The 118,803-nt window shown below is 33.6% G+C and overlaps 18 protein-coding genes across 31 annotated transcripts; 9 read left to right on the top strand and 9 right to left on the bottom strand.

The window, feature by feature from the left end:
• Positions 1 to 1,674: 1,674 nt before the first annotated feature.
• LOC7471163 (wound-induced basic protein) lies at positions 1,675 to 4,553 on the bottom strand. Its single transcript, XM_002301765.4, has 2 exons — positions 4,386 to 4,553; positions 1,675 to 1,909 (listed from the first exon to the last, which is right to left on the bottom strand). The coding sequence occupies exons 1-2, from the start codon at positions 4,541 to 4,543 to the stop codon at positions 1,837 to 1,839; spliced, it is 231 nt and encodes a 76-aa protein (XP_002301801.1). The 5' UTR covers positions 4,544 to 4,553; the 3' UTR covers positions 1,675 to 1,836.
• A 3,665-nt stretch (positions 4,554 to 8,218) lies between these two features.
• LOC7471162 (ethylene-responsive transcription factor-like protein At4g13040) lies at positions 8,219 to 16,066 on the top strand. 6 transcript variants are annotated; one of them, XM_002303024.4, is made up of 7 exons: positions 8,219 to 8,571; positions 9,878 to 9,987; positions 10,285 to 10,415; positions 12,121 to 12,205; positions 13,912 to 14,092; positions 15,342 to 15,463; positions 15,544 to 16,066. In XM_002303024.4, the coding sequence occupies exons 2-7, from the start codon at positions 9,945 to 9,947 to the stop codon at positions 15,678 to 15,680; spliced, it is 699 nt and encodes a 232-aa protein (XP_002303060.2). In that variant the 5' UTR covers positions 8,219 to 8,571; positions 9,878 to 9,944; the 3' UTR covers positions 15,681 to 16,066. The 6 variants fall into 6 exon arrangements, with proteins under 6 accessions (XP_002303060.2, XP_006386878.1, XP_006386877.1 ...); XM_006386816.3 differs by having other exon boundaries at positions 8,220 to 8,571; positions 9,854 to 9,987; XM_006386815.3 differs by lacking the exon at positions 8,219 to 8,571 and adding an exon at positions 8,588 to 8,891 and having other exon boundaries at positions 9,854 to 9,987.
• Positions 16,067 to 16,925: 859 nt separating this feature from the next.
• Positions 16,926 to 18,850, top strand: LOC7459494 (uncharacterized). The gene is made up of 4 exons (XM_002303022.4): positions 16,926 to 17,146; positions 17,216 to 17,329; positions 17,648 to 17,752; positions 18,330 to 18,850. Exons 1-4 carry the CDS (start codon positions 17,029 to 17,031, stop codon positions 18,596 to 18,598), a joined length of 606 nt encoding a protein of 201 aa, XP_002303058.1. The 5' UTR covers positions 16,926 to 17,028; the 3' UTR covers positions 18,599 to 18,850.
• A 2,323-nt stretch (positions 18,851 to 21,173) lies between these two features.
• On the bottom strand, positions 21,174 to 24,630 carry LOC7471160 (FHA domain-containing protein FHA2). The gene is made up of 3 exons (XM_024595969.2): positions 23,884 to 24,630; positions 22,492 to 22,652; positions 21,174 to 21,662 (listed from the first exon to the last, which is right to left on the bottom strand). The coding sequence occupies exons 1-3, from the start codon at positions 24,500 to 24,502 to the stop codon at positions 21,453 to 21,455; spliced, it is 990 nt and encodes a 329-aa protein (XP_024451737.1). The 5' UTR covers positions 24,503 to 24,630; the 3' UTR covers positions 21,174 to 21,452.
• A 1,476-nt stretch (positions 24,631 to 26,106) lies between these two features.
• On the top strand, positions 26,107 to 29,800 carry LOC7471159 (dolichol-phosphate mannose synthase subunit 3). Of its 4 annotated transcripts, none has more exons than XM_052450176.1 (5): positions 26,174 to 26,251; positions 26,458 to 26,521; positions 28,419 to 28,544; positions 28,704 to 28,811; positions 29,389 to 29,800. In XM_052450176.1, exons 3-5 carry the CDS (start codon positions 28,443 to 28,445, stop codon positions 29,446 to 29,448), a joined length of 270 nt encoding a protein of 89 aa, XP_052306136.1. In that variant the 5' UTR covers positions 26,174 to 26,251; positions 26,458 to 26,521; positions 28,419 to 28,442; the 3' UTR covers positions 29,449 to 29,800. The 4 variants fall into 4 exon arrangements, with proteins under 4 accessions (XP_024450344.1, XP_052306136.1, XP_052306137.1 ...); XM_052450177.1 differs by lacking the exon at positions 26,458 to 26,521 and adding an exon at positions 26,724 to 26,920 and having other exon boundaries at positions 26,179 to 26,251; XM_052450175.1 differs by having other exon boundaries at positions 26,196 to 26,251; positions 26,458 to 26,545.
• Positions 29,801 to 38,571: 8,771 nt separating this feature from the next.
• LOC7471158 (uncharacterized) lies at positions 38,572 to 42,731 on the top strand. Of its 2 annotated transcripts, none has more exons than XM_024594395.2 (2): positions 38,572 to 39,089; positions 40,842 to 42,731. In XM_024594395.2, the coding sequence occupies exons 1-2, from the start codon at positions 38,833 to 38,835 to the stop codon at positions 42,232 to 42,234; spliced, it is 1,650 nt and encodes a 549-aa protein (XP_024450163.1). In that variant the 5' UTR covers positions 38,572 to 38,832; the 3' UTR covers positions 42,235 to 42,731. The 2 variants fall into 2 exon arrangements, with proteins under 2 accessions (XP_024450163.1, XP_024450164.1); XM_024594396.2 differs by lacking the exon at positions 38,572 to 39,089 and adding an exon at positions 39,103 to 40,151.
• A 7,970-nt stretch (positions 42,732 to 50,701) lies between these two features.
• On the top strand, positions 50,702 to 54,266 carry LOC7459493 (oleoyl-acyl carrier protein thioesterase 1, chloroplastic). The gene is made up of 7 exons (XM_002303019.4): positions 50,702 to 51,131; positions 51,883 to 52,016; positions 52,106 to 52,219; positions 52,709 to 52,804; positions 53,370 to 53,457; positions 53,530 to 53,598; positions 53,695 to 54,266. Exons 1-7 carry the CDS (start codon positions 50,784 to 50,786, stop codon positions 53,971 to 53,973), a joined length of 1,128 nt encoding a protein of 375 aa, XP_002303055.2. The 5' UTR covers positions 50,702 to 50,783; the 3' UTR covers positions 53,974 to 54,266.
• A 5,832-nt stretch (positions 54,267 to 60,098) lies between these two features.
• LOC18096550 (uncharacterized) lies at positions 60,099 to 62,495 on the bottom strand. Of its 2 annotated transcripts, none has more exons than XM_024594316.2 (5): positions 61,891 to 62,495; positions 61,762 to 61,810; positions 61,568 to 61,674; positions 60,813 to 61,058; positions 60,099 to 60,407 (listed from the first exon to the last, which is right to left on the bottom strand). In XM_024594316.2, exons 1-4 carry the CDS (start codon positions 62,155 to 62,157, stop codon positions 60,843 to 60,845), a joined length of 639 nt encoding a protein of 212 aa, XP_024450084.2. In that variant the 5' UTR covers positions 62,158 to 62,495; the 3' UTR covers positions 60,099 to 60,407; positions 60,813 to 60,842. The 2 variants fall into 2 exon arrangements, with proteins under 2 accessions (XP_024450084.2, XP_024450085.2); XM_024594317.2 differs by having other exon boundaries at positions 61,765 to 61,810.
• A 2,883-nt stretch (positions 62,496 to 65,378) lies between these two features.
• On the bottom strand, positions 65,379 to 69,131 carry LOC7471157 (RPM1-interacting protein 4). The gene is made up of 4 exons (XM_002301762.4): positions 68,807 to 69,131; positions 66,362 to 66,928; positions 65,757 to 65,948; positions 65,379 to 65,653 (listed from the first exon to the last, which is right to left on the bottom strand). Exons 1-4 carry the CDS (start codon positions 68,810 to 68,812, stop codon positions 65,624 to 65,626), a joined length of 795 nt encoding a protein of 264 aa, XP_002301798.1. The 5' UTR covers positions 68,813 to 69,131; the 3' UTR covers positions 65,379 to 65,623.
• A 9,002-nt stretch (positions 69,132 to 78,133) lies between these two features.
• On the top strand, positions 78,134 to 82,687 carry LOC7459491 (uncharacterized). The gene is made up of 2 exons (XM_002303018.4): positions 78,134 to 79,260; positions 81,999 to 82,687. The coding sequence occupies exons 1-2, from the start codon at positions 78,975 to 78,977 to the stop codon at positions 82,367 to 82,369; spliced, it is 657 nt and encodes a 218-aa protein (XP_002303054.2). The 5' UTR covers positions 78,134 to 78,974; the 3' UTR covers positions 82,370 to 82,687.
• An 815-nt stretch (positions 82,688 to 83,502) lies between these two features.
• Positions 83,503 to 85,528, bottom strand: LOC7459490 (putative pentatricopeptide repeat-containing protein At3g25060, mitochondrial). The gene has a single exon (XM_002301761.4). It carries the CDS (start codon positions 85,335 to 85,337, stop codon positions 83,529 to 83,531), a length of 1,809 nt encoding a protein of 602 aa, XP_002301797.3. The 5' UTR covers positions 85,338 to 85,528; the 3' UTR covers positions 83,503 to 83,528.
• Positions 85,529 to 85,897: 369 nt separating this feature from the next.
• LOC7471156 (protein ROOT PRIMORDIUM DEFECTIVE 1) lies at positions 85,898 to 89,179 on the bottom strand. 3 transcript variants are annotated; one of them, XM_024595319.2, is made up of 2 exons: positions 87,534 to 89,179; positions 85,898 to 86,674 (listed from the first exon to the last, which is right to left on the bottom strand). In XM_024595319.2, the coding sequence occupies exon 1, from the start codon at positions 88,868 to 88,870 to the stop codon at positions 87,668 to 87,670; it is 1,203 nt and encodes a 400-aa protein (XP_024451087.1). In that variant the 5' UTR covers positions 88,871 to 89,179; the 3' UTR covers positions 85,898 to 86,674; positions 87,534 to 87,667. The 3 variants fall into 3 exon arrangements, with proteins under 3 accessions (XP_024451087.1, XP_024451086.1, XP_002301796.3); XM_024595318.2 differs by having other exon boundaries at positions 85,898 to 86,584; XM_002301760.4 differs by having other exon boundaries at positions 85,898 to 86,567.
• A 252-nt stretch (positions 89,180 to 89,431) lies between these two features.
• Positions 89,432 to 94,962, top strand: LOC112326620 (uncharacterized). The gene is made up of 12 exons (XM_024595317.2): positions 89,432 to 90,473; positions 90,707 to 90,791; positions 90,908 to 90,997; positions 91,208 to 91,281; positions 91,441 to 91,525; positions 91,636 to 91,725; positions 92,503 to 92,633; positions 92,972 to 93,053; positions 93,134 to 93,181; positions 94,003 to 94,075; positions 94,193 to 94,296; positions 94,437 to 94,962. The coding sequence occupies exons 1-12, from the start codon at positions 89,629 to 89,631 to the stop codon at positions 94,554 to 94,556; spliced, it is 1,827 nt and encodes a 608-aa protein (XP_024451085.2). The 5' UTR covers positions 89,432 to 89,628; the 3' UTR covers positions 94,557 to 94,962.
• A 770-nt stretch (positions 94,963 to 95,732) lies between these two features.
• LOC112326621 (protein ROOT PRIMORDIUM DEFECTIVE 1-like) lies at positions 95,733 to 97,943 on the bottom strand. The gene has a single exon (XM_052450644.1). It carries the CDS (start codon positions 97,650 to 97,652, stop codon positions 96,828 to 96,830), a length of 825 nt encoding a protein of 274 aa, XP_052306604.1. The 5' UTR covers positions 97,653 to 97,943; the 3' UTR covers positions 95,733 to 96,827.
• A 322-nt stretch (positions 97,944 to 98,265) lies between these two features.
• LOC7459489 (uncharacterized) lies at positions 98,266 to 103,804 on the top strand. The gene is given in 14 exon segments (XM_024595315.2): positions 98,266 to 98,855; positions 98,857 to 99,258; positions 99,492 to 99,576; positions 99,693 to 99,782; positions 99,991 to 100,064; positions 100,224 to 100,308; positions 100,417 to 100,506; positions 101,287 to 101,417; positions 101,756 to 101,837; positions 101,918 to 101,965; positions 102,840 to 102,912; positions 103,030 to 103,133; positions 103,275 to 103,355; positions 103,357 to 103,804. Coding segments are annotated over 14 exon segments (1,827 nt in total). The 5' UTR covers positions 98,266 to 98,412; the 3' UTR covers positions 103,396 to 103,804.
• An 825-nt stretch (positions 103,805 to 104,629) lies between these two features.
• LOC7471155 (uncharacterized) lies at positions 104,630 to 109,263 on the bottom strand. The gene is made up of 6 exons (XM_002301700.4): positions 108,947 to 109,263; positions 107,612 to 107,673; positions 107,247 to 107,503; positions 106,197 to 106,271; positions 106,040 to 106,102; positions 104,630 to 104,918 (listed from the first exon to the last, which is right to left on the bottom strand). The coding sequence occupies exons 1-6, from the start codon at positions 109,051 to 109,053 to the stop codon at positions 104,874 to 104,876; spliced, it is 609 nt and encodes a 202-aa protein (XP_002301736.2). The 5' UTR covers positions 109,054 to 109,263; the 3' UTR covers positions 104,630 to 104,873.
• Positions 109,264 to 112,652: 3,389 nt separating this feature from the next.
• LOC7459488 (acyltransferase GLAUCE) lies at positions 112,653 to 114,316 on the top strand. The gene is made up of 2 exons (XM_002303016.4): positions 112,653 to 113,202; positions 113,331 to 114,316. The coding sequence occupies exons 1-2, from the start codon at positions 112,768 to 112,770 to the stop codon at positions 114,219 to 114,221; spliced, it is 1,326 nt and encodes a 441-aa protein (XP_002303052.2). The 5' UTR covers positions 112,653 to 112,767; the 3' UTR covers positions 114,222 to 114,316.
• LOC7471154 (uncharacterized) lies at positions 114,307 to 118,542 on the bottom strand. Of its 2 annotated transcripts, XM_002301758.4 has the most exons (11): positions 118,211 to 118,530; positions 117,847 to 117,942; positions 117,681 to 117,757; positions 117,511 to 117,590; positions 116,922 to 116,982; positions 116,619 to 116,686; positions 116,433 to 116,514; positions 115,735 to 115,818; positions 115,494 to 115,571; positions 115,248 to 115,367; positions 114,307 to 114,650 (listed from the first exon to the last, which is right to left on the bottom strand). In XM_002301758.4, exons 1-11 carry the CDS (start codon positions 118,224 to 118,226, stop codon positions 114,465 to 114,467), a joined length of 948 nt encoding a protein of 315 aa, XP_002301794.2. In that variant the 5' UTR covers positions 118,227 to 118,530; the 3' UTR covers positions 114,307 to 114,464. The 2 variants fall into 2 exon arrangements, with proteins under 2 accessions (XP_002301794.2, XP_052306271.1); XM_052450311.1 differs by lacking the exons at positions 116,433 to 116,514; positions 116,619 to 116,686 and having other exon boundaries at positions 118,211 to 118,542.
• Positions 118,543 to 118,803: the final 261 nt, after the last annotated feature.

Below are 118,803 nucleotides of genomic sequence, written 5' to 3'. Positions count from 1 at the left end.
ATTAGGTGACCAATCCCTTTAGTTGTCAAAAATTCAATTTTAATACCAAACTTTATTTCCCTTGTTTTTAGTCATTTTTTAGAAGGAGAGAGTGACTTGCTGAATTCCGATGTAAAGAGAGAGAGAGTCATCATTGATGATTCTTCTAGCCACAAAAATGATCGATATCGTGTCAGTGGGTTCCATTTCATCAAAGGAAGTTTCACCTAGGTGCCCTTTCCCCTTCTTCTTGCATAAGGAGACAAATATGATCGTGAAAATATTTTTAGGTTCGGGTTGATTTTGTTTTTTAAGTTGTTTCTTGATTTTTTTAAAAAAATATAGATATGTTTATCATGGTGTTTTGAGTAAAAAAATAGGTTAAAATAGTTTTTTTTTAGCAACCAGATTCTATAAAAAACAGATCATTTGCAGCCTTTTTTTTTTAAAAAAAGAACAATAGGTCATTCGTCCTTTTAAGAAATAAAAAAATAAAGTCAGGCCTGGGCATATGGGCTAGATCTATGTGCCTAGGATTTGTTTTGTAATACCTAAGCCCATGTGCCTATACTTTTTTTTTTGTTTTTTTTTTTGCTATTTTATATTTGGATTAAATTTTTTTGAAAAACAATCATTAAACCTAATTAAATCCATGTGTTGGGTGACAGGTTTAATGGATTAATCCATAGCATCTGAGTTATTATTTATTTATTTATTTTGTTTAATATTTTTTTTGTCTCTCAATTTAAAAAAAATACAATTTTACTGTTTGTTATCAATCATCTATTTTTTTTATTTAACTCAAAACTAAAATAATATAATTTCATCATTTGTTATTAACAATCTATTTTTGCTCTCTCAACTCCGTGAGTCTCATGGTTTTTTAATTTTAAAAAATATTTCATACAAAAAAATCATCATGCATTTTATTATTATATAATTAAATGAAAAATAATTTATGAGATAAAAACATTTATTGAGTTTAATATCAAGCATAAGATGTGCCATGAGTTTACTTTGTTAATTCGAGTTGATTTAATTTTTATTTTTAATTAAATTTGTTTTCACCTGAATGTGTTTTCCAAAGCATTTTCCGCATCAGCTATTGTTAACCTAGGTAAATTTAATATATTTTTATTTCAATATTATATAAAAATATAATTTAATTCATAGTTAAAATATTTTATTTTTAAATAAATAAATAAATTATCAATACTTAAATATTTTTATTGCGCTTGAAAAACAATTTTGCACAAGGAGTAGCACGGGTAAATGAGCTAGTCTCCAGCTATAGAGTGCTTTGTACTAAGATAATAAATTACTCCAGGTCAGTATAATCATTCACCAAGGCCCCAGCTGTTGACAATCTTAACATGTGCCCCCACGCGTAGAAACTGCCTGCAATTATTTTGTCTTTTGACCTCTACACTATCGAAAGCTTTTCCGATCTTTACAGTCAACTATTAGACTGTAAGAAACATCTCCTCTTCTCCATTCTCCCACCCCTGACCTACCCGTTAAGACTAGTACGTACCTAAGCAAAATACAGCAGGAAAGGAGAAGCTGAAATAAGGAACAACCACCGCCCCGATGAAAATAATGTCTACCATGCTTGGGAAGTGACGGTTTTACCTTGCGTGTACGAAAGAGTGAAAATTCTATGACATCAATGCCACTTGATTCTACAAACCGATATCACAAACTCAAATTAACATCCATTTCCAAACGAAAGTTCATAGCAAACTCCAAAGGCAATAGGTTAATTCATGTTTAGACTAGATGAGAGGAAATCCCCAACATATATAATGGCATTTTAAAACATCTCACTCATTCTAAAGCTGGTAACTACAGCACCTCTCACTCTGTCATAACAGGCTTGTTCTCGTTAGCTTTGGGTCTCTGTTCCTTTGGCTTCTGCTCCTCCATTTTCCTGAAACCAACAAAAATTACATCCATACTTCAGGATACCCAGAAACAAAACTAAGAAAAAGCACCTCAATAATTCATAGGGCTCAGAGTCGATCTAAAAGGGCAGATTTTATCAAACATGCATCGACCAGTAAAATCTCGCAGCACTCTATCTGATTATAGGTTATTTCAACTGCATCGTGAGCACTTGGAAACAAGGAAAAGATTCAAACAGAGCAACTGCAAAAGCATGCAGTACATGGTAAAGAAAAGCTCTTCCTTTCACTTAGAAGAATCAAATTCACATGCAATATATCTCTAGCACAGTGTTATATTATATACCCAAGGCAATAGGCACACCCCTAGACGCATGCCCAAATGAACCAAGGCAATAATGCTATAAATTAAAGAAAATATATGTATAATATTATATTATATAAATCTAAAATATATATCTTCCCAATTACGATTAGATCATTAGAAAATCAAAAGAAAATATAAAATACCATAAGTAATATTTTTCACCCTTAAACAAAATAAGATAATTTAAAATAGTAAGTAGCAAAAAGATTAAAAAGTAAACTTGAATATCATCATCATTATTCATTAATCTTCAAAAACATCTTCATCCATGCTTTCCTCTCCTTCACTTGAATCCTCCATATCCTCCATTTCATGATTACAGTCCAAATCCTCGTCTCTCAAAATCCCTCTTCATGTGTAGTTCTAGCACTTGATGTTGAAAAAAGAAAGTGTGGTTGGTGTTTCTCTTCTAAGGTGTCCATCCTTGTCTGTTTTGTCTCACTTTAATGATTTTTTTAATGATTTCTTTACCCTGATCTTTGTTTTTTTACAAAAATACCCCTAAGCTCTTTCTTGTGGTAAAATAAAAGATAGACAAATAGGTCAAAAAATCAGTTAAAAAGAAAAAAGAAAAATCCAACAATGAAAGAAAAGAAGTACTTCAAGCATGCACTAGCTTTAACGCCTTGCACCCACTCACAAGGCGCTTGCCTAGGCAACGCTTCATTTAAAGGCGACGTGGCCTCGCCTGGCCTGGAGGTACCTAGCCAAGCGCCTCAGCGCCTCTTGACAAATCATTAAAATGCTAAATAATAGCATGTATGATATCCCAATAGACATGTTAAACCAGCGAGCTGAATCGAGGGACATTAATTAAAAACTAGGATGAAAGAAGAAAAGAGAGGCTGGGAAGGAATGGAGGGAACAATCAGTCGGGGAGAAAAAATCAAGAATAGGTTAAAACTTGAGGAAAGGAATTTCAAACTACGGAAAGCATACAAAACCATTTTTCCAATCACAAACAAAACACAGATGAACTTGTTAATGTAGGATGAGTAAAATCCACCATTCCAAAGCATGAAAGCCAGAGAACACGTTCTATATCAGAAAAGACAATTCACGACTGGCACCACAAGAAGGTACTTTCAAACAGCATTCAATTGAATTTCATGGGATATTCAGCTCAAATTCCAATGGAGAATCAACGCAGATAGAATAACATCCTTTCCTGATCCAGTTTATAGCACCAATCTAGCCAAATTACATTTAGAGTTCCATGTATCATTCTGCATATCTGTCCTTCAAATTCTTCCATCTTTTGGTTCAACAATCTTGACATGCAATGCCACTAACATTACACAAATCTACTCCATGTTCAAGCTTTTAACTAAAGGATCCAAAAACTTGTAAATCCATCAACTCCCAAATGCATGTAACATAGCATTCAATTTCATTCGACAAACATCTTGGAAAAAACTAGATGATTCACAATTTTTTTTCCCAGCTAAAAGTCTTCCACGTTTTCCAATTTCACCATGTTCTGCTTTTCCTGTTTTGTTTTTCTTGTTCAAATAGCAGATGACAAGCTTCTACTTAATCTTATCAAGTCAAACCATTTACATATTTAGTCTCATCATCCACAATTTCACCATATTTTTATGTTCCTTAGATTGCTTTTGGTCAGTGCCCCGTGACTAAGGGACAGATGGACAAATACAAATGGGACAAAAATATGTTTGGTTGAAGGGATAAAAGACAGAGACATAAAATAAATCTTTCTCTGGAAAGAGTTTGGAGTGAATTTCTGTTTTTTCAAAACAAGAAGAATAGGGGGATCACTGTCTAACCAAACGCTACCATAGTGTCATAAAAGAGTAATTCTAAATACCAATGGAACAAACTTCAAGAATACAAATAAACTGTTGGATGATGATTCATGTGTATTCTTGAAGTTTTTTCTTGACGTTTAGCATAACTCGTAGCGAAACTACCCATAAGCCAACCTGTCAAAGCAATAAAGAAAACAAAAAAAAAAAAAAAACCGATACCCTTCTATGCATAACACACTCAGTTCAGATGCTAAGAGAATCAGTATCATTAAACTTGGATTATTTACACATCGAAACAGCTACATGGTCATCTACACAGAAACATGTATAGAACAGAAACTGAAAGAAAACAGAGGAATAAATGACCTCTTATCGGAAGAGCCACCCTTCTGGCTGAGGAATGAGCGAAAGAGAGGAGAGTTGACGTCGTAGATCATATTGTCGACTGTAAGGCTGTTGCTTGCTTTCACGGAAACCCTAGTTTTTCTTCTGCGTCCTTTGCGATAGCTCCGCACAAGGGCCATGGTGGCCTTTATAGTCCTTTAGAAGAATGCCTTCCAGTTGTCGGTGTACCAGTTATTGGGCTCGTTATCTTACAATTTTTTACTGTAAATGGGCTTTTTCTTAGAAAGACAGGCCCATATCAGTGCATTCTAAAATCTCCTACGATGTTTTCTTATTCAAAAACTAAAATAAAATTTTTATAATAAAAAATATAAAGCTTGAAGCTTAATTAAAACCATTAATACATTTTATTTTATATATATATAAAAAATTTATTTTAAAAAATAACCTTTATGATATTCTCATGTACTTTCTACTTTTTAGATACAGGCATCTCTTTAATTAGCTAAAAAAATATAGTTGTATTGTTATGTCGTTATTGTTGTTGTTATTATTATTATGAAATTGAATAATATAAACTATATAGCTAAATTTAATTAATAAGTATATAAATTCATATGAGAAAAAATTTATTGTTGAATAAAAAATAATATATTTTTAAATTAACTATTTAATTTCTTGTATTAAATTGTCTATTTAACAGACTTTTTATGTTTTTTTTAAATTAATTTTTCTTTTGTAATTTTAACATTTTATTATTAAATCAAAAAATACTTAAAGAACTATGAATTTAATATTCATATTCTAGTTAAAAATATTTTTCATCTCAAAAACATCAATTTAATATTTTTCACATAATTTGTTTTTGGTAATTTTAATATTCTATTATTGAATAAAAAATACTAAAAAATAAACAATTTAATATTTTTTTAAATATATTATGAAATTTGACGGGGTTGTTGAGGTAATGTAAAAATAAAAAGGGGTTTTGGGGCATGAGGTGGGCGGGGCGGGACATTATCTACAAGCTTGTATGGCAGGCCGTCTATCCAATCACAGCCCGTCGGTGCCCCTAGCTCGCTACCAACCAACCCGCTTTATTAATCATCTGTCTTTTCCCTTTGCCTACCCTCAACGACCTCTTTTATGCCCAAACCATCCCGTACGTGTCCCTTTCTCCACGGCACCTGCCACCCTACCCAAAAGACATTATTACCCTCCATTGTACGGATCATGGAACTAGTCAACTTTGATGACTCCATTCCATTACAGAATAAATTATATTCACTCGGTTGCACTGTGAACGGCAGCAGCGTAGCTGAGTTTCCTTCTTCTTTTTTTTTTTTAATATATATATTGAATAATAATTTGTATTTTATTTTATTCTCCAATGTTATATTCACGTTTTATAGTGTATCAGTGGTGACAAAAAATAATACCCGGCATCAAATTAAAGTTCAGTATTATAAAATATAATTTAATTTTATCAAATAAAGTTTTTGAAACAACGGGACTAGATTAATCACGCTTGGGTGTACCAAAAAAAAAGTACCGCTGCTTGTCTTGCATGGTTCAACCTAAAATAACACATTGTTTTCAATGATTTGTTGGGTGTACCGAAAAAGAGTACTGATATTTGTCATGCTTGATTCGACCTAATATAACACATTATTTTCAATGATTTGGTGGTGGCTCGATTGATAAAATAGACGAGCATCAAAATATATACTTTGTGTGATATTTCTTTCGACTTTGGACTCAATTCTCTATTCAATTATCACAATTACAATCTAAATACAATGCAAAATTCTTTAATAGTCTATTTCTCTTTGAATGATAAATTCTAAAATACTAGAAATTTAAGAAATTTATTTATCCATGTCTTTTTCCATTTGATTTTTAAAGTCCCGAACTTGACTTGACCTCGACAACTATGTCATGATACTGTTAAAACCTATATGTGATGTATAGATTCTTACAACTATCATGATATATTTGCTTACTTTGAGTATAAATAAAAATTTTTAAAAAAATAAAAATAAAAAAAGGAAATGATTAATTCCACAAAATAAAAAAAATTATCCCATGTATAAAAAAAACAATATTGTCCTTCATAGCTAAAGGACATGGAATTGGTCACCTCCATAACCAGTGGCAGAGGCAGGAGGAGGCTGGGCCCCTGCAAGGAAAATTTTTTCCAGCCTCTCCATTAAAATTTTAACCCCTTTTAGAATAAATTTTTTAATTTGGCCCCCTTGATTTTTTTTTCTTGCTCCGTTCCTGTCCGTAACCACGCTACAATTACAAAATATTTTGTTTAAAAAAACACATTATCACCAATCCATGCTACACATGATTGGTCCATATGATTTGAATTTATATATAATAATAATAATAATAATAATAAAAATAATAATAATTATTATTATTATACTTGTCACTGTAGTTGAAGGCTTCTTTTAAAGTAAGTGATGTGTGGAGGCCATACATCCTAACATTCAAGACTCTGACAATTTAATTTATTTTCAGTACTATATAATTTTAAATCACCTAGTACGAAACCAAAAAAGATTAATTTAATTATTTTTTTTTTATCAAAATTATATTTATATTTTTTATCATTCTGAATTGACATTTTATAGCTTTGTGTAGAATTGAAAGAGACCTTTGAAATAAAATATGAAAGCCGCTTGACTGGGAAGGCTATTTGAAACCTGACACCACGTTAGGTTGGAGGGGCTTGAAGGGAAAAAACGAGGAAGGATGCGGTGAGGTGAGGTGAGGTGAGGTTGGAATTTTCAAACTTTTATTTGGTAAATATTTTCTTAAGAAGAAAAAGGCAGGGAAATGAGAGGATTTGGAAGTAAAAAAGAGGGTTCTAGTGGTGGAGGTGTGTGAGAAGGGAATGATTTAAATTTTACAATTTTTACCTGATTTTTATTTTTTTAACCTTTATTTTTATCTAATAAATATATCTTTTTTTAAGACAAGGATAAATAAGAAGTAAACTATTTATCTTCTCTATAATCTAGTGTCTTTTTAACTGCTACGCAAACTCCTATTTCGAAAATTTGCTTGATTTTTATTTTTTAATTTCCCGACTCATCTATTTGTTTTCTAGTCTTATTTAATATAAATATATCTAAATATTTGATACGATAATAATTTGTTTAAATTATTTTTTAGATTGTTTTAACATGCCAAAAATATTTTTTTTTAAAAAATAATATTATCTTAATATATTTATGAACAAAAAACACTTTAAAAAATAATCGTTATAATATCTCTATTCAAGAAGAGTCAAAAATATTTATTTTAATTACAAAAAATAGCATAATATTACTGTTTTAGAATATAACGAATGCGTTTGGGAACGCGGTGCAAACCGCGTTCCTAAAAAAATCAATTTTTTTTTTACTAAAATTTAATATGGTTTGTATCTTTTGGATCGTTTTGATGTGTTGATGTCAAAAATAATTTTAAAAAATAAAAAAATTATTGACATGCATTTCGGCACGAAATATTTTTTAAAAAGCAACTATTATTATACTGTCAAGCACTTTTAAGAGATGAAAATGATAAAAAATAAATTATTTTGTTAAAGAGAAAAAGAACAAGAGAATATTAAAATAAATTTATTTTTAAAACCAGAAGTAGAAAAAAACATGCTGTGTCTTTTCCGTAACCAAACAAGATTCCTCCTGAAAAGGGCATAATAGTAAGAGAGGCGGTGCAGACAAGATACCTAATCGACATGGTGTTAAGGAAGCTACAAAAGGGCAATGTCGAGAATCCAAGTAAAAGCTCAACACCCAATAGGCGAACGTTGTTTTGTAACTCTTGTTGCCTTCCTTTCTCTTCTCTAATTATCATTCATTCATGAAACCTTTTCTTATTTTTATTTTTCTCCATCATAAAATAAATACCTTAGGCAGTGGCTTGGCATTGGCTGCAGCAGCAGCAGCAGCAGCACCACCCTCCTCATAAAAAATACCAACTACACTAGTAAGTGAAAAAACAAAAGGTGGTAGATGCATGAGCCACAATACAATATCCCTTACCCTCTTTAACACGCTCACATCCTTCCTTTACCTACCATAGAAATCCCCTCTTGTCTCTTCTTTACCGATTTTACCGTACATAACCTCACTTGATCTCTGATCATTCCCACCACCAGCAGCACCACCTTGTCTCTCTCTTTTTTAAGGTACAGGGACTGTATGTATGACCTTATCTCTTGACTACACGGCTGAGTGGGTGGTCTTTGGTGTTTTGCTTTAGCTCTTCAAGTTACATGGATGGTGGATTTTCTTTCTTGGTCATAGGATGGGCATTTAACATTAATGGGCCTAAAAAGAGTTGGGCTTTTGTGGGTTTCTCTTTGATTTTTGTGGTGGTGGTGGTGTTGTTGTCATGGGGTTTTATTTTATCCCCTGTTGGTATTCCTCCATGAAAGGTGGTAGGTTTTTGGAGTTGACTTACAGAGATAATTGCAAGTTCTTCCCTACAAAGTCTTTGGGCGTCTTTGTTGGTTTCTCCTCCACACTAAACTCCTAATCCCGTTTTATTATGATTAGTGGTCTGGGTTTCTCTTTGTCAATTTTTTTTTTTTAACATGACTAGGCTTTTTTGTGTCACCCTGTCTCCTTTTTCAAGATTTGATTCTCTTATTGTTAAAGAATTCTTGAACTAGAAGTCTGTACTGGTTTTTTTCACTTTTTATCATGGATTATGGGGATGGATTTTGTTTTATAAGCACATGAGTGACAAAATTGTTTCTTTGGGTCACCATGATTGAACTGCTTCTGTTTTAGCTACACATGGCACATGGGATTTAGCTAATCTGTAACGGGAATTTCGTTATCTTTTCATTAATGCTGTTCTGTTGTGGTGTGACCGTACATGTGTTTTGTTGCTTTAGCTGGGAACTGGAACTTGCTAGCTAACGGCTTAGTTATGGATGGATAAAGGTGGCAGGAGTTTAATCTAAACGCAAACCATGCATATGTTCATCTTTTTGCCCAACCAATAATGTGTAGTTTCGTCACATAAAAAGTACTTTCAGCTTTCGTTCATTTTCTTTGAGTGTTTTGATGATGACACGCCAATTGACCATCTGGGAATCTCACACACCAAACAATTTGCTTAGGCTATGCCAAAGTTCTTTTAAAGATTTTAGATGGTCAGCACCGAACTCCGTTGTCGTTTTTTAGGCTTTCCTCCTAACGCTAGGAACTAATTGTGTCGGTTGCCCTTCCTATAGCGATTGGCGTGCATTGTCAGTTTTAATGTAGGCTTATGAAACCTCGAGAAAGCTGCATGGTTTTCTGAATTATTTATATCTGGATATCATGTGCTTCTAATATTGTCTTTCAGAACAGTTGTTAAGCGTTGATGTACTTACAAGTTTATTCCCTTGATGGCAATTTTAAAATTTTCAAGTCTTTCCCATATAAAACTTGCTTTCATTTATATCTTTGATGTAACAGATTGGCCTTTTTTTCTGATCCAAGGAGAAGGTGATAAATGCTAAAGGCCATCTTCCTTACCTGTGCATTGATACAAAGATTTTAATCTACCATGGTTAGCTTACGGAGGCGTAAACTCTTGGGACTTTGTGCTGGTAAACACTATTTTAGATGCCCTCTATGCAAAATGATTGATTCTGTATGTTGAGTTAACCAAAAAGAGGGTCTTAGGTCGTTTGAAGCTTTAAAAGAGGTTATGTATGAGTGTTGTGCTTCTAACCTTTGTGAAATTTTTTTCTTTTGACTCATCTTTATGAAGAATTGTGTTTTGAATTTTGTTAAAAGCTTCTTGCATCTTTAATTATTTTTTTAAATTTTGTAATTTAGGTAAAAAGTTCTATATCATATCATGCATGGATAAAATTATCAACTGAGTTTGGTGGTCCTTGCAGGAAGAAGTTCTTTCCTGACTCCACTTCCTCGATTTTTTGACAACGGAACTGCTCCTGTAGGTTCCACTCAGAATGGCAGGTCTGTCAGTGTGCATCCTCTGCCATCAGATGATGCCAACCAGCCAGAGGAGGTAAAGTTAGCTTCCTTTTTCTAGTTGTTCCAATAGCATGCATGATAGAGCAGTATTGTCATCGGAGGTAAAATTATCAACTGAATTTGTCAAAGCTGTTGTTGCAATTATCACTAGCCTGCCTCCACCATGAGTTCTCTTTCATTAACCATATCGAGCCAGGAGCAGACATCATCATCTGCAGTGCAGACAAATCCAAATGCCATACCTATTTTTACGAGACTTGAGGTTTAGGGTAGTTTTTTCCTTGCCTTTTTGTCGGTGCATCAAGAATGGTTTTTAGAAATGGTATCAATACAATGCCAACTGTAATACATTACCAATGCCGATAGAGCTCAAACCTGTAAGATTTCTACAGGGTGGTATTTGAAAGCTGTTTGCTTTGTCATGCAAATATGAGAGAGATATACCATACTTAATTTGATTACATCAGTTCTCATTCACTTTCAGCTTTAAAGTCATGCAAATGTAGATAAATGTTGAAAGCAGCGTCACCATTTAGGAAAGAAATCTTGGGGCCTGCTTCTCCTTCATGGATAGGAAAACTCGCCGCATACATAGCATTGGATTTTGAGATTATTTAAGTTGTCATTTCTAAATACATATTTAATGCTGTTTTCTTCCTAAAGCAACCAGTTATAGGAATAAGTGATCCCCGTGCCCACGCAGATTTTGCTTTCTCCAAGTCAGTTGAATGCACTCTGAGGGACTTAATTTTGATTCTGTTTCGACCTGATGTGCTTTTAAGCTATGCAACTGTTGGTTCAATTTTTAGAAGCAGAAGTTCTTGGTAAAGAGCTTGCTTTTAGAAAAAGCAGTCATCCTATCTCGGGAAAGCAGGTTAAAGCTGGTTATAGGAGAAGCATCTTTAGTTGCTTCTCTTATAATCAACTGAAAGAGGAGCTTTACTTATAAGCACAACAGGGCCCAAAGGACCCTTCATCTCATACATGTATATGTGTATGCACACGCATCTGTTCACAATGTTAGAATTTGAAACCAAGGTCCTTCCCTTATTTTCACCATCAAAGCCATTTGCAGTTCACAAACTTGATCGTCACGGAGAGTTGCTCATATTAGAAGTCAATAAGAAGGTTGAGATAATAGAAACTTTCTGTGTTTTCCTGAATTTTAGGGATGCACCAATTCAAAGAAAAAGTAATAAATAAGGGCAACTCCACTGTGCAGAAAGAAAATGCTTAGTCCATTACAGCTTAGTCACTGGAGTAATATCTGGTTATATTTGGTTCCAACACAATTGAAACATAGAGAGTGTTCATCTGTCAGGTGAGAGGGCTGCCACGCTGGTGCCTCCAACTTGGCAAGTTTTGACATAAAATAGCTTCCTGCCGCTTGTCAAAGCAATCACAGATGTGTCTATATATCAATGTTCGTTCATAATTTCGATGAATCCTTTCTTTGAAAAGAAGATTATGTAAACACTTACAAGAAACATCACTTATAAAATACCTGTTTTTATGCTTGATGTAACCATCTTGCAATCATGTTATGTTTTCAATGGGTTGTTTTTAGTGGCATGTAATGATTAGATGTGATATTATCCTTGATGAATGTGTTGCAAATTTTAGTCACATGAGATTACACTCTTTGCTGGCAGAAAAAAGATAGAAAGTGTTACGTTTACCAAATTCTTTTTCATTCCATGATTTTATTTGCCTTTACATTATCCAATTTAATCTGCCAGAAAACCATTGCAAAAGTGGGAGCTGGCTCTTCAAATGTTTCGGCTTCTAGCTCGTCAAAAGAGCAGCGATCTCAAGCATATCCAGGTTTGTCAATGCTGATAGATGTGTCTTATTTGTATGATTTCATGTCAACCAAGTACATGCAAAATTATACATCGGTTGTGTTGGCTATTCATAAATATTTTGTGAACTAGTTCTTCTTAACTATAAGATAGTATGGGTTCAACGCCTCCAACAGGGTCATATGCATTGGAAACCATCTCCCTCTATAGGTTTTGGATTGGTTAATTTGATGTTGTGGATCAATATTATAAATAAGAATATGGAGGTAAGACAATAATGGAAGTGGCAAACTGCAAAGGTGGGAAAATTTGAACCTGCAACATGGTTGACATGCTTTTGAAATTCAAGTATCAATCTCATGACCCGGGGTTACATTGAAGATTAAGGACTCTTAAGTATTGGAGAATGCTTAATGATAGTCTAGATAAAGCTTTTCTTTCTGACTCTTGCCTCTCTTTCTCTGTACATTACATAACCTCCAAGCTATCCTTCCATAAAGAAGCAAAACAATGATGCCTCAATTCTTTTTGTTTTTTTCTATAGCTTAATTCCATTCCTCTGGATGTATTTGATTGTTGCAATTCAAGGTTTAGGTATTCAAGAGGCTGAACATATCAAATACAAGTGGTTACATTTGTGATCTTGTTGATCATGAACTGAGATCAATTCATTTTGGAAAACATGTTTAGATAAGATAATGTGAGGAAAATTTACTTATTTTAGAAAAAATAAAGGAGAAGAAAAATTATTAACATTTGGTCCTGCAATTGACAAGTTTTGTATTTTTTGAGTATCCTTCTGCCACTGATGTATCTCTGACTCTGAAGTTTAATTTAACCCTCTATTGATATTGTTTCTGAAAAAGCTATCAGAAAATTACAAGAGAATTCTCCAATTGACTAATTTAGTTACAATTGAAAAAAGTTATTGTGGTTATGTTATCCAAAAGTCTTTTATGCATTCACCACATGAATTATCCCAGACATGCATAGATCATAAATGTGATTATGAACTTGAGTCCTGTCTAAATTTTACTGCTATGTGATTTCATAGCTGATTGGGGTCCCTTGTAGTTCATCAGCAGGAATTGTTTAATATTAAGTTAAGCCATCAAGGTTCATTGATTAAAAGTTCAACATTGTGGAGAATCAATATCCTGAAGAACGAGACTACAGAAAATTGTTGTATTGGAAACAGATACAGAGGAAGCATTATATGCTAGGTCCACTCTTGCAGACATTGCACAAGCATCGCCACTTTTTGGATGGCCTTGCAAGTGCTGTTTGTTTTGATGTTTTCTGTTAAGAAGAACTTTCAAGTATGAATAGCAGGAAGTAGTCATTTGAAGATAGGTTATTTATTTATATGCTATACCTGGACTAAATATGCTAGAGAAATTTTGAGGGAGTCCAAGTGACATTGTGGGTTTCAACTTCAATCGAAAATTGTGGCTGTTCCATTGTTTATCTATAAAGGAGATGAGCATTTCTTGACTTGTTTTGATTTTTATTAGTATACCTAGCATGTAGTTGCTTCTGATTTTCCTTGTCATTTCACTTTTGGTTTGTACAATAATAATGTCAGATCTGATATTTCCCAAATTTGCTAAGTCCTCAGTGTGACTCTATTAGGCACCATGATTATATGTCATTGTGGAATATCACTAATGTGAAAGTTGACTGCGCTGCATTTTTAACCTTGTTGCTTCATTCATTTTCTATTTCTAGAGCAACCAGTTAAACGCAGAAAGAGACACAGGAGGAAACATGTTCAGAACCAGGAACCATGCCTGATGAGAGGCGTCTATTTTAAAAATATGAAATGGCAGGCAGCAATTAAAGTTGACAAGAAGCAGATTCACCTAGGGACTGTTGGTTCTCAAGAAGAGGCTGCTCGTTTGTATGACAGGTAGTAGGCTAAAGTTTGCATTGCTTTTCATGAGTTCTTAATTTCATCAGTACCGAGACCCATGCCATCTCTCTTTTTCCACAATATCCTTTCTGCAGAAAGTCTTGTCCAATTCTTTGAGTAACTAATTGATCACTGTATTCCAGAATTGTCATTGATTATATAATTTGCTTTTCAGTTATATTAGGGTGCAGAAGTCTTTTCTCCTTCATTGTAATAACAGAATATTGGATAATCTTTAGGGTAGAAGTAATGCATATCTCTTGCTTTCTTTTTGGGCTTTCTTATTCCACATTTAAATTAATTTCGTTCTTGCTAGAGGCAATCAGAACTTCCGATGTAAGAAAGTAAAGACTTGAAAAGGAAAACTATAGCCTAGCTTCGTGGTTGCAACTAACTTGTTTATTCTTGAATCTTGATAGAGAAAACTACCTCCTACTTTATTAAGATGAAGTTAGGAACAAGTCCCATTCATCCACCAAATCAACCACTTTTCCTTGGAACGTTTCTTAGGAATCTAGGACCCCGCAGCTTGAGGATGTTTACAGTTTCATTTTTCTATTTTCCTTTACAAACTATTTCCGTTAGATGGCCAGACATCATGTTCTAACAAGAAGAGCTGTCTAATATCTTTCAGGCCAATGCCCGTGACCCTTATTGCAACGGCTTGTAAAGCTCTACCAGTCATTATTGTTGTATTGTATTACATATGTTCTATTCATGCCCGCTGTTTAAATGACAGAAAAATGATTGGAAACCATGAAACTTTTCAATTATAAAAGTATGAGATGAGAGTAAGGCAGTACATATGGGAATAGACAAGACAATAAAAATGGCATACGTGAATGCAAACAGTATTGAGCACAAATTGTTAACATTTGCTATTCTACATCTAAGTGATAACAAAAATATAAACCTTCCATTTTCTGGAAGGGAAAAATATATCCGCACTGCACACTTCTGGTAGCCAGCCTTCCTCTTAGGGTTAGGCTTCCATTGCTCGTTCTTCTCATAGCTGCTAGCAGTCTATGCAGGTTTATCGAAGTTAAGAAATAAATAGGAAGCTCAAAACTCTCTCTCTCTCTCTCTCTCTCTCTCTCTCTCTTTTTGTTTTTGTTTTTTCAGGGTTAGCATTGTGTGTTTAAAAATTGTTATCACAGGATGTCTTCAAAGACAGACCTTGGTCAGGTTTGGTCACTAAACATATCTGGGATTCTGGGGATCGTCTGAAGGTTTTCCATTTATGCAGGGCTGCTTTCATGTGCGGGAGGGAGCCCAATTTTGAGCTCTCAGAGGAGGAAAAGCAAGAACTTAGGAAATTCAAGTGGGATGAATTTTTGGCAATCACTCGCAGTGCAATTAACAATAAAAGTAATCTTTCTCGCCTGGTCCTTTTCTTTCTAATATATGTTTGTAGAATCTAATGGATATGCTGTTAATGATTATTCCAGAACACAAGAGAAGGATCGGGGCAGGTTTGCAGAAGAGATCAGAGACCACATTGCAGGATGGTGACTGGGATGCCAAGGACGGACTCAATGGCTTTTCAGCTTCAGAAGATGTGGAACCAGACTCATCAGCCTCTTGAATATTCTAGTTTCAGAACGAGACTGTCAATCCCATTCTAACAGTTTAGCTCTCCCTCATCGGCCGCCTCTGTTTTTTTCTTATGCGCACAAGCCCCTATTAGGGCTTATGATGGTAAACTTCATCTTCCAGTAAGCATATATTTACAAATTTAACTCAATAAGGAGACAGAGAGTGCAGTATTTACATGCACTGTTGCTAATGACACTACCATCACTTGGAGAGCTATTAAATACACGGAAAGTTCCCTTTTTGGTCCGGTGATTGTTCCTCCCAACTCAGAAGCTGGAAGCTGCAGAATGCTTGAAACTTGGCTTCTAGAAGAAAAATTCCCTTGTATGATAATGAAAATGATCTCTGCAGTTAATGTTAATACTGTTTTTGCTAGTTTACTGTTTTGTTCAGCCCTAGTGCAGTAACCATGCATGCTATCATGAAAGAACAAGGATAGATGGATTGATTATCTCATATTTGAATAACTTAAGAGACCTTGAAATTCATTTTATATAATAGTGTTATAAAACATGGATTGACCTAGCAGGTTGTTGTCCTGGGATAAAAATAAAATAAAATAACTTAATTGACTCGATAAAAAACATGGTATTTAGTTGTCCCGTGATCTAGACTAGAGACTAGTTTAGGTTTAAGAAAAAATCTAACGATAAAAAATATAGGTTATCTTTATAATTATGCTTTTTATTTCAACATTTCATGGAAAAAAATATGAAATATACATCTGAAGTTTATAATGGTTTTTTTTTTAATTAAAACATTATAAAAATAATGCGAAAATCACATTATACAACAAAAAAAAAGCTAAAATAATTCATAAATAGAAGAAAAAACATGAAAAATAATAAATCCTAATAAAGGAAGAAATAAATAGAATAAAAACCCTAAAGAAGAGTAATAGACTTTTAAAAAAATGATTTTAGCTCGAAGGTTGATAAATCTAACATTTTTAAATAATTATTTTTCTATTTTTTACAAAAAAAAAAATTCCATATAAATAGTCTTATCATCAATTTGATTCCTTCTTTTATTATCAGAATATGGATTACATGAGGAATATGATTTTTATTTCAATCATTTATTCCTTTATTTGATTCACAAAATTAGGCAGGCTGCCTCTGTGCTCGAATATTATTTGGGCTGAAGTGAAATAGGTTCAGAACATGGGCCCAATATTTCGAAATCAGTAAGCCAGCAGGTTGGGCCGTTAAATCTGTAATAAAACAATCCATTGTCACCATCGCAAATCGCAATAGTCTTCATCCAGTCATCCGCCTCCCTCCACCACCCCAACCTCCACCTCCGCCTTCCGAAGTTAACAATCGGGGTAAAAGAAAATGGGATCAAGCGGTATGAAACCTCTAGAAGAAAATGCCAAAGCGCCTCCGCCACCGCCTCCTTCTTCGTTTTCGGAGAATTGGAAGGAGCGGATACTCATCCCCACACTTCTCGCAGGTTTCTATCTGTCTCTGTATTTTTTTTTCTTAAAACATAAAAGGAAACTAATTTGAAATATATGTGAAGGGATAACTGGTGGAGGAGTTGGGTTGGTGTCTAAGCATCGAAAAGTTCATGGGCTCGCTAACATTTCAACAACTTATGCCACTAATTTTTCCATCGTCACCGGCTGCTATTGCGGTAAACATCTTTGTTTCTCTAATCTCATAACGTTGTTATCTTTTAACGTGGTAGTTTGGGAATGATTTATGGCCTTAAATCTGCAAGACCTGGAGCCTGCCTTGTAATAGAAGGGAGAGGATAACTTAGAGGGAATCTTTCGTTAGAGAACCTGATTTGTGTCTGAACGTTGATGATCATTTTTAATTTAAGGCATGAAAGACAACAGTGAAAATGTTAACATTCTCAGAAACATAACTGGATTTTGGTTCAAGGGCCATCATATGTTTCTTGGAACTGTCTTAAAGTTGGAGGTTTTGTTATTGTTTGATTTTTCAGGGGCGCGTGAATTCGTAAGAGTAGTTCGAAAATCAGAACCAGATGATCTAGTAAACTCCGCGGTTGCAGGGTTTGGCAGTGGTGCTCTTCTTGGACGTCTTCAAGGTCGAGTTCTAATCTCAATCACTTCTATATGCTTGCGTGTCTTCATGGATGCACCCTATGTTATTCTCATTATCTATCCTTTGTGCGAAATTCTTTGTGGGGCATTATTCTTTCATTTCAATTTTAATATAGTCCAAGTATTCTTTAGTTTTGTGGGATCATTAAGCCACCGAAAAGACAGGAACATTTCAATGCTATCTGTTGGCTTCTTTGGTCCTGCTCGTGAAGCAGATGTTTTCTTCTCATTTCTTCCTTGGCAGAACCTATTGACCAAGCAGTTTGTTCATGGTGTGGTTGGCTGTTTTTGAGTTCCAACATTGAGAGCATTGTTCCACCTTTTAAAACAAATGCAAAGTAAAAACATATTTTTGTCCTATGATATGGTATAAATATGATGCCATGAATACAGTCCTCCATTCTATAATGCCAACCTTTATTGAAAGAGCCTAACGTAAGGAGATCTCTCCCTTTGAAAAACGAGGGGGGATAATTAGGTGATGTCTCCTGCATCTTCCTTTGTTGAGCTCCCTTCCCCATCATAATTTTAAGTGCTTTGTTTTTTTTTTTTACATTTTAGGGGGTCAGTTTGGTGCCTTTCGCTACTCGGTCATCTTTGCTGTTGTGGGCACAACGGTGGATTTTGCTACTATCAAACTAAGACCTGCATTGAGTAATTTTAAAGAATCTATATTCAAGGAAAAAGAGAAGAAACCTGGTTGGTTAAAGTTGCCAGAGTGGTCTCCCATACAAGTACTTGATGAGGAAGCGCTTGCTGCAAAAGAAGCTCGGGAAAAAGAACTCTATGCACGAAGTGCTCTTGGCAAACTTAGCAAGGAAGAATCTTGAGAGGCTTTTAATTTTCAGCTCACATATACCAATAATATGCCTTTTGTGCCTGCATATTCAAGCTGTTCGGCATTTCTAGCACAAACAATTTTTGTTCCTCTGGTCTTGTACATTTATATATCGATATATTTGAGCTTCTAGTTATGAATTATATAGTTCATAGCATCTTTTAGGAACTTGGTAAAAGGTTGTAATGTGATTGTCAACTTCTTTTTTCTACATGGTAAATTCTTGCTGAGAATGCTTGCTCGAGTTCATCAGAGTTTTTGATTTATGTTGCTAAATTATTTGCAAGTTTTTCTCAAGTGGTCAACTTTTAAACCTGTTTCAGAATAGAAAGAGACTAGCCTTGGTGCCTGTGGCTAATTGCCGGCCTGAACTATTTTTTTACACAAAAAATAATGTTTAGCTACCGTAAACTTTATTTAAATAAAAAAAAAGTGTGATCACGGTTATTCACCCTATTAGGTTGAATAAAACGAAATTTATTTTAATTAGAAAAAAAGCAAGAAAAAAAAACAATAATAGATAGATCAATTTTTTTAAAAAAAAGTGACTATAATAATCCAAGAATTTTTTTTTTTCAAAAGGGGATAAATGATGTATCTCAATTAACAACCCATTAAATATAAAAGAACAAAATAAAATAAATATAAAACATAAAAAATAGGTCTTGGTTAACCTGAGTTAGCTTAACAAATATGTAATCTCGGTAATCAAGGCCGAGCCAACCTGGTATATCCTTCCAAACCAATGACTTAGATCATGAGACTAAAATAACCCGATAAAAAAATAAAGAAAATTATAATTTTTTTTTTTTAAAATAATCGTAATAACTTTTCAAACTCATTACCCGGGTCATTAGACCCAAAGCACCTTTTTTGAAAAACTCATGAGATCAAATTCTCAACTAATCAAATATTGAATGGTAAAATTGAAAAAAAAAAATTCAATTATACAAAAGGTTTTAAAAATATCAATTAAAAAAATAGAGATTAAAAATAAAATACAACATAATTCTTATATTTAATTGAAGGGTGGAATTGAGAATCAAAATTAACTTAGCAAAAGGACTCAAAAAAATTAAAAGAACAAAGATCAAAATTGATATTAACAATAAAAATTAATTTTTGATTGAAGGGTGAAATTGAAAAGAATAATAACTTGTACAAAACAACCAAGAAAAAAAATTAGAAATCAAAACAATAATGACCAAATCGAAAAACATAATATTATCAATTTGGATTTAAGGATAAATTTAAAACCAATAAAACTTTTACAAAAGAGTTAAGGAAAAAAATTAGAAATAAAAAGAATAAGGACTAAATTGAAAAATATAATATTTGGTAAATTGGGAATGAATGATGAAATTGAAAACAAATAAAATTTCTACAAAAAGGGTCAAGAACAAAACATAAAAAATAAAGACTGAGGTTAAAATACCAACAATAAAGAAGGTCAAACTATAATTTTCAGGGAAGGAAAGAGAAATTAAAGGAAAAAAAAAAAAAAAAAGCTAACTAGCGACAAATCGGACTACCAGTACCAACACACGTCGCTTCAAAGAGAAGACAACACGACGACTTCCAATTACACGGCAGAAAGTCATTTTTGAACACTAAGAGGCACCGTCTAAAGTGTGCGGTCATCTTCCACGTGCTTATTCTATTTTTTTTATTTAACCAAATATCAAATTGCCCTTGAGTTGACTAGATAATTAGAAAAAAAAACATTGTGAAAAGATAAAAAAAGCCTATAACTCTAAGTTTATTTTTTTTTGCTATTAATGGTATTTTCATCATTTCACTATGCATTTTAATTGTTTATTATTTTTGTATATCTGATCAAATACCAAATTGCCCCTCAACTGATATTACAAAAACATAAAAAACCATTGTAAAAATACAAAAACATCTCCTGATGTCATTTTATTTTTTTTTCGCTTTCAAAAATATTTTAATCATTTCACTGTGCAATTAATATGAAAAAAAAACTTATGTCTCTGATCAATTTTATAATAACAAATAAGCAATATCAAAATACTTCAATACCCTTGTAAATAAGTGTTGAGTTTTTACCATTATATTGTTCTATTGAATAATGGTTTTGAGCATGGAGTTACAATGTTTTTCAAAGGTGCTTTAGCTTCTTTAAATATACAAATTCATCATGAACCAAACAGCCAGCGAATGAAGGTGGAGACATCATTTGGAAATTGGGACTGCAATTTGCCCATATATTCTTAACCTTGGCTAAGCACATCCAATTTTTCACTCGAGATCTTCTGAAATGTTTTTCATCCAACCATGGAAGACAAGGTTAGAGGTACTGTTTGGCTTGCCATCCACCACATTTTCACCCCAAAATCTATCCTTTCCCTCTTCATGTTATAGCATGCATGCCCACCATTAGTTTGAATATCGAAACGATGTATAATCTGCAAGTAAACAAATTTACTAGTCTCTTATCGTCGCCTAAACCAACTACAATTACTCGTCATCCAGCCCTTTTGTTATCTGCTCTCGATTAATGATAAAAAACCAAGAGATTGGCAGCGAAGGAAAAGGAATCAAGATGTTAGGGAGGGACTGCTGCAATTTCCATATTTCAATACATCCACGAGATGGACATAAAAACTACTAAAGCTGTTCTAGATGATGCAATCTCGCATTGCAGAAAACATGATGTCCAAACATTCATGTCAAAAGATAGAAAACAGTAGCAACAAAAGGTAGATTACCGGTCTTCATTTACATGTGTCAACGGGAGAACAACCTGCAATTTCTCGCGTTGGAGTTGAACAGCTTAAAACTGGACCAAACTACATGAATTTCCCTGTAATGCTCTTGTGATGTTATGTAAGCAGAGAGACAAGAGAGACAAACTCCAGTGTCACCCGGCCTTTGGACCTTGTGTTGATGACAAAGTGCTCTGGATATTTTCTTAGCAACATAAGCAAGCCATACCATGGTTTGCCCTTGGCTTCAGGACCCGTCCAGTCCTCAGATGTGAGATATCTCCTTACTCGAGAATGATGCCATATGCTGCTATATTGCTCGACCAACTGTAGGAGAGGACAAAACAAGCAAAGTGAACGAGTGAAGGCATCCTAAAGCTCAAATCTGATCATACAGAGGAGCGCACCCAAAACAAGGACCAGAAAAAACTGGGCTAGCATCTATGAGGATATATTGAACAACAACCAATGGAGTCTGGAAATACAAAATGCCACAATGGCCCCTTTATGTTCTGTTGCAAGTGGGATGTGCAAAAATAAGAATGAAACAGCAGTGACATGCAGATCAAAAAATTGCCAAGGATGGTTCTAGGTAAAAATTGTAGACTGTTCTCTTCAAACAGTATAACCACTAGTGCAGTGACTCTAAAATAAACATGACGTAAAATATGTTCATGTAATTTTTTGAAAAGCATAGACGGGTTGAAGTTCTTATCCAGCTTATAATTTGTTAACAGGGGACTCCTTAAACACAAGAGAAATGCCATCTTGCATGCCGAAGCCTCTGAGTTCAGTATGAGTGCAAGGCATATGTGCATTTATATAACACGGGTGGAAACAAGAGTGCACCCTGTCCCTATAAGCTAGAAAAGAAAGAAGCATGTTTTTTTTTTCAAAGTAGAATTGACTTGTCAACAGAAAAACCTAACATCATCAGTCTGCATGCCTCGACAAAAGGTTTTCCATGATATAACTTCATAAATTGCAATGGATTCTTTAATACTGATCAGGGATTTCCAAGTAGTTTAAAACAGAAACAAATCTTAAAGTCTTTTAACTATTTAAAAGAAAAAAAAAATTAGCAACTCAAGCAGTTTTTGTGAGATGGTAACCAAAAGAATGAATTCGCAGAAGCATTTTGATGGCAGTAACTAACCTCAGCATGAAGTTTCTCCATGGGCATCCATTCTCCAGGACCACAAAGATCAGATAGCACAGTAGCAACAGATGATACTACATCTTTTTCCTCTAACTGCAGAAGTTGTTGATTGTCAGACTCGCGATCAATCCTTGATCTTCCCTCCATCTTCTTTTCTCCTGGAACCGGAAATGGTACCATGACAATGAAAAAGCATTTTAACAAGCACATGCTTTGTATCAGAGTGCACAGCATTCAGAGATATACAAGTGCAAACCAACAGAATATGAAAATCTAACATGATCAACAAGTCAAAATATAATGTCTAAAGACACAAGAAAAAAATGTAAGTTTGAAAGACAAACATAAATTGAAAAGGAAAAGAAAATTGGAAATCCAGAAAGACAAGTAGAACAGCAAAGATCCATGCATTATGCCTCGTAATTCCATAAAAGAAATGAACATAACTCAGAAAGTGTGCCAATAAGCAAATAAATCAATTAGCTTGTCCTCATCCTAAAAAATTTGCTCAGTATTTTAATAAACCAAAAAAAAGTAGAAAATTCTTGTGCTTTCATTCCAAGGTCTCCCTGGCTAGCTAAACTAAGATAATGGGTTAATAATAGGAGCGGGAGGTTTGGCCATGGAAATCTATACAGGAATCTGTATATAGAACAGCCTCAGCTGACAGCCATTTTCAACAGCTGGTAACCTCTAACTTTTAAGCCATAGAATAACTAGATTCATTAGCTAACAATAATCAGATTCCCCCATCCCTTGGAGTTATTAAAATGGAAAATAAAGGAGAATCATGCAGTATCACAACAAAAATCAAAACCTGAAAGGATATGATTAAGCCAATGATTTTTTAACTACAGCTATCATTAAGAAAACAAAAGCAAAAAAACAGCCTCATGTTAGAAAACTAAAATGCAAAATTAACTAGTATAAGTTGCCATTAAAATCTTTAACCTGAAGTTGGAACACATCCATACTCTAAACAAAGTAGCAATCAACCTCACAATTTTACTGCTACGAAAGAAGAGACTACTAGCGATAATCTAGTCTCAAAACCATCATACAAACCCAATCGCAAGCTAACATTTCACATCCTCCCTCACCCCACGAAAACTCTGCGAAAGAAGGTGAAACTATAAAGACAAACCACCAATTACAGCAGTGTCTATCAAAATTTCAAACTGCAATCCATAACTCATGCAAATATGCAACACAAAATCATAAATTTACTCAATTCAAATACCGAACCTCGTCCTACAATTCAAACATATAACACAAAAACATAACTTTGTTCCCGGTTTCTCATCCTCAAGAATTTTAATCAAAAACTTTAGAAATCCATGAAACTATCATAAGAGAACACAGATTACAATTACTTCTACAATAACTAACCTACAGCTCCAGCCATTCCTGCTTTACCACCAGACCCACTTCCATATCCATACCCTTCATAACCCTCTCTCCTCATCTTCTTCCCACCACCACCACTGCCACCAACATCCTCCTCATCATCAAACTCCTCCTCGTAAAACTCCCTCGCTCTCCCCTTCTTAACCGTCGCAACCGAAACCGGTCCCACCATCCTATCCGCCCCACCGGAATGATACCCATACTGCGGCACAACCGCCACGTGGTGCCTAGGCGCTAACGCCCCGCCCAAAATACTCCTAACAGGGAGCAAAAAGTAAAACTCTTTATCTCCGATTTGCAACAGATCTTGTGAATCCAACTTGACTGGAGGGTTTCCTGGGAGGTGGAGTACGCCTTCGACTAGGCAACCGTTCTTGCCGAGTACTTCAAGTGCGAAACGGCGTCGCGTGAAATCGTAGAAGATGCGCGCGTGGTGGCGTGATATGTTCATCCCACCGCCAAGGCTTGAGAGGTCGACATCGACGGTGGATTTTTTCGAGTTCCGGCCTAAGATTATTGAGTATGTTTGCATATAGTACTCGAAGTCTTCTCCTTGTAGCTTCGCGAATCCGGCCTCTACGTCGCTTCCCGTCGCTCCCATTTCTTTCCGACTGGAAGAAATCGACCCTGATTTAGGGATTTTGGAATAAACGACTCGTCGCTTCGCTTTTCACATACAAGATAACAAGAGAGGAAGCGGACTCTGCTCAGGACGAAAAGCAATGGGGTTTTAAAAACAATTATATTTTCATTTTGAGAATATATTACTAGTTTTGTTACCAGCACTTTAGGTTAAATATTTTTATTTTTTTATAAAAAATTATATATTCAGATTTTTTAATATATTTTTATAATTTAATAAATTTATACACACATTTAATTAAATAAACTAAAAGTTATACGCACTAGTAAATAAATAAATAATCATTAATAATATCTAAAAATAAAATTTGAAAAACTAATAGACAGATAAAAATTAAAATATTTAATCTCGTAAGATAAGATATTTATCCGATCATGTTTACTAATTTTTTTTATTAAAATATTTTTTTATTTACTCAAACGATAATAGAAATAAACAAATATATTAAATTGAATGAATAAAAAAAAAGAATAATACGTAAAACTGCACATGTTAAAAATATCATATGAAAATAAATGTTTTTTTATTTTCAAAAATATAATTCATTTATATAAAAGATAAAAAAAAATTATAAATGAATCAGAAAAACTTTTTTCAAAAATTAAACACATAATAAAAAAATTATAATTATTTAAAAGAAATTCTCCAAAAAAACATAAAAGAAAAATATAGATATTAATGTAATTATAATTAAGTTTTAAAAAATAAAAATAAAAAAACATTAACTAAAATATAAAAAATAAAAAATAAAGTCAGTGCCCGGCAAGTCAGGCCATCCCACCTGCCCATTTCATCAAGGCCCACGCGTGGGCCTACCTGGGGGTTATGTTCTGGGCTCTTTTTTTAACGTGCATCTAGGACGGACAACATGTCGTCTGTTTTGCCTAGATTCATGCCACTGTGATTGCCGAAAAATCGAGTTTATATTTTTTTGATCTAAAAACTTGTTTTTGACCTAAAACATATCAGAAAACCATGATAAACCTATTCATGATCTCAAAAAACCTCCTCAAAAACAAACTAAACCCGAAATAAAAAATCAACCCGAGTTCATATCTGTTTTTTCATGAACTTTTGAGGTACACATCTAATATGAACTTTCTTCATCAAATGAAACAATTTAAAACAAATATCTTCTATTTTGATGGTTTAAATCGGTGTCAGCGACATGTATCTCTCTCTATCGTCGAAATTCAATGATTTCTCTTCTGTTTTTTTCAATAAAAAACCAAAAAATAACAAAAATAAATTTTTATATCAAAATAAATTTGGAACAATTTCGATGAATCAAAATTGTATAACTTACGTGATTGTTTAAGTTGGATCAAAGTGTATCTTTTTTCAAAACTTAAAACACGCCATCTATATTTATCATTTTTTTCATTTTGATCCCCTCCTTTCTAATCTCAGCCTTTTGATAAGAATTTGAAATCACCAAAATTAAACTAAATCACCAAAAAAAGAATTTAAGAATCAAATTTAAAAAATTTAAAATTTTGAACAATCTGTATAAGTATAAGGTAATATATTCGTCCCAGTTTCTTTTTTAATGAACTTGTAAACGGCGCCGTTTTGAACTAGGGATAAAAGTCCATGGTTCACAAAATAGGCAGCCATGCACAGATCTTCATCTCTTTCTTCTCGTTAGCCCTCTTCCCCTCTTCCCCTCTTCCCGTCACCGAATTGGCTTCTCTCCAATCTCCACAAGTAAGTGAACTTCTATTCACCTTCCTTTTATTTATATTGCATCACATGTAGGTAAAATTCACCTTCCTTTTATTTATATATTGTTTTCTTTATGAATTTATTGACGAAATATTATTTAATTTCATAAAATTGATTACTCTGAATAATTATATATTGTTCATGGTAAAATTTAATTGAAATCTGGGCTTTTGTTTGATCTGTTTCAGCAACAGTAAAGAACAAATTGGTGTTGGGACTTTGATCTGTTTTTCAATTTTGTCTTTCGGCACAGTATGATCCTTTTATAAATTTATAGTGAGCGATGATGAACTGCATGATGAACCACTTCTGTCATTCTCTTATACAATTTGTTCTTTTTTAAAGTCCGGTATAGTTCTTTTATTTGTTATTTGATCTTCTACATCTCTTTGGCATGACTCATGGATTGGCTCTGCTTATCTCAATAATGCCTTTGTGAATTCGTTTGCTTTAGCTTAGGACAAGCGTAGCAGAATTGCTTGTATGGTTAATTGGAGTAGCAATTCAAAGTGGTGGAAACTTAAGTGAAGAAGACTATTACTGTCTAGGGAATTAATTCAAGAGATCTGACTTTTGATTTCACCAGTCCATCTGAATGAAGAAAAAAGAGATCTTCTGGTTTGGACATGTGATAGCAAAGGACTTTTCCCAGTTAAGGCCTGCAATCATCTCGTGAATTCTGTAATGCTCTTTTTTTGGGTTAAATCTAGCACCTCTAAAGTTGAAGCATTCACATGGTTGACAGCGTTAGATAGACTAAGCACTAGAGACTTTTTTGCTCACAGAGGAAATCTTTGCTGTCGTGGAGAATTGTTTCCATTTTGATGTCTTCATAATGAGACATTATCTCATGTGATGCTTCGTTGCCATGGAATATGGTTGCTTTGGGATAGAATTATGAGTAGGTGGGGGTGTGGTTTGAATTATGCGATATTTAGTTGATGAGTTGTTTTTTGGAATGGGAGTTTTTGTTGGATAAATGCAAAGAAGCCAACCCATGAATCATGCCAAAAAGATGTTAGGTTTAGCCTCCTAGAGGAGCTAAGTTCATGTCAGGGTATAAAGCTAGAAAATGTAGCTTTTTGTGTTGGTATTATATTTGAGCAGATGCAGTTGCTTTTGGTAGAAGTCAATGATGAAGAATTGAGCTTAACATAAAGAGTTATTTGTCCAAAATGTTAAGTGTTTTGGCTCAACTGATAACATCCCGTGGGTCAAGTTTAGAAAAAAAGTTAAATTTTAGTATTGGCTTTTGACATATCGGGTTTACTACTCTTTCAAGTTGGGACCTGGGAACACGAAATATGGGAACTTCTAGAACATAGAGGAAAAACAATGTAGTTCAGTTTCTAACCAATTAAATATGGAATGACGAAATTAGGTTAAAAATGGACAAAGAAAACCGGTTTGAGTTAACCGAGTTAGCATGACAAATATGTAACTTAGGTAACAAGGGGCAAGTCAACCCAAGTTAACCCGTCAATCTTGTGGCTTAGGTCATGAGATCAGGATAACCTAATAAAAAAGAAATCAAAGAAAACACAACCCATTTTTTTTTTAAAAAAACAATGTCGAATGATGAAACCGGAAAAGAAAATAAGTAAAAAAATATATATCAAGCCGCGTTAACTTTTCAAACTCATGACTCAAGTCATTAGACTAAAAGCATCATACATAGAAAAACTGTGAAGCGTAATCCTTAATCAATCAAATATTGAAGGATGAAATCGGAAAAACATTTTCAATTATACAAAAGTATCCAAAACAAAAAATAGCAATTAAAAAGGTGATAATTAAAATTGAAATAAAAAAATAAATTGGAGAACTATGAATTTTTTATTGAGGGTGAAATTGAAAAGAAAAATTAATTTAATTGAAGGACAAAAAAAATTAAAAGAATGAGGATCAAATCAGAAAAAATAATATATCATAAATCTGGACTAAAGGACAAAATTGAAAAGAAATAAAAATCAAAAGAATAAAGACCAAATTAGAAAAAATAATATATCACAAATTGGGATGGAAGGATAAATTTAAAAGCAAATAATTTTTTTACAAGAGAGCCCATAACAAAAATAAAAAATAAAAAAAATAGGGATTGAAGTAGTCATACTTAATTGTGATTATTATTTTTTTTTTATCTCAACAGGAGTTTTTAATCAATATACATACAATGAAGCATATTGTAAAGATTATGGTACTGCTTGTGGCCATCTCTGCCTGTTGGATTGGGCTCTTGCAAACTTCCATTATTCCACGTAGCCATACCTGGTTGGTGAGTTTCTGATTCAAGTTCATAACTTATACTTCATGGGTCTTCTTGTTTATTATTGAATTGTAAAAAAAAAAAAAGACTTGTTGATTCATGTGCATGCTTGTTTTGCCTTTTGTATTTGTTGGGGATTATCGTGCCCTATTTTCTCATTCATCCCAGCTTCCCATTTATTTCGTTATATCACTGGGATGCTATGGTCTATTGATGGTTGGAGTTGGCTTGATGAATTTTCCAACTTGCCCTCAAGAAGCACTGCTATTACAACAGGTATTTCACTTCTGTTTTATTAATCTTGTAGTTTATTGCTAAAATCTCCTTCTCTCCCCGTTGAGTTGGGGAAGCTGTTTCTATCCTGAGAAACAGAAATAATAGCTTGTCTAATTGAAAAGATTTTGACCTTATAGCTAACATATTACCTTGTTTTAGACAACATCTTTACAAGCTTGCATGGTCATGGCGGTTTGGGTGTATGTAATGCTGCCCTTGTTATCAATTCGATTGCATGTAACAAATGATGGTTTTAATCAGCACAGCACCCATTATTTTTGACACATTTTCTGTAGTAATTGGTACCTATATTGATGCCATACAAGTAATAGAATTCAGGATGGAAATACTGAAGAAGACTTGTTTGATGGGAGTACCAATCTGATAGATGTTGAATGGGATATTTGGAGGCTCCTAATATGCTCTGGGTCATTTCCTTTTCATCTTTTCACAACATTGAAGCTTTCATAGGACTCTGTCAACGTGTCAAATTGATTTCCAATTGTTATTTTATTTTCATAATGTCCCATCAGAACATTTTTGTGCCGATAATTTAACATTCAGTTTCTCTTCATAGGATATTGTTGAGGCCAAGGATTTTCTAAAGCGAAGAGGAGTAGATGTTGTTTCTGAATGATAAATTATTGCAGTTTTGTGCTATCAAAACCTCTGGATTTTCGCTTGATCTCCGAGGTTTTTCTGCCCGATCAAATTTTGTGAAGAGTTGCACACCGCTAACTAGGTTTTTGGGGTTCCAGACCAGCCCCAGGACTAGATTTTTCTCTTTAAGCTCTTGTTATTTTGTTTAGGTGTAATCCTCTTGATCCATTTGTGCCTTACTGATGGCATTATGTCTTTATACCATTATGCAGAAACTAAAGCATGAATACTGTTCGCACACTGTTATTGCTATACTTGAAATCTTACCTTCGGATACAGTTGCTTGTCACAGCAACGAAAATGCTACAAGATTTCCAATATTCGTCCCATGCCAAATTTCTTCATAGTTGTTGTATCCTTCGATGTGTCTTGGCGTAAGCTTGCCGGCTTGTCGCTCAACTGAAGCTTGTAGTGCAATGCTTTTGTTGAAATGAATCTTGCGTCTTCCCATGAAAATATGTGTATTAGATTAACAAGTCGTGGTATCAAATTTCAAAGCATTTAGTGAGATTAGAGTGAGTTTGGTAATTTGGTTGAAAATAATGATTTTTTCTTGTTTTAGCGATCTTATCTCTCTCTTTATATATATATATATATATATATAAAGCTAGAACTTAAAATAAAAAATTTGACTCTATTTATAATATATTTTTAATTAAAATTAAAATTTATTTATAACTTTTATATTTATTAAATATTTTTAAAAATACTTAAATCAATTTACAAAGTTATTACCAAACCTTGGAGTAGTCCCTGGTATTAGGGGTGAGAAAAAAACCAAAAAATTAAAAAAAAAAAATCGAATAAATCGAATCGTGAAAAAAACCGATTAAAATTTTAAAAAAATTGACCGGTTCAGTTCGGTTTCAATTTTATAAGCCTAAAACTGAAAAAATCAAATCGAACCGAACCTAAATCGAAAAAAAACTGAGCCAAATTGAAAAAACCGAGTCAAACAGGAAAAAACAGAGCCAAAATCGTGTCAAACTGGTTTTTGTTCTAAAAAACCAAACCAAAACCGATTAATTTCAAACCAGTATTAATTTAAAAAAATTAATAAAATTTAATTTAATTTATTTATTTATTTATAAAAATCAAACCGAATTAAAAATAATCACTTGCTTATTACCGGCCTTTTATTTCCAAACTGAAAAATGATTGTTTTCCCGGAAATGTAATTATGATAGTCTCGAATCTAGGCACAACAATCTCCGCGTACAGAGCTCTTCTTTTTAACTTTTCTTTGAAATTAGTGTTATTAATTCCGGCTTCATCTAGGCGGTTATTTATTGACTTACCAATTTAAAATTTAACTCAGCTTAAATTTTAAATTAAATTGGAAAATAGTTTTTAGATTAAATCTAATTGACCTTACAGGTCAACATATAATCTGAATTTAAATTTATTTTTTAAATTTTATTTTTTATTGACAAGGTCAATTTATATTAACCTTATCGCAAGAGATTTAATTCATATTAAAGTTTGTTTCAAAAAAAAAAATTACAATATTAATGAGATCACTAAAAAAAAAAATTCATATATAAAACAAGATATTATTTCAAATAAAAAGAAAAAAAAATATGATACATCCATTTGTGATATTGTAAATGTTCAATTACGTCATAAAATAAAATAAAAAACTTTTAATGTAGATATCAATTACATCCCAAATGGTTGAGATTTGACAGTATTATTAATTCATCATACCTACAAAACGAGCAATTAAATGTACATGACATATCACCAATATATTAATTAATACTCTAAATGAAAGTAATGTAACTTTTTTCACATATTTTTTATTGTTTTTTCATTTTTTTTATTCCCCGCATGTTTTTTTTTTCCCATTCCCCACATGTTTTTTCTTTTTTTTATTTTTTTTCAAAATTATCTTCTTCTTTTTTCTTTTTTTCTTTTTTTTAAAAAAATTATACTTATCGATTTTATTTTTTATTATTATTGAACTGGTTGAAAATTTAGCTTTATAGTTTTTTTCTTTGAAACATTGTCGATTGCTACAGTGTTTTTCCATATAGTTTTTGTTTTGCTATAGTGTTTTTTCACATATTTTTTTATAAAAATTATCTTTGTCGAATTTATTTTTTTAATATTGAGATGGTTAAGAATTTAGCTTTGCAGTTTTTTCCTTTAAAACATTGTGATGTTTTTTTTTCTCGTTTTTTCATATTTTTTTTCCATTCCCTGTATTTTTTTTTCTTTTTTTGTTTTTGTCCTAAAATTATCTTCTTTCTTTGTTTTTTTTGTTTTTGTGTTTTTTTTTAAATTATCTTTGTCGATTTTATTTTTTTACTATTGAACTAGTTAAGAATTTAGCTTTATAGTTTTTTTCTTTGAAACATTGTCAATTGTTACAGTGTTTCCCCATATAGTTTTTGTTTTGCTATAGTGTTTATTTATAAAAATTATCTTTGTTGAATTTATTTTTTTAATATTGAGATGGTTAAGAATTTAGCTTTGTAGTTTTTTCCTTTAAAACATTGTGGATTGCTATAATGTTTCCCCACATAAGTCTTTTTTCTTTTGTTTTTTTTTTTATTTTTTTATATATAATATTTTTCAAAATTGTCTTTGTTACTTCTATTTTTTTTTAATATTAAGCTAGTTGAAAATTTAGCTTTGTACTTTTTTTTCTTTAAAAGACTGTGGATTGCTACAGTCATTCCCCACATTGTTTGTTTTTTATGATTTTTTTAACAGTTCGACCAAATCTACCAGATATTATTCGTTTTGGGCCTTACCACCCTCACGGATTTGTTCTTGGCGACCACGCATGGCCCCAAAACACGTCTGACAAGTTAGCAATCAGCACTACTAATAAGGCCAGCAACCAACTCCTCACCAACCGATGTGGGATATTACAATTTTTTTTTAAATTATCTTTGTCAATTTTATTTTTTTAATATTGAGCTGGTTGAGAATTACAACTGTATATTTCCTCACAAAATAATATAGATTGCTACAGTGTTTTCCAGTATGGTTTTTTTTCCTTTCTTTTTTTATGTTTTTTTCTAAAATTATCTTTATGATTTTTTTCTTGAAAATATTGTAGATTGCAACAGTCTTTCGTCGTATAATTTTTTTTTTTTGTTTTCTTTCATAAGTCCACAACAATAAACGGACATATCACAAGCCTATGGCAACGCACGGTTATGACATTTAGTATATATATAAACTTCATTGTGTTGGATATAATTTTGTTTCATTATACAAAAATATATTGTATAAATTTAACAATGAAAGATAAAAATAATGTAAAAAAGACTATTATCGTACTTCAATCCTTTTCACATAAATGAAAATCATTGTGGCTTTCAAGTGAAAATTCTAACATTAAAAAAATATAAGTAAATTCATCACAATTATATTAATCAATTAATTCTTAGGAGTGTAGCTCGACTAGTCAGGTTCTAGATTTGTTCTTTAAAAATCACAGTTCAAGTCCTACAAATCTCAGGGCCACTAAAGACTTACATGATCGTTAATTTTAAGACTCGTAGAATTAGTTGAAGTACACGTAAGCTGACCTAGACATCCATATTAAAAAAAAAATTTCATGATTACATAAAATTGATATACTTATACACTTACTTTTCCATAAAAAATCGTAGTAATATCTTGTTTCAAAAACTCTTTCGTTTATGTTATTTTTTATAATTTAACATTAAGGATAAAAAATTGAAGCAAATTATCTATAATTAAACGTTACGTTCTGTGAGTTTTTTTCAAGTTAATTAGTTCTGTGATACCTATAATTTCACACCAAGGATAAAAAAATAGATTACATGTTAGCAAAATATCTAATATATCATTTATTAGTTCAAAGTTATATTGTTTTGATGACTTTTTTACATTATGGAATAAATCGCGCAATCATAAATTATCAAGTTAATTATATTGTTTTTTAGTCAAAATTAAAGGATAAAGATAATTAAATTATCAGTCATCACTATCATCCTTTTCTTATGGAGAATGATCAATGTGACAAAAATGTTGTCCAAATCTTTATTTATCCCACCTAATAAATATCTCAAGAGATTTCATAGATATACTGAAGTTTTGCATGAAAACAGCTCAAAAATATAATGGTGAAATTACACCTTAGCCCTTCTCTCCACAAAATGATAAGATTTATAAACTATAAATATATCATGAATCATTTAAGTCAAAGGTTCACAATCTCTTCATTCTCAATATTTTTAGCATGTGTATTTTTAGAGTCTATCTATTTAAAATATCATTGCATTTTCTCTTTATAAAGTTACTGACTTTATCATCTAAAAGTCCCCGCATCCATCACATGTCACCTAACTTACCAGACATCACCTACTACTACCATAAATAATAGTCACCTGCCTTGCTAGACATCACATGCTTCCATTTTAGTACTCTTTAGGCTTTTTATATCAAATCACCAGATATCTTGACTATAAAAAATGAATTAGATTACTTTAACTAAGAGATTAATCAATTATTTAATACATCAATCTTATTTTTAAATATCTTAGATTTTGAGATTCATTATTGTATAAATTTAACTCTAAAGGAAAAGAAAAAAAACTAATAAAAAATCCAACTATTGTCATTCTTATTAATGTATGCAATGCAATACGCTCACCGTCACATTTATAAAAACCATGGCACCTTTCAAGTGAAAAGCCTATCATTAAGAGGAAATGTATGTAAATTTATTAAAATCCTTAATAATCAATCCATAATTACATATAACTATTATATTTATGTTTTTTTTGTCCATCAAAATTCAGAGTAATATTTTGTTCCAGTGCAGGGGAAGATTCATAGAGGGTTTTTCAAAACATTTGTTTGCAATCCGCAACCAAACTTTCAACCCTGTTTACAATATACTGTGCACGCTGATGCTCTTGCTATTTACAGCTTAACAAGTGATTTGCAGTCATACAGTACTGGTAAAAAGATGTCATCCTGCTTCACTATGCATTTTCTCCATTCCAGGAGGGGACGAATGAGAAGATTTTGGCTTTTAGCTAGAAATATAGAGCATGATTACACGAATTAGAACATGTTTGGGAACGGGTTACATTTATGTTCAATTAAAATTTAATTTAAATTTTTTTTTTATATATTTTTAAATTATTTTAATACGTTGATGTTACAAATAATTCTCTATGGAGGATTTTCAATTAATCTCCCCTTGGGGATTTCTCATGTGATCCCAGCTATGCATGAACTCTTGCTCGAGATGGATTTCACGAGATTTGGGTTTGGGTTAAAAGGGTGGTGGCTAGTTTTATTTTTTTTATTTAATGGAAAACTTGTAATATTTAATATAAAAAATAAGTCATTAAATAAAAAATAATGTCAATATTGGAAATAATTAATTATTCTTTGTTGATTTTTTTCCCAGAGGGAAATTGTTAAATATTAACGCATGTATAAAATTTAAGATATAAATTGTAATTTTTTTCAAAATATACAGGTAAATAACCTAACTTCAGATAATTTTCATGTACATTTATGATATTATAATGTCCGATCACATCACAAAAAAGAACCTTCAATGTAGACAGTAATTAATAGTACAACTACAAGCTAACAATTCTGTGCTTGAATATTTTTTTTTTGGTAACCCGGGATGTCCGGGTCAACTTACGCGCACCACAACTAATTCTCGGACTCACTGAATACCCTGCAAGCCCAGTAGGCAGGTAAAACACCACAGGGATAACAAGTGTTCACGCTAAGACTCGAACCCAGATGATAGAGACAAGAAAACCTTGACTCTACCGCTTGGCTACAAGCCTCAGTGGTCTGTGCTTGAATATTAATTCTACAAGCTAACAGTAATTAATAGTACAACATAAGTGACGCTGTAGATGAAACAATCCTCACTAAAATACCAAATAATTAAATAGCAAAGTAAGAGTTTAAAAAAGTGTATTATATAGATTTGACTTTGAGAAATAAAAATTCAAAGGTTATAAACCATTGGAACAGAACAATATTTGATTACTGTTTTGAAATTAAAAAAAAAATTAAAGGAAAAAAAGAATTGTGTTGTATTTTTCTTCATGACCCGTGGCCCATTAACTTTGAGCAAGAGAGGGTTGGAAAATGGAAAGTCGGATTTGGAAAGTCAATTTCAACGATCGTAGATGTCTCCTTTCATGTGACATGTTTTATGAGAATATCGTTTCGTCACGGATATTTTATTCTTCAGCAAAAATAATATATATATATATATATATTTTCTCAGCATGTTTTTATAGTTAAAAAAATTTTAAATAAAAAAAATTATTCATACATATAATTTATTCATTCAGAACTACATGTTTTTATATGTTGTGTCACTTAACAAGTCAGGCTAGCCCCTAACCTATTTTGTTAAAGTCCAAACCCCTAACCTATTTTGTTAAAGTCCAAACGGTTAAATCCCTTTTTTTTCTTTATATTCGGGGGATGACATGTTTTCTGCCTTAATTCTTTTTAGAAAGATTAATTAGATGACACGTTGTCTAATTACTTAGTTTCTAGTCGCTGTGATGACTAGAAAAACAGATTGATGATTTTTTAGATCTAATAACTGATTTTTCAACTTATTTTTTTTTACTCAAAACATCATAGTCAATTTGATAAACTCATTCATGACCTCAAAAAAACAAAAATAGAAAACCAACATAAAACTTGAAATTAACCCAAGATAAAAAATCTTATCAAGACCATATATGTTTTATTGACAATTTCATGGTAAACAAGAGCTCCCCTCGTCAAAATAAGCAATTTGACACCAATTTCAATATTTTTAGTGTTCATAATTGGTGTAAACAGATATTTTATCTCTTCAGCTCAAGATTCCAGTGACTTTCTCTCATTTCTTTCATTTTACGGCCCAAAAAATAAGGAAAATGAAGTTTTTGACCAAAATAAATTTTTTTCTTCAATTTTAAAAACTGAAGGAACCTAGTATCAATACTTTGTAAAGTATATGTATTGCAATAATTATTTTGCCCAAAATTTTTAAAGCCGCTTATTCTCTAAGTGTTTTTTAATTTGGTCCCCCGTTTTTTAATCTTACTCCCTACAAATTGGCTTATAATTTGGTCAAATAAAAGTCAAATAAAAAAAATTGCATTGTGAATAGTCTATCGACAATGCCATATGAGAGGATTTATAATGCATTTTACAAATCTCCCACGCCATTTTGTTTTCTAGCTAATTTTATTTTCATTCGTACTCATTGAATCAATTATTTATTAATCACTCATCACTCAATTTTATATGAAATTCTTATATTTGTTTCATGTGTTTATTAAATTGTTTACACAATTAATAAAGAAGTGTTGCTTTTCAAAGTGTTTTTCGCTTAAAAATATATCAAAATGATTTGAAAACATCAAACAAATATTAATTTCAAATAAAAAAAAATATTTTATTTTTTTTCAAAAATATTTTCAAAACACAAAAACAAACAAAACAAATATTATCATATTTGTTATATCTATGATTTTTCACGATACAATAAAGTAATAAGCAATTGACACAACATTACAACTTGACTTATGACTACACTAGATCATAGTAGTTTCTTGATTTTATAAATAATCTTACAAAAAAATATTTTGATTAATTAATATATTAAAATCATTCAAAATATTCATGAAAAAAAACATCACATAATGCATTTTAAAAAAATAATTTTAAACTCAATCCAAACATATTATTAAACACAACTTAAATATAACATATGAGATTTGGCATTTCAAAATTAACATGCAACTAATTCAGAGTAGTGATATAATAAATTTTGTGCTCACTTTTTTTTCAGAATGAATTTATAATAATTAATAATTACACATTATAAGCTAATAGCAAAGATATTTTTTTTTTCCAACTAAGTTTTTAGGAGAAAAAAAGTGGTATATTTGGTTGAATTTTTGTAGAAGAGTTAATAATTTAGGGGATACTAAATATCTCTAAATTGTTGTTCTTGGAAAATTAATTTTTTTTTAAGTATGTTTTTCTCTCTCTCTCCTAATTTTTATCCTACAATAAATATCAAATAATTTTTTATTTTTATATTTCAATCATTACTAATAATTTAATTATTTTTTAATACACCAAACCTTATCAAAAACCAAATCTTACCTCCTTAAAAAATTAGTATTAGATTACATTTAGTACAAGGGCAACAAGGGTTAATTCTTTTTTTATATATTTTTCTTACATCCTTAAAATCATCATCAACATTTAGTACTAAGTACCTTCAAATTGGTGCTTCTAGAGGGTAAATTTTACCCTCCAAGTAATATTATTATTTTAAATTCTTTTTCTTTATTTTTTTAAATAACACCAAGTTATTTTAATTGTTTCTTATCCATTATTACTAATAATATAACTAATATCTCTCCATTAACATTCAACATTTCAATTTACAAATACTCTAAACATCATTAAAATTTTAAAAGACAATTTCAACACCTTTCAAAATTATTCTTGTAATAACCAATGACACAATAATTCAGCTATATTTTTTAACCAAAAAAATTTATAATGTTCAAAAAGTAATAAATGATATCATATTAGTTATTTTATTTGAAAAAATAAACAAATATAAGTAGAAAAAAATCAAATTTACATGTTAGGATGATGAGATGATGATATGATTTCTTTCTCCTGCTTATATTTGTTTTTTTTTATAATAGGTTATAAAATAATTAATAAGATGTCAGCAGTTATTTATGAATATCATTAAATTTATTTTTTTAATTTAATATTAAATTTACTTAACCTAGTTAAACTTGTTTTTTTTTATGATGAGTCAATTTAGAACTCAATCAACAGAATATGGTTTAATTTTTTTTAAAAAAATATATATATTCTTTTAAAAATATATTTTTAAAAATAATATTGTTTTATTTAATCTGGTTAACTCTTAAACCATGACCCGATTATAATAAAAAATAATTTTAATAACTTTGAAAAGAAAAGAAAAGAAAAAATACCCAAATGCCAAAACGTGGTGTCGCCGTCTCCTTCCCTGTCAGTCAAATCTCGCACTATCTCAAAATCTCTGTTGTTTTTACTAGTTTAAATACTCCTACTCCGCTAGTAGCCATTCTTTAAAAAATCCAGCTCAAAAACAGCACACAGCCACGCCCCCACCCCTGTTTACTCTTTTCACGGCCATCTCCTCTCTCTCCACACATTACTACACAAAACCCATTACTGCCCATTACCTTAAATATTTTTTATTTTACTTGAGAAAAAATGCTGCTCTCTCTAGATCCTCTTGCTCCTCTCTGATTCCAGGAAGATAACTCACAGGATAGAAGTATTTTTTTTTTAAAAAAAAGATTTGGACAAAATGGGTGTTTTGAGTGAGTCATGGTGTTTTTGCAAAGGAGTAGGCAAGTCTGAGAAATTGAAGGCTGCCCTTTTTACTGGTAAGGGTCCTGCAATTGCCAGGATATCCGCCACCGCCAATGGGATCTCCGGCACTGGATTCCTGATCCACCGGAATCTTCTTTTGACTGCTCATGTTAACATTCCCTCTATCGCTGCTGCTGAAGGTTGCGAGATCCGCCTCCAAAATGGTGTAGCTGCCACTCTCGTCCCTCACAGGCCTGTCCCTTTTCTTTTCAAATAATTATTTGACTGTTCCTTGCTTCTTTCTGGGTTTTCTTTGGTTGAATCGGAAATGTGGAACCATTGATAGAAAGTTGAGTGCTGGATCTCATTGAGAATCTTTGCTTCTTCTACATGAGCCAATGCAAAGTGAAGATTTATATGTTTTAGTTTACATTTTCCCATGTTCTAGTTTACATTTTCCCTCAAATAAGGAAAATGATTCTTTAGTTCTGGAGGTTATGTTCCAGATAGTATCGATTTCTGCACTGTCAAACTAACAGTGTATTGCGCATAACTGTGTTTTGATGTTTCCTGTGAACCCAGGGTTGGCCCGGTGGTTAAGGAGATTTGCTCCGTTTCCAGGTTTCCTAGGTTTAATTCTTTTCTTGGGCCAGCATATAGGGAAATTTATTAAATTCCTCTGAATGCACGAAGCTGATGTGGAGAATGCATCCTTAAGATCGCTTGAGAAGGGAGTTAGTCTCGGTTGACAAGCAAGTTGGTCTGAGAATACCTTTTATTGTCGAACCAAAAACTGTGTTTTCTTTTGTTTTTCGAGGCAAAGTAAACTGTCTCGTAGCATTTCATTATGAGATGTCCATTTGAAGTTGCAGCTTTGTTTGCCCCCCATCCCAAAACAAAATTATGCTTTTGTAGGAGATGCGGATGGAAAATTCTTCTATGACGGTTTTTGTGGTGGGTTACAGATAAAATTTAGGGATTTAGATTTTCTATTTTAAGACAGTAGGTTTAGGTTTTGTAGATTGAATGGATTTGTGTTTGTTGTGGTTTAAGGAGAAATGATGGCTGTTTGGCTCCAGGCATCATAGTTTCTGGTTGCTGGAATTTCTGAGCAGCAAGAAAAATAATCCAACTGTATGATATAGTGATTATAGGGTGCTAGCATCGAGAGGGTTTTGTGGGAGGTTTTAAGGCTTGTAGGATTAGGATCTATGTTGGAAAAAATAGGAAATGAGCTGCTGAATGTCCAACTATGCCATATAGTGAATTAGCAGTTGCAACAGGTGGAAATGTCCGAGAAACCCCAGAGGAAGAGTAAGTACATCTCTAAGAAGCTCTCCATAGAATCCGATAAAAACACTGTCTGCATCAGTCTCACTACTACAAATGCATTATTGCCACTGCTACCACTGCCAGGTTACCTTAATTGTCATCTTTATGACGATTGTGAATGCTCGTAACCTGCAGTGCTTCAGCTGCTAGTTTTTAGATCAGGTTGAGAATATTGAAGGCATGCATATTTAGATTTTTATAGTTTGTTGTCAGGATCTTTACAATTGGATGGATTAATCAGAGAGGAATTAAAGGATGTTCTTGGGTTGAATTGATTTTCCATTGAATATAAATACAAACACAAACCATCCACATTGATTTTCTATTTGGTAGAAGCTAGCTCTTTGATAGAACATTTGGCCTCCATTTATGAATGATTTACGTAATTGTATTATCTTCACCAAGAACCATGGTTACTGGTAATCAGTTTGGAAGGATTTCTGGTTATCCTTATCCTTTCTACAACAACCAGAAGTTACATTTTGACATTTATTGATCTGCTAACTAGGAACAGGAAATTGCTTCTCTTTGTAGCTAAAGCAATAATGCTGCCATGGCTCCCATAGTGCTAGGCTAATTGAAAGGAAGGTTGTGGACTTTAATTTTGAATAGCTGAATGGTTTAAGGCAGGCAGACATTATGAATTTTCTCACAGGAATTGCTTGGTTGCAGGTTTTTCATTACCACCTCTGTTCTAGATCTAACTATAGTGGGTTTGGATTCTGTGGATGGAGAATCAAATGCCCAAGGGCAGCAGCCACACTACTTGAAGACCTGTTCAAAACCAAATCTGGATTTGGGAAGTGCTGTTTACTTTTTAGGCCATACAGATAATGAAGAACTGACAGTTGGTGAAGGAAAGGTGGTCATTGCCACGGACAATCTCATAAAACTGTCAACTGATGGAGTATCATGGAGCCCTGGATCTGCTGGATTTGATGCACAAGGTAATCTTGCATTCATGATCTGTGATCCCATGAAACTTGCGACATCTCCAAATACTAAATCTTCTTCAACTTCATCATCATCCTCATCATCATGGAAGAAGGATTCTCCCATGCAATTCGGTATTCCTGTACCCATTATTTGTGATTGGTTGAACCAGCACTGGGAAGGGAACCTTGATGAACTTACCAAACCCAAATTGCCGATAATTAGATTGATGTCCACGGGACAGAAAAGTGAGCATTCTTGTGCTTCCTTCACACTCCGGCAGGTTTTTAAGTCGACAGAAGCTGATAACGATGGCACCCCATCATCGAATACAGTCTCAAAAGGTAAAGATCAACCAAATCCAGGTTGTTCTGGCACAGAAAATACTGTCAAGGAAGGAATCCAAACTACTGATTCACATGGTGCCCATGTTCAAGGAATTCCAACCCCAGAAATATATGAATCACCTAAGCTGACTGCTGGCCCTCTTAGGAAAAAGGAAAGCGCCCAAATACAGCTTTTGGATATTAATTTCCCTCCTAGGGTGACCAAAACTACAGTTCAACCACATCCAGACATACAGCTGCTGCCAAACTCCGATGAGAATTCTGTCAAGGAAATGCCTTCACAGACTCCACTGAGTGAAGATCAAATCAAGTACAAGGGACATGCTATTCCTGAAGGGGATGCTGACATTGCCTCAACAGGTTCTGTGAATGGAGCCCAAAGTGAGGTCCATTCTAGTTCTTCTCCAGTGGAGGTTTCAGAGATGTATAATGGATACAGCAGTGAGGGAGAAACAACTATGTACTCTGCAGAAACTGCCGAGAGTCGAAACTATACAAGCCCAAGAGAGGGGAAGTTTCAGCAAGTTGGCCGGAGCCACAGTTGTGTAAGTTATAATAGATGGGGAACTGCCCAAAGGAACCAGGTGGCCCGAAGGGCAATGCTAGAACAGCAGAGAAGCTTCATCCATGGAAGGAAAATGCATTCACAAGGGGCAACTTCTCAAAGGAGTAATGACTACTTTAGCCCAACTGTGTCTTCTATAATGAAGAAGCGAAACAACTCAGAGCAGCCAACCAGACCGAAGCAAAGCGCGGTTCACTCCTCTCCGAGATGGATGTTCTGATTAGTTCTTGATTACTTGATACCAAATGAGATTGGCAACAGAAACATGGTCTTTATGCTATTTCGATTTATGTCCATTCCATTTTGTATACTGCAACTAATTTGTTGTGACCTTGTGTAGACCAATCAATGGAAGATAAATAAGAAAATTCGACGAAAGAACGAGGCGCAGCAATCATCATTCATCCAAAACCGTTTAACCCTCCAAATGTAACATTATTCTAAGGACACCCATGCCAGTCTCCCTGAAGTCATCTCAGCAAGAGGTTCGGTGACTGTTGCTATCAACAGTGACTGGCCTGCTCAAAGGAGGTTCTGCTTCAGGCCCTGATGCAACAAGCGCTACATTAGGTTTTTCTTTTCTTCTGGGATCTTTTAGGTTAAGGAGACTGTCCATAAATCCATAGAAATTGTAGAACCTGAGCGAGATTTACTATAACTATGTAGTAACAACGAAATAAGAAATAGAGGAGCAATAAAGATAGACATTTTCAAGAATTTAAATGGTTAATTCATAGTGATTTGTAACTTAGAAAGAGAAGGGTGGGAAAATCATGTTGATGGAAACTCAGTCCAACCAATTCTATTGCCATTTTTATCTGAAGTCTAGCAGGATGGACCCTGGTTGCACCTTTAGGCTTTAGCTCTTTTCCCAGGCTGTAGCAGTCACAAGCTGGTTATTAGACTGTAGCAGCCTGGAGCCCAGGTGTAACTGGTCTTAATAAAGAAGGAACTCTTGGCTTTGGGAGGAGGTTCTCTGGCTTACAGGCCCCCAAAAAAAGTCTGGTGAAATATGAAATTTGATGTGGGAAATTCTTTGAATTGGCATATGAGGTGGAGATGACGATACGTAGGTGTCAGTGTTATTAATGCTTTTCTAGTTTAATGAAATTTTTTAACTGAAACTTAAAAAATATGATGTTATTGTTTAATAAAATAAATTGAAAAATATATAACCAATAAATCATAGAAATAGAAGTTAACATTGATTAAAAACTAAAACCTAGAGTTGATTTTTATTATAAAAAGCAAACTATTTGATCTTGTTATGCAAGACACTATTTAAAAAATATTTTTATTTAATTATATGAAAATTAAAATAGATATTTATATGAAAGGAAATGATTAAAATTCTAGATAAAAAAAATTAGTCAAAATTGTCCTCTCATTCATGTATTTTTTTTTGTTTTGACAATAAAATGTTTGTTTTATTAATAGCAAGATTTATTGAATAAAAACTAATGACAATTAAAAAAATATTCTTTAGCATTCTAATGAATTGAATGAAATAGCAACAAGCTGATCTTTTAAATGATAATTAAAAAACACTCTTTCCTTGTTCATGTATTTCTTTTTTTGTTATGAAAAAAACATGTTTATTAATGAAAATGTATTATGATCATGTTTTAATAAAAAAATAATATTAAAAAGGATGAATAGATCATTTTTAAATGAAAATTTATTATGATCATGAGAGTAAGTTTCAATAATAATAAAAAAAAGATGAATCAATCATTTTTACACACATTTACAAAAATAAATCTAATAATAATTATAAAAAATATATAACAAGAATATATATATATATATATATATATATTGTTGTTGTTGTTGATGAATATATAATACAAATATTACCATAGAAAGCTTCAATGTTTTTTAAAGCTTTGACCTTAGTAGATCATTGTTAACATATCATTTTAATAGATTATTTTAAAAATAATTTTATTCTAAAAAAGCAAAGGCAACTTAATAAATAGGTAGACATGATAGGCACAAACTAATAAGCTCAGGTGTGTATATTTATATAAGGCTAGGCTTGTGCATTTTTTTTTTCCAATAAAAGGCTGGTGATGTTTTTTTTAGAATAGATGACGTGTTATTCACCGGTTTAAATTTAGTTCATTGGATGAGCTTGAAAAAACAAATGAGAGTTTTAGATTTTGAAATTTTTTTTTAAAAAAAAGTTATTTTCAACTACAAGCACCAAACAAATATCTCACGGACCTTATGAAATCCCTTTTAAACTCGAAAGGATCCTCCAATTGGTATAAAAATAAAGCATTAAATTAAATAAAACATACTTTGAAGTCTCAATATATTTTTTATAGTAAGAGAGAGACTCCAAATCATCTCAATAAAAGCTCATTTTCGTGACACAAATTTATTGACACTAGAATCTGTCTTTTTCATTACCAATATGTGTATAACTGACCTCTTTCTCTCTCTTTTTATTTTTGATTGTCTTTCTTTATTGTTTATCGGCACTTAATAATCGAAACATAAAAGAAATTAAGTTTACGATCAAAATTCAAAACATAAAATAATATAACTTTAGAGACCAAATAACACATCAACTGAAATTTTAGGGACGAAACTAAAATTTTTTGCATGTTAAACAACGGGTTTGCTACTTTTTTTATTTTTATATATTTTCATTTAATATTATTTTTAACTATAACCTAAAATTTTATTTTGTAAAAATTGATCATTAATTTAAAGACGGGGTGTTCCTTGACACTTTGTATGTGAGAATATGGAAAAGGAAACAAATCTCAACATATAAAGCCATTCTAATATAACTTGAAATGAAGAAATTATAAAGAAATTGAGTTTGATGATAAAAAAAGGAAAAAAAACAAATTGCACTATTCACATGAACACTAAAAAAATCCCAATTTTTTTTTTAGTTTTTTTTAAAGAAGAAATTACAAAGAAATTAAGCTTGATGACAAAAAAAAAAGAGAGAAAAAACAAACCGTGCTATTCACATGAACAATGCAATGAACATTAAAAAATGCCCTAATTATTTTAGTTTTTTTACTATATGTGCTATGCCGTGGGTCATATATTTTGTTTCAAGCAAAAAAATCGGATGCGTGGACTTTTTTGATGTATTTTTTTAACATAATTAAATAAAATTGAGAATTATTTGTGTAAATAAATAGAAAAAAGTTATCACAATAACTTGAAAAAAAACCATTTGGAAGCATGAAATTGAACAAAAAAAAACTTGAGTCAACCCGAGTTGATTTGAATAATGAGAGGCGAATCCTACAAAACTCAATCTCCAGCGAATCAAACGTTGAATGATGAAATTGATAAAAAAAATCAATTAACAAAAATGATAAAAAAATTATAATTTAAAGAATGAGGTTGAAAATAAAAATAAAAAATAAATCAGAGAGTAACACAAATTTTTTAATTGGAGGGTAAATTGAAATGAGAAATAACTTAAACAAAAAGGGAAAAAAATTAAAAGAATGAGGACCAAATTGAAAATAATAATACACAATAAACTTAAATTGAATGATGAAATTGAAAATCAAAAATACTTTTACAAAAGGGTTAAGGAAAAAAAATAAAAATAAAATAAAAACTGGACTGGAAGAAATAAAACATGACAAATTGAAATTGAAGGACTAAATCAAAAACAAATAAAATTTGTATAAGAAGATCAAGAAATAAAATTTAAAAATAAAAAAAATAAGAACTCAAACTGAAATATCATAAATAAAGATGACCATGTTATATTTTTATGAGGAAAAAGAGAAAAGAAAAGGAAAAAAAAAACTCACCATGACAAACTGTTGCATCTCAGAAGGCATGTGTCACACCAGGAAAAAAAAAGAGTGATGATGCTTACAACAACACGGTGGAAACACATGTCAACAACATTTCTAAATTTAATATTAACTAATTAAACCAAAAGAACCAAACTAAACTACACCTTATGGATGTGAAATCAATAATAATAAAAAAACTATATTAAAAAGACTTAAAAGACCCCTAGACTTATGATTTAACCTTTTGGTTTATAAAGCTAAATCTGTCTTTTCAGTGTATTTTAAAAATTAGAAAAATCTGAATACGGAAAAATTTGACCTAAAGATTATTGAAGTCATTTTACTATTTTAGAAAACAAAAAAAAAATCACATTTATCTCAACAAATTTTTAATGACAAATGAATCATCCGAACGAGATCAAAATACCCCCTACCAATAGTCGTCTTCTTCTTCTTCTTTTATTTGGAGGGCACAATAGCATTATACTACAGCAATGATCAGTAGAATTAAAGTGTGTCCACAGTGTTTTCTACAGGTTTCTTCGACATCTTTTAGAGTTTTTGTCAATATTTTTCAGTAATTAGTAATAGTAATTTCTCTTCGACTACAATTTCTACTCCTCTGGGCCAATTTTTAAGCTTTAACTATGGCAGTCTCTTGTTATTGCACCGCTGTTTTTTTTATTTTTATTAATGTGAATGTTCGGGCTAACTTGCGTGTACCTTAACTAATCCAACGGGCCCTGAAATTAACGATCTTGTAAGCCTGCAATAGCCCTGAAGTTTGTGAAACTCGAACCGGTAAGTTTTAAAAAACAAACCTAAAACCTAACCAGTTAAGTTACATCTCTCAAGATTACACCATTGTCTTTAATATTTATAACACAATCCTTTTCTTACCAATATTATTATTGGTAAGAAATCCATAACAATTCATAATTAACCACACCATCCCTGTTCTTGTAAGATACCAGGCCTGTAAGATCTCCAGCCACCTATTGTCTTCAGCACCGCTGTCTGCTGCTCGGAAAAACAAGAACAACAGTAAGCTTTTTTTTTTTTTTTTTTTTCAATGGGATCAAATTAATAATGAAATAGAAACGATATCTTATGTAGTAGAGAGAAATTAAAGGAGATCACAGGTTATACATACAGTTATTATACCTAGTGTTTTAATGCACAGCTTGAAAAACTTGATTTTTTTTTTTTATGTTTTAAAATTATTTTGATTAGAAGTTAATTTAAAAAAATAAAAAAAAAATATTATTTTAATATATTTCCCAATAAAAAATATTTTGAAAAGTACCAAACACTTTCTTAACCGTACACCTCAAGTTTAAAAAGTATTTTTTTTTAATGTTTTATGATAGTTTTTATTTGTTGATATAAAAAGTTTTAAAAAATATTTTAATATATTTTTTAAATAAAAAAATATTTTTAAAAAAAATCTATACAAAAATGCTACCCCCACAGCTATAAAGAAACACACAATTCCTGAAATAAACTTGCTTTTTTATACATGTTTATCAAGTCACCCGCACATCCACACCACAACCATCGAACTTACAGCGACATAGGCGCAGGAGTCAATCTTTTAACAGGAAGAAGAGATAAAACACACTGACAAAAGCATGGAAATCACCATAAGCATCAACATTATTGAAAATCGAAAATAAAACAAAATAAAAGTCATTGATTTTTATTTTTTTATGTTTGGAAGTATTTTAGCCGTTATTTTTTAAAATAATTTTCATTCAAAAATGTATTAAGATATATATTTTTTATTTTTTATATTAACATATCAAAATAATTAAAAAAACATAAAAAAATTAATTTTAAAATATAAAATTAAATTTTAACCTATCTCTATTTAGGATCTGCTTGTTTGTGCATTTTAAAAATGTTTAAAAAATTATTAAATTTTTTTATTTGTTTTAAATTAATATTTTATTATTATTTTAATGTATTAATATTAAAAATAAAATTTAACAAATACAACACTTTACAAAATAAAACTCCAAACGTCACCTTTCAAACCGCAATTTCAACGGAGGCAGGAAGCCCCCCAATCTCTTCGGATGCAGCCTCCAAAGTCTTCCTAGCTTCCGGAAGCTTCTCTTTAATTTCAGCATCAGTATACCACCCCTGTGCAGTCGACTTTGTCTTCAAGCACATCAAGCTTGAGCTGAATTTGCCGCTTGCGATCATTCTCTTTAATTTCCTTATTAGGTTTCTTGGTAATCCCACCCACTGTTGTTAAAAATATATTTTTCACACGGTATAAAAAATACAAAATAAATTTAGATTATAAAAACAAATCATAAAATTATATATAAAAAAATTATATACAGTTCAAGCACCTTAAAATACACGGTTCAAATAAAAATTCATGCATAGTTTAAATACCTTAAAATACATGGTTCAGATATAAATTCATACATAATTTAAGTAATTTTTCATTAACTAATAATTAACAAATTTAAAACAAACAATCTATTAGTATTGAAGCAATTCAAGAACCAATAAAATTATGAAACCATGTAATTTTTTAATTATTACGAGATCACTTCTGTTAGAGCTTAGAAGATTCATTTATATATTTAATTATTTATCGAAACCATTAGATATTTACAAAGAATCTTGAGCAATTAAAATCATGAAAACTAGAACCTATATTCTATATTATGTCTATTCTCCACGTAAATTTTTTTACTAATTAATGAAAGCTGTATCCTATATCTACAAGTGTTGGTTTTGATTTTTGAGGCTTTTTTTTCCTCTGTGATAACTGAGATTGTCGGAAAAAACTTGAACCGGATATAGAATAGAAATACACAGTTCACAAAGAAGAAAGCTAAAGAAATGCAACCATCTAGGTGGTGGCCCAATGGTAAGAGTTTGGGATCAAGAGGTTTGCTCCCTCTGTGGTCTCAGGTTCGAGTCATGTGGTTGCTCATATAATGACCACTGGAGGCTTACATGGTCGTTAACTTCAGGGCCCATGGGATTAGTCGAGGTGCGCGCAAGCTGGCCCGGACACCCACGTTAAACTATATAAAAATAAAAAAAACTAAAGAAATGCTTATTTCATGGCTAACAAGAAAATTCTGAACACCGTCTTCAATAACTGCTGATTCGAGAACAAGAACCATGACATTCAATGCAGCCTAATCCCTCATTTGTCCTAACAACTGAGCTTATAGCAGCGCATTTAATAGCAGCAGCAGCCTAGGTAATGGTTGGTGGGGAATGGTGGTCTTGACTTTTCTAGATCTTTTATTTTTTTCTCTTTGAATAGATGTGGATGTTGCCTTGTTTGAACAAGAACACATAGGGCATGTTTGGTTGGTATGGAAATAATTAGGCATGTATGGTATCTCATTTTTTAAGAGTAGACATACAGCTCAAAATAAAATTTTCCCATAGGAATCATAAAAATTTTCATTAATTAGTAGAAAAAATTACGTGGAGAATAAACATAATATAAGATACAGCTTCTGGTTTTCATAATTTTAATTGTTCAAGATACATTGTAAATATCTAATGGTTTCAGCAAATAATTAAATATATAAATGAATCCTCTAAGCTCTGACAGAAGTGATCCCATAATAATTAGAAAATTACATGGTTTCATGATTTTATTGGTTTTTGAATTACTTTAACACTAGTAGATTGTTTGTTTTAAATTTGTTAATTATTAGTTAATGAAAAATTGCTTAAATTATATATGAATTTATATTTGAACCATGTATTTTAAGGTATTTAAACTATGTATGAATTTTTATTTGAACCGTGTATTTTAAGATGCTTGAACTTTATATGAAAAAAAATTTTCTTGTGATTTTACAATTTTATGATCCAAATTTATTTTATATTTTTCGTGCCGTGTTAAAAATATATTTTGATCCCACATTATAAGATGCAACATCAAACACCATGTCTACAATACCAAAAAAAAAAAAAAAATCCACCGAAAGCTCCTCCTAGCAACCTAGCCCCTCAACCCATCCCAAATTTATTCTTCTCTGGTGACTGCTATACTTCACTGTGGTGGGTGGGTGCCAATGTTTGATTTTTAAAATCATTAAAATTGTTGTTTTTTTTAATATTTTTAAATTGTTTTAATATATTGATATTAAAAATAAAAATATATTTATTTTTAAAAAATATTAAAATTATTGTTTTTTTAGTAGTTTTTAATTGTTTTAATATATTAATGTCAAAATTAAAAAAATATAAAAAAATTATTTATTATATTTTTAAATAAAAAATAATTTTAAAAAACACGTGAATATGCTACACGAAATACTTATTTGTTTGGAAATAATCGTTTGTACCTGGCCCCCTCCATACACTTTTTTAATAAATCAATTGTAATAACTAAAGAATAATTTAGTCAACGAGAAAACGTACAAGGAAAAAAAATTGCTATAAGATACGTATGAGATTTAAGTTTATGTTTATCTGTTAAATTATTAATTTTATTTCTTAATGACATGATGAAATTTATTTCTAAAAATTTGTATATTTAAAATAAAAACAAAGCCATTAAAACGTGCTGTTTTCCCAAATTTCTTTATATTATGCTGGTTCTAAAAAAAATAAAATTTAAGACGTACCACAGTTAAATATTTATAAATTAAAATCTTTGAATCTTAAAATTTTATTATTTAATTAATATATTATTTAAATTTAAATCCAAGTTAATGCTAAATAAAATTATTAATTTACCGAGGTTATATGTGTTTTCAAATAACACTCGGATAAGTATAAAAAATAAAAATGAGCTTCGTGCGGGCCAAATGGATGCCAGTGGCAATCTCGTTGTTCGTTAGAAATCCAGTGGCAATTCCATTCTCCCCTTCACGTCCTCGTTTCCATCGATGAAAACCAGCCTTTTAAAGGCACAAGGAAAGAAGACAGGGACACTAAAAGCCCTCTTCTTTTCATTTACTGTCGTAGACAGAGACGGTGGCTCAGAGAGATGTTGCTCAAGGTCTCGTGTAATGCAGCAGTAGCAGCATATGCAGGGGACCAAATCCAAGCCCAATGCAGAGTCCTGGGCCAATCGCCGACCAGGCTCAACTTCCCTCGCCGTCGACGTGCTGTCGTTTTCTCCTCTCCGGTTGCTAAAGCCCCTCTGGTTCAGGCTGTGGTCTCTGAAGGACGGGCGAGTCGGGTCGAGTCCGGGTCAGGTGGCTTGGCGGATAGGCTCCGGTTAGGGAGCTTGGCGGAGGATGGGTTGTCTTATAAGGAGAAGTTTATAGTGAGGTGTTATGAGGTTGGGATTAACAAAACTGCTACTGTTGAGACCATTGCCAATCTCTTGCAGGTAAAAAGAAAATAAAATCTTTAATTTTCATTTTAATTTTCTTTCGGGTGTTTTTGTCTTGTATTTTTATTATTTTCATGCATACATCGTTTTGCTGTGAATTTTGACGGAATTAATTCTTTTCTCTCTCTTTTTTTCCTTTCTGTTATTGAATTTTGGGTTCTGCATTGCCGTGTTTGATTTGAATTCTTGAAACTCATGCAAAATTTGAGATTTTGGCATTTGGGATTTTTAATTTTTGATAGTTTCTCTTACCTGCTCTCGTAAAGTTATAATTTTTGTTTATTATTATTATTATTATTATTATTATTATTGTTTGTTTATATTTTAGCGTTTGGAATGTTTTTGTCTATCCGGAGTCTGGATTTTGTATGGTTTTGGTTTTGGCCTGGATTTAGCAGCCTATTTTATGTGGAAATTTGTAAATTTATTCTGTGTCTTTCCCTTACTCTGTGAGATTCTATGCTAGTCTATTACTGGTCTCTATGGCTTGTCTGCACATATTTTTTATTTGCTTTATATAATACTCCATGCTTATGGCATTTGTTTTGCTACCACTAATTTGAAAATTGGTTTCCAGCTCCCGTATGTTGATGGATGTTTGTTGAGTGCTAGTTGTGAATAATACTAACACTAACACTAATAATAATAAGATGTTGTTATTAGAGTTGTTGAGGAATGAAGGTTTGATTCAATTTCAAAAAATCCATATGTTTTGGGTGTAATATTGTGTGTGGAATTTGGACTGTAGGAGGTTGGATGCAATCATGCTCAGAGTGTTGGATATTCAACAGATGGATTTGCGACAACCACCACCATGAGGAAGTTGCATCTCATATGGGTGACAGCTCGCATGCACATTGAAATCTACAAATACCCAGCTTGGTGGGATTTGTTGTTTTTTCGTTGGCAATGTTCATTTGGTTTGGGCCTTGTTGTTACCTCCTGACTGTTAATATGAGGTATTGTTGCAGGAGTGATGTCGTTGAAATAGAGACTTGGTGCCAAGCTGAAGGAAGAATTGGAACCAGACGTGATTGGATTCTGAAGGACTGTGCCACTGGTCAAGTGATTGGGAGAGCTACAAGGTACCTTTTAGCTGTCTTCGCTGTGCAACTTGCATCAGTAAAAGAACAGGAGAATTTAAATATCACAATAAAAGTTCAACACGCATGGCATATTTAATTAGATCTCAACTACGTGGCCTAGTAGCTTGTGTTATGAATTTAAATACAGCGTTTATTATTAGACTGTGATTCTTTACAGATTTCAATTCTATAACTTTTGTTCCTTGCCATCTAAGCTGCATCACAAACAGAAATTCGTTATTGGACGCCACAGATCAGTGACATTTTACCCATTTTAAGTGTTGTGCTTCGTGTCTGAATATTTGCTTGCTTGATTGCCTGCTTACTAATGCCGGTACCACTTCTTTTAGTCGGTCTTTATTTGTTTTTTCTATAAATCTTCAGCCTTCATCGTATGTTCCAAGATTTTCTTCTAAAGGCCGAATTCACCTTTATTTTTCTGAACGGAGGTGTGTTATGAAAGCTGATCGTGTAAATTTCTGATTGTAGCAAGTGGGTGATGATGAACCAAGATACCAGGCGGTTTCAGAAAGTCTCTGATGATGTGCGGGCTGAGCACTTAGTTTTTGGTCCACGAGAGCTCAGGTATGGCATTCTTTGGTTTCTAGAGGCCTAATTCATCACCTCTCATCTTCCTCAATTCTTACCTTCTTTTATAATTTGACAATCAGAACATTTGGTACCTTTCTCATCCCTTATTCCTGCTGTTGTACTATCAATGCAACTAAATCTGGACAGTTTGAACATTTTGTAAACGAAAAAAGAAACAAGTTTTTGTTGATATAAAAAATAACTATTTTGAACATGTGTTCAAAACCAACTCTGACCTCCGCCCATGCAAATGACAATATGCTGGTGTTACTGGTCTAATTTACAATTCCAAGATTACAATTTTCTCTGATTTGGAATTATGATGCTCTCATGCCATAGTTCTCTGAAATAAGTTGTAAGTCTGGGGTGATTGTTATTTATGTCAGCTAAGAATGCTTTGTTTGTATTTTATTGTTTTTATCATCTATGATTTGAAAATCCAAGGTGATGTATCACCAAACTTGGACAATAAAATCTACAGCTTTCCAGAAAATATAGTTTATTTTGAGATGAAATGTGGATCATTTCAAAATTTCTTTCTAATTTTTTATATTTATAGATTGGCATTTCCAGAGGATAATAATCGCAGCTTGAAGAAAATTTCCAAACTTGAAGATCCTGCTCAACATTCCAGGCTGGGACTTGTGGTAAGATGTTTGGTTAATCTGAAGGTCTATCAATTTCATTCCAAGTTCTAAATGCATTTTTGGAATTTGCAGCCCAGAAGAGCAGATCTGGACATGAATCAGCATGTTAATAATGTGGCCTATATCGGATGGGTTCTGGAGGTCTGTAACTGAGCATTCTGGAATGGTTTCTCTTGGTTTTTCTGGCCATTATTAGCTGCTGCCTCTGATTAATTTTGTATATTTTCTTCATGATAGAGCTTGCCTCAAGAAATTATTGACACCCACGAACTACAAGCAATCACCTTGGATTACAGAAGGGAGTGCCAGCATGATGATGTCGTTGACTCCCTCACCAGTTTGGAGCCTATTAAGGAATCTGGAGCAGTCTCAGAGCTTCGAGGAATCAATGGATCTGCTACTGCAACTGCTAACAATCAAGAGTGTCTTAACTTTCTGCATCTGCTAAGATTATCAAGGGATGGGCTTGAAATAAACCGTGGCCGAACTGAGTGGAGAAAGAAACCTGCTCTATGAAGAGAAAGTAGATATCTGGCTGCACTCTGTGCAGATAGAAACCTGCCAGGTGACGAGAGAACACATATCTCTGGTCGTGCTGAGCAGAGAAAGAAATAACCTGCTGGATGAAGAGAAGATTTAGATTTTTGTGCTATTTCATGCTCCAATCACTTTTTCACGGTGTCTTTCTTTTTTTCTTTCCTTTCTTTTTGTCTCTGAAAAAAGAACTACAGGGACTTTGTTCTAATTTTGTTCTGTTAGGTTACAGATTGCTGTGGAACTTAATAAATGGATTGTTTGGACTTGGTGAATATCATGATCTTTGTTACACCCACCTCGAATGCTCCATCAATCAATTGTACTGAGTTCTCCTTATGCTTCATCTCTCGCGTTCTCTCCACACAATCTTGTCTCGTTACTGTTACAGGTCAGAAAAGAAATTAGAAGCGATTTTGGTTTCGTAGCCGGGGAACAGACAGGTACATACACCATCTTGACTTCAGCATTTAGTTCATTAGTTGGCTAATTGATGCATGTTACACACTCCTGTAACATTTTCAGTTTTATCTTACTTGGGCTGGGATTAAAACACCTTGTTCATGGATGCGTCTCCAGTCTTTCTGCAATGTTATCTTTGTTCCAAGTTCTTGCAAGTTAAACCATGGTAGCTGTCAGAGGGAAATTGACCCCGTGACAGTAGCTATAAGGCCCAGGTTATTGTGGGTCAGCGGCTGGGTGGGTTTTTAATAAAACAATATCGTTTTAGATAATCGTTGACGGGTTCTCATCGAAGTTTACATCGGGTAATGGGTATTGAAGTTGGTTGGATTAAGTTCCTCTCATAATAACGCCAAGATTTCAACAAGATGAAGAAGATTCAGGAACAATCTGCTCAATTACTTCAATACAAGTAAGCATTGATTGACAACTTGAACGGATGCTAAAACTTATAAGACAACAAGCTACGACAACAACAGACAAGAGAGGTTTGGTTAGACCTGGAAAAGATCATCATCTATGAATCAACTTACTCCATACAGTCTGCTGTCATTGCCTTGAATGCAGCCAGATGGGCACGATTATTACCACCAAATTTTTTTACAGTTAGATTGCTGCCTCCTGAATTCTTAGCTAACATTCAACCTCCATTCACTCATCTAATGGTCAGAGTCTTTTTTAGGTAAAAGGTCATGCAGAAGTTCACAAGCAATCTTCAGTTGATACATTTAATCCAGAGCGCCACGAGGCCATCAATGAAGTTGCTATATATTTCTGTCGAGGGTCGTCAGAGCAACCTATATTAAAACCTCAAACAGAAATTGATAAACCATGGAGACATGGGCTCTTGTTTCAGTATGGAGTTATAATTTCTGCACCCAATGCATTCAGCTATTAACATCACTCTAGGTCCTGTCTGCTTTTGCAGTGCGTTCTCCATTTTGCCTCCATTTTGCCCCAGCTAGTTTTGAAATCTTGGTTAAAAAAAAAGAAAGTCTTAAACTTATTTTTTCAAACTGCAATTGTAAAAAACTACGGTAATGCCAAACACCCACTTAATCAAATAACTAGTGATGCCTTCTTTCTACCAAATCGGCAAAATAAAATGCAGTGGATTTGGAAACAGATTCTCAGCAAGAAAAGGAGAGTGGGACTTTTAGATCAACTACGCTGCCATGGGAAGAGATATTTAGGCCTGGCTTGTTTTGATTTTCTTTCGTGTAGCATTTCTTGCAGGCTGTGGTATTACTGAAGGAGCAAGAAACTTGGGAATGACAAAAGAGGTCTGCAATCCTCAGACTTTCCTAGGAGGTATTTTGGGCCCAGGCTGGGGATGAGGCTGGCCATTTAAGGGCTGGCCGGGGGGTGGGGGGACTGTGCTGTGGTGGTATACCAGGCTGGGGTTGGAGCTTCCATAAGGCGGAGCTGGCTGGACCAGAAGATGAAGCTGAGGGAGGTGCTGAGCATGGCAAGTTTCCTGCATATTATGGGGGGTGCCATTGGCCAAACCCATGAAAGCATGCCTTTTATTCAGTGTCATGAGGTCATCAATCAAATATAGTATAGACCAAACCGTCTAGGTGGTGGTTCAGTGGTAAGAGTTTGAGATCAAAAGGTTTGTTTTATCTGTGATCTCAAGTTCGAGCCCTGTGGTTGCTTATATGATGGCCACTGGAGGCTTACATGGTTGTTAACTTCAGGGCTCGTGGGATTAGTCGAGGTGCACGCAAGCTGACCCGGACACCCACGTTAAACTAAATATATATATATATATATATATATATATATATATATATATATATAGACCAAATAATGAGCCACCTTAAAGTGTGCTTTTTTATTGTTGTGTATATTGTATTTTAAAAGTTTTTTTTAATTAAAAATATATTAAAATAATATTTTTTAGAATTTTTATTTTATTTTTAACATTAAAAAATTTAATTTATTAAAAAAATGCCTAAAAATATTAAATTTAATGTTTTTTAAATAAAAAATTTTAAAAAAATAAAAATTATCACAGTTTATCGGATTAATTTTGAGTGATGATACACGCGAGTTGAGACTATCAAATGAAGATCCTGTTTGTTTTCGCATTTTAAAAGTATCTTTTAAAAAAAATTTAAATTTTTTTTATTTTTTTTACTTCAAATTAATATTTTTAGATTATTTTGATATTCTAATATAAAAATATTTTTAGTATATTTTTAAATAAAAAATACTTAAAAAAATCATAAATACACTTTGAAATTGATATCGCACGAGCAATAATACGAGCAATAATTCATGGTGGCCGCATTTGCTACTGCAGCAGATCTTTGGCTGCCACTGTTATAGTAAGGATTTACTGTTGCAAAGCCTGAATGATGCCGATGGCTGTACAGAAAAATCTACGCCGCCACAATGCTGCTAAACAAACAACGTAACCGTGTTTATTTTTATGTTTTAAATTTTTTAAAAAAAAAATTTAAATTTTTTATTTTTTTTATTTTAAATTAATATTTTTTTGGTGTTTTTAGATCATTTTGATACGCTAATATCAAAAATAAGTTTTAAAAAATAAAAAATATATTATTTTGAAACTTTTTTGAATGAAAAGCATTTTGAAAAATAACCACAACCATACTCAAATAAACCCGGTCGGATCATGAAACCGGGATAACCTCATAAAATCCAAACCAAAATAAATTATGAAGCCTAATTCCTAATCAACCCAATAATAAATGATGGAATTGAAAAACAAAATAATTAAAAAGGACAAAACCCCCCCGAGTAAACGAGCCTAACTCGTGACCCAGGTCATAATATCAAGATAACCACGTAGAAAGAAAGAAAAAATTATGAAGGATGAAATTGAAAAAAAATCAATTCAAATAAAGAATAAGAAAAACTTGAGTCAATTTGACTAACTCACAAAACTCACGACCCGAAGCATGAGACCATGGTAGCCTCGTAGAAAGAAAATTAAAAAAAAATTATGAATCTCAATTTTCAATCAACTCAATGTTGAAGGATGATGTTGAGAAAAAATAATTAAAAATGATAAAAAAATAACTCGAGTTGACACGGCTAAACAATAAACATAAAAACTCGTGACCTGAGTTATGAGGCTGAGATACCTTCATAGAAAACAAATTGAAATAAGTTATGAAGTTCAATATCCAGTAAATTCAATGTTGGAGAATGAAATGAAAAAAATAAAAAAATAAAAATAAAAATAAAAAATCCCTAAGAATTTTGAGGATCAAAATAAAAAAAGCCTTGACATTTTACTGTTTATTACTACAATGAAATATTAAGGCCTTTTAATACATGTTAATTTTATGGTGTTTAGTTAATATCTTACTGAAATAAGACACAAAGATAATTATAATAGAGATGATATATATATCTATGTCTTTTTCTAATAAAAAATTATTTCAAAACTAACCAAGATAATTTTATTTTTATGTTTTTATCTCTCAAATTAAATATTTTTTTTATCTTCTAGATGTGTGTCTTCAATGCAACCTTAATCTTAGATGAATATTTGGTATCATTGATAGGAAATTGCATCATAAATTACTTGAATATGTCCCTGACTAACTTTTCCATTTATAAAACCATTCTCTATAGAAAATCCATCAATATAAGATAATTTTAAAATATAGGTTGCAAAATAATTTATGCAAATAAAGAATTACATTTATTTTAATTTATTCATGATTTGATATTCATATATGATCAAATTACGAGATTTTCATAAATACAATATCATATGACAAAGATATCATTATATATGTATATAAAAGTACGATAATAGAAGTAAGAACTGTGTTTTTTAATACATTTAAAAAAATTTGAAAGGTATGGCAAAGATACTATTCCCCTAGATACATTGCACTGTAAACAAGAGCAATGCTTTCACCTTCTTATCCTTTAAAAATACTCAAAAGCTAATGGTTGAGGATAAAATTGTCATTGTTATTGGACTGTTTTGGCATTTTAAAATTGATTAGGGACAAAACATGTATTTTACCTTCTAAATGCATTGTAAAATGACATTAATGCCCTTAAAAGTAAGAAATAGTTAGGCTACCATAAAAGGTTATTTTTTTATTTTCATATAAAAATGCACAGTAAAATAAATATTTAACCTTTACAGTAAAAAAAAAAAATCGATAGAGGGGGTGTTTTCATCCTTTCCTTTTGATAAACACGGTTAAAAGACCTAACTGTCCTTAAAGTTTAAATTCTTAAACCTTGGGCTAGAGGGTATTTTTATCATTGCGCTACTTTTTTTTTTAATAATGGGTTAGGCTAGGGCAGTTTAGTCTTTTAATAAATGAAAAGTATTTTAAAAAAAATTATGCTAACACGTGTTGAACACAAGTTAGCGTGTTAATCTTTTGTTGTTTTTAGACAATGCGTGCAGTTAATTCTAGTGGCAAAAGTACCGTTTCAGGGTGGCATCTGATTCGTCTCGATGTTTTTCCCATGACCCCGCAGCGCGTGCATTGAAAAGATTTATGGTTTAGCACTAACAATCATTTATTTTTTCTTGTTTCTTTCCTCTCTCTTCTTCAGTGATTGCGCTCTGCCCTTCAATTTTTCAATTCAACCCCTAAACTTCTTTTTTTTTTTTATGGAATCCGTGTTCTTTTAGTTATTATTTAATTTATTTGAAATAATTTATGAAATTGAGTTATCTCGGGTATTTTTATTTGTTGTCCTTTGTTAAATTTATTTATTTTTAAATTATTCTTGAATTTAATAGAATTGATTACCTAAACATAGAATGATGCCCACTTCCTTTTATTTTGTTCGGTTTACTTTTTTGTAGTATTGTTTGAGCAACCCAAGCAACTTTTTTTTTTTTTTGGTGCATCTTTTTACAGTAAAGTTTAAATCTTCTCAATTTTTTTTGTGGTGGACAATGTACATTGGAGTGATGGTAAATCTCAAGTTATTTTTTCTTTTCTTTGTTTTTTTTTTTTTTGGATATGATATCAATGACTCATTTACTTTTGTTAATTGTTGACAAATATACTTTTTACAGTTCATCGGCTATTATTACCTAATTATTAGATTACCCATTAGATTCTTAAAAGTCAAGTTAGCAACTCAAGTTCATGTTTTTCTTATTTCTTTAGAAACACTACACAATTATTTGAGCATCTTGGACACCGACAGCTAGCACCGGTAACCAATCCTATTCTACCTGTAAAGAGTGAGTCTAGCATTCCCTTTTCACTTCGCAATTCTTGTCTACTTTGTTTCTCGGCTTTTGCTTCAATTTCGTTACACAATCACTATAACTGATGACTTTAATTCACGTGGGAGTGAGTTCATAAAATAGAACTGCCGTCGTATAAAGCCAAAAAGGTAGCAGTGCTTCGTAGCTCAGCTTGTAACCGTGACTTCGTGTGGATACACTCCCACTGATTTGTGTGCGTGTGTTTGGGATTATAATCAGGAGAGTTTTTTAAAATAATTTTTTATTCTAAAATGTATTAAAATAATTTTATTTTTATTTTTTTAATACATCAAGAATTTCAGAAAATACTTGAAAAAAAATCAATCTCATGTTTTTTCAGGTTAAAAACTCTAAAATACAGAAAATTGCTGGGACTCACGAACTGTCCCTCCTACATAGATGCTTGTGGATATCAATAGAATATCTGTAACTTATATATAGCATTGGACTTCAATATTCAATTTACTTCCTAAATGTCACAAAATCTCCATTGCCATCCTGCGCTGCGTATCTCAGCCAACACAGCAAAGGAAAACAGACTGATGATCCAGCATATAAGCATCATCCATTAAACATAAATTTTATTCCAATAACACCAACTATTGACACAAAGCATTGTTCATTTTGAGCCGCACAATAAGTTTGATAAATTCCTTCATGCGAAAAATTAGGATCCACCAAAATGCTATAACCATTGTTCCATCTCTCCTTTGATTTAACCCTGTTGCAGTAGAGGGAGAAAAGGGTTATGGATGTTTAGACACAAGGTAAACTGAACTACTTCAAAATCTCAAAGCAAACATCATCTTTATCTCATAGAAAACACATGCTCAGTAAATTTGCATCGTAGTTTGAATTGACGGGATTGAGGAAGTTGCATTTCAATATATATGTGATGTTAATGAGCCTCAAATCTCTCATTTTCCATTTTAACAGTAGTATTTTGCCAGGAATGCACTCGGCAATTAAAATCAGGAGCACCATTATGCTTTTGAAACCTATAATCTTGAGGTGAAGGTGCGTATGCATGTTCGTGGATCTGTACCAATAGATATTGCATCTCTTCCCTGTTACTTCAACTTCTTTACTGACCACTAGAGGAAATAGTGCAATGCAGCAAACTTACATAAACAGTAATTGAATGTGAGCATCGAAATCAACTGGTTGCTGGGAGGAACACTCTAATAAGCTCTTTAGTAGTGACTCTTTTCCTACAAGTAGGGCATTTGGCCTGTCTTTTGATTGCGTCTGATATGCAAGCCTTACAGAAAATGTGTCCGCATTTTGTTGACATCTCCTCGACCAATGGACACAAGCAAATCGGGCAGTTGAAGGTTGGCTCCTTTGGCGGCAGGGTCTGCACATTCTCCCTCTGGCAAAAAAGTAAAACAGTAAGCATCAGAGTTTCAAAATTCATTAATCGAAACATGTATGCATTACATGCCTATGCAGGCACATCAGCACACGCAAAAAAAAAAAACAGAGAGACCCTCGATCATTATTCCAATATTATTCTTTTATATCTCCACTGTAACTCTAAAATCAAAACAAAATCACAACTTGATCAATTATTCCAATATTATTCTTTTATATCTCCACTGTAACTCTAAAATCAAAACAAAATTACAAATATTAAAAGGCATCCAAGGTCCAGAATACCTAGAATAACAATCAGAATAATCTCCTAGCATGAATGCAAAGGGGGTCAACTGTTAAGCACCTAAAAGCAGTGCGTATGTATCAAGCTCCGATCGCGCAGACATAAAAAGCCATTAAGACATCCTTAAGATTATTGAAAACGGTTGCATTACTTGCAACATCTCAAGTCATTTATCAATAGGAACAGGAACTACTATAGGAGCAGCTATGAGGGCACATTACCTTAGAGCTACTGCTGCTACTTCCGCCTTCCAAGTTGATATAAAGATCACAATTGATGATCGTTTGATTCGGCGGAACCCTTCTACGCTTATTGTGAGTGAATCGCCCTACAGTACACACAAACAGACAATAAGAAAAACATGTGCACTTTAAAAAAACACAAAGCAACAATTCCATTAACAGAATACACCCACCACCTGACTCTACATCAACGACCAAAGCCCTCCGGGAATTGTTCTTAGCCTGAAATTAAATAATAATAATAAGAAGAAATAGTAAGAAAGTAACAAACTTTCTCTCAAGTTCAATTGAAGAGAAAGTACCTGAGCAAACGCTCTGGGCGACGATTCGATGACGTCGTCGTCGTCGTCGTCGATAGCATCAACATCAATAGTAGGAGGCGGCAAAGACGGTCCTTGTCCGTTTCGTTGGTGGCTTGCTTGCACTCCTTGAGGAGGTTCAATGCGGGTGGTCGAAGTCCCTTCGTCATCTCTTCCATCAATCGGAGGAACGTTTAAGTCCAGCACGGTCTTCCTTCGCCGATATCCTCTTAAAGGAGGACTCTTCACGCCCTGAGTCTGGCCGCTCATGCTCGATCAACAAGCTTCGATCGTACAAAAAACCACAGCTCGCAAACGATTGAGAGAAATTAGGGGAAAATCGAAGGGAAAGCAATCCGATCAAATCGAATTAGAGAGATTAAAAGTCGAAATTTAAATTGGGAGGTGTTTATTAGGGTTTTGAAAAATAGGGACGAAGAGGAGAGAGATTGATATGTGAGAGACTGTTGGTTGAAGAAGGTAAACAAGAGGCGCTGCTAATAAGGTAGAGGGAGAGGGAGAGGGAGAGCGAGAGCAGGTGCGTCAGGGTAGTCGTCTGGGTCTTTGACACGGAGGTCGGTGATGGAGTTGAGGATGTGTGCACGTGGCCCATTCGTCAGCTGTTACGTGTATGCTATTCGACGTGAAATGAAGAAAAAAACAAATTGCTTGGGGCCTTGCAATGGAAGCCCGGGTCCAATCTGGGCGACTATCGGCTCAAGTTTGGATTAAAAAATTAATTAAATTATTTTTAAAATTTTTAAATTAAATTTAACTAAGTGGAATTAAATTGATTGATTTGGTTTGGTTTTATATTTGTTAAAATAAATTAAATATAATTTGAATTAATAAGTCTTTTTTGTAGCTATTTTTGACAGATTTTGATTATGAACTTTTAATTTTGTTATTTTTGAAAACATTTACAGAAACAATCAATTGAGATACAAATTACGTTGGTTTTATTGGTTTTCAAGATTTAAAATAAAAATCAAACCAAATCGTTTATTCTTCATTTTTAATAGAAATAACCAAATAAATTTTGATTTTTAACCAAAAAAAAACTAAAAATATTTTATTATATAGCTCAAGGGAATTTTTCAAATGAATAATATCATTATGCCAATTTGAATTAAATGTTTTTCCTAAAAATACATTTTTAGACATGTGATATTATATGAGAATATAATACACACAATTAGAATTAGAAGGAAATAATAAATAGTTGTTCTATTAGATAATAATATAAATTATATTTTAGGATTGAATTCTCACCTGATAACTTAAGTTTTTAACTTGAGATAATTCATTAGTATAGTATCAGAGTTTGATAACCGAATGATTATAAGTTTGATTTGAAATTGAATAGATAAATTCTGATGAATCATTGATTCATCTAATATCTAAATATATGATTCATTTAAAAATTTACTAGATAAAAAATTTATGATGTTAAAAAAAATTGTAGATTCGCTTTTTCAACATATTTCTTTAAGTGTTCGAGTTCATTTAAGGCATGAAATAACTCGAAGCATGGACCTAGCTTATATATACTTTTCAAAAAAACCACATTAGAATACATCTGATTTTTTGTTTACCAACAAAAACCCGTACTAAAAAAAGATCAAGTTTTCAAGTATGAAATTTTCTTATCCAAGTATATATTGTCTTCACCACGAATTCTTTTCTTGGCTAACAATATTTGTAGTTTTACCAGTATTTACGGGTTTCTTGATTTTTGTTTTCCCTCGTAGAGAAAATAAGGTGATTAGGTGGTATACTACTATACAATAAAGTGTAAATCTGTGCAAATACAAGTTTAAATAAAAAATAATATAAATCATATCTTATAATTTTATCCGACAAGATCATTTACAGAAAAAATAAATTGAGTCATACATATCCATTTTAATCCATATATTCTTATATCCATTTACAACTTAATCTTTTTCTCAATTCTTTTTCCTTGTTTGAGAAATTAAAATAGAAAAGAAATGTAGATAAGAGAAAAAACTGATAAGAAGAGACGTCATTCCTTGATTGAGGATGATGGTCTGTTTACTTATTTTTTTATGATTAATTTCTTCTGTAAAATATAATGCCTAAGTAACTCACTGTATTGGTAGATATATGCATAAAAATTCAAATAACACTTAAGATTTGCTCCCTTTTCATTTGCCATAAACACTATTAAATCATATTACTGGGTTGTGTAGTAAAGAAAACCTAGTTGATTATATGATTTAATGTTTTTCTTATTGTCTAGGCCTATTTTTTTGTTTTTAGTTTAACGTGGGTGTCCGGGCCAGCTTGCGCGCACCTCGACTAATCCCACGGGCCCTGAAGTTAACGACCATGTAAACCTCCAGTAGCCATCATATGAGCAACTACAGGGCTCGAACCTGAGACCACAGAGAGAGCAAACCTCTTGATTCCAAGTTCTTACCACTGAGCCACCACCTAGAAGGTTTTCTAGGTCTATTTTAAGTGTTCAAATGTTAACCTTCAAAGGCAATTTTTTTTTTCCTGCTTAATGCACAAAGATGGGTGATAATAATCTTTGCAATTCATTTCCCTACACTTTTTTGAGTGACAATTGTTTCGTATATTGTTTTAAAATTTGAACAAGTTTGATAGATTAATTTAGACTTTAAATCAGTTTAGATTAAAAAATAAAAAGTTAACTAACCTGGTTTAAAACCCAGCAGCTATCAACTCATTGACTCTTTTTTTTTTGAATTTTCTGGGGTTAAAATGATGTTTTAATTATTTTTTATATATAAAAAATTCTTTATTGACTCTTCCAACACTTTACCTTACCTATTCAAGTTTTAAAACTATGCCTTCATCAACAACTGTTTTCAATAAGATGACACTTGGTGACTTGTTTGAAACATGCTACAGATGAAGGCAAAACCATCAGAGTCGGGCATTTTGCAAGGTGTAAGCGATCATGAAAATTTGTTGCATAGAGCTGGGAGGTTTACAAAGCCACACTCACATTAGGCAACAACAATTTGCAGTCTCAAAGTTTTCAAAGTGCCACAAGATCATGATTCAAATGCTGCAACTGTTGCATAAACTCGATCAATGTAGACCAAGGCCAATGGAAGTGTGCCAACTACAGTAACTAATCACAAAAGGGGGTGTTCACCATATCAATCAAAGCTGAAACTACTTTGATCAATGCCTAATGATTCTTACTCTTTTTGAAGCATAGAGCCCTCCGCTGCGCAGACATAAACATCAGAAGAACCACCAAACACTAGCAAGACTGAGGGAAAACACTTCAACTTGGTAAAGATCTGATGGGAAGACTATGGCAGTCGGTCCATGGTGTTTGAAAAAGGTAATTATATAGGCAATTTAGAAGGACTTCTGCCAGCAAATGTCAGTTCTCATCAATCAAAGAAGGAGTAATTCTGGCAGAAGTTGGTACAGTTACAAAGAAGACCGGTGCAAGCACAAAGAAAAACATAATATCTAGATTCAAATAAAAGAATCTCTATGAGGTTCTTTATAGCCAAATATAATAGTGAAACTGGAAGCTAAATAACAGACTTCGGTGAAAATCATGTAAAAGTAAAAACAATAAGGAATTAAGGAGGACTACATTTCCATTACACATTTTGTTTACCATCACAAAGTCCACACAAATAAAGAGGTTACTCCATGAAGTGATCCTCCAAAGTATCTACAAGCCCCAGAAACCTCATAATTTACCACAATTTGAAATGCCTCAGTTTCTGCCCCATGGAAAACAGCAACACTGAAAAATAGGGCAAGAAGTTAGTGTTATATATATAAATGAAATGATCCTCAAAAGAACAAGAGATTATGCACTTAGTAATAGACAGAGAGTCATGACATACCTTAGCGCTGTCACTTGGGGTTTGCTTACGAACATAGGCATTGGAAGACTCGGTAGGCATGCCAGGCATCTTCCCTTCCCCAATTTGCTTTTCCTCCCTCACTTTGTTGAAAATGTGAGTATAACCATCAGCTGATGAAGGGTTGTTCTCATCCCAATCACCAAATTTCGGAACAGCAGCTCCCTTATCAGGCTGCCACACCAGGAATAACATAATCAAGAACAACTTTTGACAAAGATTTTATCAAGATCTCAATACTGAAAGAAAAAAAAAAGACCAAGAGGTGCTTCAAGAAATTCTTCATTTTGGTTTTGTTCGCTAAAAATGGAGCTAAAATCAAGAGAAAAGAGAAAAGCATCACATAAGAGTAGCTCAGAAAAGCAAGCTTGTCGTATTCATATTTCACAAGGAAAAGACTAAACCATCAATGATGTAAGCTTGAGTGGAAAGACTTTGTTTACAGGTAACTTCTGATGGAGATAGGTGTTTGATTAGAAAGAAGAAAAAAGGTTGCAAATGTTTCAGCAGACCAAAAAAAAAGAAAAAAAGAAGCTGAACAAATCCACAAAAAGGAAGATGCATAGGGAAAAGGAGATAAAATTTACACTTTCATCGCCTTTTGGTCTCAGTCGGGATCTTCCAGGAGTTCCATGACTACCGTCGTTTGAATTTTTTCCTTCCCAGGAAGGTGATGGAGCTCCACTGTTTCTCCCAGAAATCCTGGCATGGTTATGGATTGGGGATTGCTCCATACTGTTTTCAGACCCAATACTGTATCTTGCCGGTCGTTTATGGGCTTCACCAAAGCTTGGTCCCCGTCCCCCATAACGTTGAGGGGCTGGCTCATAACTAGCTCTGCGGTTCAAATTTTCATTGCGTGCTGGAGAATTAGCGAACTGTTTCAGATCACTTTCTTCCCTGCTCGTTCTATGCTCATGTGCTTGTCTAACAGCTCCCTGCCCTGCTGCTTCCTCTGGTGGAGCTTTGGCTCTAAAAGGAGGGGCTTGATCTGGAGCTGCATAATCAGAAACTAAATCAGGGTTCTCCTGGGGATCATTTGGATTTATCATCTTCCCTCCGGTTCGACCCTTCCTAGCCTTGTCAAAATAGGCCGTATATGGAACATTCTCTTCACTTTCCCAATTACCAAACTTTGGTACATGTGAACGTTGCTGAGAAAAAAAGAGAGATTGTTATACCAACTAGAAAGAAGAACCCTTGTGCAGGCAGCTAACTTTTCATCCATGAAAACATGCCACTCCATCATTAATGACACTTCCATGAAGTAGCACATATCACACAGGTCACAGTTGGTGAATCCTAGTAGGCTAATCCATGAGGAATAATGGAGAGTTCTAAATATTCAAAGTCACTCCAAATATGAGTCAAGAAAGACTGTATAGCCGTACAACATATACTTTATTTTCTCTATAATGCACAATCATAGCACAGATCAGACAGTAGTATCGAACTGCAGAAAGTCCATGTAGTTAAAAAGTTTTATACATCTCATGTCTGTAAACTTATAAATGCATACCCAGTGACCTAGACAACTTCAAATTGCAGTCTGATGAAAGTTCCACACATCTGTGTAATCTGAAAGTGAGCTTATATTTTGACTTTCTTGTCAATGAAAAAGGTGCGCAGGAAAAAGAGGATAAGATGAAAAGGAAAGAATCCACATGAAAAGAATAACATGCAGCTTTTTGCAATTTGGATACCTGGCTAGCGGGATATGTTCTCTAATCAAGAGGAAAAATATACCACAAATCAAGCTTCCAACGAGGAAAGGAAAGGAGGTACAAATCAAGGTTGCAAAGTAGAAAGGTCTACAGGTTTCTCCTATTCTAACCACAAAACCTTCAGCTTGAACACTGCCAATTACAAAATTTTGAGCTAGAAAGTTCAGATCAGAATCAGGGATTGATAACACAATTATGGCTGCTCAGTTGGAGAGCAAGTATTATGGTTGTTTTAGAGATGAGTGGGACTAGTCTTTCATCCATATTCCAGGAATCAAGTATGCTTACAGCATAAAGAAGGGGCTATTCTACTAATGCTCACCATGCTTCACCTCTTCACCAGAGATACTGTTGATCAGAATAATATCCTATGATTTGAATGGAAAAGGGCACAAGTATGGCATACTTACAGCTATTAAAGAGATAATGAGTAACTTGTAATGCTAACCATGTTGCCCTCAATCACCTACCATAGACATATTGGAAACAAATCTGAAAACATGAATCCACTTCTATACTTCGATGATGCTTGTTCTAGGGTAACCAAGGAAGTAGTCTTGATCCCATAAGAGGAGTTTTCTTCTTTATTGATCTTATCAGTTACATATCTTAGATGGAAATGGTTTAAAAATCTCAGAACAAAGTCATATTTCTCTAAAAACTTCCATCTTAGAAGAGGCAAGAGAACGCTTTCACACACACACACATTCAAGCCTTCCATCGTAGAAGAGGCAAGATAGTGCTTTCACACACACTAAAAACTTCCATCGTAGAAGAGGCAGGAGAATGCTTTCACACACACACGCACAAGCGCACAAGCGCACAGACACACACATATGTATATTTAGAGGGCGTGCTAATCAAGCAGCGTTGTCCGAAGTCTTAGGCCAATCAAAGCACACCATAAGCAGAGAAACTCGGCAAATAAGTTTCATCATAAGCAAATTTAGTTAGCCAGCAATGGATTCCACCTAAAGTCAACTCATACCCCATGTCATTTGAGAATTGTTTTCAAATTTCAACATCAAAATTAGGCAAGCCATGTATTTCATCAATCAAAAGAACTAGCAATTCTTGGTCCTTCAGGAATAAAACACCCTTTTTTCTTCAATTGCCAAAACTGGAGCATTGCCAATCAATCAACACAAAGACAATCAACCATAAACCACAAAGATTAGACAAACCCTTTTTAGTCCTTAAAAATTAAAACACAACTAGAACATAATACAAACATACACACACACAGAGTGAAATCCAAGCTACAATAAGCACAGAAAGATAAAATTAAGGGAAAACAGAAGAACTTACTGCCATTTCTCTCTGAACCAAGAAGCCTGGATTGATGAAACCCAGAAACCAAACGCAAAGACTAACCCTTTAACAAAACTCAACCTTTTATGTAATAAATCAAGTTCTGTTAGAATTACAGCTCCTTCAGAGAACCCTTCAACGACCCCAGCAAGAAAGAGAGAGAGAGGGAGCTTAAGTTGAATAGATAGACTTTTCAGAGAGAAAGAGCGTGTTTAGAGAGAGGGCGAGAGAGGGGGGGTTATCAACCATTGACCAGAGCAACGGGTAATGTTTGACAATTCTTCTCTCTTTCTCCTCCCTTCTCTCTGTAAAAAACGAAAGAACAAGGACAAATTAAATTGAGGTCTCTGTTTCTTCTCAGTTTCAAGTGTCCCTGTCTCCAAGTCAGTCATCGTATGTACTGTTCCCAGCATGTACATACGATCCATGAATACGGTATTCTTTCTTTGCCAGAGATATTTCTCTTCCTTCCAGGTCATGTTGAATGTCGTGGTTATTGAGATCAAGCATCCTTGTACTTCTGCATTTCTCTCAATTTGGTCCTCTATCAATTAATTTTTTTTTAATATGACCCTTTTACCTATCTTCTGCTACTTCAATAGGCCCTCCCATCAAAATTTAAACGTTGAATGTCAAGTTCGCCTTACCAACGAGATCCATCGTGTATTTTTCTGTCTTTTAATTTAGGATTTAAATTAGCTTGATTTATCTATTTATACTACAATTTTATTGTAAAATCCTATCATGAAAACTATAATTTCCTAATTTTAAAATTAAATTGTGGTGTGATTATATAACTCAAACCAGCTAAAAGAGTCATATTAAAAAAATTAATTGATCGCGGATCACATCGAGAAAGTATAGAAGTATAGGGACTTATGGAGCTTATTAAGCCATTGACGTGGAGGAAATGGGTTGGGGTTCTGGCACTAGCAGTTTTAATTATTTTTTTTCTTTTGAAAATAAGATAATAAATTAATTATAGTAGCAGTCCATGAATTAATTACCTTAACGGCGTGAACAACTGTTGTTGGCGGCTGACCACCTCAACTTCAACCGTAAGAGTTAGCGGAAGTCTTGTCTGATTCTGTTGAAACATCTCTGCTGACTTTTCTTTACCATTATTATTCTTTTCTTTTTAGCTTTTATTTTTTATTTTTTCTATATTGAGCTGTTCAAACTTCGGCTCCCCCAACTTGTCTATATTATTATTGTACCGTTTTAACATCGTTTTATTAAAATACAGATTATTCCGTACAATTTAGAACCCAAATCATTAGCTAGGCTGAAATGCCTTTTTATTTTTTATTTTTTTTAAATTCATCACTTGTTTTGGCCTAAAGTTCCTTAAAATGACATAATAGAATTATATGATTATTTTATGTTTGGTATTATAGTGTATAGTATATTTTAAAACATTTATAATTAAAATTATATCAAATTAATTTTTTTATTTTTGATATTAGTATATTAATATGATTGAAAAATATTTTTAAAAAATTAATCTGATACTTTTTTAGATTAAAAACAATTTAAAAAACAGGTTGTAATACAAAAACAAATATTCAATTAAAAAAAATTCATAAAATTTACAAATTATAGATCTTCTCGTACTCAATTTTTTTTTATCATAGTTTAAGATGAAAAAACAAGTTTAAACAATATAAATTATAGTTTTGAAACCCGACTCGGGGCTGGAACCGGGCCGGATTGAAGAAAAAACAGAAAAAGTTATGACCCGGTGTAACCCGGTGGGTTGACCCGGAACCCGGCAAAACCTGGTTACAACCCCTTATATTTTCACACTCGTATATACAAGAGATGGAACTAGGGGCGCGTGACACCACGAGCTTTTGAAAATCTGACTTCTAGTTCTCAAATTTTAAGCTTTTAATTATATCTTTCAGTTTTACATGTTTTGTATATAAGAAATCATTTATTTTCTTATTCTTTCATCTTTAAAATTATGTTTACGTGGGTTTAAAAATATAATGAACTTGAAAATACATTAAATTAATATTTTTAAAATAATTTTGATATATTAATATCAAAAAAATTTTAAAAAATTATTTTAATATATTTTCAATTAAAAGATATTTTAAAAAAATATTATGAAGGGTAACATCAAATATATATATATATATATCCACGAAATGGCGACGAAATCTTCTCTTGACAGCGTGTGTAAACTTCTGGTGAGTCGTTTGGAGTTATTGATGATGATTGCCTTTTCGTGGATGAGAAAATTTTGAAAGAGATTATTATAAAGCATGGAATATATCAAACTGCAGGCAAGCTAGGGCTCCACAATTGAGCAATTGTACTGTATTATTTTCTCTGAAATAAATATTCGTTGCTGGAAATGGGTCTCGGTCTGTGCATAAAAGTATATAATATAACCACGTGTATATGTGGAAAATTAATTCCAAATTGGCCTGCTTGAAGGGTCAAAATCATGTGTATAATTCAGACAGAAAAACAATATATGCTGAGGTGAATTTTCCGGAGGTAAATGCTGAATTGCATGACTAACAAGGAACAACGACCATCACCTTTGTTGCTTCGTGTGAAAGGAGAAGAAAAACCGGGTGCTCGTGTTGCTTTGAAAAATGGTGGAACCGTGGGAAGGAGAAATGTATCCACAGGTAGTAAATGAAGGCCTTCCTGTTCTTTGGTTGTCACCATTTCTTGCTAGCTATAATGTTACTTTAACAATTACGTGCTACAATGTAATTTGAGAAAGTGATTGGATTCACAATTCTACAAGTTTATTGTTGGGCTTTTCAAAAACATGTATACGCAGTGAGAACAGTAAATTTTTTTTTTAAAATGAAGTCTCATGGATTCTGTTAGATATATCTAGAGTTGTTTACTTTCTTAATTACTTAAATATCTTCGTATAATTCATGATGTATCCAATATGTGTCTCATTGTTACCTTTAATCAGGACAACGTGTAGCTGGATCAAAATATAATATTCTTTATATAAGATAACTTAGTGATTTTGAGTCTAATGATCATTTATAAAATCGTCACATGAGTTTTTCCATAGACACAAGTGATCTCTTCATATGAAATTCTAATGCGGGTCAATTCAGTGTGCATGTCATCTGACAAACAACTACATATTAGTTCTATGTATCCATTATACCTCAATTTATGAGAACAACCGCTTCATTTCATAGAAGAAAAAACATAATATGTATCATTTTCGATATCTCTAGTTAATATCCAGTCTCAATAGAGCATCGACCAGGAACATTTTAGAAACAATGCGTTGATACAACATGAATTTTAAAATTACAACAATTTTATAATTTTATTTGCAAATCATTTTTGATCCAATGTATTTATCTTTACTCTAGATCCATTAATCAAATATTATATTCATTAATCAAATATTTGATGAATATTAAAGATAAATAAGTCTTTATTGATATATTAAATATATTTACATGAACAAAACCAATGTCATGTGTAACCGACTAATTGACTACAAGGCATGCACATTAACATTTATATGGTATTTTATTTTTCACAAAAACATCTTCATGATTCTAATTTGGATAAATGTATATGGTTTGATTTACTAGGAGTAAAAATCTTTTTTTATTCATGATTAAATTATTTTTTTGTTATTTTTTTTTATTGAAATCAATAATGGATCTTGGATCTAAATTATGATATCACATCTCTAATACATGGCATATATATCTTGCATTATCAACTTTATACTACTACTGGATCGTTTGTCCACACTACGGGTTGGATCAAGAAAAATTTAAATGTAAAAAAAATGTTCAAACGTTGTTAATGTTTTTTCTAGTATAAAAAAAAATTAAAGAATATGAGGTTGACTCATTGTGACTTGATCAGTTTAATGGATCCAAAGGCAACCTAGACAAACAGTAAAAACATAGTTTGACTATAAAAGATTAAAGACAACATTCTTTTGAAAAATATTGAGACGATGGTATATTGGATCGACCCGGATCAACTTGGATTAACCTTAAAAATTCATGAATTGGATCATGAGACCATGATAACCTCATATAAAGTAGCAAATAAAAAAAATTATGAAACTTAATTCCTAATCAACAAGTATGAAAATTAAAAAAAGAATCAATTAAAAAACACAAAACAAATGACCTAGTCAACCATAGTTCACCTACCAAATCTATGACCTAAGTCATGAGAAAAGGACAACCTCATAAAAATTAAATCAAAACAAATTATGAAGTCCAATTCTCAATCAATCAAATATTAAAAGATAAAATTAAAAAAAAAGTCAATTAAAAAAAGAACACAAAAAAATAACCTAAGTCAACTTGGGTTAACCCGTCAAACTCATGATTTGGATCATAAGATCAGGATAACCTTATAGAAAGCAAGCAAAAAAAAAAATACACCTTCGTCTCGAGTTACCCTGCTAAACCTGCGACTCGGCTCATGAGACTAGAATAACCCTATATAAAGCAAATCAAAACAAATTATGAAACACAATTGTAAACCCTTGAACAAATCCATAAAAATAATAATAAAAATATTACGTCAAATGAGTAAAGTGATTATTAAATTACGAGAATGATGATAGTTTTGAGAATTTGAAGTAAAATATTATATACGGGTAAAAAAATATGAAAAATACTTGGAAAATAAAAAATACATATAAACACAAATAAAATTTTAATGGAAGCAGATTTTATGAAACTAAAAGTACCGGTGTAATGAAATTCGAAATAGCTTGGGTAAAATTTGATATAGACAGGTGTCAAGATTTTGGGAATTTTTATCTGAAAAATATAAAAAATTACTATTGAGAGACATAGAAGAAATTTGTAAAAAGGTTGAATATATATGTATGTGCGTGAGCGTGCATGCATTCGTGTGTTGTGACCAGCCAAAAACAAAGGAAAACATGGAGGAAGAATGACTTTGGAGAGTGATAAAAATCCATGGGAAAACATATAATTTGAGTGAGAACCTTAAGAAAACATCAGACCAAGCATATGAACACTAATCGGAGGAAAGAAATCAAATGAGAGGAGTAGAGAAAAAGGGAGAACAGTTCAACAATTTTGAAGGAAGAAGAAAGGTTGGAAATTTTTCAATTGGTGAGTGTTTAGAGTCTTGATTATTGCTTGGTAAGATGTCTTAACACCGTTAGATAAGTTTCTTGTAGATTAATGTCTTAAATTGATTGAATATTTATAAATTATGAATTAGGGTTCTTGGATAAAAAATCAGGGGAAATTGGAATTGGTTATTGATTAGTGTAAGGAATGATATAATGAGTAGAGAAAGTGAATAAATTGTTGAAATTGAAGTAGAATTTTTGGTGTGCAAATGAAGTAGTGGTTGACTCATTATAGGAAATATTTTTAAGGAATGTTTAGATGTGTTTGAATGTTGTAAAATGATGAGTTTTATGTATTTAATATATGCGGTTGTGATGGAAATGGTTTAAAATGAAGAGACCAATTATATACTTATTTGTGATGAAACTTTGATTATGCAAAGTCTTACATACTTTGGAAAATTTGGTAAGAAATATTTATGATTTGTGTTTTTGAATTATGTTTTAAAGAAATCATGTTGATAAGGATAAGTTCACAAATAAAACTTAATATATACTTTGAAGTATACTTGCAGATAACAAAATATATGAAGTGTGTTAAATACAAAGCATAAGGTATGAAAATAGAATGAAATGATGATGGGAGAATAATAAGTAAATAGTAAATAAAATTAATTGTCCTTAATGAAAGATTTGGTATATTACGGAGATAGTTAGGAAATTATTTAATTTAGATATAATATGAGAAATTATAGAAGGAGCATGTTAGAAGGAAATAATGGGGAGAAACAATATATAAGATTAAAATTATGGATGAAAATGTATTAACTAATATGCAAAGAGATTATATATAATGAATTGATATAGAATGATGATAAGGAAGTTTCATGTGAATAAGAGGTACATAGGAGGCATGACCTATTACAGAGGGAGCGTGCTTGTTTGGTAGTTCAGGTAACTATTAGATACACTAATTATTGATTTTTACTAATATGCAATTGTATTGATTAAATCTGGAATTGTTTATAGTTATACTCAAATTAAGAATGGTAAACATATAATTGGTTTTAGTATGACGACTGCATGAACGAGGATTAATGAATATAATGTAAGAAAGATTGGGAATTCTTAAATTCAGTCGGGACTAAACTATGAGCTAATCGTAGGAGCAAGAGTTGTTATTATCTGAAACTTAACGATTTGGCTGGTCGTAAAGACGAGGGCCATTGTTACTAAATTGTTCAGTTAACCACAAGAGCGAGGGTTGATATTTCTTAAAATATATATTAATTAGCTGGCTGCATGAGCGGGAGCTAATATTTCAAACAATAAGTGAGCCGACCACAAAAACAGGGGCTACCATTATGCAAAATTAGTCTGGTCAGTTGTATGAATGGGGACACAGATTATGTTGAGGAAATTGATTCAGGGAAATAAAATAGTTTATACATGCATTTATTTTACGACATACACTTTAAATGTAAATATAGTTAATGTTGCAATTAATATTATTTTAGATGTGTATTTCAGGTTCTTCTTACCATCCACCACAACATTAATTGTCAGTTTTAGTATATATAGATTTTGTATTATGTGATGTTTTGTAATTTTGCAAACACTTTATGTTATTAATCTTATATATGTTTTTAGGATGTACTCCTGATTATTGTAAGTAAATAGTTAGTTGTGTGAATATTCATGGTCTTATAAATAGGTTATTGTAAATGGTTGTAATCAGAAATAATATATTTAGTCTAATGTTTATGTAATTTTACTAGAATATTCATGTTTGAATCCATGCATTTTATATTTATATGATTATTATGAAGTGAAGTTTTGAGGAGGGATTGAATGGTTGATTGAGGTTATATATTATTGTTATTGATGATGATTGATGTATGTTGAGTTGAGATTGAGAATATTTTGTTTGTGACATGATATAATTTTTTTTAAAAGAGCTTCTTTATAGGAAAACTTAGCTGAAATTTCATAAAAAAATGAAAAACCTTTTTCTTGACAAATCAAGAATTTAATTAGTTGAATGTTGCTGAGGATGAGGTATCACTCTACTTATTAGAAAATAAAAAAGTTATAGTGTGTGTGTGTGTGTAATTGATATTGTTATCATGATATATCATGAATTATGTTTAATATTGATTAAGAAAACTTGAGGTGTTACAATAATTCTTAATCAACCCACAGTTGAAGAATAAAATTGAAAAAAAAAAACTCAATTTAAAAAAGGACATAATAAAATAACTTGAGTTAACTTAGATTAACTTGCTAAATTCATGATCTAAATCACGAGACCGAGATAACCTAATAAAAGGTAAATTAAATCAAATCACGAAGCCTAATTTTTAATCAACCTAATATTGAATGATGAAGTCGAAAAAAATCCAATAAAAAAAAGTTAACTAGGCTAACCCATTAAACCTGTAACACAGGTCATGAAACTTGAATAACCACATAAAAAGCAAATTGCAACAAATCATGAAGCTCGGTATCTAATAAACCAAATATTAAAAGATAAAATAAAAAAAATTAAAGCAAGAAAAATTATTGCAATGAATAATGTTTTGCGAGGTGGTGCACAATAAAAACACCACCTCTTTTAGAATTTTTTTTTTGTAAAGAAAAACAAAGGCAATAAAAAAAATATCAATGCAATGAATAATATTTTATGAGGTGATGCATAATGAAAGCACCACCTCTTTTAGTTTTTTGTTATGCATATTTTTTTATGTGCCTTTTTCAGGTCAATGAGTCCATTGTAATTATTTAGACTCATTTTTATAATGATGAAATTTCTCAGTAAATTATTGTCCAACACTCGCTTCATAGTTGAAAGTTAAACACTTTCACTTTAAAAGCATGTATGACCTCATATATAACTTTCTTTTATGCCCTCTTTTTGTTTGGAATACCAGAGGATATCTATGATGAGGAGTGATGACAATGACAATAATTGCCTTTATGACTACGACTGCATGCTAGTTTATATTTTAACTTTTTTTAATTTCAAGTATCTATTTAGAGAAGAACACTCCTTATGATGTCGAGAGTGGCTTTCATATGAGTTTAAGAAGTAACAATGCTTTTTCCTACTTTATTGCATGTTGTTTTGACCATTTTTTTCTTTTTCTTGAAATAAAAGTTGTGTACATGCAATAGGGGTGTAAATGATGAGGTTAACGATGAAGTTACCTACTTAGAAAGAGGCAGAGCTCTTAGTTGCTCTTATATAGTCAATAGAGTTTTATGAGCATTCTTAATTGTTGTGCTAGTTGTTGAAGATCTAGAGAAGCTATCAGTGCACATGTGATAAGGAGGTTTATCACTCTTCCATGTCATAGTGTTTCTAGATTGTTTGCTATGAAAAAAAAAACTAAAAAAAAAGAAAAAAAAAAGAATTGAACCATATTTTTTTCAAAGTCTTTCACAAACAACACCACTAACAAGATTTGAAGCAAACCCTACTAGATTTAGACCTTTCCACTACTTATAACCAGGTTGAAAACTCAAAGACGAAATATTATATTGGGTGCTTATAAACACTTACAAAACAAATCTTCTATTGGGTTTAAAAGGCCCCTTGTTGTTTAAGTTAGTGTTGTGATAGAGAAAAAAACACCTTAGAGGTGTGTTGTATGTATTTGTTTTCATAGAAAATATAAAAAAAAGAAATGATCACGATTGATAAAAAAAAATACGAGTTAAGTGATTTTATACCCATTACATTACATGATAGCTCATGAATGTTTATATAATTATGAGCCACACTAACTTGTAAACAGATAAGGTTAGAAATGAAAAAAACATTGTGGCACCCATCTTAGATGCATTTATTTGAGATAATAACCCTTAATAGAAGTATTTCACAGATGAGTAAAAAATATAATCTCATGATAATCATCCACTCAGCACGCCTGCAAAAACATTGTTCTATAAGTCAAATTATGGAAAAAAAAAACACACATGCAAGCATTTAATGCTTAGTACCAATTGTACAAAAATGTAAAGTGAGTCAAGCTAGAAAGTTCAAGTCCTAGACAAAGCCCAAAAGGCCAGGTCAGGTGGGCCCAAGCCCAAATAAGAGAGAGCAAACTTGGGCTGAGCTCGGCCGAAACCAACCCGGCCCGCCCTCATGTCCTGAACAGGTCTACTTGTGATGGCATGTCACATGTAGACAGATTACGAGCAGTAAAATGGCTTCATTGTTACAGTGAGGGGTGTAGCGTTGTGCTGTGCAGGTTGTCAACAAGTTCTGACTGAAAGGTCCAGCAGCAAGTCTCTCTTTCAACAAAACCGTCCACTTTCTATAAAAGAGAGGACAACACAACAGCTCTTCTGTGTTCCAATCAGAGGGCAAAGACAAAAAGTAAAAGAAACCTAACAGCAGGACAACAATCATCTTAGTCTAAACACTCCCTTAACAAGCACTGTATTCTTGTTGCTTACACACATGGTAACCTCTGCTTCCAAGCCTAATGCCCTGCTTTTGCACCTCCTGATGACTTTTATCTCCAGCCCTCTTGGGTTTTTTCACTTTTGACCGATACCCATTTTGCCATTTCCTTCCCACTTTTTACTCCCTGATCTCTGTTGGCCTGGCAAAAGCAAACACTTTTGCATAATCACCCCGTAGTAATCCCCAAACGACACCACTAGGAAAAATCCAAGGAAAAAACTAGAGGAGCTTCTTAGAAAAAGCTTCCACCTTTTCCTTACTAGAGCTAATTGCACAGATCTGTAGCCTTAAAACCTTTTTTTAGATATAAAACTGGTTTCTTTTTTTGCTGTTTAAGATTGATACTTAGCTACATGAACTAAAATAGATTTTTGTAAATCTTCCTCCAAACTTTCCTCTCTTTTGGAAAATTTCCGGTGCTATTAAGCACAGATAATCCACTTGTTCTAGCTCACATCACATGCAAAGGACAAATGAGTTTCTATTAAAAAGAAAAAAAGCTTTTATTTTTTTTGTAATTTCTGCTTTAATCTATGATCTGTAGGCTTAAAAATTCTCCCTTTCCTAAAGATAGAATCTAGTTTTGTGGATAGGTATTGTCTTGTGTAGCAGCAGAGATGATTCAGTTATTGTTCTTAGTTCTGTTTGTTGAGGGGGCTGTGGCTTTTTTGCTGTTGGTAAAGATTGGGCCACTGAGAGAGTTGGTGATAAAGAGTTTGGATCAGGTGAAGATGGGAAAGCGTCCGGCTACAGTGAAAACTATTGCTGGTACCATGTCTGTGATTCTGTTTTTTAGCCTCATGAACATTGTCAAGATCCAAAATAAGGGCGCAAAGCTTGGTACAATGTCACCTATGGATCAGGTCCTATGGAGAACCCACTTGCTTGAGGCATCACTCATGGGTATCATCCTATTCTTTTCTTTGGGCTCCTGTGTTTGCTTGCTTCTTTGTGTTTCTTGCATTTAGCTTCTTCTGTTGTGTTTGGTAATGTTGTTTTGGATGGATAACTTGTGTTTTGCAATTATGAACTCAATTAATGTTAAGTCTCTGCATCATCTAATCACTTAACTGTATTGCACAAGCCCATAAGAAAAGGCTATAATCATTAGAAATATGTAGAGCATATGAACCTCATTGACATTTAAGTTTTAGATTACAAATGGAAGTGTTAGCTCTCGAGTAGATAAAACCCCTGAGACATTATTGCTTATGAATCTAAAAGGTGGAAACTCAGACCATTGGAGGTACATTAAGAGAAGAGATGGGGAGTTTGAATTAAGGATGCATAATTTGATAGCGTACACTTTTGTGGGAAACCATGCATTTAGTAAGAGTACAAAGAGAAATTATCTGCATGGCCAGCCTCGCATGGTAAGATATTATTGAGCATGTGAATCGCTGTTCACAGTGCAGCAGCAAATTGAGATGAGAATCATAGACCACATTTTGTACCAATGAGAACTTTACGGAGACAGTATACGCACCGCTGGTTTTGTAAGGTTGCAATTTACAAAATGATCAATAAGTATCGAGTCTTGATTTTGCTTTCACTAGCAGCACACCCACTCAATAAATATGCTACTTCATTTTCTGACTTTCATTGTTTAGCGATGATATTAGTTGAAGTAATAGCATCGCCTTACTGTTTCTTTCAAGTCAGTTCAACTTAGAATATCATTTCTTTCATGGAGCACCTTTTGTACCTATGAGAAATTTATAGACAGTAAATGCACCACTGATTTTGTAAGATTTACAAAATGATCAACAAGTATCGGTCTTGATTCTTCTTTCATTAGCACTAAACTCACTCAATGAATATGCTATTTCATTTTCTGACTTTTCTTGTTCAGGGATGATATTAGTTGAGGTAATAGCATTGCTTTACTGTTTCTTTTAAGTTAATGCAACTTAGAATGCTGTTATCGTGCATCTTTGATTAAATGAGCTGGAAAGGAAATATGTGAACTTTGTTGGGTTGATGTTGAAAGGTTCTGGTGATGTTTGACCAGCTTTAGCCATTATAACTGGCAGCATTAACCTTTTTTTTTCTTGTTTCTCTTTGTCGAAAATATTCTTATTAATTGTTGAATATAATAAAAGAAGGGGAAACCATCAGTGAAATTGTGCACTTCTGTTTGCTGAATAAGGTAGATGTACACTTTCAAGGAGATGGAAATAACCATACAAGCATCATTCCTTTTTCCCAAAAGTTTGCTTTTGGATTGTGAAGCAACTGTTGGTAGTTATGGTTCCCCCCTCCAGCTCCGAATGTGCTTTTATGTTTACTGATAGAAGTGCTGATCCTAGATTTGATTAAATATGTGGTTCAGCATATGACCTACCTCAAGAAGTGTGCTCTGCCTTAAAAAGTTGAGTGCAATTTCCAGAGTGAGAGTCTGAGTGGTTTTATAGGGATCATCTATGCTCCATGAGTGCGTACAAGTTTGTCTTAATTGCTATTTGTTTGATGTTGGTGCTCGCAGGATAACACTCCAAAAGGGATGAGTTTTGGGGAAGTTCCTCAAAATTTTAGAATTTGCACTGCTGTCCCATGGGATGACAATACCAAATGGATCTTTTGCTAGAAAAGTGTGCATTCTACGGCAGCTAAAGGGGCGGTGATAGTGGTAATCCAAAAAATGTTGAACCACACTCCCATTGTTCCACCTTTGTTTTTAATTTTTGCATCAAAGTATAGAATAGTGGGAGTGTGGTTAAACTTTTTTGGAGTGTCAATACCGTTTCACAGTAAAGGTGTCATTAACAATAGCTGCTGAAGTAACATCTTTGTGCCTTCAAAAGTCGAGTCTGTTTTGGTGCGCATGCGTGCAAGTGTTAGAGATTGTTTGTCTTCCTATATTTGTGGTCTCCTGATCTAGGACGAGATGGACTTATAAGGGAAAGGGGTTTGAAGAAAAGATAAAATATAATAGTACTTGAATCCACAAGAACATAGAAAAAAGAGGAGATCCACCTCTCAAAATTACAATCGAAAATTCTCAGTTTAATTCATAAATTGGACTCCTTTGTACAACATTCAAGTGTGCTTATATAGGGACACGAAAGACCCTGTAAGAGTCCTAGAAATAAATCCATACGCCTAATTAACAATAGAGTAGAGCATGGTCACATCCAGATCTAATCATGGATCTGATCCTTTGTACAACATTCAAGTGTGCTTATATAGGGACACGAAAGACCCTGTAAGAGTCCTAGAAATAAATCCATGTCTCTCTGATTCTTTGGAGAAGTGAATTTGTTATGGATCAACCGCCGTGCGCCATAAGATATATAGCTTTTATAATTTGATTGAAAAAATAGAGTAGAGCATGGTCACATCCAGATCTAATCATGTGAAAGCTTAGAGTAAATCAAACATCAAACATTTAGTAAATAGAAATGAACATGATACTGGTGGAAATTTTAAATTGATCATGTGTTTATGTAAATGTCATGTGATTGCCAACATGATAGTTTGGATATCAAGAAGTTGTTGAACCTCTGCCTAACAACATTTCCAGTATTGTATGTCCGAGCTGAGCTCTTTCTATAGTTTTAGTGGCGGTAGCTAAATTATTCCATGGCTTCTTTCTTTGAGTTCACTACTGTGTATTTCATGGTTTGAACTTGATTGTGCAGGTTTTACCCTGTTTCTTGGGTTCTTAATTGATCGGATGCACCATTATCTTTCGAAACTTATTGGGCTGAGGAGAAGTGTGGGATCTTCTAAAGAGGAAGTTGAAAGGCTTCAGAAAGAGAAAATGCAGCTTAAAGAGAAGGAAGACAAAGCTTCCATGGAAATAAAGCTTCTACTGGAACAAATTTCTACTCTATCAGAGAATTTGAAGAAGCTGAAGCTGGAATCTGAGAATAAGGACAAGCAGATTAAAACTGCTGAAGCACACGTTGTTTCCCTTCAGAAACAGTGTGCTGACCTATTGCTGGAATATGATCGATTGTTAGAAGACAACCAAAATCTTCAGGCTCAAGCTACAGGACATAGGATTTGAAGAAATTTTAAAAGATGCCAATCAAGTTTTGATAATCAGTATCTTTTTTTCACTGGAGATGTGGCAGAAAACATCTGCTTCATTTCATGGAAACAGTCACTTGTTGATGCATCTTAATTGAGTAAAAAGAGGACCTGGCTTCTTTTTAGAGATAGGGAATGTGTTGGATTGCCCAGTGTCAGAAGATTTTGATAGCAGCAGTTCTTTCCATCTTGTTTTCTCCAATTGATGTGGGAAAGTGTTTTAAGATTGCTGATGGTGTTCTTGTTTTGAAACAAAGAAAGGGTGTTTGGAACTAGTTGTTCACTTCTTCCTCTCGCATATTCCTTTCCTTTCCTTTCTTTTGTGGGTGCCTTTATTTACGTACAGTCTCAGCAAAAGCCAAATATTGAAATACATATGGAGTAGCTTTACCAGATATTGGCAAACCCCATGGTTTAAATAGGTAAAGCAGATAACAGATCCTGTTCCTTTTATTCTGCAGGACTTGATCAACACTGAAAACTACAGTCAGGCATTTGATGTTCAAGAGCTGCAATGTTTCTCACTACACACCTGCACAGGACAAAATGGCTGACTATTTTTGGTTTTCTGGTGTTTATATACCATGTCAAATTAACAAACATGGCTAACCTCGGTGCAAAAAACTTTCACAGCTCTCCTAAACTTCACGCTGCTTGGGTTTACGATCTTTTGAACCCTGGTAATGCCAAACACTTGACTGCATGCTCCATTGGGAGACGAAAGTGTTTAGACCCACGAGGTTCCACATGAGACGTCACACAAAGCCTCTGATTATGGATGGGAAACCTGGTCCTTGTGAACCAATCAAACAAATAAATGCTTCTGAGTTGCCGGTCTTTCAGGTCTTTCCTTTCTCTGGCCAGCGTGAAAGCTCAAGTGCCCAAAATGATATAGCTTCAGAACCTTGCAAGCTGAGTAAGACATCCCCATGGAAAGTTATCTTCTTAGTTGCACCATATGCATAGGCAGCGATTTGTACTGGCACTTTTAGGGGAATCATTTTGCTTGATGAGAATTATGCAGGAACTGGGCATCCAAGTTTTTGTGTGCCCAATATAGCACCAAGAAGCTGTTAATATGAAGGACAAAAAATGCCTTCCACAACAGGATCTCCAAAGCTATTAATCAATAAATTTCAAATCACTACTTCTTCAACGTCATGCAAACTGTCTGGGACATGTCTGATAACTCTCATCTCATTATCCAAACTATCCAACATTTGTAAGATTTCTTCGTACTGGTGATGGTTCTTATCTTCCACCAGAAAAGCTTCATGCTTTCCATTCACTTCCACCGCACTGTAACCAGGAACTTTCTTCATTCCTGTTTCTTTCATAATCTTCCTTAAAATAGATACTCTATCCCACATCCTGGCCAAGGAAAAGAAGTTTGAAACCAAGGCATAAATTCCCAAATCATCTGGGTTTAAATCAAGGATTTTCTTTGCTGCCACTTCTCCAAATAAGAGGTTCCTATAATTATGGCAACCTGACAGGAGGGCAACCCAAATAGCTAAACCTGGTTCTGTGTTCATAGATTCTATTAGCTGATAAGCCTCTTCCACTCGTCCTGCTCGGGACAAAAGATCAACCATGCAAGCATAATGCTTCTCGCTTGGTGGGATCTTACATTCATTAACCATGGCATTAAACCAGTATTGACCTACATCTACTTGTCCAGAGTGACTAAGAGCCGAGAGAAGAGACGCAAAAGTTGCATGATCAGGGCTTATGTTTGCTTCTTTCATCTTTAGGAATAGAGAGAGAACTTCCTTTCCATCTCCATGGATACCATAGCTGGCGATCATTGTATTCCACAATATCACGTCCCTAGAATCCACCCGATCAAATATGGCATGTGCACAAGAAAGTGATCCACATTTTGCATACATGTCAATCAATGCGGTGCCTAGAACAAGTTCAAAACCAAGCCTCCTAACAATATATCCGTGTATAGACTTGCCTAGTTTCAAATGCCCTACTTGTGAACATGCCAAAAGTGCGCTAACAAGAACCGCCGTATCCGGTTTGAATTCCAAACTCTGCATCTCAACCAACAAATCAAGTGCATACTCTGCAAAACCATTTTGAGCAAAGCCAGAAATCAATGCACCCCAAGAAACAGCATTCTTCCGGGGCATCTGCTCAAAAACACGAGAAGCAAGCTCCAAATCCCCAATCTTAGCATACATGTCAACAAGGCTAGTTTGAAGAATAACATCATCCATAAGCATCTCTCTCCTAACCGCATGCCCATGAACTGAAAGACCCAACTTCAACTCTCCAAGATTTGCACAAGCCTGAACTAATCCCAACATCAGAACTCCATCTCCTTCGATCCCCTCCTTTCGCATCCTTCGAAACATATCAACTGCCTCTAACACGTTTCCGTTCTGCACAAGTCCTGTTATCATAGTAGCCCAACAAACAACATCTCTTTTCACCATCTTATCAAACACCAACTTAGCCTCATCTATTTTTCCACACTTTACATACAAATTCAAAACAGATGACCCGACAAACACATCACACCCATATCCAAAATCCACCGCTCGACGCCAAATTCTCTCTCCAGCTTCCAAATCCTTTAAGCTTGACGATGCCTTTATCGCTACAGTGAAAGTGGAGCTATCGGGTTTACCTCCTTCATTTACCATCTGATGGTAAAGATTCAAGACTTCAGTCAAGTGATATCTCCGAGAATAAGCAACGATCATGGCATTCCAAGCGTCTACGCCTCTTTGAGGCAATTTGTCAAATAGGTGGCGGGCCGACGTGATGCCACCAATGCGGGCATATGAAGCTATGACGAGGCCATTGAAGTTTGAATTGGCGAAGAAGAGACCGGTCGTGATGATGAGTGCGTGGATTTGGGTTACGGGAGCTTCATCTTTGCATGCTAAAAGCAGATGTTTTAGGCGTTTTGGCCATGAAAGTGTCCGCATTTGTCTTGGAGTATTGATAATTTGATATTGATGAAAAATGCAAAAACTACCTGACTTCAGTAGCCGCTGGGAAAAGAGAAGTGAAAAGGGAGGGAAATGGAGTTCACATGAAGTCTAATTTGACTGTTACTATTTTTTATAAGGAACTTAAGTACTTACAAATTTGATTCTCTGTTTTGAAAATGATGTTTAAAGCCCTTTTTTTTTAAAAAAATATTAAATTTTATTTTATTTTACTTTAAATTAATTTTTTATGTTTTTAAATTGTTTTGATAACTAATTTTAAAAATAAATTTTAAAAAATAAAAAAAATTATTCCAATATATTTCCAAATAAAAATCACTTTAAAAAATTATCTCTACCAAAATAACAAACAAACTCCCAAGCTAAAAAAAAAAAAAACACTAATTGTAGAGATTAAATAGTAATTAATCATTATTATTGTTTTACAAATGATTTATTTACCGGTGTGAATAATTTTTTTTATTCACTTAATCCTTTTATTTTCTTGTTGGAAAAAAAAAAAACTATCTTGAAATAATCATAACTAATCCCAAGTCAAACGGAAAAACTCAAGTGCTTTTAATAAATCAATCAATATAGTTTTAGTACTAAATACAGAGAAACATCAACATCTCTCTATTTTCATTGTCTTCATCTTTTATATACCGAGACAATAAACAAAAGACACACGAGCATTTAACAAAGGCATCCCAATTCTTCTGCAACAAATCTTAGATGTCTTGACTAGAAACATCTGCATTAATGGATGTTTCCCAATTTAACAGAAGCTTCTATATCAACAGACTTTCAGGACTTAACAGGGTACAGAAACTAAGCTAAGCCTTCACAATCTTTGCACATGCATAAATGCTTACTGCTCTAGAATCTCAACTTGTAAGCTCCTCTAAATCATCGCTCTCTGAGCGAAGTTGTTGAAGAGCAGTGGCACAACCTTGACAGCATGAAGCTCCATCCCAAAACATGACAGGTGCCATGTTTTCACTTATGCGGCCTATAGTGCCAGGGACCCTTCTTAAAGTTCCGCAGTCCTCTTGTTCAAGCCTTTTGGTTCCACCTTTAGTTTATGAGTATCTTAAAAACTTTTCTTTAACAAGTGGGTTTGAAGTAGGTTAGCCTAGCCCTCCTGGAGAATGGTTTGAGAGCATCACTCATGACAAGTTGGATAGCTCGAAGCTGGTTAGCTTGAGCCTGCTCAATGATATTTCGCTGCGCAATTTGTCAGCCTGTTAGAGAAGCAAGCAAGCTATAAATAATTCAATAATGCACGACAATCCTTGCTAACACTAGGATTGGGTGATTGGAGACAAAGAGGCCTGCAAAGAGTGAAAACAAACACAAGCAAGAGGTAGAACATAAAAATAAGGCATTAAACTTACGAGTGGCGGATCAAAACAGCAAAGAACTGTAATCAGAGAAGATTCTTGATGAAAAAGATCCTTTCATTTATAAAAGAAATGAACATTGACATCAGAGTGGTCTTGCTTTCTTAACAACCCAGAACATTAATCAAAACTTCTTCAAGAAATTAATCAAAAATAATTTAACTAGCAGGGTCAGGGGAAATGGGCCAATTCTAAAAGAAAATTATTCTGGAGGTACATCACTTTCAAGTTACATTATCATGATTGATGCACCCCTTGAGCATGAGAAACTATCTATCAATACTTTAAACGAAGATTTTTGTTTTACATCCCTTCTTAAAAATATGACTTTCAAAAGTGCCAATGGAGTTTAAGCTCTTCTCCATGTAATTAATATATACTTAACTCATCAATAATCATGTGGCCCACAACAAAGTATCATTGATTTCTGTTTACATCTGAGACAAGCTCATTCTTTCAGAGCAGAGTACTGAAATGACCTGTGCAATCTGCTGTGAATCATGCTATCTTATATGTGGTGCCATTATACACCTTATTCTCAAATGGCCCAAGAACATCGCTGCTTCTACCAACTTCAGAACAAAATCTAACAAAACTGAATTGAATTAAGTGAAGAAATAGCAAACAAAATAGTAGGCAGGCATGTTGGAGTGATAATATGTGTTTGATATTGATGCACATACATACAAATTGCAATCTTCTAAACAATTGCATATTCAATAAACAACCAAGTCCAACAACAAAGACCCAGACAGAATCAGAAAGGGAAAGAGGGATGAGGAACTAGTACCCAGTAAAAACTGTTCAAATGATCATCTCCCCCCACTTTGGAAATCTTCAATTATACACCACAAAACGTCAAATCTATGTGACTGGACCATGCTATGTGTAAACAAAAGCTTACACAACTGAAAATTTGTTAATTCAGTCAACATTCTCATTTTCTGATCCAGACTCCTCGCTCTTGTCAATCTCCACGGACCTTGATGTACTAGTCAGCATATCATGGCGCCCCAGAAAAACAAGATCAAGAAGCTTTCTCCTAACATCATAAACTGGATTAGGATCTATCAAACGACCCCTCTCATACGCTTCTCTTAAGAAAACAGTATGTCTCTTCCCCTTAGTAGACAAATAAAACATGCCTGGATGATCCAAGAACAAATCCCTTATGTTCATATCAATCCCGAAACAATTCCTGAAATGACTGATCTTCTCCACTTCCACCATTTTCTCCACTGTCAAGCTCAAGAATTCATGCACAATAGCAACTGCCCGTTTCTCCAATCCCTTAAGTCCTGCCTTAGTCTTCTTCTTCTTCTCCATCAAGTCCTCATAGGGTCCTAAATAAGGCAAGCTCTGCCATTCTTTAGCTTTCGCCCTGAAAGTCTTGCTCAACCTCATTCCTGGCGGATACACATGTTTAAAACTATACCGCATGTCCATTCTATCAACACTACAGTCCTCCCTACAACACTCCGTAACCCTCCAATTTTCAACCGCTGCCGTAAAATGATTATCAGGAAATTCACCAACCAGCTTCAAAACATGTGTACGGGGTTCATTTCCATCACAAAGTCTAAAAAGGTTCGGGTTTTTCACTATCACCGAATCCTCAAAGTCATCAGGAAGGCCCAGCTCCCTCCAAACTTTAAAAACAGCACGAAGTGGCAGTGATTTGGACGTTGACATAAACAAAAGCCGAACCAATCGGTCAACAACAAGAGGCAATGAGGCATTGACAGCTTCTTCTTCTTTGCGAGAAATTTCAAGAGCAGTATCAGTTAGTCTGCAAAAAGCCTGGGATTTCGCGGGGTCATAGAAAATGTGGAAAATGTGAGGGTACTTTCTGAGAAACGAAGGTGCGCCGCGGTTAAGGTGGAGCTTCTGAGAAAGTTTTGAAAGGAAATCAAGTGAAATGCATGGAGGGGTTTTGTTAGGGTTTGAGAGAATCAAATCTTGAATGGCAATGACCTTGACAAAGTTTTTATACTTGTCCATTAGCTTCTCAAATGTAGCATCTCTAGCTCTCGATGCTACGTACTGGGCTGACGTTGTTTTCGATCGGATTGTGACAGAGAAGGTAAACGGGTGTTTGAAAAGAGATTTGATTATGTAAGTTCTCATTCTTCACGCATCTGGGCTTCTCTGGGAACTTATAACAAACATGTAAAAGGCGCGTAGCTAGGAGTCGATAGAGGCTATGGTAGAGAGCAGGAGAGAATGGTGAGTGTTATTACGATGTCGTTGACAAATAAACACTAGCAACAAGACATAGATAACGTCGGATTGCTTACCATACCCATATTTCTTTGAATTTAGAGCTCAATATTGTCGTCGATGACCATCGCTCTCAAGTCTCAAGGAGACCCCTTGTTTTTCTACAGTAAAAAGTCAAGTACAGTAGGTTACCAAGAAGCTCCTCTTCTATTTATTTTTTCAATTCAGCCCCTTCCCTCTTTTTCTCTTTTTCTTTTTTTTTTTTAATTTTATCTTTTGATTTTTTTAATAATAATTACAGTTCCTTTTAAATCGAGGAAGCTAAATTATACTAGAACAGTTTTATATAATTTAATTTTAAATTTGAATTAAATAAAAAATCAGGTCTAAAGATTTTTTTTTCCCGTTAGTTCTATCCTTTTTTTTTATTGATAATTTTTTTTTTATAAAAAAAGAGCTAAAATCTTGAACAGAACCTTAGCTTGTGCACATTAACAAATTTCAAGCATAGTGCACGGTCGGATTTAATAACCATGCTATAAAATCTTAGAGATAAAGTAAAGTGTCTCATTCTCCGTTGTTTAATGGATGCAGCGGCTTCACAGCTCGTTGATCAAGAAAGAAAGAAGAGCAAGAGCATCAAGCACTAATCAGTGATCAATAACATGGCAGAAGAAATCACCGAATCTCCAAATGACCCACCACCAGAAACACCGCCAACTCCACCATCTGAACCGGAATTCGACTCGAAAACCATGCGCAGAACAAAACCGGGGTTGAAGCGCCTCTTCCTCACTTTCACAGTCCTTGTCTCCTTCCTTTTAGGTTTCCCTTTTTTATTCAAATCCGTTGAGATCTACCGCTCTCCGCTTCCTTTCCACGACATCGATAGCCTCTCAAACGACGTCGTCTCCAATCCATTCCTCTTTCCTTGCCATTTCCAAGCCATTCTTGTCCCCTCCGATCCCAAATCTTCTTCAATTGACCTAAATTTAGACGAGCTTGAACTCTCAATTCGCTCTAAGATTACCAAATTAGCCTCCAAAGGAATAGCATCTCAATGCGGAGCCTGCACCAACAACTTCACTCTCTCGCTAACCCTAGACGACGGGGATTGCACGCAATCTTCGTCTAAGTTTTACAAGTGCGGCGCGATCCGAGCCGTTGATTTGGATTTCGGTGACGATGAGAGTGTCGATGAAGCTTTGGAGTCTGCTGGTTTGGATTCTGGCGGGAAAGTGTATAGTGTGGTGGTGGTGGTGAATGGAGATGGTGTGGATGGAGTGAAAGTGGTTGTTGGGAAGTACCGGCACGCTTGGATTGTAGGGAGGGATTGGGGAGTTGAAGAAGTGGCAGAGAGATTGGCGGAGATTTTTGTCAGAGTGTTTGTGAATGGCGGGAGAGAGGAAGGGTTGATTCATGGGGAGTTTATGCCTGTTGGTGCTGATGGGAGGATTGTTCTTTCGTTTAACTTGCTCAATGCGGATCCCAGTGATTGGACTTACGATTGGTAAGGAAGCTTCGCTTTCTTGTAGTTCTTTATAGCTTTCTGTCTAACTCGGTGGTGATTAGTGATTGAAACTAGCATCTGTGTGATTACTCGTGAAACAGGTGTCGTTATGGGTAGGTATAGTACATATACATGGAATTTGTGTTTGCTTGCTATCTTGGGAACTATTGTAAATAGGGATTTAGTTGTCTGCTCAAAGTTATTGCGTGTTCAGTTAGTCCATTGTATTGCAGGGATTTTCGGAAAATAGATGAAACTCTGTTGGCTCCTATGATTGATGCGTTGGGACCGATAGCAAACATAAGCGTGGAGAGCCAAGTAATGAATCATCCTTGTTCCTTAATGATTTATGGATTCCTGGTATTTATGGTAATTTTGTTTGCAGTTGAAATCTTACTGTGTTTCCTCTTCTTGGTGATATTTCTTATGGATAGGTTTTGTACCATACTCCAAAGTTTTCAGTTTCTTCTTGGGATGAAAAATTAGGTGGCTATATTTTTAGTACAAAGGATCTTCCTTTCTTTGTAAGTTTCTTCATGTTCCTGAGCTTTTTTTTTTTTGGGAAACTAGACAGTTAGACCATTTAACTTTGCTTAAACCAAACAACACCTTGGTCCCAGCCCTCAGATGATTTGCTTTGGTTGTATACATTTTCTTACTTTACTCACTGATGATGGACTTTTGATCTTGTTATTTTGTCTAATGTTTCTAATGTTTTCAAATATTTTTAATAGGTGAACTCAAATGAGTGGCACTTGGATACTTCTATTGCTGCTGGTGGGCGATCGAAAATCTTGCAATTTGTGGTGTACATTCTTTTACTCAATCTCCTTCCCTTTTTCAAATGACTTTTTCGTGTTTGTTTCTGGTAACAAAGGCTTAATCTCCAGTCATTAGTTTAAGGAGATAAAAGGATTTTGTTTCATCCAAAGCTTGCTATATCAATTCTCTTTCCTTTTTGTTTCAGATATGTGCCATCTGCAAAGGAATGTCCCCTTCTTCTGCAGCTTCCAAATGGAGAGATTTCTAAAACAAATGCCTTTATATCTCCAGTTAGTTATCACACATTTATTGGCTTCGTACTCAATTGTCTATCAACCAATGTGATTCTTACAAAATTATTGCCATACATTGTAATTTGTCTCTAAATGTCATATCACAGATGTGGGGAGGTGTCATGGTGTGGAATCCTCAAAGCTGTTCAAGGGATTCAGACAGTGAGCTTCTTGTTAGGCATATAATGTCTCCTGAGGTCAGATTTTTATCTATAAAATTATCCTAGAGCGTCTAGTCTACATATGCAATTTTTTTTCATCGGCATGAAAATTGGCCTGGGTGTTCCACTTGAAACCGAAATGTTCCCAATGTTGACCCCTTTTTTATTCTATCTCATATGTCATGCCAAGTTCAGTATCTGCCCTGTTTGGCTGAAACATGCCTTCTCATTTAAATTTTATCACTGTGTTGTCAAGTTTGATAAATTGAAGTTTAAAATGATATCCAAAGTTCATTGAAGCATAACTCAAATACCAGCTAGTGGCTTTGAAACTTGTTTCATTTTGGTGGCTTATTTGTTTTATTGTTCATTTTACAATCACACGGATTGGGTTGCTACCCGTTGGGTTTCTTATAAAACCTTATTCTAGGTTCCTGGCAATCTAGTCTACATCTATCATCCAAGTTTCTCTTGGTATACATTCAGTCAGTACTTTTGCCCTGTTATGCTTACAAAGTCTAAGGGATACTGTTGTCAAACCTGCTTTGTTTGCTAGTTGATTCGATCTCAACTTAGTGTATAAAGTTAAGAAGAGAAATAATATGCCTTTGCTGCTTATTTATTTCCAGTATTACAGAACAATCTGCAACTTTTTTTTGGGCTGGGGAATCAAAGTGATTTATGTAATTGAGGATTGTACGAAATCGTTTGTATTTGTTTCTCTAGCTGAAGTGACTAGAAACCCGTGTTCTATTATAGCAGATTGCTTTTATTTATGTATCTCAACTTTGACGCTTGCATCTTCCGAAACAGGACCTTCAGAAAGTTTTTGAAGTTTTTGTGGGGCAATTCCGGCAACTTTTTGGTCTAAAATCTGGTAGTCTTCATGTGGGTGCAATGGGCACGTACAGTCTTTTAGCCAGTGAAAATGGCTTCACAGAATGGTGAGAAAATGGTCGAGAATATAGGGATTAATAAATATGCTCTATTACCCGTACTTTTCATTTACTGCATATAAAAAACTAGCAATAAGTACTGCAGTAGAAGCTGAAAACAGCAATTTTCACCAGCTGGCTGTTAGTCATTGTGAAATTAATTAGTTTTGTTCTAGAATTCTTCACACCTCATTTTGTTGCTCACGTGTTTTTCTTTTACTGAATTTTTAAGACTTCTATATCTATAGAATTTGTCTATATTAATTATAAAATTCTTAATGTCTTGGAGAACTCATTGTTGTAGCTCAACATGAGCATATTTCTCATTGATCATAATTATTCTGCAGGGAATTGGATGTCTTGTCACGGCAACATACGTGTTTTAATATTCACTCAAGCGCCACAACGCTGGGATCTCTTTCAAAATTGGTATGTTCAAGCTTTAATTACCTCACCACCATGATTTGACTAGATTCTCTGCTAAGATTATGACAAAATATTTCGTGCAGGTTCAATCATTGCCTAGGATGATTATTATGGATGAGATAGGAAAGCAGGTCAGTTGTCAGATGAATGCTTGTTTCTGTTATTTTTTTTCCCATGAGCACTGCATCCTTAATTGCTAGTGGATTAATTTATGTATGCTCTGTGAGTTTAGAGGACAAGGAACCTGTTTGTTTTGCTTTGCGTTCCAGATTTTGAAAGAGAATACATATTCAAAGTTTCATTTGGTATCAATCAGTAATGTATGTTTTGAAAATTTTAATTTGTATTTTACTGTAAAAAATGAGAATTCAGAAAAGTATCAATTGGGCTGCTTTCTGACAATATCATGACTTGTAAATCTCCTTGAGTATTTCTTTAAGCATTTATTTTTTAGTCCTAATAAAATGAGGATATAGTAAATATTTCCTATTTTTGAGCCAAGACTTGTTATGACCTTTTTTGGATTTTATAAAATAATTTCCTTTTTCAAAGTCTTTTTAAAATTATTTAATATCTAAATATCTTCTGGCCATAAATGGTCTCTGTTATTTTCAATCAAAGTCTCTTTTATGGAAAAGTTCATTTCTTTTAAAACAAAATCAATTCCTATTCCTAGAAGGTTCCTCCCGATACAAACAGTGCATCTTAATTTCCTGATACATTAGCAGGAACGTGGGACCAACTCTGTTACTGTAACATATAATCACCTTGTTCTTTCGTATATATTCTATGTTAGTCTTGGCCATTTCATTCCCAAGGCCTGTTAATCTTTGTATTCCAATTTTACCTAATGATTTTTTTCCTGGAATTTACAATTGTCATTGCTTATTATCATTTGAATCTTGTCCTGCTTGAGTTGTCATTTGTCGTGATATTTCATCTCTTTGTACAGGTAAAATTTTCCCTTGAAGCAGCAAAATTTGCTCGAGTTAACGCCTCTCTTGGATTTTACGATGCTTCAGCTGGTATGTTCCTATGCACTACTTTGCAGTTCCATTCTTGTTCCTTCTGATGAGGATTTCCTGTCAAAACTTTGAATCATCAAGGGGAGCCTAAATATGAGTTTAATCTTGTTGTCTCAGTGTCCTCAAGACAAGCAAGATCTTTGGCAGAGGATGCCTTCTTCCACCCATCAATCATGTCTGTCAGCTACTACTCGTTTGAGCACTGTTTTGCAGTGTACTCGGTATGTTTCTGGGAGCTATTTTTTTTGTTCTTTATCCTATTCGAGTTTCCTATACTAACAAATTTCTGTAGAATACCACTGTCAAGTTTTTTAATAGCCCAGATTTATTCTTACACGTGGTTTTGGTACTATTTCCACAGCCATTCTTCTTGCCAGTTTCAATGCTTGTCCTCCCTGCTGCATTAAGAGAATGGAGAAGATACAAGCAAGAAAAGGCAAAGTACTTGCTATGGAAGGCTAAAGAAAAGGTGGCATCTTAGTTACTAGCCGTGGAAGTGATTTTTCATGAACAAGGCCCCATCTGCCGGAGAGAAGGGTTCCAGATGACATCGCAGAGGCAATTCAATGAGCAAGGGGCTGCACTTTGGGTATTTATCTTCCAGTTTGGATGCTGCGTGTATCTAATCATTTGCTAATACTTACAGGCCACGTCCTAGTTCCTTCCAAAGGTTTTAAACCCCATCACAAATGCCAAAAAATACCAAACACCCAAGGAAGAAAACTGTTCACAATACAAGCAATCATTGAATCCATTTGACCCAGTGAAGGCTTATTAGAGGCTTTCTATTTTCTGTGACAATGGAGGAATCGATTGTTTACTGAGAATTTTCTTGGAGCTGCTGTGTTTATTAGAGGGCTATTTAGTGAAGAAGCTCAAGTATTTTTTTATTTTTATTTATTATAATTAGGTAATTAAATCATGTTTTTTTTTTTAGTTCAAATGTATTTCAAAAAACACTTTAAAATGCAAGACAAACACACTACTAGAGGCAGCTAAATGGTGGCAGACTCATTCTTCTTTACAACTCTTGATGGAAAGCCAGCTTTTATGGTAAGCACCTAGTAATTCATAGCACAGTTCAATGTAATTGCACAAAATTGATAAGTAGCCGCTGGGAAAAGGGAGGGAAATGGAGTTCACATGGTCTAATTTGACTACTGTTGTTATTATTGATAAGTAACTTAAGTTCTTATAAACTTAATTTTCTGTTTTGAAAATAGTTTTTATAGCTCCTTTCTCATTTGTATTTCAAAACCCTTTTTTTAAAAAATATTTTTTATTTTTTTATTTTAAAATAAAATTTTTAATATTTTTGTTTTGATATTTTAATATCAAAAATAAATTTTAAAAAATAAAAAAAATATTATTTCAATACATTTCCAAACAAAATAATATTTTGAAAAATTATTATTAGCACAATATTAAACAATCCTAAATTAAAAAATAACTATAATTTTAGAAATTAAATTGTAATGAATCATTATTGCTGTTTTAAAGATGATTTATTTACCGGTGTAAATAATTTTTTTATTTTAATTTTATTAACTTAACCCTTTTATCTTTTATTTTTTTATCGGAAAAAAAAATGCTATCTTGAAATCAAATTATGACTAATCAATCAATGTAGTTTTGAAGTCAATTTTTATACTAAATATCAAGAAACAGCTCTCAATCTTCATTGTCTTCATCTTATGTCCCGATACAATAAACAAACACCACAAGACACACGAGCATTTAACAAAGGCATCCCAATTCTTCTGCAACAAATCTTAGATGTCTTGACTAGAAACATCTGCATTAATGGATGTTTCCCAATTTAACAGAAGCTTCTATATCAACAGACTTTCAGGACTTAACAGGGTACAGAAACTAAGCTAAGCCTTCACAATCTTTGCACATGCATAAATGCTTACTGCTCTAGAATCTCAACTTGTAAGCTCCTCTAAATCATCGCTCTCTGAGCGAAGTTGTTGAAGAGCAGTGGCACAACCTTGACAGCATGAAGCTCCATCCCAAAACATGACAGGTGCCATGTTTTCACTTATGCGGCCTATAGTGCCAGGGACCCTTCTTAAAGTTCCGCAGTCCTCTTGTTCAAGCCTTTTGGTTCCACCTTTAGTTTATGAGTATCTTAAAAACCTATCTTTAACAAGTGGGTTTGAAGTAGGTTAGCCTAGCCCTCCTGGAGAATGGTTTGAGAGCATCACTCATGACAAGTTGGATAGCTCGAAGCTGGTTAGCTTGAGCCTGCTCAAATGATCATCTCCCCCCACTTTGGAAATCTTCAATTATACACCACAAAACGTCAAATCTATGTGACTGGACCATGCTATGTGTACACAAAAGCTTACACAACTGAAAATTTGTTAATTCAGTCAACATTCTCATTTTCTGATCCAGACTCCTCGCTCTTGTCAATCTCCACGGACCTTGATTTACTAGTCAGCATATCATGGCGCCCCAGAAAAACAAGATAAGAAGCTTTCTCCTAACATCATAAACTGGATTAGGATCTATCAAACGACCCCTCTCATACGCTTCTCTTAAGAAAACAGTATGTCTCTTCCCCTTAGTAGACAAATAAAACATGCCTGGATGATCCAAGAACAAATCCCTTATGTTCATATCAATCCCGAAACAATTCCTGAAATGACTGATCTTCTCCACTTCCACCATTTTCTCCACTGTCAAGCTCAAGAATTCATGCACAATAGCAACTGCCCGTTTCTCCAATCCCTTAAGTCCTGCCTTAGGTCTTCTTCTTCTTCTCCATCAAGTCCTCATAGGGTCCTAAATAAGGCAAGCTCTGCCATTCTTTAACTTTCGCCCTGAAAGTCTTGCTCAACCTCATTCCTGGCGGATACACATGTTTAAAACTATACCGTATGTCCATTCTATCAACACTACAGTCCTCCCTACAACACTCCGTAACCCTCCAATTTTCAACCGCTGCCGTAAAATGATTATCAGGAAATTCACCAACCAGCTTCAAAACATGTGTACGCGGTTCATTTCCATCACAAAGTCTAAAAAGGTTCGGGTTTTTCACTATCACCGAATCCTCAAAGTCATCAGGAAGGCCCAGCTCCCTCCAAACTTTAAAAACAGCACGAAGTGGCAGTGATTTGGACGTTGACATAAACAAAAGCCGAACCAATCGGTCAACAACAAGAGGCAATGAGGCATTGACAGCTTCTTCTTCTTTGCGAGAAATTTCAAGAGCAGTATCAGTTAGTCTGCAAAAAGCCTGGGATTTCGCGGGGTCATAGAAAATGTGGAAAATGTGAGGGTACTTTCTGAGAATCGAAGGTGCGCCGCGGTTCAGGTGGAGCTTCTGAGAAAGTTTTGAAAGGAAATCAAGTGAAATGCATGGAGGGGTTTTGTTAGGGTTTGAGAGAATCAAATCTTGAATGGCAATGACCTTGACAAAGTTTTTATACTTGTCCATTAGCTTCTCAAATGTAGCATCTCTAGCTCTCGATGCTACGTACTGTGCTGACGTTGTTTGCGATCGGATTGTGATAGAGAAGGTAAACGGGTGTTTGAAAAGAGATTTGATTATGTAAGTTCTCATTCTTCACGCATCTGGGCTTCTATGGGAACTTATAACAAACATGTAAAAGGCGCGTAGCTAGGAGTCGATAGAGGCGATGGTGAAGAGCAGGAGAGAATGGTGAGTGTTATTACGATTCGTTGACAAATAAACACTAGCAACAAGACATAGATAACGTCGGATTGCTTACCATACCCATATTTCTTTGAATTTAGAGCTCAATATTGTCGTCGATGACCATCGCTCTCAAGTCTCAAGGAGACCCCTTGTTTTTCTACAGTAAAAAATCAAGTAGAGTAGGTTACCAAGAAGCTCCTCTTCTATTTATTTTTTTTCATTTCAGCCCCTTCCCTCCTTTTCTCTTATTCTTTTTTTTAAAAAATTTATCTTTTGATTTTTTTAATAATAATTACAGTTAATTTTAAATCGAGGAAGCTAAATTATACTAGAACAGTTTTATATAATTTAATTTTAAATTTGAATTAAATAAAAAATCAGGTCTAAAGATTTTTTTTTCCCGTTAGTTCTATCCTTTTTTTTTTATTGATAATTTTTTTTTTTAAAAAAAAGAGCTAAAATCTTGAACAGAACCTTAGCTTGTGCACATTAACAAATTTCAAGCATAGTGCACGGTCGGATTTAATAACCTATGCTATAAAATCTTAGAGATAAAGTAAAGTGTCTCATTCTCCGTTGTTTAATGGATGCAGCGGCTTCACAGCTCGTTGATCAAGAAAGAAAGAAGAGCAAGAGCATCAAGCACTAATCAGTGATCAATAACATGGCAGAAGAAATCACCGAATCTCCAGATGACCCACCACCAGAAACACCGCCAACTCCACCATCTGAACCGGAATTCGACTCGAAAACCATGCGCAGAACAAAACCGGGGTTGAAGCGCCTCTTCCTCACTTTCACAGTCCTTGTCTCCTTCCTTTTAGGTTTCCCTTTTTTATTCAAATCCGTTGAGATCTACCGCTCTCCGCTTCCTTTCCACGACATCGATAGCCTCTCAAACGACGTCGTCTCCAATCCATTCCTCTTTCCTTGCCATTTCCAAGCCATTCTTGTCCCCTCCGATCCCAAATCTTCTTCAATTGACCTAAATTTAGACGAGCTTGAACTCTCAATTCGCTCTAAGATTACCAAATTAGCCTCCAAAGGAATAGCATCTCAATGCGGAGCCTGCACCAACAACTTCACTCTCTCGCTAACCCTAGACGACGGGGGATTGCACGCAATCTTCGTCTAAGTTTTACAAGTGCGGCGCGATCCGAGCCGTTGATTTGGATTTCGGTGACGATGAGAGTGTCGATGAAGCTTTGGAGTCTGCTGGTTTGGATTCTGGCGGGAAAGTGTATAGTGTGGTGGTGGTGGTGAATGGAGATGGTGTGGAGGGAGTGAAAGTGGTTGTTGGGAAGTACCGGCACGCTTGGATTGTAGGGAGGGATTGGGGAGTTGAAGAAGTGGCAGAGAGATTGGCGGAGATTTTTGTCAGAGTGTTTGTGAATGGCGGGAGAGAGGAAGGGTTGATTCATGGGGAGTTTATGCCTGTTGGTGCTGATGGGAGGATTGTTCTTTCGTTTAACTTGCTCAATGCGGATCCCAGTGATTGGACTTACGATTGGTAAGGAAGCTTCGCTTTCTTGTAGTTCTTTATAGCTTTCTGTCTAACTCGGTGGTGATTAGTGATTGAAACTAGCATCTGTGTGATTACTCGTGAAACAGGTGTCGTTATGGGTAGGTATAGTACATATACATGGAATTTGTGTTTGCTTGCTATCTTGGGAACTATTGTAAATAGGGATTTAGTTGTCTGCTCAAAGTTATCGCGTGTTCAGTTAGTCCATTGTATTGCAGGGATTTTCGGAAAATAGATGAAACTCTGTTGGCTCCTATGATTGATGCGTTGGGACCGATAGCAAACATAAGCGTGGAGAGCCAAGTAATGAATCATCCTTGTTCCTTAATGATTTATGGATTCCTGGTATTTATGGTAATTTTGTTTGCAGTTGAAATCTTACTGTGTTTCCTCTTCTTGGTGATCTTTCTTATGGATAGGTTTTGTACCATACTCCAAAGTTTTCAGTTTCTTCTTGGGATGAAAAATTAGGTGGCTATATTTTTAGTACAAAGGATCTTCCTTTCTTTGTAAGTTTCTTCATGTTCCTGAGCTTTATTTTTTGGGAAACTAGACAGTTAGACCATTTAACTTTGCTTAAACCAAACAACACCTTGGTCCCAGCCCTCAGATGATTTGATTTGGTTGTATACATTTTCTTACTTTACTCACTGATGATGGACTTTTGATCTTGTTATTTTGTCTAATGTTTCTAATGTTTTCAAATATTTTTAATAGGTGAACTCAAATGAGTGGCACTTGGATACTTCTATTGCTGCTGGTGGGCGATCGAAAATCTTGCAATTTGTGGTGTACATTCTTTTACTCAATCTCCTTCCCTTTTTCAAATGACTTTTTCGTGTTTGTTTCTGGTAACAAAGGCTTAATCTCCAGTCATTAGTTTAAGGAGATAAAAGGATTTTGTTTCATCCAAAGCTCGCTATATCAATTCTCTTTCCTTTTTGTTTCAGATATGTGCCATCTGCAAAGGAATGTCCCCTTCTTCTACAGCTTCCAAATGGAGAGATTTCTAAAACAAATGCCTTTATATCTCCAGTTAGTTATCACACATTTATTGGCTTCGTACTCAATTGTCTATCAACCAATGATTCTTACAAAATTATTGCCATACATTGTAATTTGTCTCTAAATGTCATATCACAGATGTGGGGAGGTGTCATGGTGTGGAATCCTCAAAGCTGTTCAAGGGATTCAGACAGTGAGCTTCTTGTTAGGCATATAATGTCTCCTGAGGTCAGATTTTTATCTATAAAATTATCCTAGAGCGTCTAGTCTACATATGCAATTTTTTTCATCGGCATGAAAATTGGCCTGGGTGTTCCACTTGAAACCGAAATGTTCCCAATCTTGACTCCTTTTTTATTCTATCTCATATGTCATGCCAAGTTCAGTATCTGCCCTGTTTGGCTGAAACATGCCTTCTCATTTAAATTTTATCACTGTGTTGTCAAGTTTGATAAATTGAAGTTTAAAATGATATCCAAAGTTCATTGAAGCATAACTCAAATACCAGCTAGTGGCTTTGAAACTTGTTTCATTTTGGTGGCTTCATTTGTTTTATTGTTCATTTTACAATCACACGGATTGGGTTGCTACCCGTTGGGTTTCTTATAAAACCTTATTCTAGGTTCCTGGCAATCTAGTCTACATCTATCATCCAAGTTTCTCTTGGTATACATTCAGTCAGTACTTTTGCCCTGTTATGCTTACAAAGTCTAAGGGATACTGTTGTCAAACCTGCTTTGTTTGCTAGTTGATTCGATCTCAACTTAGTGTATAAAGTTAAGAAGAGAAATAATATGCCTTTGCTGCTTATTTATTTCCAGTATTACAGAACAATCTGCAACTTTTTTTTGGGCTGGGGAATCAAAGTGATTATTATGTAATTGAGGATTGTACGAAATCGTATGTATTTGTTTCTCTAGCTGAAGTGGACTAGAAACCCGTGTTCTATTATAGCAGATTGCTTTTATTTATGTATCTCAACTTTGACGCTTGCATCTTCCGAAACAGGACCTTCAGAAAGTTTTTGAAGTTTTTGTGGGGCAATTCCGGCAACTTTTTGGTCTAAAATCTGGTAGTCTTCATGTGGGTGCAATGGGCACGTACAGTCTTTTAGCCAGTGAAAAAGGCTTCACAGAATGGTGAGAAAATGGTCAAGAATATAGGGATTAATAAATATGCTCTATTACCCGTACTTTTCATTTACTGCATATTAAAAACTAGCAATAAGTACTGCAGTAGAAGCTGAAAACAGCAATTTTCACCAGCTGGCTTTTAGTCATTGTGAAATTAATTAGTTTTGTTCTAGAATTCTTCACACCTCATTTTGTTGCTCACGTGTTTTTCTTTTACTGAATTTTTAAGACTTCTATATCTATAGAATTTGTCTATATTAATTATAAAATTCTTAATGTCTTGGAGAACTCAAAGTTGTAGCTCAACGTGAGCATATTTCTCATTGATCATAATTATTCTGCAGGGAATTGGATGTCTTGTCACGGCAACATACGTGTTTTAATATTCACTCAAGCGCCACAACTCTGGGATCTCTTTCAAAATTGGTATTTTCAAGCATTAATTACCTCACCACCATGATTTGACTAGATTCTCTGCTAAGATTATGACAAAATATTTTGTGCAGGTTCAATCATTGCCTAGGATGATTATTATGGATGAGATAGGAAAGCAGGTCGGTTGTCAGATGGATGCTTGTTTCTGTTATTTGTTTTCCCATGAGCACCGCATCCGTAATTGCTAGTGGATTAATTTATGTATGCTCTGTGAGTTTAGAGGATAAGGAACCTGTTTGTTTTGCTTTCCAAAATGCATTCCAGATTTTGAAAGAGAATACATATTCAAAATTTCATTTGGTATCAATCAGTAATTTATGTTTTGAAAATTTTAATTTGTATTTTACTGTAAAAAATGAGAATTCAGAAGAGTATCAATTGGGCTGCTTTCTGACAATATCATGACTTGTAAATCTCCTTGAGTATTTCTTTAAGCATTTATTTTTTAGTCCTAATAAAATGAGGATGTAGTAAATATTTCTTATTTTTGAGCCAAGACTTGTTATGACCTTTTTTGGATTTTATAAAATAATTTCCTTTTCGAAGTCTTTTTAAAATTATTTAATTTTATCAAAGAATTATCTGGTATCTAAATATCTATTCTTTTTGTTTTTTGGCCATAAATGGTCTCTGTAATTTTCAATCAAAGTCTCTTTTATGGAAAAGTTCATTTCTTTTAAAACAAAATCAATTCCTATTCCTAGAAGGTTCCTCCCGATACAAACAGTGCATCTTAATTTCCAGATAAGCAGGAACGTGGGACCAACTCTGTTACTGTAACATGTAATCACATTGTTCTTTCTCATGCTAAATTACAGAGTATATATTCTATGTTAGTCTTGGCCATTTCATTCCCAAGGCTTGTTAATCTTTGTATTCCAAATTTACCTAATGATTTTTTTCCTGGAATTTACAATTGTCATTGCTTATTATCCTTTGAATCTTGTCCTGATTGAGTTGTCATTTGTCGTGATATTTCATCTCTTTGTACAGGTAAAATTTTCCCTTGAAGCAGCAAAATTAGCTCGAGTTAACGCCTCTCTTGGATTTTACGATGCTTCAGCTGGTATGTTCCTATGCACTACTTTGCAGTTCCATTCTTGTTCCTTCTGATGAGGATTTCCTGTCAAAACTTTGAATCATCAAGGGGAGCCTAAATATGAGTTTAATCTTGTTGTCTCAGTGTCCTCAAGACAAGCAAGATCTTTGGCAGAGGATGCCTTCTTCCACCCATCAATCATGTCTGTCAGCTACTACTCGTTTGAGCACTGTTTTGCAGTGTACTCGGTATGTTTCTGAGAGCTATTTTTTTTGTTCCTTTATCCTATTTGAGTTTCCTATACTAACATATTTCTGTAGAATACCACAGTCAAGTTTTTTAATAGCCCAGATTTATTCTTACACTTGGTTTTGGTACTATTTCCACAGCCATTCTTCTTGCCAGTTTCAATGCATGTCCTCCTTGCTGCATTAAGAGAATGGAGAAGATACAAGCAAGAAAAGGCAAAGTTACTTGCTATGGAAGGCTAAAGAAAAGGTGGCATCTTAGTTACTAGCCGTGGAAGTGATTTTTCATGAACAAGGCCCCATCTGCCGGGAGAGAAGGGTTCCAGATGACATCGCAGAGGCAATTCAATGAGCAAGGGGCTGCACTTTGGGTATTTATCTTCCAGTTTGGCTTGCTGCGTGTATCTAATCATTTGCTAATACTTACAGGCCACGTCCTAGTTCCTTCCAAAGGTTTTAAACCCCATCACAAATGCCAAAAAATACCAAACACCCAAGGAAGAAAACTGTTCACAATACAAGCAATCATTGAATCCATTTGACCCAGTGAAGGCTTATTAGAGGCTTTCTATTTTCTGTGACAATGGAGGAATCGATTGTTTCCTGAGAATTTTCTTGGAGCTGCTGTGTTTATTAGAGGGCTATTTAGTGAAGAAGCTCAAGTTTTTTTATTTTATTTTATTATAATTAGGTAATTAAATAATATATTTTTTTAGTTCAAATGTATTTCAAAAAACACTTTAAAATGCAAGACAAACACACTACTAGAGGCAACTAAATGGTGGCAGACTCATTCTTCTTTACAACTCTTGATGGAAAGCCAGCTTTTATGGTAAGCACCTAGTAATTCATAGCACAGTTCAATGTAATTGCACAAAATTGATTCTCGCAAGGAAAAGTGTAATGTAAAATCGAAAACCTCTAAATAAATTTAGAAGGTTCTTAGATATTTTGTCACCAAGTCAGGAACTTAGTCTCGAGCTAGGATGGTCGCTTTTTAATTTTTTTTTAAAAATATATATTAACATAATTATTTTTTATATCATTATATAAAATACAATTTGAAAACACAAAACAATAATAATTTAAAATAATAAAAAATTAAAAAAAGATCAATTTTTCATAAAATATTTTTGAAACGACGTCTGTATGATGTTTTTGTTTAGTTTCAATTTAAATTTAAAATTTAAATAATATCTTAATTAAATAATATCTCAATTAATTTCATCAAATGAGGAACATTGATTAAATATTTTTGTTTGGTTCCTATTTAAAATTTAAATTTAAATAATATTTTAATTAATGAACGAATTTTCATACAGTTCTTCGATGTATTGTCATCAAGAGAGGAACATACTCCCAAATAAAATTATATTTTTGTTCAATTATCTTGATTAATTAATAAATTTCCATGCTCCCAAGTGGGAAGAGGTTTAAATTTTAAGAGCTTGAAAAACAGAAACAGCCCAAAAACACATGCAGAACAGCAAAAAAGCTAAAGGAAGCACAAAGATTGCACCAATTTAAGGTTGTACCTACTATCTAATATCCATAAAATCCAAAGGAACCAAGACGAAAAGAGCTTCTACCTTCGTCGAGAGTTAGCCACTCATACTGGTTTCACAATAATTAACCGGAAAAAGACACTGTAGCAACACTAGGGAAAACAGAGGGGAGATGTTACATGAAGGCCTGCACCAAACGGGGTGAACAAACCAATAATACATCGTCTCCAAAATCTCAGCCCCTTGATTCTAACGCTAAGAGTATTTTCTTCCTTGGGCCCTGAAACCACCAAAATGAACCAAACATCTGATCAGGAATAAAAAAGTGGAAGCAGACCATCAGAGCATTTCGAATTGTAAACAACATACAGAAAGTCGAAGGGAGAGAAAAGCTAAGAAGGCAGGTGGGTGCCTAGTAGAGTGTATAAACAAGGCATATCACATTATTGTGAAGTATCATGGTGCACGTGAGGCCTTCCAGTTTCTAGCATTCATGCATGCTTTTATCATGCAAGAAAGGCATAACCAGAACTAAATGACAACAGACTGTTATCATGCTTTTATCACGCCTTTCTTTTAGATTAATTTGCAAATGTGGGGGGGCGCGCAACAAAAGGCTTTGGATGACATCTTCGAACTAAAATGACATCAGACTGTTATAAATCAAAGAAATATTAAATCCATGCAATTTGTGAAGGGCAAAAAAGGGAGAAAAGTAAAATCATAATGTTATGACAAGTGAATGCCTCATCCCAGAAGCAATTGCCTTCAAGTTGAGATCAAAAATGAGATTTCTATTTGACAAATGAAGTGATTAAAGAAGATCACATAATAATAACAGTCATTCATAAAAATACAGCAGAGTCCTGGTCTAATAGCACAGCATATTATGCAAAAAAAACAAAGACATCATTCCAATAGTTGAAAACAGCACAAGTATTACTATTCTTGTTTGTTTGGGTTTTTTTTTTTTTTTTTGTGCACGTAGGGTTGAAGGGAATAGTGTTTGTGAGGAAGAGAGCAGGTGATTGAGAAGGCAGATTATGGTCAAAATTCTCTGATCCCAACAAATCTCTTCACTCAAAAGGATCCAAGGATTTTAGATCATTTTAAAGAAAACCCCTTCATCCTAACTTAGCAACTTTGATCCAGATTAAAAGTTTTTTTTTATGCACCCAGCTACTATACTTGTTGAAAACACAATGCTTAAAATGATGACAGCAAGTTAGGATAAGTCTTAAAAAGAAGACGGAAACTGGACATTAGACAGTTGCCTGAGTTACTGATCTCTGAGATGATCTCTCTCTCTGAATCCTAATGATCAAGAACTACAGACTTTCAATAGAAAAAATCAGCCATGATTTAAGCATATCCTGGCCAAGAGATCAAGCTTGAGTTTACCATTGGTATCCCTAAAGCCTTCAAGTCTTCATCATTCATGTGTACAAGAGCTGTCATATCCACCTGTATATATTGGAGCATGTTAATAATCAAGAGAAAACTCCTGAAGATGATATGCAAGTGCACATATTTTAAGTATAAAAACAAAAAATTGTACCTCCTCAGCTTGAAAAGTAATGAGATATTTCTCAAGACCCAATGACTGCAAAAAGCCATCCACAGATGAATCCGTCTGCAAAAAAGATTAAAGAGTTAGAAATAGCAAAACAGGTCTGCAGTAATGATTTTACAGGCAAACAGAGGTTTCTCAACTCTAATGACATGTTATAACCCAACTTGGAATTTTAGGCAATAACAGCATAGTAGAGCCATCCCAGAATGCTCTTCTTATGTGAACGCCTTTTTTTTCTTTCAACTTAAAATTAATAGAAGGCTTTGCCTTATCACCCTAAAGGATCAATAAACAACACTAGGCATCATGATTAACTGCCAATCAATGAACTGTTTGGAAATAAATACACAACGCAGAAAGCATAACACAACTAAGTGATCCTATAATGACATGTCTACAAGAACTTCCTGGTATCTAGTTGTCATGGAATGCATACCTAAACATTTACTAATGCTGAAGTTTAGTACAAATTCAATTGCTTCAAGCAGTTCCTGTTAGCTAAAATCATTAATTGTCGCAGCAGTCTATAATTTTTCACCATAGCATCAACTGATCAAGATTGCAGTCAATTGACAGATCACAAAAAGGGGAAAAAATGGAAAAAAAAACTGCCTCTACCACAGTGCATCAAGGCACCTAAGCATAATCAAAACCTCTAACTAGACAGAGCAGAGTTCCTTCATTTGTTTTTAAAGTGATAAGTTGACTGATAAAACTAATAAACTCAAGGGCCAGCGCAAACGTTTTCCTTCTTATAGTCTTTCCAAATTGACTGCGAGCTTAATACCTGAGGTTCATAATTATTCAGACACAATATTACAAGCTCACAACTCTCCAAAACTTCATTCAAAATTGAGAAAGTTCTTCGAAACATGCATATGACTGAATGACATAAACCCAAGCTAAAAAGGTAGCCTGAACAATAATTTCTAAATATCAATAAATCAGAAAATTTAGGCCTCAGCATTAATGGAAAACATCAAGAAAACAAAAGCAGTGCAAACACTTGATGAGAGAATAAGATAAGATTTATGCCTTCTGCTGATATCCTTTTCTAGAAACCACATTGGCAGTTTTTTTAATCTCTGGTTCAGGAGCTTCAACAGCAACACTTCTCCTGGCTGGTTTAGCAACAGCTATTTTTGGTTTGGGTGGATCAACATTTGCTGGCTGTGAATTCATCGTCCCCGATAGTTTTTCACGCAGATCCCGCACACCTGAACGGGGAGACGCTTGCTGGAAACTTTTCCTTTGGAGCTTTAACCGAAGATCTCGAGCATCAATTTTGTGATCTTCACAAGTCATTAAGAAAAAGTCATGAGAAAATATAGTTGATTTAGTTGCATCCAACAATAGCAGCAATTTTTAGGTCCAGTAATTCTGTCATAGTCAATCCATACTTGAAACACGTGGTCCACCATCATCATAGAGATCATGTTCCCATTTATCATCTTGCCTCTGCCTGCAAATAATGTGATATGAACTCAGTGATACTGTTTTGGATATCGGGACACTCGAGAACAATATGACAACAACCGGGATAACAGTTATATAAGAGCATCATTATGAAAGAGATTCATTCAATTTACAATGGATAAAAAATAAAAGAAAAAGAAAAAGAAAATAGAGTCTGGTAGCAAAAGACATGTACTCTCATAAGGCATAACCCATGCAACAAATGACTTGATTTGGAAGAGAAAAAAAAAACAAGAGTCTGTTAGGTTTGACCAATGAAAAGTAACTATTAACTTCGAGTCATCAATCAAAAGTCATTTTACATAAATAACTTATGATAAAAAAGAGTTCAGATAGAAGTATGTTTGGCAACAAATGACTCAAAACAATTTTTTCGTTTAAATAGCTAATATAAGAATCAAGAAACTTAAAGTTAAAAACTTTAACTTGTCACTAAAGCAAACTTTTGACCCAATTTTACAACATTTATTAGATTTAAGTCCAAAATCATTTCTAACCAAACATGTTTATAACTTTTCTTTGAGTCAAAAGTTACAAAACAACTTGAATCGTTTACTAAAAGCCATACCGAATGGAACCCAAATATAGAAAGCAGATTATCACAAGTCCTTTTGTTGCAGAGCCTATAATTGATATAACCAATTGCAGCTTTTCGCTTGACTGAAAAATCAGCTCACCCATACAGAGCCTATAATTGATATAACCAATTGCTCTACTCTGATAAACTATCTCAATCTCTCACATACAGCATGGAAAGTGAATCTACATGTCCAGAAACTCCCACACTTTTCCCAAAAAAATATGCAACTCCCAAGACGCTTATTCATATTTTAGGCATCAAAAGAACAGGCGTATCTTCATCCACAAACATTCAATCTTCTCACACAGAAACAAGTAGCCAAAATCAACAGTTAAAACAAGACGATCATATCACAGAGTGAGAATCGAATACCAAGCTCCCGGGTCTTTAATCTCTACATGTATGAACATAAACTAATAAAACTCTCTTTGGAGCAATTCCCAACATAATTCCCTAGCGAAGCGCCGATTCTCATTTTTATTTTACAATGTGGACGAAGCTAAACGCTTAGCTCAACTGTTTTTCTTCCGGTGCTAAAATACAGATTCTCACTGTAAATATTAACTTTTTTAACCCAAAAAAACCTCCACAAACCCTAAATTCTCCTTAATAAATCAATAAAATCTAACATAAATTAAAATTCAAGTAAGGTGAAACAGTAGAGAAAGGGAAACAAAACCTTTTGCCAGTAATATGACGGAGGCGAGCGGAGTCGCCGATGGAATTGCCGTTAAGGCGATCCTTTATTGAAGTCTTCGCTGCAGCGTCTACGCGATCAGCATACATAGTTAAAACCCTAACCCTAATTTGGCGAATTGGAGAATTTTAGAACGTGATTTTGAGCCCGAAGAGAGAGAAGCAAACCCTATCAAAAAGCAGTCGCTTCTTTGTTATCGGGGAAGGTGGGATTTTGAATTCTCGGAAAATAAATAAATAAAAGGAACTGAGATTTATTGCTTAAAGTTTATTTAGTTTACTTTTTTGTGAGAAAATAAATAAATGTTACTGCTGAATGCTAATTAAAGACGTGGAAAGGGGAGAAGGGACTGTAATGGAAATTTATGCTTTCGCCCCTTATGTTATTTTGTGTCGTACCCGTTGTTTTTAAAACTTTATAACTTGATTTAGGGTGTGTTTGTTTTTTAGGTAATTTTTGTGGTTATGATTTAAAAAAATAAGTTTAAAAAAGTGTGATTAGATACTTATTTGATAAAAATTATGATTGAAGTTTATGTACAGCAAAAAACATATATAAAATGTTTGGTAGTTGTGTGATTGCGGTTGATTTTTAAAGTGTTTTTTACTTGAAAATGTATTATAATAACGTATTTTTATTTTTAAAAAAATATTTTTGATATCAGCGTATCAAAATGATCTAAAAATACTAAAAAAATATTATTTTGAAGCAAAGAAAAAAATAAAATATTTTTAATTTTTTTTCAAATGCGTGAAACGCAAAAACAAACAGTGTTTTACGAAACTTAGTTGAAAAGATACATAAAAACTGCTTCATGAAAACTGCATTTCAAACTCAATTTTTTAATAAATCCCACAGTATAAAATGCAGTTTTTATAGTTACTAAATAGCTTATTGTGTTTTTTGCACCATAAATGCAAAAACCTTTAGGAGTTGAATGATGGTAATGTTAGTGTATTTTTTTTATAAAAAAAAATATTATTTTGATATAAAAAATATTAAAAATAAATCAACGAATTGTTTACCTAGTTTTATTTGAATTTATCATATCATAAGTAATTGAGGTTTTTTAACAAGTCAAGGTTGGGTCAATTTCCTCTAATGTTTTATGCATTCGCCCGTCATTTTTTTTTTCACACCTATAATAAGTTTTTTATTTTTTTTTTATCTTCTTGGCATGTCTTCTATGTATATTTTTTTTTTATTATTGTTTCTTTCTATTTTGTGAAGGTTTGTTAGAATTATAATCATTATAGATGTGGAAATTAATTTATTTTCGTTCATGTTCATGTCCATGCCCATGACCTCTACCATGACCAGAATTATAATTATTATTATATCTCATAACATTCACTTCAGGGAATAGAGCTAAACCAATTGGTTGTGATTCATGATTTTTGATTAAAAGTTTATTATTTTGTTTAGCCATAATTAAGACGTGAAATCAATTTAGAGTATTTCTTAAAACCTTGCTCTCTTTATATTATTGTCATAAGAGCACATTTGAGGCGTCAAAAGGATATAATATTTTTTTTTCTAACATATCTCCATCAATGATATTATCTTCATATAATTTCAATTTAGAACTAATATTAAATATTGTAAAATTATATTCACATGCGGATTTAAAATCCTGCAATCATAAATGTATTTAATCACAACGAGCTTTTAGGAGAATAATTGTCCTTTGATAATCATATTTTTCTTTCAAGTTTTGCCAAAGAATAAGAGGATATTTGATTGTGAGATACTCAATTTTAAACTTTTCTTGAAGATGATGACATAAGAAAATCATGACATTTGCTATATTTTGACTAGATGTTTCATTTCCATCTTTAATGGTGTATCCAAGACCTATGGCATCCAAATGAATTTTGGCATCAAAGAGTACCCAAAAATAAATAATTCTTACCTATAATATCAAGTGTTATAAGTTACTTCATGAAATATTAAAATTGTTAGAAATTTGGTTTAAACGTTATAATAAATATTCGGAAAAATATTGAATAAATTTGTTATGAAATTCAAAAAAATTATGATTCACTTAAATAATTAGAAGGATTAGATAAAAAAAAAAAACATACCTTCTACTATTTATCCACAAATCAAATATAATTATTTGTTTTAGCATGAAAGTAAGAAGCAATTATGTTCATAACATATTATAAAACTATATATTTAAAACTTGACAATATACTCAATAAAGAGTAAATGGAATAAATAAGAACAATAGAGATCATGGAAACAAAAAGAGAGCATTCTTATTTCATGTAATCTTATAAATATAGTCATACCTCGCCATTATCTCAACAATGTTTTTATTTATAGTCTAATGTATATTAATATTTGTAAAATTCAAATGAATTTGAAGATGATAAATGAACCTTGAAGAGGTGGAAAATATACATCCATATGTAATATATGATTTCACAACAACTTTTGTAATTTTCCTCTATCAATAATTTTTTTTAACATAATCCTCTTTCTTATCTTATATTTCTTAAAAAAAACCATCATAAGTTTGCCTAATAATTCAAACCTGCTTGTTTTTATTTTAGTGTATGTGGTATTGTGGTAGCTTTCGTTATTGCGGTTCTAAAAAAATAGATTTAAGAAAAATATTTTTAGTAATAGTTTAAAAAAATATATGTTTGGTTAAAACTGTTGTTACATGAACTTTTACATATAAAATAAATGAAAAATAGGTCTCAATGGATGAAAAATAAGTTATTTTAATTTATATAAAATTAAGATTTGAAATATAATTATATGTGGTGTTCAATGCAAAAAAACAAAAAAATATTTTACTAACCAAATGATATTTTCTCATTAGCCAGGTGAAAAATAAAAACTATTGTAATATCAAATAGTGTTTATCCATACATGAATTCTTTATTCACCTTGAAACTCAGCTATAAAAATATGATACATATAAATATTGCAGTTTGGTTAATAAATTAACGTGATTTTTTATATAATTAAATTATAGTGTGTTTAGATAATTAAAGTCAACTGAAGCATAAAAAGCTAAAAAAAAAGGGATCAAATATAAAAGAAGTGAAACTTGTGGGACATAATTGAACATTTTCACATCACGTGAACAATGAAAGTGTGAAAAGATTTTTTTAAAAATAATTTTGGTTTTTGATTTATCTATTGTATTTTTAAGAACAACATAAAATTATTTTTTGTAAATGTTATTGAAGTATAATAACAAATAAGACGTAAATAAGAATAAATAAAGTTCAGCAGCTAAAATAAAAATAGATAAAAATCTAAATTATTCAAAGTTGAAAAATGATAGATAAATATAGTTTTTTATATTTGTTTTTATGTTTTAAAAGTATTTTTGAAAAAAATTAATTTTTTTTTATTTTTTTATTTCAAATTAATATTTTTTTTGTGTTTTCAAATTATTTTGATGTGTTGATGTCAAAAATAATTTTTAAAAAGTAAAAAAATATTATTTTAATATATTTTCGAGTAAAAAACAATCACAATCACACTCCTAAATAATCACAATCACACTCCTAAATAATATTTATTTATTTGTACTAATATTAATGAAATTACTATTTTATTCTTAAAAAAAACATCTAATATAATGGATATTTAAGTCTACGCCTTTTACGTTTCTCTTCTTTATGTTCATGTTGACCTAAGAAACTACTCTTTCATTTAATACAGAAACTACGCACAGTTACATTTCTATATATCATAAATGGTAAGGAAATGAAGGTTCAATATTTAAGCGAGCACAAAATGAAGAAGGGAAGGCAAGGTGAGAAAACTCAACGAAAAACATGGAGGGGGTGAAGTTGGTGGAGAAAGTTGTGATTGTACCAGAGATGCCCACAAATCGAAGGCGAATTTTCTTATCAAACTTAGACTTGCCTCTTGTTGCATATCAAGAATCCGTTTCCTTTTATGATCCTCCAGAGAACAAAATCAGCTTCTCTGAATCTTACAATACCCTTTACCGTGCGCTCCGTTCTTTGCTAGTGCCTTACGACTTTTTTGCTGGACGGCTTGTGCCAGCTTTGGAAGATAACAGTAGGTTGGAGATTGACTGTAATGGTGCTGGTATTGTTGTTGCTGCAGCTAGAACTGACACCAGATTGAGCCACCTTGGTGGGCTCTTTGCACCCAAACCAGATTTCAAACAGCTGGTGGCTTTCTTGCGTGAAGAGGGAGAGGATGAAATGGAGTTCAAAGACAAGCCCCTTCTTTATATACAGGTTCAACTACTACCATTACTTGTTAGCTTTTGTTTTTCCTTTCCCTTTTCCATCTTAAACGTCTTACAAAATGGATTTCTAGGAGACATTTTGTTCTGATTTAAAAGCTTAATCTTCTGTTTTGATAGTTGACACAGTTCGGATGTGGAAGTTTAGCACTTGCCTCCCGGTACAATCACTGTGTCTTGGACGGGGCTGCTGCCAGGGATTTTGAGAAAAACTTGGCTGCATTCACTCGAGGTGATGATTTGGTCATAGTTCCAAATCCTGATCGAACAATCTTCAAAGCTAGGAACCCACCAAGAATTAGTCACCCACACCATGAGTACTCCAAACCCAGTGAAACTAGAGACAACTTTTTCTCAGTTGGAGGCAAAAGGTGCACTAATGTCATGCACTTTAGTACTCCACATAATACGACTCATTTGATCCATATCCCCCCTCAACGCATTGCCAGCCTAAAAATGGCAGCCCTCAAGGATGGGAAATTGAAAAAGTGCACCACTTTTCACGCCATAGCTGCAAAGGTATGGAAGGCAAGGAGCATTGCAACAAAGATTCATGATGAGGTATGTAGCACAATGTTGTTTCCAGTTGACGTGAGAAGAATTGTGGTGCCACCAGTTCAAATTGGATTTGCTGGGAATGCTTTGGTTCCCGGATGTGCACGAGCAAGTTTGAGAGAACTCAAGGACAAAGAGGATTCTTACATTGTAAGGAAAGTGCAAGAAGGGGTAGAGAGATTCGATGATGAGTATGTGAGGTCTGGGATAGATTGGTTAGAGGTCCACAGAGGGACGCCTTGCAATGAGAATAGCTTCTCATTAGTGGCATGGTTTCGGCTGGGGCTAGAGGAAGATGTATTTTCTTGGGGGAAACTTAAATATGCTACTCCAGTTGTGTTAAAACCTGGTTTGGTCTTCCTGTTGCCTGGACTAGAAGGTGATGGAGGCCTTAATATTTGCCTGGACCTGCCTGATGATCAAGTGGACGAGTTCCACAGATTATTGATGGAATAATTACGAAATACATACAGTACTTGGCTAGCAATTTCAAGTTGTAGCTACGCTTGCAGTAGCTTAATTTGTGGTATATCAATAAAAATGATTAGAAGGAGAGCTACGCTGCATTAGACTGTAAGATTAACACACACACACACACACCAATGTCTTGTATATTTTCTTCTCGTTTCGATTATCTCCAAGTTTACAACTTGATTAAGAATCGAGAAAGTAACCTGATGTAACACCTATTATGATATCTTACGGATTGGAGAGAAGTCCAAAGAAAGGATTCGACATTGCAGACTTTATCTCCAGTCCTGCTGAGTTTAGAACAGCCAAGTCAACCTTATCACGAGGAAGAAACAAGAATTTGTCCTCTTCGATTCTTTCAAACCCACATAGTTCAAGAAACTCAACGCCTCCTCTCAATCTTCCAACCCTACTCTGCCACCATATAAGGGGAAAATTATTAGAAAAATATAAGCAAGGGGTACTCATCATGGTTATAAAACTCGATTCAGCTTAACAAGTCAAACCGGTAACCCGTCAACCCAGAACTTGTCTCAGGCAGGATTTTATTCCCAACCAGATTTGTTTTTACCAAAACATATATCATAGTTACTGATAGAAAAATAGAGCACTTCATCACACAGTAGTGTTTATAGAACAACATGCAAGTTCAATCATCTACTCTAGAAAGAAAATTTGGATATATTTGAGCTTTCTTTAATGTGAATCTGAAGTTAAAAACATGAAACGCATACGAAGACTACCGAGAGGTACAATGTGAAGTTTTCACAACAGTTAAATGCCTTCACAATCAGTGCTCAATGTGAATATGACATGGGATGCAAAGTTCTTGGTCATGAGCAAGAGGATGTGCTCAAACTGTGTTTGATGCTGTTAGCCGATGGATTATTCAGTATGCCCGGAGTTGCGGTGACAATCCATCCCAATGGTTCAGCCCAAATTAATGGAAAAATTCAATTCTTCTGGAGGATATATATGGTCTCAACATCATCAATCAAGCAAGTGTCTGACCTGGAATAATGGATTACCAATGCGAATTTTCCTGAATTTTTCCTTGTCAGGATTCTGTGCAACATTCCCAACATATACAAGAAGAGTTTGAAAGGCCCTTTTGACTCTGGCATCGTCATCCTACACCAAGAAAAAAGAAGTTCAGTCCTGTGAACCAAACACAAAGACCTTGATTAAAATCTAGGATTGGCATCTCTTTTGCCTTTTTACCATGTATGTATACGTTAAAGAACAGAAGTCATTTACCTTGTGACTGCGCTTGAGAGACCGTAAACATTCTCTTAACTGCTCTACTTTTGAGACAGAGGCAACGCTGACATAGTTCTGCAATTTAAATGTTATCATGAGGAGACTATATATGTACCAGATTTTCTTTTAAAACAAGAGGTACAGCGGGACATGTCCGCTCTGTCTCCGTCTCCGTTATCCTTGTGTCTTTTATCTCAAGATAGTAATCAAATGCCACTTAAAGATCTTAACACCACACCTTTTTATCATGTGTGGAAGGGCTAGAAAGTTTTGTAGCTGTATGGCTTACTGATGGCAATCCAAGCATCCGCCTTCGTTCGTTCTGTGAAGAAAAGCAGAAAGCTTTCAAGGCCCAATAACAAGAAAATGTTCACGAGTCAGAAGAACAGCTTAATTCTGGACTGAATCTATACAATGAGGATCAAAATGAATCATAAGATAGATGATGCAACATTCTTCATGACAGTTTACAATACTAATCCAAAGGGATGACTTCTTAAATCAATGCTAATAAACCTGGAATTCTCTTAACTATTCAGGGATCATCACTTGCTTTCTCACATAGCAGACGACCTTAATTACCGGGTGTCCCTATTCTGCTTCTAATTACGATATACCTATAATTTTATGTCTTTCTTTCCTTTCCTTTTTCCTTCCTCCTTTTCAAAGTCTGGCAAGGACAATACCGTTATGAGACGAGGATTGCTAGGACAGAGGGGACAGGGGACATGTCCAACTGTCTTTTTTTGTTTTGAAATGACAGAAACCCACTTCAAAACTGTTCCATCCTTCTAACCAAGGCTTCTGTTCCTTTTATATCCGTCTCTTCTATCCCACGACACTAACCAAAAACAATATGATAGCAACTGATCATGCATAACCTTGTCTCATACACATTGAGTAACAGAAATATTTCTTCGATGTGGCAACGGAAACCTTATCAGCTTCAAGTTTCTGACGAACTTTCTCCCTTGCTCTTTTCTCTTCCTCTTTCTCTGCTTTCCTCGAGGCTAAATAACTGGTAAAAACAAATACATTCAAAGGTTCAGACGCAGCACGACAGAGAAGGGACAAACTAACATACACTACAATACACAAAGCAGCCACAGGTTAAGAACACACCGTTTTCTTTCATTATCCTCAGCAATTCGCTTTGCCTCATGGATTTCCTTACCAGCTCGAATTCTTTCCTGTAACACATTTAGCAGCTAGATTTCGCAAATGAAAAGGCCCCATATAAATCTAAAATTTATATAGCGAATCACACCATGTGGAGCACACATGAATTCACAGATCAACAGGGAAAAGAAATACGAAGAGAAACAGCTTTGGTGCGAAGAGCTAAGCAATTAATATTTACTGCAAGCATGATGGACATATAGTCGAAGCAAGATCCTGGTAACAAGCAGGATAAATGCACTGTACCTTCTCCCTTTCTCGTTCCAATCTCTTTTCTTCATCTTCCTTCTCCTTCCGAGCTTGATTCCTGAATTCATAATATATTTTTTTAAATGAAATAAAAAAACAAAATGGAAATTCAGATATCATATTAAATTATTTACATATGTTCGCTGAGTGTAAGGTAATTTTTATATACTTAAACATTGCTGGTGTCTGAACATTTTACTAAACAAAAAATCTCTTATTATTTTACAATAAATCATAGTACTTTGGTTTTCAAAATTCCACTCATTGAATTGGAATCCCTTCATATTCTTTAAGGAACATCACCGTTATGTTTATTAAATCTAAATTACGGAATTTAAACTGAACGGTCATGATTGGTATATATGATCATAAATATAACAATAAATGTTTAATTAAAAAAATATAACAATAAATTAACTTATTATTTTATTCCTCTCACTTAATCCAAATCATTAAATTCAAAATCAATAATAAGATTTGAAATATAATCAACCATATTCTTTTAGTAATAAGATAGGATTTATGACATGAAAAAAATAAAGAAAATTATTATATATTAGTATATATGATAAATCATTAAACAAACCTTAATTCTTGTGCTTTTATTTGCATTTCCTCCGTAGTTTGAATTGGCTGAGGAGAGTCGATATCAATGTTCACTGCTATCTGGAAGCAAATTCTTGACACTAAATATGGTAGAAGGAAGAACCGATCACCAAGATTTGAAAAGAAAAGAAAAGAAAGAAAGAATCATACCAGGGGCATTGGATCGATGCTTGGTTCATTCTCGTGATCAACGATCCAATTTATGGCAGCTTCAATGTCAGTATTGCCTGAAGAAGAAATATTTTCAACTTCATATACAAACGTAGCTCTAAGCACACATCGAAAAAATGCCAACAGTGTATTCAAAAAAGGTCACCAGAACAATGAAGTGCTTTCGCAGCTTGGATCCGTGGGAAACCCATGTCTTCAAGTTCCTTAAGCAATCGCTTGTTTGCTTCCAAGACACTCAATTCTGCATGAGAGATGAGAAAGAAGAATATACGTAACTCTAGAACATGCTACATGTAGAGAATTATATATATTCGATTATTATGTATGATCAAGTGTAGCAAGAATTAGCAAATAATATTATAAGAGATATATTTGGCATCCTAGCTAGGAAGGATGGCTCCAGTTACAACAGATGATCAAGATGTTTTGGAAGCTCTGAAACATGAAAGATTGATAAATTTGTAAAGAGAAGAAAAATCTTAATCATTATGAATCATGGTGCATCGTACCCTGTAGAGACTCCATTGAATTAAGGAGGTGCCTTTAATGGAGTGATCAATAAGCAGGTGATTGTTGTAGAAAGAGAATTAGAGAGGTAGCTAGCCAAGTGTTGTTGTAAATGGCTTGTAGCTAGCTGGTTTCGTTTAGAACTTAGACGTACGTGAGAGAAGCCTTGCCACCCACGCATTGTAAAGAGATTGATTGGATAGCTTTTTTGGATTCCAATCATGGAAAGGAAAGCAAAACACTAGCATGTTCTCTCTTTTTTGATGAATCTAGCATGTTCACTCTTCCTCTTCCAAACCTTCTCCTCTACTTCTCTGTCAAGAAAAGAACCCCTTCGACTCGCAAGCCTTTCGCCGCTTTATTGAACCGGTAAACCACCCTGACTACGGTCAACAGCCCAACCGAACCTCTCCCTTCTTTCTCTTAGCCGAACCCTTCAAGGAAGTAGCTGAACTTTCTCCGGGCCAAGTCCAGCCAAACCCAATCAAGCCCTTTCTAAGCCTAGCTCAAACCTAACCCTCTTTCTTAGCCCAACTGAACCCTCTCCAATCTTTGCCCAACCAAACTTTGCATCTATGTCACCCTCTCTCACCAA

This window comes from Populus trichocarpa, chromosome 2 (assembly GCF_000002775.5).
Source record: "Populus trichocarpa isolate Nisqually-1 chromosome 2, P.trichocarpa_v4.1, whole genome shotgun sequence".
NCBI classification, from domain to species: Eukaryota; Viridiplantae; Streptophyta; class Magnoliopsida; order Malpighiales; family Salicaceae; genus Populus; species Populus trichocarpa.
This window is presented reverse-complemented; position numbering and strand designations above follow the sequence as displayed.

Bases quoted from the DNA above. Each gene is read 5' to 3' on its own strand.
- LOC7459494 (XM_002303022.4), top strand. From the start codon at position 17,029: ATGGGATCAAGCGGTATGAAACCTCTAGAAGAAAATGCCAAAGCGCCT. The intron at 17,147-17,215 runs GTTTCTATCTGT...ATATATGTGAAG, and splicing joins CATCCCCACACTTCTCGCAG to GGATAACTGGTGGAGGAGTT. The intron at 17,753-18,329 runs GTCGAGTTCTAA...TTTACATTTTAG, and splicing joins TCTTCTTGGACGTCTTCAAG to GGGGTCAGTTTGGTGCCTTT.
- LOC7459490 (XM_002301761.4), bottom strand. From the start codon at position 85,337: ATGCGGACACTTTCATGGCCAAAACGCCTAAAACATCTGCTTTTAGCA.
- LOC7471157 (XM_002301762.4), bottom strand. The intron at 65,949-66,361 runs GTAAATTTTATC...CTGGTGTGGCAG, and splicing joins GACCAAAAGGCGATGAAAGT to CCTGATAAGGGAGCTGCTGT. The intron at 65,654-65,756 runs GTATGTCATGAC...CCTATTTTTCAG, and splicing joins CCCCAAGTGACAGCGCTAAG to TGTTGCTGTTTTCCATGGGG.
- LOC7471158 (XM_024594395.2), top strand. From the start codon at position 38,833: ATGGGTGTTTTGAGTGAGTCATGGTGTTTTTGCAAAGGAGTAGGCAAG. The intron at 39,090-40,841 runs GCCTGTCCCTTT...GCTTGGTTGCAG, and splicing joins GCCACTCTCGTCCCTCACAG to GTTTTTCATTACCACCTCTG.
- LOC7459488 (XM_002303016.4), top strand. From the start codon at position 112,768: ATGGAGGGGGTGAAGTTGGTGGAGAAAGTTGTGATTGTACCAGAGATG. The intron at 113,203-113,330 runs GTTCAACTACTA...CTGTTTTGATAG, and splicing joins AGCCCCTTCTTTATATACAG to TTGACACAGTTCGGATGTGG.
- LOC7471162 (XM_002303024.4), top strand. From the start codon at position 9,945: ATGGTTAGCTTACGGAGGCGTAAACTCTTGGGACTTTGTGCTG. The intron at 9,988-10,284 runs GTAAACACTATT...TGGTCCTTGCAG, and splicing joins ACTCTTGGGACTTTGTGCTG to GAAGAAGTTCTTTCCTGACT. The intron at 12,206-13,911 runs GTTTGTCAATGC...TTCTATTTCTAG, and splicing joins GCGATCTCAAGCATATCCAG to AGCAACCAGTTAAACGCAGA.
- LOC7471159 (XM_024594576.2), top strand. From the start codon at position 26,138: ATGGTTCACAAAATAGGCAGCCATGCACAGATCTTCATCTCTTTCTTC. The intron at 26,252-28,418 runs GTAAGTGAACTT...TTATCTCAACAG, and splicing joins CTTCTCTCCAATCTCCACAA to GAGTTTTTAATCAATATACA. The intron at 28,545-28,703 runs GTGAGTTTCTGA...CATTCATCCCAG, and splicing joins CACGTAGCCATACCTGGTTG to CTTCCCATTTATTTCGTTAT.
- LOC7471156 (XM_024595319.2), bottom strand. From the start codon at position 88,870: ATGAGAACTTACATAATCAAATCTCTTTTCAAACACCCGTTTACCTTC.
- LOC7471155 (XM_002301700.4), bottom strand. From the start codon at position 109,053: ATGTATGCTGATCGCGTAGACGCTGCAGCGAAGACTTCAATAAAGGAT. The intron at 106,272-107,246 runs GCATAAATCTTA...TCTTTTTTGCAG, and splicing joins GAAAAGGATATCAGCAGAAG to ACGGATTCATCTGTGGATGG. The intron at 104,919-106,039 runs GTAAACTCAAGC...TGGTGGTTTCAG, and splicing joins AGGCTTTAGGGATACCAATG to GGCCCAAGGAAGAAAATACT.
- LOC7459493 (XM_002303019.4), top strand. From the start codon at position 50,784: ATGTTGCTCAAGGTCTCGTGTAATGCAGCAGTAGCAGCATATGCAGGG. The intron at 52,017-52,105 runs GTGGGATTTGTT...GTATTGTTGCAG, and splicing joins ATCTACAAATACCCAGCTTG to GAGTGATGTCGTTGAAATAG. The intron at 52,220-52,708 runs GTACCTTTTAGC...TTCTGATTGTAG, and splicing joins GTGATTGGGAGAGCTACAAG to CAAGTGGGTGATGATGAACC.
- LOC18096550 (XM_024594316.2), bottom strand. From the start codon at position 62,157: ATGAGCGGCCAGACTCAGGGCGTGAAGAGTCCTCCTTTAAGAGGATAT. The intron at 61,811-61,890 runs GTACTTTCTCTT...ATTTAATTTCAG, and splicing joins CGCCCAGAGCGTTTGCTCAG to GCTAAGAACAATTCCCGGAG. The intron at 61,675-61,761 runs GTGGGTGTATTC...TGTGTACTGTAG, and splicing joins CGTTGATGTAGAGTCAGGTG to GGCGATTCACTCACAATAAG.
- LOC7459491 (XM_002303018.4), top strand. From the start codon at position 78,975: ATGATTCAGTTATTGTTCTTAGTTCTGTTTGTTGAGGGGGCTGTGGCT. The intron at 79,261-81,998 runs GTATCATCCTAT...TTGATTGTGCAG, and splicing joins GCTTGAGGCATCACTCATGG to GTTTTACCCTGTTTCTTGGG.
- LOC7471163 (XM_002301765.4), bottom strand. From the start codon at position 4,543: ATGGCCCTTGTGCGGAGCTATCGCAAAGGACGCAGAAGAAAAACTAGG. The intron at 1,910-4,385 runs GTCATTTATTCC...TGTTGGTTTCAG, and splicing joins GGTGGCTCTTCCGATAAGAG to GAAAATGGAGGAGCAGAAGC.
- LOC7471154 (XM_002301758.4), bottom strand. The intron at 117,758-117,846 runs GTGACCTTTTTT...TTTCTTCTTCAG, and splicing joins GAAAGCACTTCATTGTTCTG to GCAATACTGACATTGAAGCT. The intron at 116,983-117,510 runs GTTTGTTTAATG...TTATGAATTCAG, and splicing joins ATAAAAGCACAAGAATTAAG to GAATCAAGCTCGGAAGGAGA.
- LOC112326620 (XM_024595317.2), top strand. From the start codon at position 89,629: ATGGCAGAAGAAATCACCGAATCTCCAAATGACCCACCACCAGAAACA. The intron at 91,526-91,635 runs GTTAGTTATCAC...GTCATATCACAG, and splicing joins CAAATGCCTTTATATCTCCA to ATGTGGGGAGGTGTCATGGT. The intron at 93,054-93,133 runs GTATGTTCAAGC...TATTTCGTGCAG, and splicing joins TGGGATCTCTTTCAAAATTG to GTTCAATCATTGCCTAGGAT.
- LOC112326621 (XM_052450644.1), bottom strand. From the start codon at position 97,652: ATGAGAACTTACATAATCAAATCTCTTTTCAAACACCCGTTTACCTTC.
- LOC7471160 (XM_024595969.2), bottom strand. From the start codon at position 24,502: ATGGGAGCGACGGGAAGCGACGTAGAGGCCGGATTCGCGAAGCTACAA. The intron at 22,653-23,883 runs GTTAGTTATTGT...TTCCGGTTCCAG, and splicing joins AGGAATGGCTGGAGCTGTAG to GAGAAAAGAAGATGGAGGGA. The intron at 21,663-22,491 runs GTTAGTTACTGC...CCTCTCCTACAG, and splicing joins TGGAGAAACTTCATGCTGAG to TTGGTCGAGCAATATAGCAG.